At 39.4% G+C, this 144,179-nt stretch overlaps 1 protein-coding gene across 2 annotated transcripts; it reads left to right on the top strand.

Annotated features, from left to right (window-relative positions):
* The first annotated feature begins 42,366 nt into the window (after window positions 1-42,366).
* Window positions 42,367-133,437, top strand: DEUP1 (deuterosome assembly protein 1). Of its 2 annotated transcripts, XM_040977145.1 has the most exons (14): window positions 42,367-42,430; window positions 43,497-43,569; window positions 65,066-65,237; window positions 66,541-66,636; window positions 75,683-75,814; window positions 81,403-81,516; window positions 82,427-82,669; window positions 91,267-91,412; window positions 94,622-94,727; window positions 100,003-100,200; window positions 102,413-102,499; window positions 113,290-113,486; window positions 122,379-122,493; window positions 132,699-133,437. In XM_040977145.1, exons 2-14 carry the CDS (start codon window positions 43,541-43,543, stop codon window positions 132,873-132,875), a joined length of 1,812 nt encoding a protein of 603 aa, XP_040833079.1. In that variant the 5' UTR covers window positions 42,367-42,430; window positions 43,497-43,540; the 3' UTR covers window positions 132,876-133,437. The 2 variants fall into 2 exon arrangements, with proteins under 2 accessions (XP_040833079.1, XP_040833080.1); XM_040977146.1 differs by lacking the exon at window positions 81,403-81,516 and having other exon boundaries at window positions 42,370-42,430.
* The last annotated feature ends 10,742 nt before the right edge of the window (window positions 133,438-144,179 follow it).

Raw genomic sequence — 144,179 nt, 5'->3', positions numbered from 1 at the left:
ACAGAGAAGCCAACAGCATAAACCCCAATCCCAGTCCTTTAATGAAGGTCCAAGAACTAGTGGACCAAAATATAAAAGTTAATCCCAGTCCAAAGGGCTGGCAACCAGAAGTGTATATGTCCAACAGCAGGGACATGAGTATCCCAGCTTGAGCAGAGAGCGAATCACCCTCCTTTAGCCCTTCTGTTCTATGCAGGGCCTCAATAAATGGGATGATGTCCACCCACACTGGGAAGTGTATCTTCTTTCCTAAGTACTTATTCAAATGCTAATCTATTCTGGAAGCTCCTCCACAGCTACACTCAAAATAATGTTGTGCCAGCTTTCTGGGCATTCCTTAATCACATTCAAGTGATTCATAAAATTAACAATCTTATTGATCTTAAAACACTGGGTTACATTTTTCCTACAGAGAGACTGGTGAAACCTACAAAATGTACTGCCAATAGATAAATACACAGATAAACTGTAATAAAGTCTAGATTTAAGATTTCCAAATTTTCAAAGCTTATCCTTGCACTTTACAAAGAAATTAATGGACCAAAGATTAAGAAATTTTACCTTAAAATATTTCTTAGCTTCATCTTTCATTCTCTGTTTGTATTACCACTGTCCTTACCCAGGTCTCCCACATCTTTCCTCAGTCTGTATTTCTCCTTTTCAATATTTTCTGCTACCAATCTAACAGTTATAAGTACTATTCATAACATTACACTTTCATTTTTTTTTAAAGTCCAACCATGTCGGATGAGTCTTTGTTCCTTCTGATATTTAGCAATTTACAATTTTAGATGCTATTTATCTACTACTATCTAAAATACATGGAAGGTAGGATTAATTTCTGTTCTGCTTACCACTGTATTGCAATTCTTAAGCACCCAGTAAGCATTTCAGACCCTCTCCTACACGAACAGTGAGAATAAAAATTGTTGGGAAAATTACCAACTAATTGATGTGCATAGAAAGACTGGTGGAGAAATAGAAATATGTCCATCAGTACACATCTATGAGAAGATAGATTATGTTCTTTTTCATATTCTGGATTACTTTTTACAAAAAAATTCCAGCAATTTCTCTTAGTCAACTTTGATATATCTTTTTCATTCCCTCTTCCTTCCTTGCTACCTCTCTGGCTTGTCTGTCCAAAAAAATCTTTCCAAATCTTGAATTCATTTTACCAACTTCCACTGCTCTCTAATTGAAAATCTTTTTCTGGTTTATTTGCCCATGCTGTCATATGGAACAGCATCTATGGAGAGCTCCCGACTTGCCCAATACGATCAAGTAGGAAGCAATTGAGAGCAATTGAGAGCACTACGGTATGGTGCAATGCTGTGTTACAGACACATCCAAGGACCGTGTGAGTGCAAAGGAAGTAGTTACTAATCTAGGAAGGAAGAGAAAACCACTTCTTAAATGGTCCTTGTAGAAGGTTTTGACCAGGCTGAATAAAAAATAAAAAATAAAAGAATAAAAATATTCCAGGCAGAGTAAACAGACCACGAATAATTTCATGAGGCCTATTTTGGAATGACATGGAGTGAAATCCTGAGCCTGATTTAAAGGAGTCGACAGCAAAAGTGATGTTGTAAAATCAAGCATCTCTAGTATGCTTCCTCTAGAATGTCTTCCTGGATGCTCCTGCCGTACTGAGGTCCCTCCCTTCTTGTAGTTCTCATGTCCTATTATCTGGCATTTGATTCAGGGCCCATTATTCTTTGCTATATATTTCTCCCAACTGCTTTGCCTCCTTCTTTTAAGCAAAGATTATGTCTTTTGTTTGCTGTTCCACTATCCACATCAGTGGCTGATGAGTGCCCTCCTTGGTGCACAGTAAGTGCTTAAAGCTGACTATTGTCAGATTGACAGGAAATACTACAGCCACCGTTTTTGCAGATGCAAGACTGTCTGAATAGCCCCAGGAAAACCAGGTTAATCCTAAAGGTGACTGGATGGCGCATTTTGATATACCACTGGGATAAGGACTGGTGTGCACTCACCCCAAACTGTCTTTTGAATTAAAAAAAGAAAGGGGGCGGGAGCAGAGATACCCACCACTGGTGCAGAACCAGCATTGCTATAAACAAGGCTTGCTGTGGCCCCATCAGACCTTTCAGTGCTGACTGAAGAGCTGGCAGTGTTTACTAAAGTCCTGAGATCACTAAAGTCTGAAGTAATCTCTCACGCCCCATTAATCTCGGATGTTTGAAGTAATCGCTAATGTCTAATAAATCTCCAGTCTCTGCAGGCTTAAGCTACACAGATGTGTTGTTGCAGATGAATAATGACAGACTGAGTGTGCCATTCAGTCATTCAACCCAGTCCTAGTGAATGTCTACATGTGCAAAGCGCTAAACCAGGCTCCCCTCTGGCCCACACATCTGGGCCCAACTGCTCCCTGTCAGAAGGAAAAGTGGGAAAGGGCTTTAAATGTAAATTGAAGGATCGTTTTAGTATTCAGAGAGATCAGGGGGACTTCTTCCATTAGCTGGAAGTAAATACTTGGAGATTCACTCGTTCAACAAATGTTTATGAAGAAATTATAATGTGTCAGACATTGTAAAGAAGCCAGAGGCATAATGGTAAATAACAGACTTGGTTTCTGCCTGTGTGGAGAACACTTTGCGACATAGAAAATAGACTCCTCTAGAGATGTCACATTTGACCATTCTTCCACAAATACTCATTTTATGTCAGGTATTAATATAGTCAAGATAACTTCACTACATGTTTACTATTGTAAAATGTGAATTTTATTTGAATGACTATGTGTTTAAGACACAGCATTTGGAATTAGAAAAAATTGAGTTCAGCTCTGCCGTGCACCAGGGAAAATCATTTCCTTCTTTGTGCCTAAGTTTCCTAACCTACAAATTGAAGAAGGGAGTACATGCTTTCTTCCTGGGCTTTTATAAGGAGCACAGAACACTTCACACCATTGTGCATGTCTTTCTTTACTGCCCAAGCTGTGTTTCCTATCTGTCCATCTGTCCCTTAAGGTGCTGAACACTCTCTCCTCATCTTCTATGCCTAAAACAGCACCTAGCCTACAGTCAGTGCTTTAAAATCTTTACTGAATAAATAAATGAAAAACACGCTGGAGAATTGCTTCGTAGGCTCCAAAATAATAAATAAAAGTAAGATTATCTTCACCACTATATTCCTTGTCTTAACTTGGGATTATTATAACAAATTACCACAAGCCAAGTGGCTCATCAACAATAAGAATTTATTTTTTCACCTTTCTGGATGGTGGAAGTAAAAAATCAGAGTACTGGCTTTTTAAAAACTTTAATTTATGTATTTGAAACACAGACTTCAGAGACAGAAGGAGAGACGAAGATATGAGAGAGAGAGAGAGAGAGAGAGAGAGAGAGATCAATCTTCCATCAGCTAGTTGACTTCACAAACAGCCACAAAGGTCAGGGCTGGTCCAGGCAAAAGCCAGGAACTTGAAACTCCATATGGATTTACCATGTGGATGGCAGGGGTCCAAGTTCTTGGGACATCTCCCACTTTCTTCCCAAGTGCATTAGAAGGGGGCTGAATCCAAATGCAGGGGCTGACACTGTAGTATGGTATGTTAAGCTGCCACGTGTGATGCTAGCATCTATGTGGGTACAGGTTGGAGTCCCAGCTGCTCCACTTCCAATCTAGTTCCCTGATAGTGCAGCTGGGAAAGCACTAGAGGATGTCCTGAGTGCTTGGGTCTCTGAACTCACATAGGAGACTTGAAAGAAACTCCTGGTTCCTAGTTCCTGGCTCCTGGCTTGGGTCTGGCCCAGCTCCTGCAGTGGCAACCATCTAGGAGATAACCAGCAAATAGAAGATCTCTCTCTCTCCTCCTTCTCTGTGTAACTCTGTCTTTCAAATAAATGGATTTTTTTATTGCAGCAATCAGGACTCTATACAATATCTCTAACTATATATGTAATAATATACAATATCAAATTTATTTTAGGTGAATGCTGACATACAGCTGTGGTAGACATTATGCTGCTCCTTTATATTGGTCTATAATTCCTTTTAGAAAATTATAGTAGAGTTACACTTCGTTGTCCCCATGAAGGCAGGAGTAAATGTGCAAATTGCTTTAGCCAATGAAATATGTGGCATGGAACCTGCATGTGGAAACATTTAGTTGCCAGTGCTTGATTCTCCACCTTTCTTCTCTGTGATCAAAGGCATGCATATTGACACAGAGGTGCCATAAAATTAAAGCAGTCCAGACTGAAAACCGTGACCTCATGCAGAAGACCTGCCTTCAGCAGCACCTCCATCCATAAGGAACTGGGTGTGACTCACAAATAAAGGCACACTCTCTCAACCTTCTGAGCTTTTGCCATCTCTTTGTTACCACAGCATAAGCATATTTATCTTCACGGATGAAGCTCTCAAGTTACTTCAGGAAAAAAGATGGCAATTTTCTGGGAATATAAGCATGGTCATGATCAAAACCAAACACGTGGAAGAAAAACTTGTCTGAGCAGTGTACACCTGTGCAGCAGAATGTAAAGAATCTACTTTATTCTAAAGAGGTACTCTCTTACTTTCAGTCTCCTTCCCAAAGTCTAGAAAAAGTCTTCTATACTCAGTGCTAAAATAGGGACCAAACCCTCTTCTTAAATCAGAAAGGAATTTGATGAAGCAAAAACATGTTTTAAAATACGGTATTTGCATTTGCAATAAAATAGTCTTAGCTGGAAACCTTCATGCTGAGCAAAGTAAGTTAGTACAAAAAGGACAAATATCATATATTTGCCCTAATATAAGATAGCTAATATGCAAAAGTAATATATATATGTAAGTACACACACACACACACACACACACACACACACACACACACACAGGAATATACTGCTATGCATGAACTGTTCAGGAGAGACCAGCACATCAGGAAGTAAAGGTACCAGGTAGCATGTGGCTTTACTCCGAAATAAGGATTCCCAGTGAAACTTATAAATATACCTCTATACTACAATACTAGGTTTTCTACTTTTGTTAGTTCTTATCATATCATAATATGTTTATTTTTTTAATTTTATCATAATATGTTTAAATGTCAGAAAGTTACACTTACAACTGGTACTAAGCGATAATACTATTGTGATAATATGGGTCGGGGGTAAGATAGGAGGGGAAAATGGAGAGGGAGGAAGGGGAGCATGAGGGATGAACCCTACAACTACAAAAATGATCTTGGAAAAACATAAAATTTAATAACCTAAAAATACGGCATTTGGCATAACTTGATTTAAAGATATGAGGTAGGGCTTTGTAATAGATTAAGCTGTTGCTTTTGATGCCAGTATCCGATATGTGTGCTGGCTTGTGCCCTGGCTACTCCATTTGCAGTCCAGCTCCCTGCTAATAAACTTGGGAAAGCAGTAGAAATTGGCGTAAACAGCTGGGTCCCTGCATCCATCTGGGAGACCTCGAAGGAGTTTCAGGACCCCAGTTTTGGCATGGTCCAGTCCCTGGCTATCATGGCCATCTGGGGAGTGAACCAACAGATGGAGGAGCTCTCTCTTTGTATCTCCTCTCTCTCTGAAACAAATAAATATATATTTGTATGTGGCTAGGCTCTACCACTAACAATCACTGCTCTAAGACTGTTCCTGACACCCCTTCATCTAAATGTGAACAATAATGAGGGGAGTCTCATAATAGCTCCCTTTCCTCAGGACAAGTGAAAAAGAAAAAAATTCCCTTTATGGATATGGTCACATTTAATTTTTTATTTTATTGTGACATATATAATGAACATGAAACATACACTTCCATCTTCACACAGTAATTACATGATTAAACTGACATACTCATGTTCAGATCAAGAAATAAAACATGGCCCAATGGGCCATGAACACGCCAGGATCCCATATGGGCACCAGTTCTAATTCCAGCAGCCCCGCTTCCCATACAGATCCCTGCTTGTAGCCTGGGAAAGCAGTTGAGGATGGCCCAAGGTTTTGGGACCTTTCCCTACACCTGTGTGAGAAACCTGGAGGAAGCTCCTGGCTCTGGACTGGCTCAGCTCCAGCCAATGAGGCCACTTGTGGAGTAAACCATCAGACGGAGGATCTCCATCTCTGTCTCTCCTTCTCTTTGCATATCTGCCTTTGCAATAAAAATAAATAAATCTAAAAAAAGAAAAACATGGCCCAGACACATCAGAACATTGCACCTTGATCTCCAGCTCAGCTTTCAGGATCACTGGCCTCTGTTTATCTATTTTGCCATTACACGGGTGTTATCACGTTAAATGGACCATGTTTACTGTGCTATACTTTATGTGTGACTAAATGCACACATTGAAAACAGACTGCTGAGTTTTTTTCCAAATAGACATGGCTGTGTGAAGACGACCCCCACCCCACCTCCGTCAAGATTCAGCACCTCCATCACGACAAAAAATTGTCTGTTTCTCTGCAGTAAATGCTCTGAGTGCCAACTCAGTGCTGCCATCCATTTGATTTGTGATTCGTATCAGATAGCTGGACCTGCTATAAACGTTACTACACATGGGCCCACACAGCACATGCACTTCAGTGTATTACTTCTTTCACTTAATAGAATTTCTTTCTTATTTTTCGATTCTATGTAAATAGGATCCTAGGGTATGTTATGATACTTCTGTATCTTACTTTTAGTTCAACAGACTTGCAAAATTCACCCATGAAATTGTCTATACCTATAATTCACTCACTTTGTTACTATATATAAACCACAGGATAACTGCAGTATAACTTGTTATCCTGCTGTTAATAGACATCTGACTTGTTCCACGGTTCCACAACTGACACATATTGATTTCAGAAACTAATTTACATCCAGCTATCCTGCTAATCTTTCTCATTAATAGCAGTGATCTGTAGATTCATTTAAGTTTTCAATCCATATACTCATGTTTTCTATCCGTAGTGACAATTCTCAATCATTACCATCTCTTTTATTTCCTTTTCATGCCTGCTTGGCTGATGTCATGTGGACCTTCAGCAAAAATTTAGATAGAAGTATTGACAGTGGAATACTTGTACCTGATCTCAAAGGAAACATTTTCTGATGTGTCTCTGTTATGGATGATGTTTGTGAAGGTTATTACGATTATTTATTGGAATATTCACCTGAGTAAAGTGCCCTCTTAATCAGAGGACTGTTTCAATCTGAGAAAACTTAAGAGATAAAAATCGTGAATTAGGTAAGTTTGCTAAGAGATTGGAAAAAGGAATTTTATCACACTGTTTATATCCGATGAGATAATCTTAGATTTCTCCTTCAAGCTGTTAATGACATGAGCCATCTTAATTGGTATTCTACCACTATAATAATCTTCCACTCCTGGTATAAACTCTTTGGATAAAAAAGTTTTAATCATCACCTGTTTTGTTGGTTTGTTTGTTTTGCTTTCATCCGACTTCATTAGTGAAACTGGCCTGTAATCTTCTTATCTTGGGCTCTATTAGATTTAATCTCAAAAATTACAATGGACTTTTTTACAAAGCTTCAACCTTGTGTAAGATTTGACTTACTATTAATTTGGATATTTGCTAGAACTAACTAGTGATACTATATGAGCTGGTAATTCTTGTGGAAAATGTTTGATCACACAACTAAATTCAATTTTTTTACTTCTATTCTTTTCTTAGTAAGTTGGGTAACATAGTTTTTCTGGTAACTTCTATTTTTTCAGATATTTTAGCTTATTGGTATGAAGTTCTTCACAAAAAATCTCTGTATTAACATCTGCAGAATCCCAAGTGTTATCCATACTTTGTCACATCATGTGATAGCTCATTTTATGTGGCAACTTGAATGCAAAAGAGATACCCAGATAGCTGGTAAAATATGAGTTCTAGATGTGTTTGTGATGATGGATTAGCACTTGAATCAGTAAAATGAATAAAGACTTTCTGTTCTTAACTAGTGTAGGCAAGCATCACCCAGTCTCTGTGTACAGAGCAAGGACTGCCCAGAATTCTCGGATGAATGATGGCAGCAACAATGGCTGTATCCGGTTCCCAAGAGCCATGAATCAGCTAGCTGCATCATCAGTGGGCAGCGTTCATGTTGTAATCAGTGTAACTTGGGGCATGTGACATTGTCAGAAACAATATGCTTGAGTCATACCAAAACTTGAGGCAGAATTCTTGGTAACTTGGTCCTAAGCCTTCAGCATTCTTGGTGATTCTTTGAGCTACAAAAACTTTCATCATAAATTCTTTCCTACTTATGCCAGCTAAATTTTTTTTCTATTGCTTACACCTAATAACCCTAATTGCAAAAGTAGTTGATAACAAACTTTAGTGGTCATTCTTGACGGTCTCAAGGTATCAATATTAAAATAGTTCCATAGTTTTTGAAACAAAAATTGGTATTACTAGTTTATGATTTTTTTTAATTTATTGTATCCACTGTTGGATACAATAATGCTACACTGTGCATCCAAAACTTCATCTAGAGAATAATAAAACAAATGATTTTCCCTTTGATTGGTATACTGAATTCTGTATAACCATGTAGTCTGTATTATTCAGTTGCTCCTACGGCCAAAGGAACCAAACTAACCCTTGTAACAAGGCTGTCTTCTTAGCAGAGCAAATGGATTGACTATGTGTCTATGTAATTGCTTTCTCAGCAGTTGTGAAATTCTCAATCCACTTAACAATATGGATCAGGTTCTCTTTTTAAGAAATTAAAACAGCATGTAATTAATTGGCTAATTAATGTATTGATTCATTATATTTACCAGCTTGGTGTAGCTATGGGCTTTCACCAAGCAGGATACTCAGCAGGCACAAAAGGCCAGAAGCTCATGGTCTCCATAGGGAAACAAAAGCAGGTGGCAACCATTCTTTGCAACTTTCTGCGGCTTCTCCCTGGTCAACCATGATGACCTCCTGTCTGGAGTTTAATATTCACTTCCTAGCTTCCTAACTAGTTTATTTTCTTCTGTTCCTGCTCCTTTGCACTTCATTTTCCTCTGAGGAACTAGAGCATTCTTCTAAGTCATTAACTAATATTATTGTTCTGCTGTAAACCCTTTGAGAATATATCAATATCATTAGCTTTACAATATAGAGTTCTTAGCACAGACTGGAATGTCCCACATGATCTACTTGTATGTGTAAAGCAATCTCAATCCTGCCACAAGTCCTCTCTCAAATACACAAACATTCTTTAATAACAAAAGACTTATTTTATTGGAAAGATAGAATTACAGAGAGAAGAGACAGAGAGAAAAATCTTCCATTCACTGGTTCATTCCGCCATGTAACCACAATGGCTGGAGCTGAGCTGATGCAAAGCCAGGAGCCATGAACCAGGAGCTTCTTTCAGGTCTCTCAAGCAGGGTCCCAAGGTTTTGGGCCATCCTCTACTGCTTTCCCAGGCCACAGGAAGGGAGCTGGATGGGAAGTATAGCAGTTGGGATACAAATCGGCATCTCCATCAGATCCCAGAAGTTGTAAGGTGAGGATTTAGCCATTAAGCCATTGCACTGGGCCCATGCCCAAACAATTTTTGCATCTTCTAATTCTTCACCATGTTTTCATTTCTCTCCTGATTTAAGGTCTTAAAATACATGATTTCTTATGCCTGAAATGGTTTCCCTCCTACTGCTCCCCTGTCTAACCTGTCCTTATCCTGTTTTAAATGTTACCTTCGTAGGAGCCAGCTTCTTTGAAAATAGGTCCCTGGCGAGTCAACACCGGGGTGCAGCACCCTAATCCTCTACTCTGTGGTGCTGGAATCCCATGTGGGCACTGGCTCCTGTCCTGATTGCTCCAATTCCAACTCAACTCTCTGCTTGTGGCTTGGGAAAGCAGCAGAGGATGGCTCCTTCTTGGGACACTTTACCCATGTGGGAGACCAGGAGGAGGCTCATGGCTCCCAGATTCAGATCAGCTCAGCTTGGCCACTGTAGCCATTTGGGGAGTATAACAGAAGATGCAAGACCTTTCTCTCTCTCTCTCTTCTCTGTAAAATGTGTCTATTAAATACATTTTTAAAAAGAAAAATGAGACCCCCTGATTACTCTCTCAAAAAACTCATAATTTTCCTATATAACCCTTAGTGTAATATGAATTATTCATTTATATATTTGCTGCTTTGTTCTATACTGATCTCCTCATGAGCCTGCAAGCTTCAAGAAGACAGGAATTATGTCAGTCTTACCCCCACCTACTACCCAGCAAAGAATCCTAAATGTCTCCCAAGATACTTGAATTAGCAAATGAATAAATGAAATAATGTGCAAAGAAAGCCAAGTTCAAATTCTATACCTGTTCTAGATTCTATCAGGCACATGTCCCAGTGTCATATCTGGGAAGAAGCATAAATTACGCACGGAGGACACCTTTCTGCTGCTGCTGTTTGCAAGCACAGTAATCAAATCGTCCCAATGCTGCTATAACAGAGGTCTCAGTCTAGTTACTCATTTTCTCCTTGAAAGACATGCTGCCAATCATCTCATTTTCCCATGCAGATCATGGTCAAGGCAAAGTGGCTCCAGGGTGAAAAGTCCTGGGCAGTGCAGGATTTTTCAATCTCTCTTAAGTAACAGAAAATTTAAAAATCACTTTAGCAGGCAAACACGGTGTCAGTTCAATAATTTTAAATGCTCTGCTTTAGGTGACAATTAATACTTCATGTTTGATTAAACTTAAAAAGCTCTCCCCTCTCATAGCTGAACTAGGCTTGGTTACAGGCTGGCCACTTGCAGGGTTTGAAGGGGCTGTTTATTCCTTCCTTCTCAGCTCTTCCTTTCCCAGCTTGCTTTCCAGTTTTTGGCTCCCCGGGAATGGCAATCAGCGAGCTCAGAATGGAAAAGGGACCGGAGAGCCTTCACTTGAGCACTCCTATGATAAGACAGCTTTCCGTGTTCTGAATCTAGCAGATATCTAAACTTGATTCTTTGGAGATAACAATGTCATGCTAGTTTCACCTGCATTTTCAGCTGAACTAGGCAACTAGTCCTGCACTTCCTTCCCTACAAGCTCAAAGAGGATGATCTGCTCTCGCTTCACTTCTGCTGAGGGTCACTGTTCCCCCAAAGTTACTATTGGAAAGGATCTAAGATAACATCTGCCCTTCCTCCCAAGTGTACACATCCTGGCCTAGAAAAAATTCACACACTCCTTGTCACCAAAATTCCGTTAAGTGAACAGTATAGCAGCAAGCTATCTACACATTTTATTGGAGCCCCCTCTTCTTCAGCCTGAGATAAGATTTGACATCCCTCCCCTTCATAGTGAGACTTAAGACTCACAGCACATCAGCATCTTTCTCTTTAAAAATCATTCACAGCGGCTGGCACCATGGTTTAACTGGCTAATCCTCCACTCTGAAGCACCAGCATCCCATCTGGACCCTGGTTCATGTCCCAGCTCCATTTCCAATCCAGCTCTTTGCTTATGGCCTAAGACAGCAACAGAGGATAGGCCTCTACAGAGGATAGGACCCTGTACCCACATTGGAGACCAGCAGGTGCTCCTGGCTCCCAACTTCGGATCAGTTCAGCTCTGGCTACTGTGGCCATTTGGGGAGTGAACCAGTGGATAGAATATTTCTCTCTATCCCTCCTTCTCTCTATAGATATGCCTCCCAAATAAAAATAAATAAATCTTTTAAAAAGAAATCATTCACACATGTATACACACGATCATTCATACTTGGGATGTGAAGTAGAAAATAAGATACCTGATCCCCATATCAAGAGTGTCTGGGTTCAATCCCTGGTTCTGCTTCTAATCCCAACTTCCAGCTAATGCCCACCTTGAGAGGCAGCAGATGGCAGCTCAAATTCTTGGGTTCCCATCATCCACATAGGAAACCTAAATTGAGTTCCTACCTCATGGCTTCAGCCTGGTCCAGCCTTCCTTGTGACAGGCACTTAAGAATTGAACCAGTGGATGGAAGATGTGTGTGTGTGTGTGTGTGTGTGTGTGTGTGTGTGTGTGTATCCAACTTTCAAAAGGTTTATAGACACATGGAACTGAAAATGAACCCAAGGAGCCAGCAATGTGGCACAGTGAGATAAGCCACCACCTACAAAGCTGGTATCCCAAATCAAAGCAGCACTTCAAGTCCTGACTGCTCAGCTTCCAGTGCCATTCCCTGCTCATGTGCCTATGAAGGCATTGGAAGTGGCCCAAGTACTCGGTTCCTGCCACCCATATGGGAGAACCAAATGGAGTTCCTGGCTCATGACTTCAGCGCAGCGCAGCCCTAGACATTATACACATTTGGAGAGTGAATCAATAGCTGAAAAGATAAGATTCTTTCTCCTTCTGCTGTCACTCTCTCAAATAAAGAAAACTTTTTAAAAAGGTAATCTTATTTTGAAGAAAAATATTTTTTGAATCCATATTTCATTTCTCATTCAAGCCATTTTTCACAAACTTTTTTGAAGATCCCCACACATAGGCAGAAACTTTCTAAAACAACTTTTGAAATCATGCTCCTTTGGGGGAAGGCATTGGGCTGTGGTTCTGATTAACAGTACCAGGGAAAATAATGTTATTTGAGATGATCACTTCCCATGCCTTGCCAACATCCACTGTAATTGATTATTTCCTTCCCAGGGAAATTTTAAACCTGAGTTTCATTTATTTATGAAGCTATTATAGACAGATATTTAGGAACAACACCTGTAAAAGTATTTTACAAGAAGACTCCATTGCTAAGATTAAGTATAGGAAGATACCATACCAGCATATGACTTTCTGGCCTTCATTTTTAATTAAACAAATGTCTTTATGAGAATTACTGTTTCCAGCCAATGAGGCTCTTTAATTAGCCATTTTGTTTCTATTCTATTAATGCATTTAATTCTATCAGTTTGGTAAATTACTCACGCACTCTGTATATTTCTGGGAAACTCAGGATTTCTTTCTATTTTGATGTGTTCCTTAAAAAGAAATGCAATCACACCACAAGCAGTCCCACTTTGCTTCTAGCTACTGGTGACATCAATGATAAAAACAGACGGGGATAAGAAGGCATCATCTGTGTTATGACTGGAGAAATAATCAACATCCTCTGAATGCCTCTTGCATCTTCCCCTCTAACACTTCAACACAGACTTTCATTATCTTGGTGGATTACCGCGAAGCCACTGAATTTGGTATCTTTTTAACCTCACGTCTTTTCCCCTCTTCAGTCCAAGCTTCACTCTATTTCCAGATGAATCTCAGAGACACAGAGCTTCTGTTGCATCAAGAGCCTTCAAGGACTCTCCACTGCTGGTCAAAATCAATAGTCTTTAGGACCCTGGTGTTCAAGGGCCATGTCATATGACCCAAAACATTTTGCAAATGTTTTTTACACTCTTCTTCTGCAGGTATACTGTGATTCAATTACCTGCTCTCTGCTATTCCTCACCCTTCCTGCACACATTTCTTTAAGCCTTGCCTGTGCTGTTTCTCTTCAATCTCTGCCACTGCGCCTCTACTTCATACTGCTGCCATTGAACTTACCCTTCAGTGACTGTTCGAAGTAAGGAATCATTCCACACACACACCAAAAACCCACAACTGAGGCACAAGGCAAAAGATCAGGGAATCATTTTTCTGCCCTCAAGGAGTACATCAACTAATATGGCGGTTTCCCAAACTTAACATCTCACAAGGATCACTCAGTAGGAGTGGGTCCACTCACTACACCTCCAGTGATTAAAAATGAAAGACAAGTTGTTCACAACCCTTGTTAAAGATGGAAAGGAAGACGTAGTTCAGAAAGAACTACTGCAGTGGTGTGGGCAGGATGAGGAGATTCAGGACAGGAAAGCGATTGTCACAACCATAAAAACAAAGACAACTTGAGATTTTTAGCCAACGAGCACAGAGGAGGAGTACAAATGGAAAACAACAAAGAAGAGGTATCAAGGCTAAAGGATTCTGGCTAGACCAACTCAGCTGGATTCTTGTTGCAAGCAGACCATGGGAGTAAGTTATTGAGGGCAGGGATCATGAAGCTAATCTGATATCAAGCACAATCAGACACAAAGAGGAGTTTTGCAGACCCGGTACAGTGGCCTAGCAGCTTAAGTCCTTGCTTTGACCATGCTGGGATCCCATATGGGTGCCAGTTCTAATCCCGGGATCCCCACTTCCCATCCAGCTTCCTCCTTGTAGCCTGGGAAAGCACATGTGGACAGCCCAAAGCCTTGGGATCCTGCACCCAAGTGGGAGACCCAGAAGAGCTCCTGGCTCCTGGCTTCGGATTGGCACAGCTCTGGCCATTGGGGTCACTTGGGGAGTGAACCATCAGACAGAAGATCTTTCTCTCTGTCTCTCCTCCAATCTGTACATCTAACTTTGTATTAAAAACAAATAAATATTTAAAGAAAAAGAGGAGTTTTGCTAAACTTACCCAACATGATTGTTGTTAAAAGTGGACCAAAATGCGCCAAAGGCAGAGCTCAAGATTAAGGCCTGGTCAGAAACGTGAGGAATCTGACTCACATTTGGTATAGAAACAGCATTTTTTGTCACCACTAGCAAAATTTTGCTTCCTTACCTCTGAGCCCTTAAGCACCATTGGTCTACGGGTCTTAGTTCCAAAGGGAGGAAAGCCACCATCAGGAGACACAGCAATAATTCCTGTGGATGGAAAATAAAGCTTTTACTTGGCCATTGTGGGTTCTTACTGCCGCTGACCCAACAGGTAAGGAAGGGTACTACTAAAGTAGCTGAAACGATTGGTTTAAGCAGAAAATAAACTGCTACTATAACATGAAAGAAGGAAGGGTAGAAGAAAGCAAAGGAAGAATGGAGGGAAGAAGAGAATTTGTGGAGTGTAAGAGATCCTTTATTAATATCCCTTATTAAAATCAATAGCAAACCAAATATCTCCGTATAGACAGGACTGCTATAATGGTTAGAAATCTCAGCAATAAAGGTCTGAGTTTTCCTACCACATAAAGACTCACAGCCAGTTTGTTGCTATCTGACAATTAAGAGGATAGGAAGTGGGTAGAAGAAGAAATAAGTTACAAATGCAAGCTGCAATCACCTGACCAGTTGTAGACACAAGTAGGGACTGGAATTATTAATTGTTATGTTACTGTTATGTCACATAAGGAGCTTACTAAAAAATACAGACACCTAGGCATCATATCAGCATAACCAAATCAGAACCTTCGAAGAAACGTGGGAATCAGCATCTGTAGTAAGCACTTCATGTACTTTTTATGATTAAATGAGTTTCTAATATTGCTACAATTGACAATACACTGATATGATTTGGAAGTAACACCATATGGAAGATTAAGTGTTATAAAAGATTAAAAAAAAAAAAAAAACAGTAGCCAAAGTGGCTTTGACAGAAGGTTCTGCACCAAACCAAAGGATCTGAAACATAAATGAGGATCTCAAACCATCTTTCCTTTCGTGTTTTCTCCACCCCTTTCCTATTTTGGGTCTTCTATTTTTAAAACTTGATGCATACTCTCCCCTCTTTTCCATTCCTCCACCCACAGAAAGAAAACTCCTACACACTCAACATATAAATGGCTAACTCTTGAGGTGTCACCATAACCCTAAAGGATTCATGCCAAAATCCTGAAGAAAATCTCTTGTTCCCAACCTCCCGAGTCGAGGCCATTTCTTCATGTGTGATTGATGCCAAAAATATAAAGCACTGATGTCTTTGGGTGGATCAAGCTTTAGTCTGCTTCCCTGGCAAAGAGAGGGAAAGAGGGGCATCCAATAAAGGGAACCATAAGCAATGTATGCACAAAAATCACTTTTTTAAAGTTATCACATTTTAAATATCTCATGCAGCATTGCCTGTGCTAAGAACTTTCTATACATTATTCTACCCAATTCCCTTAATTGGGGCTCCAATTATTATCACTAGTTTTACAAAAGTGGAAATAATTGTTATGATAAAGAACAGAGGATCAAAAGTCAAACTTGTGTGTAAAACACACCCTTCCCACTTAGCAGCCAAGCAACCACATTAGAGAGTATTTGCTGCTTTCGTTTTTTGTTTAACATTCTTTGTCTTTGAATCACATATATAAGGGTCTCTTAATTTTACTCCTGGACTTTTTCATTTCTCTCTGTTTACCATATTTCTCATTGATAATTAATTTTCGTCTTAACCGGAAGCATTAGAGATACAAAATATCTATATGGATTGTGCTATATAGAGGTATAGATCATCAAAGCAGCCCAGCTCTCAAATAGTTGCTTCACTCATAAAAGTCCTGGAAAGGGAACCAAAGACTTCCTACAGTCCTCTGTGCTTGCATAGCCAAGGTGATTTTATTTCCCAAGTGGGCTGTTTCAGCTCCAGCCATCTTGTCTGCATTCTAAAGGAACAAGCAGAGAGGATAAGAGGTGGATTCCAAGAGTCTTCTTAGAGAGATGAGAGCAAACTTCTGTCTACTGGGTCACTCCCCTAAACGCCCATATGCGAGAAATGGGGCTCAGGCCAGTATTCCATGTGACTGGTGGAGAAACAACTTCTTGAACCATCATTGCTGCCTGCCAAGTGCTGCGCCAGCAAAACGCTGGAGTTAGAAGCTGGAGCTGGGAATCAAACCCATGTATTCCCATACGGGCTACAGGGCTGTTAAAGACCAGGCCAAATGCTCACCCTGCCAGAAATGTTTTGAAAGAAATCCCCAGAGGCTGTCGCTAAGCTACCCCTATTGATTTCCCCACCGGATAAGACGGAGTCATATGATCATCCCACCACCAAGGCAGCTAAAAAGTGTAGTGTTTATTCGGGGTAGTCATGTGTATAATTAAGAACAAAGATTCTATTCTTATGGGAGGAGGTAAGAATCATATCGTGTAAGGGTTTCCAGAGGTTTGGGGACTGGTAAAGGAAAAAGCCACAAGAGGCAGTAACACACAAGCTTTGTGGGTTAACTCTTAGACAAAGCTGCCAGGAACAAGTTCCTAATTAAATGAGCCTGTCCAGAGGCTGCAGTGTGGGGACCACATCCAGAAAAGAGGCAAGTGAGAGAACTTGTGGTAGAGAGAAGTTACTCAACAGCACAAAGATGAAACTGAGTCAAGGACTCTGAATGCAACTGGAGCTGTCAGAAGTACAAGGCCTTCTCATGAATGACCAGCAGGTGTAGGGCTCAGGATTCCTGGGACATGCAAAGCAGGCAGGCCCTAAATTGCTACAAATTTGCTAGTGTGGGCTACTTTGTAAATAATTGGAAGTGTAAAGATCTGAATATCAGCATGAACAGTCTTCTGAATTTCCAAATCCAGCCTGTGGTAAAGAAAACACAAAGGCCATTCTTGGCTCATTTGGCAAACCTGCTGCCTAGCAGTCAGTGTCCTGCCAGAAACCTACAAATTAAAAACGAAGCATTCACAGTTCAGGAGGAACTCCAGCAAATAAGAGGATTTATCCTGTATAGTCATAAACCGAGCAAGGACAAAACCAATTTTATTGACAAGGGTAATACTCAGGAAATGTAGAGGGTGTAGAGAAGTACTTACTGACTCAGAAATAAAGGACATTTAAAGCTGGCCCATATGCCTGTGGTGTTTGCATGTACAGGTGAGAGCATCATTCTCGCTCCCTCTTCTCTTCCACATAAGGCTATGGTAGCCAATGTGTCAGAGTTCAGCCCCAGATGCCAAAATTGAGGTATTCATCACTATGATGAGGAACAGAAAATTCCAGCATTATGACCCCATTAACACTGTTACCCAATAGCTGCTACACAGATTGTATTCATTAAGAGATTCCCCTTCCAAATGGAAAAGATGACAGTAGCTGGGGAAAATGTATTATTCTGCCAAAAGGCAGTGGATTATGTATTATGAACATGTATTACTCTGTCAAACATTAGAAATGTTTATGTAACCACAATCTAAAGTGTCCCACAGTTTATACTATTCCCCCTAACAAATATATTCATTGTTTTAATATAGAAAGCTCCTACAATTTGGGCTAATTTTCTGCAGCCCAGAATTGATGAATACTCCAATTATTTATCTCACATGAGTGCAGAAGCCTAAAAAGGCATGGTATCAAAAGGCAGCTTAGTATCTTAGAAATTGCCAAATCTCTTAAGACTCTGAGACATGGGTCATCCTAGGTTTATTAAGCACAGTTTACTATTCCCAGGGGTGCTTATTGCATTACTTTTGTTAAAAAAAAAGGGGGGAGGGGTTCATTGACCTAACCTTTAAGTCTATTTTTTCTTGGTGATCAACAAACATTTATTGAATACTGAATACTTCATTGTGTCAGGCAGTACCTACAAAAGATGAGGACCTGGCAATAAACAAACGCAACATGATAATGCCTTAAGGGAAGTGGGAAGTGACATAGCAACCCCAAAAAGTTAGCCCCCAAATTTAAAATTCTGACAAGGTCTGTGCTCCTGTAAGGCTGGAACTGGGTTGCAAATCTGGCTAGAAAGAGAAAGTGCTTCCCTCACCGCCCAGGGGTATTCCTGGCTGTGTAACTGAATCACTGGTCTGAGGACTTGCACTTCAGCCCAATTTGCTTCCCCAAGGTCCTTGTTCAGCATCAAGGAGACCAGTTCATGGAACCCCACACTGTAACTTAGCAAAATATTCATTTGACCTTGAAAACACTCTTGTTGATGTCATGTGGATAGAAAATAAATAAAGCATTGGAACGAAATGTTTGCATCAGTGATTCCAAATTGACACAAATTCTGAGCTGTGGGGATGAGAAGCTCTCCCAGGTTCAGTTTATTTAGTACCTGCAGCGTTTTGTTATTCTCTGTGCTAAGAAATGACATGCACCATGTTAATTAAAGAACTGAATTCCTTCAATTTACTTTTTTTTTTATTATTACTTGCCATGTTTCTCTTTCTCCCACAACTCCCATCCTCACTGCTGCCATCCCCAAAGAAGTGTAAATGAAAGGTTTCACAGTTTTTACATGAATAATTTGGGGGCAGATACAATTATTCTGATCAATCAGTTTTTGGCAAAGTCAAAGTGTATACCCTGCTATGCTGAATTTTGATCTTTTTAACACAAGAAATATCCATTTTGATAAAGGTTAATGCCTGCTTAATATTTATATACTCAAATCACACTGAAAACATATTTTAAAATTCTGAAATCTTGAATTAATATGGCAACATGCAATGACTGTGTGACACAATTTATAATTCATTAGCATATACTTTACAATATATTAACCTCAAATGTGGAATGGTCTGTCCTGGTCCAGACAAGCCTGTGAGTTTCACCCCAGTCTATTCTCCAGAACACTGAAGTTTTGACGTGGATATCTAGAGACAATTCCAAATGATTCTTGCAGATCAGAAACAAATTAATTTATCCAGCAACCTGCTGGGCATAATATATTACCCTGAGAGGCTTGCTTACCTAGCAGCCACCCAGCATATGTCTGTCTAGTTTCAAGCAGATTTTGAACACCAGACTGCCATCCTGTGAATGAATTGTGACATGAGTCTGGTAATTTGGGACCACATCTGCTGCACTGCACCTGGCACCATGTCCTCCCCCTGTGGTAAGTGTGCAGATGATTAACATCCCTACAACTCTCATCATTGTGAAATACTGCCTGGGTAACCCCATCCGTATCATCAGTGTTCCCAGAACAGATGGAAATCTAACAGTGTCATAGGTTTCATAACATTGCCCTTTGCCGATGTTAAAGCCCTCTGGAATATTTATTTTAATGAACTGTTCTCCCAAGAATCTCAACACTAATCTCTGCATGACAGATACACAGGCTGTCCAAAACGGTAATTTAATAACTAAACTAACACCTCAACTATTTGACTAACACCTCAACTATTTAAATCTCAGCTCTTAAAATTTTCAAAAGTTGTGATATTTGAATATTCAGTGTTACCCTGAATTGAAAACACTTTTCAGGGAATATAGAACAGAAGTTTATGCTTAAAAACATTTATAAAGTCATTTCTGGTATTATTATTAAGGATAAATATGGGGCAGATGGTTGGCACAGAACTAATAACATACCTAGTACACCCACATCCCAAATCAGAATGCCTGCTTCCAGTCCTGAGCCCAGTCACCTGCTGATATGTACTCTGGGAGACAACACGTTCAAGTACTTGCGTCCCCAGCAGTCATGCAACAGAGTCCAACTGAATTCACAGCTCCTGGTGTTGGCTTGGCCCGATCCCAGCTGTTGCAGAGTGAGCTGGTGGATGAGAGTTCTCCCTATCTCTTTCTTGCTGTCTCTTTCACTCTCTCTCTCTCTGACTTTCACATAAATTTTCTTAAAATAGAAACAAGTAAATCACCTACGTTTGATATTTTAGAACCATAAGGCTGCTTCATGTTTATTATCAGTCTTGGTGACCACAGTGCTTTTTAATGGTGTTGCGCTTTTGACCCATTGTGTAGTGTGAGTATTCACGCATATGTGGGTACACATACACATATACATCTAGCTCTGCATGGGACAAAGCACAGGATAGTGGGCACCTGGCATGGATGTCACTGTGCTCATTGTTGCCTGAACAAGTTCTTGCTTCCTGACTTTGAGCAATGACAGCTTTGCTCTTAGTTTATCTGAAAAGTACTTCACCCATACAATTCTGTGTCAAGAACTGCAAACTTCTTAATCCCTTTCATGGTAATACATCTTTAGATTTTAACTGGAAACATATCACTGCTTGCCCAACGACTTTATTTCCCATTCCTCCTTGCAGACAAATGTGACCAAATAACCTTCCTCTAGACAAGAAGACATAAATGGAATTAAATGAAAGGTATGTACTATCCTTCTGTGACCCTTTCCATCAGCCTGCTACCCAGATCATCAACTCAACGGCTTAGGCTTCAGCAAATTGCACAAATACTGAGCTGGATGTGCCTAATCAATCTCTATCTCTAATTATTTCCATTCAATCTCTTCCTTCACTTCTGTCTCCATCTCCATCCCTATCATTTCTATCTAAGCCTTTAACTCTCTAAAAGTCTCCTTTCACATGATTATCGTGGTGGATGGCAACACACTTCAACCTATATTCTACCACCTTAAAAATCCAAATAGAAAGAAAGCATCTTCTCCTAGCCCTGTAAGAAAAATCCCAGAGAATGTTTTGATTGGCTACTTATCCTAAATTGTGACTGATTAGAGAGAAGGGTAATATGGTAGGCCTGGCCCTGGTCATACCCAATCCTGTGAATTAAGACATGCTAGATTCTCCTCCCCGCCTCCCCAGTAGAATGAGTGCCCTCACAGGAAAAAGGTTTCCAGGGGAGGGCAAAAATGCCACTTAGTGCCACAGCTTGAATATTGATTATTCTCTCCTAACATAATGCTGGAGTCTACTCTCCTCCACCCCATGAAGTACTGAAAGAGTGGAAACCTAATCTGACTGTAATAATTATAGGTAGAGCCCTAGTTATTAGGGTTGGGATTACGGATTAGGGATTGGGACTAAGTAAACCCATCAAGACACCGCTTCACGACTGAATATCAGTGGTTATAAAGAAGGAGGATAGGGACCAGAGGACATAAGCACACATGTGACCCTTACCAGACACCACACCAGCATCGCCACGTGCATCCCTGTGCACTGTCACCTACCTTGGCACTATACCTGACACTGCTCACGCTTCTTTGTTTCCATAAAAGATTGCAGGCTACCCTAACCACACACCATCCGTGTATGAATTCTGAAAGATATAAAAACATGCCAATCGATAAAGAATTCAGAGATCACAGGTCTCAACCATCATCCCATGTTACAAATGAGGGAAATGACAGTAAGAGAATGATTTGTTCAATTTCACACCACTGGCTTGGCAGTGGAGGCCCGGTTCTGGCACTATTCCTAACATCATGCCATTATCTAACATTGTTCCATATCTCATTTGCCTTGTACTTTTTAGATCTTCCTTTACAAAACCTAACTCAGAATCTCCTCTGAGACTCCGCAGGGTGGGAGATTCTTGCTATCATCCACTTTTGCTGTTGCATGCTATTAGTACAAAGATGAGGCCTACACAGTCATATTCCAAGGCACATAAAAGTGTCATTGAAAAGTTTCAGGAGGTTTTAATAGATCCAGTGCTTGATGGATATAAGTATGCTTGTTTAAAAATCTCATGCAGCAACTCATTTTTATCATAAAACAAATAATTTCAACACCACAGTAGTAGAAATAATGAAAATAAAGAAAATCATGATGAAAGAAAACAATAAGTCCTTCAAAATTATGGTTAAACATCAACTAGATAATTCTGGTATTCTATGTTTTTGTATCACAAAGCATTTCTTTTCTCTTCCTTTCAATAATCCCCTCTCTGAAGTTGTTCAACCCACATTAAGTTGTCATGTTGTCATGACAGCCTCATCTACCAATGTGAATTACTACATGGTGACCTGAAAGGATATAATTCTCTAGTGAAATGTTATGCCAGTATTGCTTGTGAAGATGTGTACTTTTTGAAATTTTTCAATAATAAACTTCTATTAATCACAGAGCTGTAAACATTCAAAGATTATCTTTCTATTGATGTTCAGAAATTAAAAAAAAAAATCCTGAGTGGCGTTTTCCAATTACATTGGAATAGTAGAATTTACAACAATGACTAACATCCCTTAATTAAGGGACTATTCAGAATTAGGTGTACAAGAATGTACATTCTGGTTTGGAACACATTAAAACAAATACTGAGCTGCTTTTGCTTAACTAAGGAGATACAAGACCAGGCGTCTCATAAAAGAGATTGAGGGTTTTCTATCAGGACAAAAATAGCCAATAATTTTCATCTAAACACACAACTCTACTATGTCTAAAAGCAACTATTGGGAAAGACTTAGATTCTGTCTCCAGGCTCTGGGGAGAGAGCTGTTATCAATTAGTAATGAGTCCCATAGGCAGAAAAAAGGAGAGGCAAGTCCCATGGAGTGTTTTTGTTTTGTTTTGTTTTGCCATTTTTTTAGTTTTCTCTGTTTAAATTTTAATTTGTATCAAGCGTACATAAGTACATATCAGTTAGTCAAGGAATTATCAAAGGCTTATAATGAACACCAGTAGCTTCTTCACTTGCTTCTTCCTACCCTTGACTTTCACTCACAGAGGCAGCCATTTCGAAGTTCTTTCGCTGATTTTTTGCTATGCATTACTGTCGTATTTAGAAATGACCCTTGAATGCCAGGGTTGCAGTATGGTGGGTAAAGTTTGCAATGCCAGCATCCCATGCAGGTGCCAGTTCGTGTCTTGGCTGCTCTACCCCCAATCTAGTTCCATTCTAATGACCTGGAAAAGGTAGCAAAAGATGGCCCAAGTGTGTGGACCCCTGCATGCCTGTGGGAGATCTGGATGAAGCACCTGGCACCTGACTTCAGCCTGGCCCCGCCCTGGCTGTTTCAGCCATCTGGGGAATAAACCAGCAGATGGAAAACATCTTTCTCTTCCTCTCTCTGTCTCTCATTCTCCCTATATAAATCTGATTTTTAAAATAGTAAATAAATACATTTAAAAAAAAAAACTGACAAAGGGCCTGGTGCAAATACCTAGTGTCTTCATCCTCGCTTTGCATCGCCCACATCCAAAAAACAAAATGTGCCCCCTGTGGATTCCAATTCTGCTCTGGATTTCAACTTCAAGGGCACCCTCCAAAGCTGAATAATTCTCCCGCATTCCTCCTCAGCAAGATATTTTGTTACTAGGCCACCAACCTGAAATTACTAATTACTAAATGTTATGTGATTCTGACAGTAGAAGTCATGTCACATGTATCTACCTCCACCCAGAAAGGACACTGAAGAACAGAATTATATGGGTGCATTTTGGCAAGATAGGACTCATAAGGTAGTGAATTCCTCAAATATAGTATCAGGGCCCGGCCCGATGGCTCAGTGGCTAAATCCTTACTTTGCATGCACCAGGATCCCATATGGGAATGGGTTCACGCTGCAGCTGCACTGCTTCCCATCCAGCTCCCTGCTTGTGGCCTGTGAAAGCAGTCGAGATGGCCCAAAGCCTTGGGACCCTGCACAAACATGGCAAACTAGGAAGAAACTTCTGGCTCTTGCCTTCAGATCAGCTAAGCTCTGGTCATTGTGGCCACTTGGGGAGTGAACCAGCAGACAGAGGATCTTTCCCATGTAAGTCTGCTTTTCCAATCACTCTGCACTGTGGACATACATTATAATTCTCCTGAACACCCATGTATACTTTTCTCTCATTTACTTGGTAGCAATATTTATTCAGATATATGTATACCATATATTTTTGATAGATCATAATTTGGATATCTATTATTCTATGTAAATATGAATCTTACTTGAGCCAGGTACTTCTTATTACATCCCATTCTTCTGTAATGTTATGCTTTCTGTAAAAGTACTACTTATTAGCAGACACAGTGATTCTACAGGCTAATCCTCTACCTACAAGTGCCAGCATCCCATATGCCCCTTCACAGTTTATGCTATACTTCACATCCAGCCCCTGCCTGTGGCCTGGGAAAGCAGCAGAGAATGGTCCAATTCCTGGGTACCCTGTACCTGTGAGGGAGACCCAGAGAAGGCCCCTGGTTTCTGGCTTCTGATCAGATCAGCTCCTGCTGTTGTGGCCATTTGGTGAATGTAGCAGCAATGGAAGATTTTTCTATCTTTCCGATTTTCTGTATATCTGCCTTTCCAATGAACATAAATAAATCCTTTTAAAATTACTAATCTTCTCATTTCTTTTTATTTGGCTATCATTAATACATTCTAAAATTTATTCCAGAAGTGTATTCTCAACTCAAAATAGTCTAACATACTGGAGATCCTATAGATTCCATATCTATTATTTCCCATTTTCCTACTGACAGTTCCTTGCTTCTCTTTCAGATGCATTTAGACAGCATTCACAGCGATTGCTTTAGAGAACTTCCTTTGCCACCCTCCAGGAAATTCTGTCTTTCTGCAATGAGAGCCCTAGACCCTGGAATCCATGCATTGCCCAGTTTACTCTGCTTATTCTCTAGATACATCCTCTTTTAACTTTGCGAAAAACAATGAATGAAAGGTAAACCTATTAAGAGTTTGCTTGTCTGAAATAGTTTCTATTTCGACTTCACTTTTGGTTAGTAGCTTGAAAACAGAATTAGTGGTTGGACATAATCTCTAGAAATGTTTAAGGCATTGCTCCATTGGTCATACTTAACTGCTGCCAAGAAGCTTCACTGATAACATTTAGACTTTCAATCCTTTTTAAATATATTTTGATTTTGAATATTTGATTTTTGTGGTACAATTTCATCTAGACTGGGATTCCCTCCAAAACTCTCACACCCAACACATTTTCCCCATGTTACTATAATAGTGTAGTCCTTCATAAGGAGTCATAATTCCATCAGTCTCTTATTTAAGTGTGCCCTGACACTGCTGACTTTCAATCTTCTTATGTGACTTTTCAAAACATTAGATGATTTCAGGATCTTATTTTCCCAGGGTGCTGAAATTTCATGATGCTGTGCTTCTGCACAAATCTGTTGTTTATGTTTATTTATTTGAGAGGGAGGGAGACAGAGAACAAGGGACGGAATGTCTAACAGCAGGGAGCTGAATGGGAAGTAGAGCCAGTGGGAGTAGAACTGTGTGGGAGATCACCCCCTGGATCTCTGTCTGCTTAGCCTATGCAGGAGGCTATGCACAGGGCACACTGTGTCCCAGGAGAACACCTGACGATGGTTTCAGCTCACCAAGACTTCAATTGTCCTACACACTGGACGTGCAGTGAGAGTGGTGGGCTGCACCCCAGTCTCCTCTGTCTGTGGACAAGTTGTGCTGGGACTTCCTTGAAGTCAAATGCGACCCACAGCCTACTTGCCAGCCACAGCTGGTGAACATGACCTGAGGCACAGATTCTAGCCATGTTTGTGGAACATGACCTCCCAGAGTCCAGCTCCAGCCGAGTTTGGAACTCCAGAAGGATGTGTGGAATAGAATAGAAAATAAAAGGACCGCTACAATTTCAGGGTCATAATGGACAAATGCAAGAAAGCTGTCCCCTTTATTATACAGAAGCAGTCACAAGTGCTGGCAGACTGTTGATGTCATTATCAAGTGGGTGTTTCCAAGGAAAATTCCGCCCTTTATTTCACCTTAAAACTCTCAATAAAAGTTCTCAATATCATATCAATTCCTACCAAAATCCTCATTCTACAACTTAATCTTGAATCAGTTCAGGGAGGAAATGCATCACCAAAAGGGGGGAACCTAAAGACCAAGGATGGTTAAATGGGAGCAGCAGAGACAGAGATAGCATGAATAATAAAAGGACCTTTTGCAGTTATCAGCAATTTTAACCTCCAAGCTCACATTGATAGTAAAAGCCAACTCTGCAGCAGTAAACAATGCCTGAATGGATTAAAGAATCCTTCCGCAGGATGATCCGGTGTCCATGCAAAGGAAGGTGGAACTGCCTTCAGGTGGTTTATAGAGACATCCTTCCGGCCCTGTCAAGCAGCAGAAAATTCCTTGCAGCCCTGCCTGCAATGGAACAGTCCTCCACACACCCACTGCGTGGACCCCAGCAATGACCTGTGACTTGGTTGGAGGGTCTAGAGAGCTAGCCATGCCTTCTAGCCAGTTACAGTGTCATTGTTGGGTGGGAGGACTGGCAGGGAACGCCCTTCTGCCTTCCTCTTTCCTAACCTATATACACGTTTTGCTCGCTTTACAATAAACAGACATGCTCCATCAAATTGTCCCCCACAGTTCTTGCAACCAAAGAATACCATCACCTCACCCCCTTGAGAGTCTCAGGGTCCCGCTGGCAGGAAAAACCCAGAGAGAACTGCCACCCCTATGGGATTCTTATGCCACAGAGGATTAGCCTGATACAACATAACCCCTCTCTCTCTCCTCCGTGTGTGTGTGTGTACATATGCCCATGTGCATACACATATACTTTCTTAGGGATACTGCACTGAACTTTCAGAAGAAATAATAGGTAATGTATGTTTGAATTTGCCATATTTCTATTTTAACCAGATGTCCTTTGTTTTACGTAGAAATTTGTAGCATTTGCACTTTAGTACCACAAATATTCACAAAATTGAAAATCTGTCACACTTTAAATGACTGATTTTAACTACTTTTAACAAACCTCATCTTTAGTTGAAATTTGTTTTTTCTTGGACATTTATTTGATCGTTATGTGGAGAAATGAGGTGAGTCATACCTTCATCTCCATTCTCTTTCAATCCCAATTCATGTTTACGGCCAACTGCTAAATCTTTCCTTGTTGTGAGCAATTGTTAATTATGTAAGCCATACGCATTGATTTTAAAAAGTCTAGAAAGCAGGAAAACTTACAAAGAAAGTAAAAACGCATGCATGGCTCCTATCTCTTTTTGAAAGCAATATATAATATTCTCTCTTCATCTCCTCAGGTTGACTGGGTTTATTTTTTCCAACCATTTCCCTCTGCAAGCACTATCAACATTCTGCTTCTAGACATGTTTGTACCTTTACCTGCATATGAAAGATCAGATTTCTTCCTCCCAAAATATAGCACCATACTATACATATAGTGATAAGTCCTGGTTTATTTTTTCACATAATTATGTATTAACACTTTTCTAAGTGAGCATTTTTTACATCCCTCACTCTTTCAGCTGGGCACAGCAGTGCTTTTAAACACCTCATAAAATAAAATAAATCCACTAATTCTTGACAGCCTCTTTCCAAAGGCAGCACTCTATTCCTCCCTTCTACCTCTGGACTGAACTCAGTGCTTGTTAGTGGGCAGACTGTGGGAAAACGTGACTACTGAGATCATGAAAGCATTGCAGCTTCTTACCCTCTCTGATCACTCAGTCTGGAAAAAGCCAATTTCTGTGTCATGTGGACACTCGAGCAACCTTAAGGAAAGGGCCACATGGCAAGGAATCATGGCCTCTTCCTAATATCCACCAAGGAACTACGGTCCTCTGCTAAAGCTCATGTGCGGATGAGACATCTCAGAAGCGTGCCAAGTCTTCTGATGGCTACACCCTTACTAATATCTAAACTGCAATTTCACAAGGGACCTTGACCCAAAATCACCCAAACTGCTTGCTAATTCCTAATCCACAGATTGTGATAAAATACATGATTACTCTAAGCCGCTATGATTTGGAGTGACTTGCTTCACAGCAATACATAATAGATGCTGATTTTAAAAATGAGATGAAGAAAATAAACTGAAGAACGGATTACTACAAGAGCAGAAGCTAGAATTTGGTGGTTTGGAAAATCCCCAGGTTGTCCAGACGGCCCTCAGATGAAGCTGTGTGTGACTATACAATACTTTGTTGACAGCCTCAGAAAGATCCTGGGTGTTTCCCAGAGACCCATTCAGTCAAAAACAGGACTTCAAAGAAGCTCACAACACTATCCTTCCATGGCTTAGCGAAAGCCCAAGATACGGGAGGATTTGAAGAGATGTGTGGATATGACTTTTGTCTAATAAAGTGAACTCAGATGAGATGCACAGGAGACTCACAAAGTTCCCATAAATAACTGCATTTAACAAAAATATCACCCACTTGGACTAAAGGGGACAGATACTGCATGTTGCCCAGTGCAATATCTCTATCAGCCTTTCCAATAAAAATAAATAAATCTTTTAAAAAAATTAAGAAGAGGTACTTTAAGATTTATTTATTTTCATATGAAAGGCAAATCAGACTTACAAAGAGAGGAGAGACTGAGAGAAAGATCTTCCATCTGCTAGGTGATTCCCCAAATGGCTGCAACAGCTGGAGCTTACCGATTCAAAGCCAGGAGCCAGGAACTTTTTCCCGGTCTCCCATGAGGGTGCAGGTCTGAAGGTTTTGAGTCATCCCCACTGCTTTCCCAGGCCACAAGCATGGAGCTGGATGGGAAGTGGACAGATGGAACACAAACCAGTGCCTATGTGGAATTCCAGTGCTTGCAAGGTGAGGATTTAGCCACTGAGCTATTGCGCTGGGCCCAAAAGAGACACTTAAAATCAAAACATCTTACTAACAAAATTATACAGTTTCATAAATAGCTTACTTTGGAAGTAATGAAAGGATTAATAGAGAAGGAAATTAAGACCCCAGAGGCCACCTTTCCAATGAAAAATAATAAAAAAATAAATCTTTAAAAAAAAAAAAGACCCCAGAGGGTGCTGCCAAAAGCTATGGCGATGCATTCGCTATCAGTTTCTTGAGTTAGAATCTAGCAATATACCAAGTAGGTTTTGGCAACTTTTGTCCTCCATTTTATCTTTTTGTGACCAGGAATGCCTCTAGATTGGTTATCTTATGCCTGTACCACAAATATGTTTTGAATGAATATGCAGTCCGATAACTTGTCTGATTAGCTCATGGGGTTTGAAATAAAGGAACTGCACTCAGAAAGCCACACTTAAGGAATTAAGCTGGCGAGGATGCGGGGAAAAGGGAACCCTACTCCACTGCTGGTGGAGCTGCAAATTGGTACAGCCTCTATGGAAATCAGTCTGGAGAACACTCAAACAACTCAAAATCTGCATACCATATGACCCAGCAATAGCACTCCTAGGAATATATCCAAAACACCTATTTCACAACAAACCAACATGCATCCCTATGTTCATAGCAGCACAATCAGTAATTGCAAAAACATGGAAGCAACCGAAATGCCCATCAGCAGAAGATTGGATAAGAAAGCTTTGGTTCATCTACTCCATGGAATACTACTCAGCTATTAAAAAAAACAAAATGCAGTTCTTTGTGGCTAAATGGGCACAACTGGAAACTATAATGCTAAGGGAAATGAGCGAATCCCAAAAGGTTAGATACCACATGTTTGCCTTGATTTAACCTGTAATTTTTTTTTTGTTTGGTTGTTTGTTATTTTTTGAACCTGTCATTGATACTGTCTCAACCCAGATGTTTCGAAGAAGAGAACTTGCATTATTTTTAACATATTGTTTACCCAATACTATGTCAATTAATTCCATAATGTTGTATATTGATACTGAGGCCTTGTTGGGGCTTTTAACTGACCGGATCTTTACTCTGTTAGACCTATCTTCAGACCATAGAAGGTCTCCCCAAGAGGCCACTGAACTTATCTGGACAATAAGATGCTGAACTTTATGCTAGGCATGTGTTTGCAAGGAATGAATCTCAACTGAACTTGAACTATGGTTATGCAACAAGGTGGAGGAATCCACCATGGGGGGAGGGGTATGCGAGGGGAGGGGGGAATCCCCAGCACCTATAAAACTGTACTACATAATACAATGTAAGCAACAATAAAAAAAAAAAAAAAGGAATTAAGCTGGAGATGCCATATCTACACTCACATTAAGATGACAAGTCTCCAGACCGAAATGATGCTACAAAAGACTGACACTTGTTAGGTTGAGCAGTTCTAAAAGAGGGTAAGTGCTTCTATGTGCAAACCATCTAAATAATTTGTTGTCAGAGGGAAGTTTTGAATAGTTTTAAACTTAATCAACATTCTACCCTATTAAGATAACACATAATTTGCCATCTCTTGGCCTTAGACTGGACTTAGCAACTCAATGCTGATAATAGAACAATGCTGAAAAGGTATTGTGACTTCTAAGAATGGTATTGTGCCTCCTCTACTTTAGTTAATGAATTTCAATCAACAAATAAATTAGATCTATTTGGCACAATCTGATGTTTTGAAATATATATACTTTCTGCAATGGCTAACTTAATCTAATTATGTATTATCTCCTGTGCCTACCATTTTGTCTAGTCTGTTGGATCCCTTTCTCTGGTTGAAGCCAGCTGCCATATCATGAAGCTCCCCAGCAGCCCTGTGAAGTGGCTCATGTGCTGAGGGACTCAGGTGCCCTGCCACATCCACCTGGCTCAACCACTCCCAAATTCCTGATCTAAAAAAAAAAAAAAAGAAAATTTATTGTTTTGAACTTCCAATTGTTGGTATAATTTGTTACACATGATAAATGACAAGTATTTTCTATCCGGTAGTTCTCTATTCTCTCCTATATAAAAGTCATGTAATCTTATCTATGATTTCATACATTATCTCTGCAAGATAAAATATTAAAATTGGAATCGCTGGCTCAGCGCATTTTAAATTTCGCTAATTATTGTCAAACTTCTCAAATATTGCTAAAAATAACTGTAACAATGTATATGCCACCAAGCAGTAGATGTGAATGCCCCTCTATCCTAAAGTGATATATCAGTAGTCTAATTTTATAAATCCTATCAGAGAAAGCACTTCTTCTTTTTTTAATTAACTTGTACTCTATAACTATTACTGAAGGAGAGCATCCTTTTTTATGTTTACGACTTGAAAGAAGCACTTAACTAATTTCAGAAGAAATTCTCTTTGCTGCTCCTATGTTTTGGTCCTTCCTCTTTCACAATGTCTGGAAGATAGTTCATTTCATATAAATGTGCACTTTTTGGAAGAATAATGATTCAGTAAATGAAATTCAGACACACAGAAAGTCTTCATTTAACCCCATGGTATTGACTTTCAACTGGGGACTATTTATATTCAATTAATTTGATTATCCTTTCCCTTCCTCTTTATTGCTATTCAATTATTACTAAAAAGTTCTCTGACTACAATCTTTACACCTTGTTCAGGGTCATCTGCTTCTAGAAACAGCCACATAAGTTTTGTTTTAAATCTAAATGTTTTTTAAAATAACAGAAAGGAGGGTGGGCGCAGTGGCCTAGCAAGTTGAGCTACCACTGTGATACCTGCATCCCATATTAGGATTCTTAGGATTGAGTCTCACCGCTGCATCCAGTTGAGCTGATGCACACACTGGGAGGCAACAAATGATTGTCCGACTAGTTGGTCCCTACCACCCGTGTGGGAGAGCTGAACAGAATTCCTGGATCCTGGCTTGAGCGTGGCCTGACCCAGGCTGTGGTGAGCATTTATAGAGTGAATCACTAGATGGAAGCTCACTCACTCACTCACTCTCAAAGAAATACAATTTTAAAAATAACAGAAGAGACAGGAACTAAAAAGAAATGCTGGAAAGATATAGAGGAGAAACTGTCATCTGTCATCACTTCTTACAGGAATGTAAATTGGTACAGTTACTATGGAAAGCATATGGAAGTTTAAAGAAATAGAACTAGAGCTGCCTTTTGATATGGCAAACCGTTCAGTATATATTCAAAAGACACAAAATCATTGTATCAAATACTACTTCACTACGTTTATGGTGACATTGTTCCCAATAGGCAAGATATGGAATCCATGAAGATGTCTTTTTGTCAGATGAAAGGATGAAGAAAATGTGGTATGCATACACAATGCAATAATATCCATCAACAAATAGAATAAAATTCTGTAATTTGCAACAAAATTGGTAGAAATGGAAGATAGCAGGTTAAGTGAAAGAAGCCAGACAGAGCGAATACTGCACATTCTCCCTCATATGTGGAAGTTTAAAAAATATCAGTCCAAACACAGAAGATTGATTACTAGAGGCTGGAAGAGGTTGGAGAAATAGAGGGAGCTTAATAGCAGGTACTAAATCAAAGTCAGATCAAAAGACCACGTTCCTTCTAACCACTCACTACAGCTCCAGCTTCGGGAATCCAATCACACAGTGATGTCAGAGGGGAAATGATGATTACCTTGATATGTGTGTTCAAATATCACACCGTAGCCCATAAATGTATACTATTATTGCTAATAAAATTTTAAAATAGGATAGTTTATTTAACAAATTCTAATACTACGAATAATATCAGTGACGCTAATTTTAGAGCCACTGTTGAAAAGTGCATCTTGAATACATAACTGACATAATCTAATTTTCACTACAACCCCCTAAGTCACAACTGCCATTCCCAACTACTGAAGCAGGGAAACTAATAGTTGATGAGGTCAAATAAATTCACTACTGTCACATAGCTACTAAATGCTAGAGTTAGGATCCAAACTCCTGTTGGAGGATTCAAACATAGAATCCACATTCTTTCTAAAATACTCAGCTGACTGCCTTAGAAGTAAATAATTGATACAATTGTTTCCTCATATGGTATGCTCAAAGAAAAAGGAAAGTTCAAGAAAAAAAAAAAACTGAATAAAGAGCACTGAAGCTATGTTTTTTTTGCAGCCTGGAATGGCAGCTTCTTACTATTTTCTACAGCTTCTTGAAAAAAAAATTTAAAGAAATGATGAAGTAATAAAAATGAACATTTTCCTATTCTCCCGGGGTTTACAAACTTAACCAAGCCATCTACGTGCAAACAATTGGCCTTATTCCATTTTGTGTTGCTATAATAAAACATACAAGCCTGGATATAAGGAAAATAATTTTATTTTGGGTCTAGGTTTTGGAGACTGAAGTCCAAGCTTGTGCGAGCACATCTGGTAAGAACCTCATGCTATGTCCTAACACAGCAGTCATCACACAGTGGGAACATGTGCACGAGCTGTGGATGGCACCTGCAGAAGCAGCCCCACACTGCAACCTGGTCTCACAGCAATTAGTCCAGTCCTATGAGACCTAACTCCTCCCACAGGATGGGCATTGATTTCTTGTAAGGACAGTACCCTCTCACTTACTTAGTGGCCTCTTGGCCCCACCTCCTACAGGTTCCAGCGGGTCTCCTCTATACTGTTACATTGAGAATCAAGGTTGCAGTGCATTAACTTTTGGTTACGCAAACCATAACTTAAACCCAGTTTAAATGAGAAAATGAATTCGAACATTTAACTACAAAAATAGGGGAAAAGGAAATGTTTCTTTCCACAATGATCAGTCTCTACTATCAAAGGATTTGTGTCAAGCTGAGAAAAATTCTCCCAGTCAGTTCAGAAATAGGACTGCATAATGCATTCGAACACAACACCAAGAAAATGAGCTTGATACCTTCTCCACAAAGCAATTTGTGAACTTTCAGGGATAATTTGGGTTTCCAGATGCTGAGGTCACAAAAGACTGAAAGTGATTATACTTTTCAGCTGACATTTCAAAATGTTCCATCAAAATGATGTAAATTTAGTTTTCAGAGAAGATAACACCCCTAAATTGTTAAAGTTATTTTCTAACAGGATCATAGCAATGATGAAATGCAGCCAGGTGGGGAATAAATGGCATTGTACCGAGGGCATTAGGAACCAGATCTCTTATGGAATCATTTCTCTGTTTCTGAGACATGTCTAAGAGATTGTTTTTTTTTTTTTAATAACTTTATTCCAGAAAAAGGAATTGAAAATTGCTGTTGTCTTTTTGCCTATTGAGTATGACAAACTCATGTCCCTTCAGTGTTGAACTCAGGTACACATTCTGTTACAGGCACAATAACTCTCACGGCGGCAGCAGCGGCAGCCGCCACCGCAGTGCTAACACAGCTTACACAGGAGCAAAATGAGGTATAATGATGGCATCATGATGACTAATCTTGTAGCACAAACATAAGTAATGAGGAGACTGGGAGTCATTTTTCTTCAACCCGTATGCTGTTCCCTGTGGTAACTGAAGGGTGACACAGAAATGGATAAAACATTGGTATCTCTCTGAAACAGATGCTGAAATCCTTCATGGTAATGACAGCATGTTTATTCATTAATATTTGTTTGGAGTACTTATTCATGCATCTCTAGCTCAGTTTTATTCAACCAACTGCCTGTTAACTGCTATTTATAGTATAACCAGAAAACACGACAATCCCAGACACACAAACAGTAATTCTCCATTCATGGCAGCCATTTCAACAAAGTTAAATAATAAAAATAGCAATAACTGAATTTTCTAGTAAAGATTTTTGTCTTCTAAGTGTAATTTACAGGAAGACATGTCATCTTGTTTTACAATGGCTACATGGGCTCTGACCTTGGATGATTTTTATTTAATCAATTCACAAATGTTACCCTCCCTGTTTCCAAAAAACAGGACTCTTAGAAAATACTTATACATAATGAAATACTTGAAATTAATGTAATGTAGAAATAACTTCTAGTTCTGGTGGCATATTTTATTAGATACACTTGAACATACTTCCTAATGGAAATAAACTATTCTGTAAAATATAGCATGCTGAGCTAAACTGAAGGACTAGAATCCATACATTTCAAACCCTAAAGTCAAAGTAGGAACTATAATAAGAAAGTCAATGCTGAAAGTCACTTTTTCCTAGACAGACAATAGGACTTCAAAAAACTTTAGCACTGGTTTCCAGTATAAATTCTCATAGAAGACTTGTGCTAAATCTGGCATCCCAAAAGATAACTTTTACTTCCTCTGTGAGGTTGTGTGGGCCCAACCCTTTGGAATACAAGTCCCCCGGGTTAGCTCGCAAGCTGGGGTTGCAATGGTCTAAGCTAGGTGTGACCATGCCACCTGCCATCACTCATGGGTAAAGGAACCCACAACAGTCAGGGTAGGTCAAGGCAGTAGCACCCAAATGTGCATCTTTAAACAGGATGTGGGATGGGCCGGGCTGCCACTGGAAGGGAGCAGAATGGGCAGGGCTGAACAAACCTTAACTCACAAGAAACAACAGAAATCAGGTTGGAGCACAGCTCTGCGTGAGGCAGAGGCACTAAGCCACAGCATTCAAGGGGCCAGGACAAGTGAGGGGCTCTGCCAAGCGGAGACAGAACAACCACCGGCCTGCACCTGACCTATGGCTGGGAATAGACCCGCTTGGGGAAATAACGGGACACCCTAGCTGGGTTGAGTTTCCCACCAAGGAGCGCATGGGCTGGAACTGAGGCTGCATTCTGATCAGGATACAATTGTAATCTCACTTGGCACAAGTGTGGACTGGGACAGAAAGCACCAAGCCAGGCCAGATTCCAACACCATCTGGAGCTCTGGAGGACCAGGGAGAGATGTGTGACAGACTAGGCTAGGTCTCAACCCTTACTGAACCATGTGTGAGCTGTGTGGGGGGTATGGAAGAGCCGTGGCTGGGTTGAAATATCCAACAACAAGAGCCAGCTTGGGTTGAAGGCCAGTCAGGAAAGCCACTGTTCCTTTTAGGACAGGAGGTGAACTGAGTAGTGCTGGCTCATGGACCCACTGATATGCGCAAAAACTGGCATTGGGAGAGGTTCTGGTGGAGGAGCCTGGGCAACTTCTCTGGCAGGACACAGTCCCCTGCAGGCAAGCGCAAGAAGCACAATAGGGAACAACCCAGAACAGGCTATGGAAATTATCCCACTGGCATACACATGGCATGGGTTGGGGGCAGACCAGGCTGAACCTGTTCACATTACCTTCTGGTGAATCTGAGCATCAGAACAGAGTGTGGGTCAAGCCAGGTTCGGTTGCAACACATACCAGTACACAACAAGTAATGCCAAGGTGAGATGAGCCGTACCAGATGTGGTTGCAGCGCACAAGCAGCACATGTGACAACCAGGGAGGAGGCAAAGCCGACAGGAGAACGTGGGCACCCCTGCTGGATAACTACTTCCATTGGAAAGAGTGAATTGGGATGGGGGAAGTTCAGACTAGGCAGGGCTATAGCACCTGTGGGCCTCACGGGGAGCTGACTGTTCTGACTTGTGCAAGTAAAATTAGAGTCGGTTGAGGGGTGTTTGGGCTTAGCCACAGCATTAGCTGGCAGAGGCTGGTACTGCGAGCTAATTCTGTCAAGTCAAATGCCAGAACCGCCTAGAGACTGCATACTCTGGGAGTGGGTGTGGCCTAGTAGGGAAATAGTGGGCACCTCCCTCAGGGTTACTACCCTCACTGGACAGCACGAAACCCAGGCTAGGAGCAGGGGTGGCTAGACAGAAAGGCATCTGCCAGTGGGTGTATGGGCTGGATAATAGGTTGGTTGGGTTGAACTAGGCTTCAATGTCCATTGATGTGTGCGAGAGCTAAATGGGATGTGGGACAGACTGGACAAGCCTGTGGCACATACTAGCAAGCATGGGAACCAGGGTAGGGGGCAGAACTGGTAGGAGTTTTGGGGAGTCGCCCCAACTAGGCTGCAGCTCCAACTGGTTTGCATGAAGACCGAGTATAAAGTGGGTAGGATCGAGCTGGACTACAACACCCGTTGGTTCATGAGGAAGACGGGGCTGGAAACTGAACAGACCCAGCAATCGCAACGACCAGCATGTGCATAAGCTGATTGGTGTGACGGACAGTGTTGGAGTCTGTACTAGCAAACTCACGCAAGAATCAGATCTGGGATCAACTCAGATGAAATTTCATTGGATATTTCTCCAACTGAACTGCTGATCTTGGAACCCCAACCATCAAGAGACTGTCAGCCAGCGGACTCTGAATAGGTTTCATTGCGGTTGGGACGGTGAGATTGGCAGCAATCCAGAACTGATGAACTATCAAAACTGTTTGAGCAGGACCCTTGGAGCGTGCCTCATGTTGGGGGTGGGGGATGGGTGGGAAGTTGGGTGGGGCTTTTCCCTTTGCTACTCCCCTAACCCCAGATACAGGGGAAAATGATTATATTAGTGTGGAAACAATGATATTACCCACTTTCACCCTGTGGCCCTTGACCCTTTGTACCCTAATCAACTAAGATTATTAAAAGAAATTAACGAAAAAAAAAAAAGATAACTTTCACTTCAAAAGTAAATGAGACGTGGGGCAAATGTGGTGACTCAACACACTAATCTTCCATCTGCTAGCACCAGCATCCCATATGGATGTCAGTTCATGTCGCAACTGCTACACTTCCTACACTTCCTATTCAGCTCTATGCTTATCGCCTGAGAAACCAGCAAAAGATGGTCCATGTCCTCGGACCCCATATCCATTTGGGAGACCAGCAAGAAGCTCCTGGCCCTTGGCTTCAGATTACCTCAGCTCTGGATATTGCAGCCATTTGGGGAATGAACTAGGAAATGAAAGATCTCTTTCTCTGCCTTTCCTTCTCCCTGTAAACTTACCTTTCCAATAAATAAAAAGAAATCTTTAAAGAATAAAAGTAAGTGAGATAAATTAAAAGCAAGTATTTAGGTGTGTCAAAGTGATACTCAAGCCAGTTGAAAGCTCTCAGTGGCCAAAGCTACTATAACTTGAGAAACAAACTACATAGGTAATTTTGCACGGAATTCAAACGATAGAACAAATACTCATGAGGTTAAGAGACAAATATGAATGATGGAGATGACACAAATCTTCCAGCATAAGAAATCCAAATTCCAAATAAATTTTACAGATGCTATTCCCGCTTGGAGGTAGAGCACATCTCCCTAATCCTTAAGGGTGGGTTGCACAAAATAATTTCCATCTAGAGTGTGAACAGGGAGGAGAGAGTGACCCTACAGTGGTCAGTGACAAACACTGTGTCAAGCAGGTGGCCAAGGACAACATCAACAATTATAAACCATGCTCATACTCCATGCGCTTCATATAATGTGGCAAAAATAATACTTTACTTCTGTGACCTTCCTGCCTACTGAGTCATGAGGAAAGCACAGAAAATCCAATAGAGAGGCATTCTACAGAACACATAACCAGAACTTGTCAAAATCATCAAGGCAAGCAAAGGCAAACAATTCTTGGAAGCTGTTACAGGCAAGAGGTACCTAACGACTTACAGCAATGTCGTATCCTGTATAGGATCCTTTAACAGATAAGGTACTAGCTTAAATCCTGGAAAATCTGAATAGAGCGTGGATTTTAGTTAGCAGAAACATATCGGTATCAATTTATTACCTAAAATTAATAGACCTCAATAATATGTTAGTAACAGGGGCTACTGAATGTGCAGTACAAAGAAACTCTTTATACTATGCTTATATTTTTTCTGTAAGTACAAAACTATTCTAAGCTAGATATATTTTTATTTTTAAAAAAAATGACACATAAGCAGAACATCAGTAAACACATTAATCCCGACTTTACATTGAGTGAAAGAAAACAAAGGAAAGGAAGAAAAAATATTCTTTATAAATTTGCATCTGATGTTCACCCTAATGCTTAGTTTTTTTATTAATGTGCATTACCTGTGTTGTCTACAGACATTCTCATGAAAAAGTTATTTGGAGTCAGTGATGCTCCTGGGCAACTGTCACCATGCAAATGAAAATTCTGGAAGAGTTCAGACCTAATTCTGACTGCAAAGATGTCTCCAGAGAGGCCAGTGTCAAGGCACAGCAAGTAGAGCCTCTGCCTGCTATGACAGCACACTAAATGGACACTGGTTCAAGTCCTAACCCTGCTGATACACCTGGGGAAGCAGCGAAAGATGGCCCTTGCACCTACTTGAGAGACCTACAAGAAGCTCTTGGCTCTTGGCTTCAGCCTGATCAAGTCCGAAGGTACCCAAAGTTGGTGTGCACATCAGTGCCAATTCTAGTTTATTTCCACTTTACTACTTTTCTGAGAACAAAGCCTTTCAGAGTTCTAGTTTATTCATGACTTTCTCCTAAGGGTGAGACCCTGTCGCTCAGTTCCACAGCCGTTTCTCCTGGAGCATCAAGTCAAAGCAGCACTAAGTGTTGGGTTAGTTTTACTGAAATTTTGACCCAAGAATCTCTTCCTATCCTGTTAGCTAGGGACATGAAAAATGAGCTCTTAAAAATGGTGAGCTAATATAAATGGGTCATTAAATGGCAGACCAACCTTTCCTTCCTGATTACAAATTTGTTTTCCCCACTAAGGCACAAGTAGCTCCAGCGATGCCGTGAAAATGGTTGGTAATGAAGATTCTTCAATTTTTAACATCTAGTCTACTGCTACACCTATCATTTATTCTCTACAACTAATCCCTAAGCTTCTCTTCCAAATATCATCTTTGTTCTTTAGCCACCTAGGGCTTTTCAACTGTTGTCATTTATGTTTATACTCAAAATTTATGTCTTATCTAGATTCTCCTGACTCTTGCAAGGTGTTTCGCTCAATTTTGCTTTAGGACTTCACTGGCTCCCTATATAAAACTTTTCCACCTAGGTTATAGTGTTCCCTGACTTGCTGATTTTCTCACCACTTTCAAAACAGGTGCACATGAAAAGATCTAATCACACATACAGAGCAAATTTAGGTTTATGCAGTTGCCTCTTACTTAACTTTTACCCTGAAGCAAAATTTTTATTCCAACAAACCACAGTGGAGCATTTCTAACCTACATTTAAATTTTCCTGGTGTCCATTAGAGTAGAAGCCTTCTTATGAGTTCTGCAAGCTCTTCTCTCACTGATTCGTCCTGTGAAAATACAAAATCTGGGGCCGGCACAATGGCTCAGTTAGCTATTCTTCTACTTAGAGTGCCAACATCTAATATAGCCACTGGTTTGCATTCTGGCTGTTCCACTTTCCATTCAGCTCCCTGCTTACGGTCTGAGAAAGCAGTAGAGGATGGCCCAAAGCCATGGGACCCTGCACCCACATGGGAGACCTGAAGAAGCTCCTGGCCTCGGATTGGCTCAGCTTCAACCGTTGCAGTCACTTGGGGAGTGAACCAGCGTATGAATGATCTTTGTCTCTGTAAATCTGCCTTTCCAATAGAAATAAACCTTTTTTCAAAAATAAAATAAGAAAATGTGAAATCAACAGGGAACAATCCAAGATTGCAAATGCTAGCGAAATCTATTCAGTCTTAATTTTGCAGTTAGATGTACCATGAATATGAAGCAAAGAGAAAAAAACCCATTAGGTTCATAAGTGCAATGAAACTATATCAATCATCTTGGGTAAATCCATTGTTCTCTCTCAGCTAATTTCCTAATTGCTACAGGAACTACGTAGAACACCTGATACATTGGTCTCACAGGCTGTTCCTGAACCTTTAAGGAAATAATAACCATGTAAGCATTCACCAGTGGCCAAGAATTACACTGTGAATGATCCTGGGAATCCCAAAATATCATTCAACTTTACCACTGAGTACCCAATGCTTGAGTTAGGAAAAGTGCACTGACCCATTCGATTTAGATAAGAATAAAGAATATGACTAAGATTTTCAGAAGAGTGGAAAGTTCCAAGAAAAGGTGAAATGTTCACTATTTCCATTCAAACACAGAATGAGTAGCACGTGAAACACTTATTACAACTAATATCCTGGCTAATATAAATGATGGAAATCAATTTGTCAAAAAAACCAGCAAATATTTTTCTGAATTTCAGATGGACTGGATGGAAGGATCTGGGTTGGTACTGCATTGCCAACCAGCAAAGCAGCAACTAAAAGGAGAGGCTGGCCTCGTGGTGCACCAGCTTAAGCCTCTGCCTGTGACTCCAGTATCCCATAGAGGTGTAAGCTCATGAGTAGGATGCTCTACTTCTGCCCCAGCTCCCTGCTAATGCTCCTGGGGAAGGCAGTGCAGGATGATCCAAGGGCTAGGGTCCTTGCCCTGGGTTGGATTTCCTGACTGCTGGCTTCAGCCTGGCCAGCCCTGGTCATTGCAGCCATTTGGGGAGTGAACCAGCAGATGGCAAATCTCAGACTCTTTCTCTAATTCTGACCTTCAAATAAATAAAAATTTCTTTTAAATAAAAAGTCACGAGAGGTAACTGAAAAAAAAAAAACCCATAAGAATTAAATATTAACCCACTAGATGTATTTGGAAAGAATTCTAAAATAAAATGCAACATTTCCCAAACATAAACTTCAAGCACTTAAAAAAATTACCAACAGGGGAAAACTACACACATCATGAGCCATCATCAGCAACACACATACACATTTTTCTGTCATTTTCTCAGGCAAAATGTGAGAATGGAATGAAGATTCTGTCATTGATTCTGGAATTTCATGAAAAGGGGAAAGAATTTAGAAGCAGTTGCCCTGGGTTCTGTTCCCCCAGTTAGAAGTGAGTCTCCTCTCCCAGGAAAAGGAGGCCGCTCCTAAGATCTCCGGAGCCAGCTGGCAGGTTTTTCTAAGGACTGATGGGCTGGGGAGAACAGGTATGACTGCAGCTCTTCCCAGAGTTCTCAGCTCCGCAGAAAGAACCCTCCCCCCCTCCTAGTTGGAAGCAACTAGTGGCCAGAGAATCAGCTCTCTTAACCCCAAAGCTGTAACTGCTTCCTGCCATGGCAAAGTTGGCTAACAGGCAAGAGCTCCAGAAGGGTTCAAGGCGCAGGGCTCCAGTACATCCCCGGCCCTCTGACTTGGTTCTCATCTCTCATGTTCATTCATTCCTTGAAGGGCGTCGCTGCGCGTCCACTGGGCTCCACAGTGGGAGCACAGAGGAGAGGATCCTGTGTGTGGTCTATCCGGCAGACACTACTTGCGAGGCTGTAGGACCAGAGCGCACGCTGGCGCTGGGGGCATTTGGGGCGCCCTGGGAACCCCCCAAAAGGCGCCACCCGGCCATGCCCATCCCCCCGCTCGGCCTTCTTGAGTTCGAGATGCGTCACCTTGGCAACGGCTGGAGGCACAACGGGCAACAGGCTCACGGACAGGGCGAGGCCCCAACGGCCTCGGCGGCCCAGTGCGGCGGGAGCGCGGGACGCGGCGGCGGGTGGCGGGTGCCCTACGGGGCGGGTCCAGCCGGGCGGGCGGTGACCTGGGCAGTCCAGCTCCCCGGAGCCTCAGAACTCTCAGGCGCAGCGCAGGTAATGACCTGTCTACCCACTTCCCCCGCCCCGACCCCAACTCTCCGGCGGACCCCGAGCTGACGAGGGTCCTGGAGAGAGACTGAGGCCCCAACAGGCCGGGTATTTATCTCGGGGAAGTCAGGCTTGAACTGGGCGCGGGACAGGGGGGGCACGCGGCGAATGCAGAGCTCCTGGGAAGTGAGGGTCGCCATCGGGGCACCCAGAGCAGTTAGCCCGGCCCTGAAGGTCCAGATGCCAGCTGTGTGACCTTGGACTAGTCATTTTGATAAACCGTTACCCTGGGCTGAGGGCAAGGGGGTATTGACGACCCCTACGCTCCTCTTCTCATTTCCTGGGTTGCTACTTCTGACAATCCTGCTCCCTGCATTTCTGTTCCGTGGCAAGTCCAGGTTCTCTTCCTTTGATATGCAAAGCTTTCTTTCTGCCATTCGGAGGAGGTGAAGTTCTTTGCAATACTTTGCCCATCTATGCTCAGATTATTTCTAACTAAAACCTTACTGGGAGAAACTATTAAAAAAAAAAAAGAAAGAAAAACTTAGGAAAGTAAAAAGATCCCTATTTTGTGAAGACATAAACCATACCTACTGAACCACTGAAGAATCCTGATTGAGGGGGTCAGTTCTCAGCATTTCTGCCCTCCCTTGGTATATGCATTTTAAGATAATCCAGAAAGGGCCAAATTGGAAACGCGCTAAATCCAAGACAGCCTGTAAAGGATCCACCAGGATGGAAAGTTGGAGGGCATGTAGCAGGAACTTTCCTTCACTAGGAACTCTGATTTCATTTGTCCTCCCGTGCCAAGCACTTCGCAGAGTCCAGGGACCGCACAATTGTTCAGTAAACAATGCGTGGGTGCTCATTTCAGTGAGTACCACATAGCTAATCTTATCACTAAGTCAATATCATAAACACTAGGGGATACTAAAAAAAATGATAAATCTCAATTTCTACATTTTCTAGAATCCTAACTACAACATGTAAATGATTTTCCAATTGCAAAACTATTATTTTTATAGTATAGCATCATATATTTGAGTAATCTCAATCATTTTTCTCCTAACAGATTAACAATCAAGATATATAAACCACATGTAGCTGTTTCTTAACATGGAGAACCAAACTCATAATACAATGGGGTAAGTACTAACAAATTTTGATTTAATCAAATGATGTTTTAACACTGCCAAAACACCCTGATGAAATGGGAGCGTTGAAAACCATTATTAATAGAAGGATGTTAATTTATTTTTGGCCAAGAGGATATGAGGAGGGGAGGAATTTCAAGTAACTCATCCTTATCAATCTGTAGTGCAAGCGCCTCCCATCTTGATTCTGCTGATCTATACTAAAAAAAAAAAATCACTATTCTCCAACCTTTAGTGACTTGGTCCTTCTCTTGCAGTGAAGGGCACCCAGTCCCATGTGCTCACAGGTTTCCACAATGCTGCCCCGTCAAATTTCCTACATTTACCTCCATTCTTACTTCTAAGGCTGAGCTCAGCATTTGAACACAGCCTAAAAGCAGATCCAGCTCCATAGTCACTAGAATTGAAACTTTTACTAAAGTTTCATGAAGAGATAAGAAATGAAACATGAATAGCATTTCCCATTGTAGAAAATGAATCAAATTCTTGATTACAAATATCCATTCCCACTCCTTCTTTGCCATTGACACCATACAGGTTTCTCTTCCTGTTACACTGGTCAGCTAGCCACTTCCTGACCCAGAACGTGGTGAATGAAACCATCATGCCTAAGTCCTGACTGTGATGGACATCGGCCCTAGTCGCACCATTCTGGGTGTCTTACTGCAGTGACTCTATTCAGGCCGTGACTTTGACATTAGGCTAAAGGAAAACTGGACAAGTCTAGATTTAATAACCACTGCTTTGTCAACCCTTCCCCCCTTATAATAGCCTCGCTAGGTATAGGATTTTCATTTTACAACAAGACAAATGAGAGTAGAGTAGTCTTAAGCTCCTACAACAAAAAGACCCCCAAATACAGTGACTTAAATAAGATTATGGTTCATTTCACTCTGTGAAAGCAGACCAGACCTACAAGGGCAGCTCTGCCATCCCTAACATGATTCCCATCGCTGAACTCAAAGTGATTGCTTCAGCTCCCACCAACTCTACTAAATTCTAATTTGTAAAAGAATGAAATGGAGATAAACAGAGTCATTATTATGCGCTTAACAGAGGGGAAAGGAAGGACAAAAAGGAAAAGGAAGATAACACTTTTCTTTTTAAGAACATGACCTGGTAGGGGCAGGGCCAGGATTTAGTCTCAGCTAGCTCCAATAAAGATTGAAAAATGTAGACCCTTGCTGGGTAGCCCTATGGGCAGCAGCCTAGAAATTCTATAACAGAGATGGTCCCCAATTTAAAATGGCTTCACTTATGATCAACTTTATGATTGTGTAATAGCAATATGTATTCAATGGAAATCTACTTTGAACTTTGCATTTTGGTCTTTCCCCAGGCTAGTAATTTGTGATAGAGAACTCTCTAATGATGCCAGGTACTCGTGGTGAGATACAGCTCACACCCAGCCATGTGATCCTGAGGGGAAGCAACTGCTAATCTACAGTGTACTGTGTTGTTAAGCTATGACACTGGATTAGTTAGGTGTACGAGGAAACTCAATAAGTTCATAGGAAAATGAATTTAAAAGATAAGGTATACTTCTCATGAACTCTTCGAAGCAGCCCCATAATAATTCTTTTTTGACTTGGGATATTTCAACTTAGGGTGTGTTCATCCGGATATAACCTCAACATAGGTAAGGGAGAATGTATAAAGGAAGAATGATTATCATAAATAATGAGAAGCCTCTCTCACATTGAGACTAGCAAGAGTGGGGAGAGAGAGGGGGAAGTGCAAGTGAGACAGAGAAAGCAGCGATGTGCCCCAGAATAAGCAACTGGTTAGTGGAAGGTGGCAGGTTTCGAACTGAGATATGTCTGGACCCAATCTCTGCATTCATGGCAGTAACGGGCAAGGAGCTACCTGATGCCCAGAGCTGAGTTGGGTTAGAATTCTGAACCAAGCATATATTGGGTCCCTGGTATGACAGTGATACTATGGGCTAAGAAGCAGATCAACCTACAGTTAAGTTTATTAGATATCCTTTCACTCCTACAGATCTCAGGTCATGGGTACTGATAGTTTCATTTTCTTAGGGGAAACAAAGTGTTGAGTACATAAGAAGGTATACCAGAAACAAGCCCTGTAGTTTGTACAAAGATCATTAAGAAATTTTGTCCTTTAAAAATGTAGACTCTGGACCCAGTGTGATGGCTCAGTGGCTAAATCCTCATCTTGAACGCATCAGCATCCCATATGGGTGCTGGTTCATTTCCCAAATGCTTCACTTCCCATCCAACCCCCTGCTTGTGTCCTGGGAAAGCAGGAGAGGATGGCCTAAAACCTTGGCAACCTGTACCCATGTGGGAGACCTGGAGAAAGCTCCTGGCTTTTGTTTTTCTCAACTCCAACCATTGTGGCCACTTGACGGGTGAACCAGCATATGGGATGCTGATAAAAGCTCTTTCTTTATCTCTCCTTCTCTCTGTAAAATCTACCTTTTCAATGAAAATAAATTAATCTTATAAATAAAAAGTGAAAAATGTAGAATCTAGTAGAGAGCTGTAGGACTGCTTTGGTTACTCAATATATTACACACCAGAATTTGATGAGAATATTGGGATTTCCATGAAGAACTATTCCATTCATTACAGTAACCATGGGGCCAGACACATTTTACCATGCCCTCTCTGTACCTTGTGCTATTGAGAAATTGTGAAAATCTAGATGGATACAACAAAACCTCTGCACCAGGGATTTGCTGTGTGGTTTATCAAACTGCACTTACACAGTCATGTTTCATGGCACAGCCTTCATTCTATAAATATTTAGTGTCTCCTATGAGCTGCTCATTACAAAAACAAAAATAAAAGATTTTTCTGAGGGTACTTATACATTAATGATAGACTAATAAGAAATACATATATATATATACACACACACAGTCTATCATATGTGGCATGAGGAAAAATATGTTTATGTAGTTTTTTTTCCTTCCATTTTATTTTTAATTTTATGACTCAATTCCATAGGCTCTGGGATTTCCCTTGCTGCCTCCCAAATTCCCTCCCCACAACTGACTTCTCCCATATTATTAAAATAGTATAGTCCTTTATAAGCAGTCGTAAGTCCATCATTCTGCTATTTAAGTGTGTCCTGACATTGTGGGTACAGACAATGTCAGGCAGTCCAGCATCCTATTGTCAAGATATAGTAAACAGTTTCATTGGGAGTCCATCTTTGATTTGGAAGCAGAGAGGCATACTGCATTGTATCTTCATATCCGGATGTGATAGTATCTATTACACAATTACTATACACTCCCTTAAATGAAAAGCCATAAAACAAAATCAACAACAGGAATAAAGTTAAAGAAAATTTACAGCACCATGGAGTTAAATAACATGCTACTGAATAACTAATGTGTTGATGAAAAAACGAAAAAGAAAACAAAAACCCTTCATAGAGAAAATGATGTTACTGTGTGATCCATGAGTCAGTCAAAAATTTAATAAGAGAAAAAAAACTATTTTGAAGAAATGAAAACAAAAAGCAAAAGAAAATCTTCCTGAGGGTACTTATAGTTCAGTGATAGACTAATAATAAGAAGTACACAAATGTATGTAGTCTCTCATATGTGGCATGAGGAAAAATACATTTATGTAGTTTAAGTAGCTACTTAATTACTGTTACCTAAAACCAGAAGACTCCTATTCCTTTCCTTAGTTTCCCATTCCTCGAGGCAAACACTTCTAATTCTTTGGTCCTTTCTACCCAGCCCCCTTTTTTTTGGTACTAATGTCTGAATCTCTGAAAACATTAGTATCACCACTTCCTCTTTAGGTATTACCCATTAACTTCCACAATGGATATTCTTCATGCCCCCCATCACCTCACCCTCACCACACACACTCACACACACACTCACACACACACACACACACACACACACACACTTCCCATCCCTCCATCCTCCCAGGACACCATCATCTTGAGGTGAGACCAGTATTCTCTTCCTTATTTTCATTTCGTAATATTCACCTCTGAATCATGTACTGCATTTGTGATTACTTTCGCTTTCCTACACAATATGTTTATGCCTAGAATTAATGATTCTAGTGTCTTGATTATAAATTTTTAAAGTCTTCATCTTTCTGCATTGGTTTTTTTTTTTCAAAATTGTCTTTTGGTTTGTATTAGACTCCCCTTGTCAGTCTTACGAGTTCCTTCATCCCTGACTGCTGACTCCCAGTTAAGAATGGTGTTGACAGAAGCTCCTGGGAAGCACTCTGCCATCCTTGGGCTAGGCTGTGTTCTTGCCAGGACCCTGGGATGTAGCTTTCTGTCTCAAACCAAGCAGATTCCAGAGTGTCCTCTTCCAAGCACTGCCTAGAGAGAAGATCTTCCACATTCTGGGAACAAAAGAGAGGAAGAGGAGCTGGGGATTTATATTTGCCTTGTGTGGTATCAGCCCCCAGTTTCTAGAACAGTCACCCTATTCTCTATTGTGCCTAATGCTCCTCCAGTCCAGGGCATCTTATTTTACCTTTCCCAGAGAATGTGCATGGAATCTAACACTGGTGAGGAATCCTAGAGCCCATTTCCTTACTCATTCCTTCTGAAAGTCTATCCCTACTTAGCCATTCCTCATCTTTTCAGATTCTTATTCACCTTCTTCCACAAACACCTAACCATGTTTCTTCTCAGCTTTCTCTACTCTCAGCTGCCTTTCTTTTTGCTCTCACTGGTTTAACCTTATGGGTTAAAATTATTTCTTTGCTTTACTCTAGTAGGATATAGGAAGGAAGCAAAATGTGTGTATTTATCCATCTTTAAGCAAGGTTTCACTTTTCTCTGCTCTCTTTTATTATGTCTCTTATCTGTGACTAATGCCTTGCCATTGATCTCTCTCTCTCAGGCTTTCATTAAATGCTTCCTAAAAACCTAGGTACTGCTACACAATCCACCAAATTCTTGGTATCTGCCATGAAAGTCATATTTTCAAAGGAGCAAAGCAGATGAATATTAAAGCATGAGTTCACACATCTGAATTCAGAGAAGTCCCTTAAAATAGCACTCTTCTATATGTGCATGTTTTTTTTATCTTTTAAAAGTGTCTTTTCCCAATGAGATATGTCAATTCATAAGTATAGCTTTACTTGCCAGCATCTTGATGAGTTAAATACAGTCTTAGTTCTAGCTTTTAAAATTCTAATTTTTCTGTTATAAAACAGTATATTGTGACTTTAATAAATTTAGTGGATTCTTATTGCACACTGAAAATCTCTTTTAATTTAATTAATTCTCTTCCCTTCTCTACAGCTCAGACTCTACTCTCCTTCCCCAACCCTGCCCCCACTGTTCTCCATTAACTAGATTTTATTCCTCTCCACACACAATGCTACTCTGCAAGCAATCAAATTTGACATGTTCTACTAGTCTTTGATTTCTCTGAAGAAGAAACAAAGTCAAGTATGTATGCGGTAAAAGCACCTATATGCCAACCTGAAGGTAGATTCTGAAATGTTAGCACCACAGTGCAGTGGGATCGTAGTAAGTGCTTCTGAAAGGGGGAAAGAACGCTAGAAAGAAGAACAGGAACAAAGAAAGAATGAAATAAGAAAAGCAAGGCAGGAGTCCATTATTAGATTAAATTGATATCATGTGTAGGAAAAGATTTGTGAGCCCCTAGTCAAGTGCTGGTGACAGAGGGAAATGCGCGGCACATGAAGGCTACAGAGATGTGGGGAGGAATGTCCAACATGTACAAAAAGAAGCAGTCACAATGACAGCAGTTGTTATCAAAGCTGTGTCCTCCTCAACTCAAACTCAAGGAAGGGAGAAACAGAGACAAAAATAGCAAAGCAGGCGAGAGAAGCAGTGGCATAAGTCTCTGTGATGACAGAAGCAGGGAGTTAACCCAGCCGGTGGCTTCTAGGAGCCCCAGCTCCATACAAGAGCTTTATCTTCTCCTCCGTTTCACTACAAGGACTCACACAGTGGCTGACACAAGGTAGACATGTAATCAACACATCTGAATGAATCAAAACTCAAACATGACAGCCTACTGAAGGGAACAGTGAGGGAGTGTGATACATGATTGACGCTATTGCCCAGGGACCTGGATAATCCAAATCTTGCCACACATCACGGAGAATGCCAAGGAATTTATGTATGCAATCATGATGATGAAGGAAATCTAGACGCTTTGAGCAGTAACTGCAATGAAGCCAACCAGCTCACTCTTTGCCACTGGAGGCCATGTACCAAGGAATAACCAAGTACCCCTGTCCCTCCCAGCCAGAGTAGTATTATTAAGGACTATTGGACATCCTGGACACCCAACCCAAACCAAAAATAATGAAGCACTGAGGAGGTCCTTGTTGAAGGGGTCAAAGAGATGGAATCAAGACCATGAACATGGACCAGCACCTGGGCCCTCCAGTCCCATGCTATAATGCTATAGTATCACCAGAAAAGTCCCGATGAATCACAAGATTTATATAAAATTCAGAGTTACCTAAGACAATACATAAATAATTAGCATCCATATGTTTTTGGAGATAAATAGTTCACAGCTGGGCCACAGCATTGATTATGTCTCATCTCCCACCTCAGTTTGTATTACGAATCCATACTGCATGCATACTCTGACCACGTGTCTTTTATGGGCCCACTGTTCTGCTAATCCACAATTTTCTCACCTCTCATACAATCTAAAGGAGTCTACAACTTTTTAGGATTAGTGTAAGGTATTCACATTTTTTTGCCTTTTCTCCAGGTGAAGGAAGCAGCAAAAGTAAAGGCTTTGAGCTCGACGTGGTAGCCTCGTGGCTACAGTCCTTGTCTTGCACATGCCAGGATCCCATATGGGCACCAGTCTTAATCCTGGAGGCCCGGCTTCCCATCCAGCTCCCTGCTTGTAGCCTGGGAAAGTAGTTGAGGATGGCCCAAAGCCTTGGGACCCTGCACCTGCGAGGGAGACCTGGAGGAGGCTCCTGGCTCCTGGCTTTGGATCAGTTTAGCTCCAACCACTGCAGCCACTTGGGGAGTGAATCATCAGACAGAATATCTCCCTCTTTGTCTCTTCTCCTCCCTATATGTCTGACTTTTGCAATAGAAAAAAAAAATAAATCTTTTAAAAAACTAAAGTTCTGAGACAGCAACACATTTGATGTTCTTAAGGAACAGGAAGGAGGCTAGTGTGGTTAGAGAGGAAAAAACAGCCTTATGCTTTGAAAAGGGTCCATCTTCTTCCTGGGGGAAGAATAGATCTTAGCAAGAGAAGCACAGACAAGTTAAGATGTTGTGATAACAAGTGGGAAGTTTGGGTCAAGTCAGTAGAGGTGCAGATAGGTAAATATATTCAGTGGAAGAGCCCACCATGTTATAATTTATAGATTGCAGGTAAAATGTGTATGAAAAGATGATTAATGAAGAATGATGCAAAGACTTTGGCCCGCCAGTTGGCAAGATAGGATTGCCATGTATTAAAATAAGAAAGACTAGGGAAAATGCAAACTTGGATTGATATGCTTGCTATGCATTCAAGTGAAGGTGTCTAATAATTAGTCATATGTATCAGTCTAGGTACATCTAACAGCTTCACTTTTTTGTTGTTTGTGGTTACTGTATGGTTGCAAGATGACTGACTGAACCATCCCAGCACCACATCTGTCTTCCCAAAAGGGAGCAGACGAGGGCAACGAGTGCAAACAAGAGTGCATGCCAACATTCTTATTTTGGGGTTTCTAAGGAAACCAGAGCTCAGACAAGAGTTCAGATACAAGTGTCTTACTGTAGATGTAAAGAGATGGATATTATTTTCCTATAACTACTGCAGTGCATCACCACAAGCTCTGTGGCTTAAAACAACCAAAATGTTTTCACTCACAGCTGTAGAGGTAAAAAGCCCAAAATCAGAGTCACAGGACTGAAATCAGGGTGAGCAGAGCTGTGCTCTCTCAAAATTCCCTATGGGAGGGTCTTTTCATTACTTCTTCCAGATTCGGTTGGCAAAGAACGTTCTAGCATCCCGTGACTTGTGGCAGCATCGTTTCAGCTTTCAAGGCTGCATCTTGCAATCCCTGTCTGCTGTATCTTTGCATTTCTTTCCCGTTTATGGCCTATCTCAGTTGCAGATAATCCAGAATAACTCCTCCCCTGTGTGGAGGGTAGAGATATGCAGGATACCACATCCCCAAAACATCTGCTGCAACCCTCTTATAAAAACTTCACAGCAGCTTCTACTTCTATTTCACAGGCCATGTTTTGTTGTATGGTTATTTCTAACACCAAGGAAGCCTGGAAAATTTAGTTGTCTTTTAAGTTGGATACATTTCCATATTGAGTAACATTAGAATTCTGTTATTATGAAGCAAAAGATAGATAAATATTGGGTAGATGCATTAATCTACCTTCTGTGGCAATGCTAAAAATACATAAGACCAGGTGCTTCATCCAGAATAGACTGAAAGTCCAAGATTGGGCAGCGACATCAGTTCAGACTCTGCTAATGGCAGCAGAGTGGATGACATCCCAGTGATGGGAACAACTGCAGCAAAGAGTGACACAGTGACACAGAGCCAGAGAGTGCAGGTGTTAGGCTTTCTCTTGCTGTAATAGCTCACCCTCCCAACCATTAACTGAGGTCCCATAAGAGCTGTGTTATTCTCTTCCTGCAGTGATGGTTCCAATGACCTAATTACCTCTCTCTATGTCCTACCTCTTAGAGGTGCCACTACCTGTCAAAACTACATTGAGGGTCACACTTCCAGCAAATGAGCCTCTAAAGGACACAATCAAACCATATCAATCCACAGTAGTAAGTCACTAGAACAGAAGTGATAAGGGTGACTCAGATCAGTTTATTTTTTTTTTAAGATTTATTTTACTTTTCTTTCAAAGGTAGATTTACAGAGAGGAAAGACAAAAAAAGATCCTACATCTGCTGGCATACTCCCCAAGTGACTGCAAACTCCAGGGGCTGAACCAATCCAAAGCCAGGAGAGAGAGAAGCTCCAACCTGGTCTCCCGCATGCGTGCAAGGTCCAAGTATATGGGCCATCTGCCGCTGCTTTCCCAGGCCACAAGCAAGGAGTTGGATAAGAAGTGGAGCAGCTGGGACATGGACCTAGTGCTCATGAGGGATGCTGGCATTTGCAAATAAAGAATTAGCCTCTATTGAACCACAGCGCCAGCCCCAAGACCAGGTTTTGTCACTGAATATTGCAAGAAATAGTCATGATTTATGCTATGTATTGGAGGTAGTACCAATAAGACTTAGCTATTGTTTAGAAGTTTAAAGGGGAAAACAGATCTTGGATTATGAGGGGTTTTCATCTGGAACAACTGGTGACAGTTGTGCTAATTAGAGAGATGGAATGGACTAATAATGTAAACTGCAGGTTTTTAGTGAAAGAAGTGGTGTTCTTTGAAGATGAGACTTTCAAATGCTTCTAGAGGTCCTATGGAAATGTCAAAGTTGAATAGGTAGCTCTCACTGCAAATACAGACTTAAAAGCTTTCAGAATAAACCAGTATGAGTTGTTCAGTAGACATTCCCAACATTTAGGAAGCAACTTAAAAAGTTGTCTAATACTAAAAAACAAACAAACAAACAAAAAAACCCCACCAGGTTTTATCAAATGGTATCTAATTCTTCCCTGTTGAGCTTTAGTGAAACAGCCATGTTTAAGTGGGCAGAGGATGGAGCCGGTGCAGTGCAGTGGCATAGCAAGCTAATCCTCTGCCTGTAGATTGTGATGTGTGATGCCCCATATGGGCACCAGTTTTAGTTCTGGCTGTTCTACTTCTTATCCAGTTCCCTGCTTATGATCTGGGAATGCAAGAGAGGATGGCTCAGTTCCTTGGACCCTTTCATCCATGTGGGAGACTTGGAAAGAAGCTCTAGGCTCCTGCCTTGGCTGCCTCAGCTCCAGCCATTGTGGTTGATTGGAGACTGAATCAGTGGATGGAAGATCTCTCTCTGTCTCTCTTTCCCTCTATAAATCCATCTTTCCAATAAAAAATTAATAGATCTTTAAAAAAAATGAAAGAAATAAATTATTCTTAAAATACACTGATAATTGTCTGCAGAGTTTGGAACTTAAAGATTATAGGTTTAAAAAATTTAGAAATAAGTGCGCAGTCTCATCAGGTAGGCTTTCTGGCAGGAGGGAATTTTCATTGTTCTAGAAGTTGGCTTACAAAACCCAAGTAATAAACATGTAAGCATTTTTATTAATTGCATTGCATGCTTATATGTATTGCTATAAAATAATAATTTAGATTTACAAGTTTATGATAGTGAAGCTGTTTATACTACAAAAAATTGCAAAGATTATTTGTAATAATTGCAAAGAAGAGGCCAGTGCATCTCATAATTCACTGGCACTGTCTCCTCACCTCGCTCCATCTGTGCAACAAGAGGTTACACAGAAGGTGAAAAGTTACTATGAAAAAATTATCTGTAATGTAGGTACGTTAGCATATTCCTTCTCTTTTTAGAACATTTTAAAGAGACTTTAAATTTGTGTGTTTCTAGAATTCTAATGAAACATTGATAAGGATTGGAGGCCATAACATTGCATTTTATTGTCATTAATGTCTTTTAAATTATGATGATGAAGGCTTTGAAGAAACGTCTTGGCAGTAGGCAGGGGGACTGGCGCATTTGTTAAAACGCCAGCTGGGATGACCACATTCTTTGCTGGATTGCCTAGCTTCAAGTTCTGGCCCATGTTCTGATTCCAACTTCCTGCTAATAGGCACAGTGGGAGGCAGCAGGTGATATTTCAAGTACTTGGGTCCCTGTCATGCCTGTAGGAGACCCAGATGAAGTTTTAAATTATTGGTGTTAGTCTGGCAGAACCCCAGTTGGTGCAGGCGTTTGGAAAGTGAACCAGGAGATGGGAGTTCTCTCTCTTTCTGTCTTCCCCCTTTCAAATAAATAATTTTTCAAAGATAAAGGCCTTTGTAACTACAGTTAGATATACTTTTCAAAAATAATGATGTTTATTCCTCCATTAAATCACACCACTAAGCTTATTACTAATCAAAGAATGGCTGAATGTGAGCCATCATCTCAATTATATAGGATAATGGGCATTTTAATGCTGCTAAATCAGCAAATACTATCTGAAGATAGTAACTAATCTTCAGATGATAATACAAATGCTTGAGGTGGTGACATCACTGAACCACTGGTTAAGCTGTCATCTGTGACACTAGCATCTCATGAGTGCTGGTTTGAGTCACGACTGCTGTACTTCCAGTCGAGCTCTCTGCTAAGGTACCTGGGAAGGCAGATTACAGCCCAAATACTGAGTTCCCGGCCACCTGCATGGGTGACCCAGAGAAAGTCCTGGTTCCTGGCCCAGTCCAAGCTGTTGCGGCCATTTGGAGAGTAAACACGCAGATAGAAAATTTTCTTCCTCTCCTTCTCCCTCCTTCAGCCCTCACTCTCTGTTTCTCTCTCTGTAACGCTACCTTTTGAATAAGTAAATGAGTCTTTTTATATGAAGTGCTTGAAGAAAACCTATTTTTATCTGTAATTCAATAATCAATTCTGGTCAAAGGTAACCATGACATTATAACCTAAAGGTGATAGTCATAGGTGTTTGACTACTGTGAGAGAGTCAAAGGGCAGACTGACATCACAAACACCTGCCTGCCCCTGCATCTCTCCCCATCAGGTCTTGTTTATGCCTCTGGTGTGGCACAGCATTTGATGTGCAACATAGGGTCTGTGAGCCACCATGGGAATCTTAGATTACACTGCATGAAGCCTACTAACTGAGGCACGTAAGTATGTAAAATATTTTAGAATGAATTTCATTATTAGATTTTGAAAAACTTAAGACCTAAGATGGAAAGACCTTAGGCTTGTGGAAACTCATTTTCTTAAACTTTCCCACATTTCATGAGTCTCTGTTCTCCATGCCTCTGTCCTCCAGCAGGCTCCAGGATGACTTGTGTTTTTGTCTTTAAAGCCCCGTCCCATCTCTTTCCCAAACTCCAGTGTGCTTCCTTTTCGGAAACCTCACATGCTCCACACTGAACTCACTTTTTGATGTATTTATTGTTTTTTAATAAGCATCTTCCTAACTCTCTTTTCCAGCTTAGTCTTGGATGGGCTGACTCCACATGCCAGTTTGCTCAGAATACTCATTCTTTATGCCTGTTCTTACATAATTACCCTTGGTACTCCTTTCACTTTTAAAATTGTCCTGGGCTGCATAACAAATCATGAGGTCACAATAGCAACTGGCTGGTGAAGGTCTGTCCTTAGAGAACCAGGACATAAGCCTATATGTTATAAGACTTTGGAGTCTGCCCACCAGTCACAAAATTCCCCTGGTTCACTTCTGTATGTGCTCTGGACCCTTTTCCTCTGGAAGTGACTCTTCCATGAGCTTGTCCCTTCCCAAGATCCTTTTCCAATGTTATTACCATTGATTTTTGGTTTTAAATCTTGTTCTTTATTTGCCAACTTAGTATCCTAATATCTTGATTCTGGGCTCGTAGTAACATGTCACTCGGCAAGTTTCAGTTCCCTCCTTTTTTTCCTTTAATGGATGAGTGCAGAAGGATCTGGCTTGACTCCGGGGTCTTTCTCTTGTGAACTGCTGCCAAGAATAAACCCAGTGGTAGAGAGTACGGGTGTGTGTCTTAAGCAGGTACAGTCCAGCTGCTCTCCAAGGCTGGAAGGCATAGAGCATTGTTTGTTAGCTACTGAATCAAATGCCCTAAGGTTGGGACTGTTATGAGGATCATGAGAGCAAGTACACGAAAAAGCTCTGCATCATCAGCATTTATCTGAAGGAAGTAATGAAAATATAAAGTATGTAGTGCCCAGCTCTGTGAAGGTAACTGAACCAAGTCTTTATAATTTTATCCTAAAGTTCCTTGGTGGTTCAGGGTAAATGTGGAGGACACAGAGAAAGCTGGTGATCATCTCTGAAAAACGGAAGAGAACAAAATGTAGAAGATTGGACAGCTGGATTTCAAACTGGATTATAAAGTTCAAGGAAAAGCTGAGCTTGGTTATATCTTAGTGTAGACTCTGGAAGGAGATGCAGTGGGCACCAGGACTAAGTGTGGGTGCCCCATGCTCACTACAGCTAGGTTAATATGCTGTCAGAGATGTATTCACTCAGCCTGGCTGTGTCATCAGAGAAGCAGCATAGAGGCTGCACTGGAACCTTGGCAGGATATTTCACAGGGCTTCTCAGGATATTTTTGTGGGAAGGAAAAAAAATGCAAGATTAACTAAACAGATTACTATCTGATTATAAAAGAAATCCTCAATGGATCACAGTCATCCTGAAGTGAGGGACTTGGTAATAGAATCTCAAAGGACTCTCTTCCCTATTTTGTTCTTTATGGTCTCTATTAACTCTGTGTGTGTGTGTGTGTGTGTGTGTGTGTGTGTGTGTGTTCAATATACTGGTTTTCTTGACATAAAGCTGTTGCACATTTTTAGAATAGTGTAAATGTAAGCTTTATATTCAATAGGAAACCAACAAATTGTGTGACTTGCATTTTTGCTATACTGATCTTACTGTGTTAGTCTAGACTTGAACTTGTACTATCTCAGGATGTGCCTATATATACACTTTATATATATATACTATATACTATATATATATACTATATTTACTTTATTTACTTTATACCTATATGTTTCATTTATACATAAACGATACAAGTAATATTCAAATCTGAGACTAACAAACTTGGGTGGTATTGGAAAATGCTCGCTGACAGAAATAAGACATCAAACATAAGCTCCGGTGATACCTCATTTAGAAAGGTTTCTGTGCTAGCTGACCCTCTGCAAGTCTGAATTCAGTTCCCTGCTTTCTAAAAAGCCTGCATGTATTCATTAGGGTTTTATTCTGCCTGCCTGCTCCCCTTGCACTCTCTCTATATACACTGGCAATTGGCTTTGTGTCTCTGTTTTCCAAGTACCTCATACAGTGCTTAATCAATGTTTGCTGAAATAACCCATGATCGTGACCCACACTGACAGGCTGAAACTACCAAACTGAAATTTAATAAGGATAAATACAAAGCCCACCCTTGGATTCCTCCCTCCCCCACAGGAAAAAGAAAACTGTCCAAACACTCAATAGTGAATAGGTGGCTTAATCATAGAATGCATAAAAAAAATAAGGCTTATGGACAAGAATAAACTCACCTTGAAACACTATGAAATCACTGCTTATTCCTTCCCCCTCCCAAAGAGAAAGCTGTGCTCTTCTTCTGGTTAAATGCAAGTTTACGGCACTGAAACAAAAGACATAAAGAGTCTGTCTGAGTGGACTAGACTATACCCATAGATTATATTACATTTCTTTCTTTTTTAAAGATTATTTTTATTACAAAGTCGGATATACAGAGAGGAGGAGACACAGAGAGGAAGATCTTCCGTCCTATGATTCACTCCCCAAGTGACTGCAACAGCTGGTGCTGCGCCAATCTGGAGCCAGGAACCAGGAACTTCTTCCTCTGGGTCTCCCACACGGGTGCAAGATCCCAAGGCTTTGGGCCGTCCTCGACTGCTTTCCCGGGATTAGAACCGGCGCCCATATGGGAGGACTTTAGCCACTAGGCCACACCACCGGGCGTTCAAGACGAGGACTTTAGCCACTAGGCCACACCACCGGGCCCTATTATACTACATTTCTAAATGACACATTTATTTCTTAAATTTTGCTTGCTGAAAAAAAAAAGAATAAATTCCAAAACAGAAACAGAGTTTTTCTATCCATTGGTTCATTCTCCAGTTGGTTCAGCTAGAGCTGAACCAGACCAAAGTCAAGATCCAAATGTCAAGCAGGTCTTCCATGTGGGTGTCAAGGACTCAACTACCTGTGCTGCCTCCCAGGATGCACTTCAGCGGGAAGCTCGGATCAAGAGTGGAGCTGGGGGCCTGGTGGTGTGGCCTAGTGGCTCAAGTCCTCGCTTTGAATGCGCCAGGATCTCATATGGGCACCGGTTCTAATCCCAGAAGCTCCACTTCCCATCCAGCTCCCTGCTTGTGGCCTGGGAAAGCAGTCAAGGATGGCCCAAAGCCTTGGGATCCCGCACCCGCATGGGAGACCCGGAAGAGGTTCCTGGTTCCCGGCTTCGGATCAGCACAGCATCGGCCGTTGCGCTCACTTGGGGAGTGAATCATCAGACAGAAGATCTTCCTCTCTGTGTCTCCTCCTCTCTGTATATCTGACTTTGTAATAAAAATAAATAAATCTAAAAAAAAAGAAAGAAAAAAAGAGCGGAGCTGGGACTTGAATCCAGGCACTCCAGTATGGGATGCAAATGCCCCAAGTGGTATTTTAACTACTAAGCCAAACACCTGTCCCTTGAGTGCACATTTCAAGAAGAAAATCATCAAAGTTGTTCAAAGAACAACTGTAATTATGAAGAGTCTGAAGATCTTACCACAGTCATACTCAGTTATGGTTTCATTTATTCAACAAACATGCATTAAGCATCTAATATTGCCTAATGTCATACTTGTCACAGAGTGTAAAGTTGTGAAGGAAAAAAAATCTCTAGGAAAAAATGAAGAGAACAAAGGTATTTGAAAATAAAGAAAGATCAAACAGAGAAAGAGAACAGAACGGCCAAGGGAATCACCACCTATGGTCTTCTGAATTTTGTAGAGATTTAAAGGCAGGCAAGGGAATAGAAAATTCTATAAAGTGAAAGAAGGAAGGGGGCTTCAGTTCTGCTGTAATTGGAGGCTGCTGGCATGGGAAGCTCAAGGCATATCTAGAAGCAGGATATTCGATGTGACTGGTTCAGGGCACATATTTGGCTTTCTCCAGTTGGTCCTGGGTTGCCAGTAGACTCAAAACTTAACGAAGCTGGCAGTAGGTAGCAAAGTCCTGAGAATTCTGGGATAATCACTGCAAACCCTGTGGTTTGCCTTTTACAAACCAATTGTTACAAAAGTTGTACATTAGAGTGAGCTGTCAATCACGTGGTCCAACTACTGTCCCATATGTATTCATTCTCCATACTGGACATAGGGAATACTGAAGGTTCAGTGAATATAATTTTAGCACATTGGTGATGTATTCAAGTATTTTAAGATCCATTGTTTTAGAAAAGGCATTTGCTCCGAATGAACTCAATGGATCAGCTTAGGACTAGTGGATGAAAAAATTTTTTTTTCAGAATAAGAAACAACTTCCTAAAACTCATTTTTATTAGAGATGATCCCAAATACTGGTTCTTTTATGGAAAGAATCCAGACCCAGGCTGGATGACCTCTGCACCAATACTTGAGATGCATCAGGAGCCCTTGATATCTGGGTTACTGACACAGAATCTTGGACTCTGTCCTAGACCTGCTGAATCTTATCAATAGCATATGCTTACTAATGCTCTGAAGAGATGTTATAGAAGCAATGAAAGCCTGGATCAAGTATTTAGATTAAATGACTTACCAGAGTTCTTTTCTATGAGGGCTCTAATATTCTAACTTTTGTGTGGCATAGTTAGATCAGAGAAATACCCATTTATTTAACAACATTGACTAAGCACATTACATTAGGCCCATAGTCTAATTTAAGCCCTCTTAAAAGTTTCTTTTAAACAGATTCGATATTATCCATAGATACAATTGTAAGAATATAATGATTTTTCTCTTCCTCCATACTTCCTGCTTCTTACTTCCCACCTTCCCTCCTCCCTCCCTTGCTTTCTTTTCTTCTCTCTTCTTTTTTATTAGTTTTTCAGATAACATATATCTAATTTATATTGCAATCAAGAATTTGGAATTTCAGCATGTAAAAAATAATTCCTAGTTTAGCAGAAATATAGGCAAGTCCTATAAGCAAGAGTAGAAAGATGACCATCTCCCCTCCACACAGTAAATTTTAAAATAATCACAGACGGACACTATGGTTGTATAATTTTTTTTTTTTGAAACATTTATTAGTGTTACACAGAGAGAAAGGGAGAGACAGAAACTACTTCCATCCTCTGGATCACTTCTTAAAAAGCTGCAGCAGCTTGGTCTAGGCCAGGCCAAGCCAAGCGCGTCTTCCAGGTCTCCCATGTGGGTGTCAGGGAACCAAACACTTGGACTATCTTTCAGTGCTTCTCCTTGGACATTAGCAGGTAACTAGATCAGAAGTGGAGCAGCCAGAACATGAGTCAGCGACCATATGGGATGACGGCATCACAGGTGCTGGGGTTTCATGGGCTATGCCACAGTGCTGGCTCCAGCATAGTGTTCTGAACCATTAGTTTGTAAGCCTGATAAAACTATATTGCAGCAATACTGATACACAGGCATTTATTTTCTGTTCATTTTTCTTTTTCACAATTTAACTCCTATATATAAGGGACAGCATGCAGTATTTGTTGTTCTGGGTCTGACTTATTTCACTCAACAAAACATCCTCCAGCTGCATCCTATTTTATGCAAGTATAAGAATCTTATTCTTTTTACAATTGGATAATATTCCACCATGTATATAGACCACATTTTCTTTCTTTTTTTCTTTTCTTTTTTTTGGGGGGGTGGGGGGAGTCTTTTATTTGGGAATAGACAGGCAAATTACAATGTATCTTTACTTCTTGGTATGCTGTCCTCCAATATGTAGTTCCTCTAGATGAATATACATAAATACATGCTTACCTATGTGTCGACTGATTTTGTATTTTGCATGAAGGTTGCCTTGTATAAGAGAACATATTTTCTTGAATCATTCACCTGATGATGGACATCCTGGGTCACTTCTTGGTTATTGTGAACTGTGCTGTTGTAAACAGGATGATGCAAGTATCACTTTGATACAGTATGTTCATGTCTTCTGAATATGTGCTCAATAGTGGGATTGCTGTGCTATAAACCTATTCTTAGTTTTCCAAAGTGACTGTGCAAATTTACATTCCCACCAATTGTGTATAAGTGTTCCTCTTTCTGCAGATCCTCTGAAATTTTTGTCTATCTTATGCATAACTCAGTGTGGTTTTGATTTGCATTTCGTGATAGCTAGTCATGTTGGGTAGTTTTCATTTGTTTGTATTTCTTGTTTTAAGAACTGTCTGTTGGGTCCTTTGATCACTTTTTAACTGGCTTGGTTGCTTTTTTGGTTGTTGAGTTTTTAAAGTTGTTCATATATTCTGCATGTTAATCCTTTGTTGCATGGAGAGCTTGCAAATATTTTTCCTGTTCTGTTGGATGTGTCTTCATTCTATTGATCATTTCTTTCACTGAGTCAAAGCTTCTGTGTTTGATGCAGTCACACTTGTTTAGTTTTGCTTTTGTTGTCTGTGCTTTGGAGGTCGTATCTAACAAGCCATCACCTACACCAATGTCTGGAGAAGGGTTTCTCTTGCATTTCCTTCCAGCAATTTCATGATCTTAAATTCAGGTACTTGATCTATCTTGAGTTGATTTGTGTATCTGGTGGGAGAGATGAATCTAATTGAATTCACGTAGAGGGAGTTTTTGAGCATCTTTTTTGAAGGGATTATACTTACTCCAAATGTACAATCTGAGCACTTTTGTCAAAAACTAGTAGGCTGTATGTAAATGGATTAATTTCTGGGCTTTCTAGTCTGGTCAATTTTTATGCCAGTACCATACTGTTTCAATTACTATAGCATTAGTGTAATGCTTCCTGCCTCCCTCTGGTCAGGATCTTGCTGGCTAGTCTAAATTTTTTTATAGATTCATATGAATTTTAAGATTGTTTAATTCTGTAAAGAATGCTTTTGGTCTTTCATGTGGATTGGATTAAAGCTAAATTAATTTACGTAGTATAGATATTTTAATGACATTGATTTTTCCAATCCATGACCAAGGAATACCTTTTCATTTTTGTGTGTGTCCTTGATGATTTCATTCATCATTGTTTTATAATTTTTATTGTAGAGATCTTTCATTCTTTGGTTAAACTTATTACTAAACATTTGATTTCTTGGGGTAATTGTGATTGAGAGTTCTTTCTTGATTTCTAGTAACCTGCAATTTTATTAAATTAGTTCATCAATTTTAGCAGCTGTTTGGAGGAGTGTACAACATCCCGTCACCTACAGACATGGATAATTTGATTTCCTCTTTTCCAATTTTGATGTCCTTTATTTCTTTCTCCTCCCTGATTGCTCTTGCTAAAATTTCCAGTACTGTATTGAATAAGGCTTCTAAAAATGAACATCCTTTTCATGTTTCAGATCTGAGGGGAAATGGTTTCATCTTTCCCACGTTACATATCATATTGCCTGTTGGTTTGTTTTATATAACCTTAATAACTTCAAGGTGTGTTCCTTCTATATCAAGTTTGTTGAGGGCTTTTCTAATCAGGAAGAGGATTTAAATGGTATCAAATTCCTTTTCGCTATCTATTGAGATCACCCCATTCTATTGATGTAATAGATGATGTTTATTGATTGGGAATATTTGAAACACCTTTGCAACTTGATAACTCTCACTTGACCAAATGTGCGATCTTCTTAGTATGGTTTGGAATTTGGTTTGCTGGTATTCTGTTCAGAAGCTATGCATCATTGCTCACCAATGATATAGGTCTATAGCTTTCTTTGTGTGTTGTGTCTGTCTAGTTTTGGGATCAGAATGATGCTATTAGGCCCATATTTTAATTCCATTAGCATGGTGATTTTATAGTCAGATAGCAATGACAGAAGCTCATTTATTTGTTCTAAGGTTAACTGAACATCTACCATGTCACTGGGGCACTGTGCTAGACAGTCTCTTCTTTCCCCCCCCCCCCCCCCCCCCCCCGGAGTAGATACCAGCAGACAAGATAAGCAAAGTGTATTTGCAGTAGAGATCAACAATGTTATTAAGAAAATGAGAAAATGGGATGAAAGCACCATTTCTATTATTTTTCTTTACATCCTAACTCCAATTAAAATTAAATCAGATTATTTGTAGAGAAATAGCAATGTTCTTTTATTTTGATTTAGGTAAAATTTGAGTGCCCTGAACCTTAGTCCAGCAATGCAGAGACTTCAGGGTGTTATTCTGTACTTATTAACCCCTCAGATGTCAAAGGACACCCCTGACTCAGGCTGATTCTGGGTATTTTAGAAAGATTCTGGGAGTTCTGACCCTTTTGGTTCTAATGCCTGTTTTTCAACCCTACAACAGAGTGAATTTATACTATTTTTTTTCAATTTTCCTTCATCTACTCATCTACTTGAAAGAAAGAGGGAGAGAGAAGAGGGAGGAAGAAAGGGGAAAAAAGAGGGAGAGAATCTTGTATCTGATGGTTCACTTTTCAGGTGCTTGTGATACTCCAGTTTGGGCCAGGCTGAAGTGCAACCTGGAATTCCATCCAGGTCTCCCACACAGAAGGCAGGGGCCCAACTGCCTGAGCCACTCCCTACTGCCTTCCGGGATGCGACAGCGGGAATGCTAGATCAGAAGCAGGAGCACTGGCACTCAAAGCCAGAATTCCATTATGGATGTGGGCATCCCAAGTGATGTTTTAACCTGCTGAGCCACAAAATCTGCACCAAATTTGTGCCATATGTTTTGAACACTTGTTACTCTAAGCGTCATGTCTTGCTGTGATCTTTCAGCTCTGCATATTAGATCGAAGGCAGCGGCCCAGGATCTGCTCTTCCATTATTTACCTGTACAACTTTGAACCTTTTCCAAAATGTTAAATGGTCTTTACCTGGACCCAAAATGCTGATTTGGTGGAACTAGATAAAGACATCACTTCATACCTCTCTCTTCCTCTTGCCCTCTCTCTGGCTATACAAATACATTAGAAGGCTCCTCATCACCACTGAAAACAATAGTCAACTAAATTGCTTTTTTCATCTGCACATGATGTATGTCCCTTGGTCTGAAGACTGGATACTTCAGTACCCACGTGCTCATCCAGTCTGAATAAGTGGACTTATACCAGCGCACAACTTCTTTGAAGAAGTTAGTCGTCCCAGTAACCTGTCTTCCCACCACCCAGCTAGCTGTCTTCTCTGTAATTTAGTGGCTGCCAAGGGTCCTGTCTGAACTCAAAAGACTTTCCTAGATCTATCATGTTTTCATCCATGTAGCTGATAATACCCTTTTTACATAAATACTTATGTTATTCTCCCTACACCTGCTTGGTCAAGCTTCTTCCAAATGGGCACCAGCCAGATTGCTCCAAGTCGCTTCCTTTAGTAGTCCATTTAGGGCTCTGGTCCTACATAGCTCAGGCTTCTTCTGTCCCTGACAAGCAGGGCTGACATCCAGTTAGCCTGTCAAACCTCCTCAAGTCTGACAGATTGTTCATGGTTAGCATATTCCCTAATATTAACTCACTCTTAAGTTATACTTAAATATGTGTATGTGTGTCATGATATTTATAAACACTCACGAATGCTCTGAAGTCAACTTTTACCTTTAATTTAAAAGATTAACTCTAGCTTTTGAACTTCTCCCAATTTAAATAAATAAACAATTCAAGGAAATTAAGTTCAAGGTCTAAGGTTTTGTATTGTTTTGTTTTACTTTTATATTTCACTGTTTCAAAAATGCATCTTACATTTCTATCATTGCCAGGGCTTCTCCTTGTGAGGCTGAGCTCCAAGAATTAATGGAACAAATCGACATCATGGTAAGCAACAAAAAAATGGATTGGGAACGAAAGATGCGGGCTTTGGAAACACGATTAGATCTTCGAGACCAAGAGTTGGCAAATGCACAAACTTGTTTGGATCAGAAAGGCCAAGAGGTACTGAACTCACGTGTTATGAAGTTATTCATTCATCAGATTCTCATATATGGTGTTTATTGTATCAAATCATGTTTTTCAATGCATATATTTTTTCTCAGGCATCAGTAACAATACTTACTGCTTAAAATGCTATTAGCAAATAGTTTGTTAAATGTTTTATCAAGTAACTAGCAGATGATAAATACGTTAATGAAGCTGATGAAGACTTATGATGTCAATGCCATCTGTAAAAGTAAACATTTAACATGTATGTGAAAAAATACTGTTGTAAGCCAATATGCATAAGCTTTTGCTGCCATAGAGTCAAGCCATCACTTTGCATAAGGCAGAGTTCAGGAGTACTTGGCTCTTCTAATCTGCTAGGAAGATACTTCCTGAAAGAAATGAGATGTGAAGAACTGACTGTGTCACAACAGAGAATCTAGATTGTTCCCTCAGCTCTGGCAGGCTGCTCACTGCCAACCTGATAATCATGGGAAAATGTGTGGTATTTTCGGACCCGCTAAGGAGTTCAGAAAGCCACATACTTTTACCTACTGTGGACTGTTGTGTCATGGGTTTTTATTTTGGGTGAGACACAAGAGAAATGTTTCCTAATCAAATTAGATTGTTCATCGGTCAGTTGGCTACCTTTCTTGGCTTCTCACTGGAAGTATCTGGCATGATGATGTCACTGCTTGGCGTGGTTAACTTATTTGTTGGGAGCTGATTTCCCTTCACAGTAGAGAGGCACGTCATCAGACACAGCAGACGCTAGCGAACATTCTCTCACTTCTAAATTTGTAAGGACAAAATGTAAACACAGATTCACTTGTCTCTTGAGCAAAATCTGTAAGACAAACACTTTTCAACTGCTCCTAGAGATTTCCTTGTTGATGTGTTAATTCTTATAAAAGTATGATATTTAGTCCACAGGACCATTAGAGCAGAACTCTATTGAATGCAAAGGAATCTGCCCCCAAACAGCCGAATATGTCAGGAGAGGTTCTGCTTGAGTAACGATGGCACAGCATCCCAAAAACATAATGCAAAGTCTAATTATTAATTTCAAATGTGAAGTGATCAGAATCTTTTGTTACATGTTATATAATACTGTTTTAATGTGTACCTACTGAAAAAGTGCAAGCAATTTTTGGTTTCTGAGAATCTAATTTTTAAGAGCTATTTTAAGAACTGCAATACCCATATATTCTTAACTTGGTACCACAGTTTTATTTGAATTATGCTTCTCCTCCATACATTTTCTGATTCTTCAGGCAAAATTTAGAAAAAAAGAAAATTAAATTTATTTTTAATACAGGTTGGGTTACTTCGACAGAAATTGGACAGTCTGGAAAAATGTAATTTAGCCATGACTCAGAATTATGAAGGACAACTACAAACCTTAAAAGCTCAAGTAAGAAAACTTTATCACAGTTTAATTTCACACACCTGGATATGCTTTTGACCTATAAAATTCTGTTAATTTTATTAAAACTCATTGTTTTAGTGCAAGCTGATGTTCATATATTTCAATTACAAGTTTTACCCTAGCTTTCATTTTTTTCATATGTACTGATTTTGCCCTTTTTACTAGACTATTGGCCCCACAGATTTTCAATCACCCTTTCTCAGGAGACATGTTGATTAATAATGATAATTACCTACTTAAACAGCAATAATAGACACAGAAAAATGTTTTCTGTGTCTATTATTGCCTAGTAGGTATATCTTTCATTCCATGAGCATTGAAACTATGCATATCTGCTATTATGAAACAGATAACTGAAAGAATAATACAATATTACTAATACAATATTTCACAGCAACAGCACTTCTGCATATGTGGTAGAAGGGATATTAATTTCTTTCATTCTGAAATTAATTTCCCTCTTTCCATTATGCTGGCAAGCAAAAAATCTTCCCATGATGTAACAGACAGAACACAGGGCAGTGGTCATCCAGGCATATCAGATCCACTGGATGCTGGATTCTTGTGTAAACCCCATAAATGAGTCCCAGAGAAACATCCCGGATGATGAAGTTTTCCTTTACAATCAACATTTTTGGAGTACAAAGATTTCATATACAATAATATAATCAAAGGGATCCAACGTAGTTGAAGTTTCTCAAGTACCTTTTCAGGGAGAGAGGATCTGGCCTTTAAGATCGGAAAGTAAAACATGATGCCAGAATTCCTGAGTAGCTTCATGTATGTAGTCATTTTGCCTGCAATTCAAGTTAGTGCCACTAGATGGTAGCTTAGATTATGATACTATTACAGCTTTCTTAGCTAAGATTGTTACTATCACCAAGTCAAACAATACTGCTTTTTATACAAAGATAAAACTCTAAAACAATAGCAAATATGTTTCACTATAATAGTTCAGTGCAACAAAAGAGATAACAAACTGAAATAAGTTGGTTTTTTTTTAATATAGGAATCTTAGTAAGAAAAAAGAACCCTGTGGGAAAACAGAATTAAAACGCAGGTTTATTTGAGGGCAAAACAAATTTAAGTCTATGCATAGTTTTTTTTTATCTAATACATATTTCCATGAATTTTTTAAAAAATATTTATTCATTTTTATTGGAAAGTCAGACTTGCAGAGAAAAGGAGAGAGATCTTCCATCTGCTAGTTCACTCCCCAAGTGGCCACAACGACTGGAGCTGAACTGATCTGAATCCAGTTGCCAGGAACTTTTTCTTGGTCACCCATATGGGTGCAGAGTCCCAAAGCTTTGGGCCGTCGTCCACTGCATTTCCAAGCCACAACCAGGGAACTGGACGGGAAGTGGAGCAGCCAGGACTCGAACCAGTACCCACATGGAATCCTTGATGTGCAAGGCGAGAACTCTAGCCATTAGCATACTCCATCATGCTCCATGAATTTTTAAATGAAAAAACTGCATGAGTTTTTAAAAAAAGTTTTGCACTCCAATAAACTTCCTTTTATTGCGTTTTTCCCATGAACTTTTGCAGTCCTAATTACCAAATCTTTAATATCTGGGTACTTTTATTCACTTCTCTTGTTAAAACATGTTGTGTTTACGGATGTTTGTTCGCAACTTGATAGTATGAATCCATGCCATTTGATGTTTTACAGAACTCACTGTTTTATTATTATCTGGCTGCTGCTTCTTTTCAGTGTTACCCAACAAATATCTTTAGGGTGATCTCAAAGAAATCTATTGTGAAACACTACCAGTACGAGTTAAGGACATGCTGTTTAACTGCATTTCATTGCTGGCCAAGGCCATAGCCTTCCTCTCCTGAGAATCAGGGCTCATGTTAGCACATGGCACACTGCAGGAGGCTCTGCATTAAGCAAACCCATTTAATCTTTTCATCCATCCTTCTCCAAAGACATTGGACCAGAGAATCCTGTATGTGTTTTTAACTAAAACCTGTTCATGTCCTTATGAGCCAAGATATCAGAGTACATTGTTGCTCAGATGACCTACTACTTTCAGGGCAGTTTGGAGAGTGAACCAATGGATGGAAGAAATCCTTTTTTCTCTGCCTTTCAAGTAAATAATAATATAAATGCACAAATAGAAAGGCACTCTGTACTTGAGGTGCTTGTAGAAATACTACTAAGTAATATGTCATCTTTTTCTAATCAGAAAATGATATCTTGAAACAAATGTGTTTTGTTGCTGCTTGATCACTCTACTGCTTTTTTCTTTGAAATTCCTGGTTTATTTAAAATTTTATTTTTCAACATATTAAGAGTACATTTTACTGTTACATTCCACTTTGAATAACTCAAATATGTCCAATTTTGTTACAGAAACTGCCTGACTTTTTAAAAATAGGTATTTTCTTTTCCTTCTAACCATTATAAAGCTATTCTACACATACACACAAGAAAAATCTATGCATCTGAGACTTTCATTACTGGAACAGTGGAGTAGAAACTAGTCCCTCTCAGTCTGCTAAAAATAGCTAAAAATCTTGGATATTATTTATGAAACAACATAAGAAGACTTCAAGAAATGGAGAGAAGAAAAATTGGTAAGGGACTCTGGGACACAGAGAATGACACGATGGTAAACTCTCTCGGATTTCTTTTTGCCTTTCATATCCTAAACTGGATACTAGAGAAACTTTCAAACTGGATGCACCAATGTGTTCAAACAAGCAAACAAAAAGAACGCAAAAGAAAGCCTGCTATCTCTACACAAAAGACCTGACAAGATAAACTAGATAACAATGGTTCTAACCACAGCCAAACACCATAGGAGACTCGGTGGGGTAGAAACAAGCATCTCCACTAGCAGCAAAAATGGAGTAGAAAACCCGGATTTACATGTTTACCAGAGCACTGCAAATTAGGAAGAGTGAGTGAGAGCCAGGATCTTCATTAGCAATAGACATGAACAAGCCCTTCCACAACTCAGGGTGACAGTGAACATCACGGCCACCTGCCTGGTGGCAGTTAGGCGCCTCTCCTTCCCCTTTCACGGATGATGTCAATGGAAACCTAGTGAGGAGTCACCACCCCATCATAGTAGCCACTCATCTAAGGAAGCAAATGTAGGCTCCAATCAAGCAGAATCAATGAAAGACAACAGAGGGTGCCTGGCCCCAGGTCCGCTGGTCTGACACAGGTTATCTGGCACCTGTGTACTGCCATCGAAAGTTCAGGAACACAACGCAATGACAGCAGCAGAGAGGGACATTGCCATGTTGCTCAGTCCCCCATAATATACACCTGTCCATTCTAAACTTGAGTGCCCAGGGTAGATTGAATAACCTCACCCACACGATGTCAAAATAAAGAGAACTTTATACTTGCTCCCTCCCTGTGCATGAAATGTTCTCCTGATCTTCTGTGGTTGCAATCTGGGTAAAGAATTGAAAATCAGACTCAGAAGGTTAAACTGGAAGAGAATCTTCATTTGCCATCGAGAAGACACACTGTTTTTTTGGTATGAATAAAGAAATGAAGAAAAAGGAAATTCTCAATTTTTGCAGAGGAAGTTTTCAGTGTCAGTGGAGCCAGAGGAAAGCCTTTGGACTTTGCCTAGCTCTATCAGTTCCTAGATGCCAAAGGTTGTGGGGATGTTTTCCAGAAGTTCTTTGGTGTAGAAGGTGAGTGAGCCAAACAGTGAGAATAGCTTGTTACTGTTGGTCTTTTTTTTTCCCCCACTGTTTATTGATATTTCCACTGTAATTAAATCACAATTCCATTCTAGAATATTGAAAGGAAGAAGACAAAAAAAAATAGTGTATCTGAAATACGTTTGTTAAAAAATGTCATGATTCAGATTAGGTGATTCTAGCCCGCCTGGGTTACAGTCCCAGCTCTGGCTCCTGCCCCAGCTTCCCGGCCAGCTGACTCTGGAAGGCAATGCTTATGGCTCAGGCATTGGGGTTCCCGCCACCTCCTGGGTTACAGTCCCAACTTCCCACCCATGCTGACTCCTGAAAACAGTGCTTATGGGTCAGGCAACAGGGTTCCTGCCACTTCCTTGGAGACCTGGATTGCATGCCCATCCCCTCTTTCCAGCCCCAGCCATTGCAAATATTCGGGGTATGAATCAACAGATGGGAACACTTGCAAATAAATTTTTGAAAATGTCATCATTGAGTTTCAAGTTATTTTAAAACTGTTGCTAGAACTTCTTTTTTTACATACAAATTATCCATTTTGAAGGAAAAACTGTGTATGATGGTAATATTGGTGATTCAACTTCCCAACAATCCCAACACCCTCCTCCCTTATCTGTCTCCAATAAAAAACCTGAAAACGTTAAAAAGACACTGGGAAGTTTGACCATGAACTTCTACTCAGTAGAAACAAGGAACACTTCACCCAGTACCAAGTTGAGACTGGAACTTGCACTGCCACCCTCAGCAATCAAAGTAGTGCTCTATTTTCCCTGCTTGAATACTTTCCAAAAAGGACCGCTAAGATGCAGTAATTACACTGTCTCTTAACACAATCCACAAAAATGTCCAGGTTTCAAAAGAAAACCACTTATCGGGGGCCAGTATAGAGAGGCATAGCATGTTAAGCCACCACCACCAGCAATGCTGCAATCTTATGTGAGCATGGGTTGGAATCCTAGCTGCTCTGCTTACAATGTAGCCCCCTGCTAAGGCCCCTGGGAAAGCAACAGAAGATGGTCCCAGTGCTTGGGGCTGTGCACCCCCATGGTGGACCCAGAAGAAGCCCCCAGTTTCTGGCTTCAGCCTGATCCAATCCTGGCCACTGTAACCATCCTGGGAGTGAACCAGTATATGGACAAAAAAAAAACTTCCCCTCTCTTCTCTCTTTGTAATTTTACCTTTTAAAATAACTAAATCAATCTTGAAAAAGAAGAGGAAGAAGAAAATTGCACATCACAGCAAGAACCAGAAGGATCTCAACTTGAATGACAGAATAAAATCAACAGATGCTAACACCAAGATGAATTATCTGACAGAAGTTTGATGCTAGAGACCATTGTTTGATAGTAAAATTAACATGCTCAAAATAAAAAATTAGAAGACTTTCACAAAGAAATAGAAATTTAAAGAACTAATCAGGAATTTTATAACTGAAAAACGTAATAACCAGAGTTCAGTAGATGGGCTCAAAAGCAGAATGGAGAGGACAGAGGAAAGACATAGTGAACTTAGAAACAATACGATCTGAGTTATCCAATATGTACAGTAGAAAGACCAGAAGAAGGAGCCAGTTCTGTGATGTAGCATGTTAAGTTGCAATGCTGGTAGCCCCACTTCTCATTCAGCTCCCTGCCAACGTACCTGGGAAAGAAAGAAAAGATGGCCCAGGTCCTAGGATCCCTGCACCCACATGGGGAACCCAGAAGGAGATTCAGGCCCCTGGCTTTGGCCTGGTGCAGCCATCCCAGCCCTTGTTGCTGCAGCCATTGGAGAATGAGCCAGTTTATGGAGGATCTCCCTCCCCCCTTCCTCCTTCTTTCATTGAAACTCTGCCTTTCAATTTAATAAAATAAACCTTTTAAAAAATGAAAAAGTATTAAAATAAAATGAACCTCAGGGGCATGTGATAATATTACAAAATATTCAGCATTTATGTAATAGGAGTCCCAGAAGATAAGTATGGGAGTTAAAAAGCGTTCAGGGAAATAGTATTCAAAATAAAATTTCAAAATTTGACAAAAATGTAAACCTACAGATCCAGGAAGCTAAGTGAATCTCAAACATAATGAACTCAAAGAAATCTTGCTAAGACACACCACAAGATCCTGAAAATGAAAAGACAAAACCTAATCTTGTAAGCAGCAAGACAGAAGTGACACTGTACTATGGGGGAAAACCACTTTAAGCAATAGCAGATTTCTCGTCAGGAACCGTGGAGGCCAGCAGCAAACAGCACAACATATTTCAACTGCTGAAAGAATAGCACTGTTAACCCAGAATTCTATCAAGCAAAAATAGCCTTCAGAAATAAAGAGGAAATCAAGACATTTCCAAACAAAGAAAAGCAAAGCACATTTGTCACTGGTAGATCTACTTTAAGAGAATGGCTTGAGGAAGTTCTCTATACAGGAAGAAAAGATAAAGAAGGGGTCCCGAAACACCAGCGAGGAGGAAACTAAATGAAATACAAACATGGGTAATTGGCAAGATTTATCTTCTCCCCTCAAGTTCTCTAAATTATTTATAGTAAAAAATAAACAAAAGAATAACAGTGTTAATATAGTTCTCAATATATTAGAAAAAAAAATGCTTAACACAACTGTTATAAATGGGGCAAGGTAAAGAAACATAAAAGAAAGTAAACTTTCCAATTTCTAATTAACACATCAGAGTTAGTGCTCCCTGAAGCAGCCACCTCAAAAATAGGTGAAAAAATTACAATGAAACTGGATTCTAAAAATGTTCAGCCTACCTAAACATTCTAAAAATGTTCAGTGGCTACAGACAAAACAGGAAGTAAAAAAAAACTATTAGGTCAAACTTAAACCTAACATACTCACTAAAGGGAGATGATCTAAATGCACTAACAAGAAGCCAGAGATTGGTGATAAAGTATGTCCCTTCGTACTTACTGTTAAAGAAACTCACTTCAAATTTAACTATACAGGCTCGTTCAACGTAAAAGAGTAAAATAAAATCATGTAAATGTTAAGTACAATAAGGCAAAAGTGACACCAAAATAATTCAGTGAAGAAAGTTCATCTCTTCAACCAATGATACTGAATGGATATTCACATGGTATGGAATTAAGTTGACCACAGAAAAAAGTTAACTCAGAATGGATTAAAAACTCTAAATATCAAAATATCGAAATATCGGGCCCGGCGCGGTGGCGCAAGTGGTTAAAGGTCCTCGCCTTGCACGCCCGGGATCCCATATGGGCGCCGGTTCTAATCCCGGCAGCCCCGCTTCCCTTCCAGCTCCCTGCCTGTGGCCTGGGAAAGCAGTCGAGGACAGCCCAAAGCTTTGGGAACCTGCACCCGCGTGGGAGACCCAGAAGAGGCTCCTGGCTTCGGATCGGCATAGTATCGGCCCGTTGCGCTCACTTGGGGAGTGAATCATCGGATGGAAGATCTTCCTCTCTGTCTCTCCTCTCTGTATATCCGCCTTTCCAATAAAAAAATAATAAAAATAAATCTTTAAAAAAAAAATCGAAATATCGAAATTCTGGTTTGACTTCCAGCTGCTCTAATTCTGATCCAGTCCTCTGCTAATTGCCTGGGAAGGTAGCAAAAGATGTCTCCAGGTACATGGCCTTCTGCCACCCCACAGGAGACACGGATGGAGTTCCAGACTCTTGGTTTCAGCCTGTCTCAGCCCTAGCTATTGCAACCATTTGAAGAGTAAACCAGTAGGCAACTGATTGCTCTCTGCTGTAACGGCTATTAGATTTGTATTTCCTTTAAAACCTGCTTGTGCTTTTTTGCCATTTTTATTTTGTGAGGTAGTTTCTGATTTTCTTAATTTGAAACATCTTTCTATACAATCACTTGAAGGAATTTCTTTTTTTTTGCCTTTGGTCTATAATAAAACACTAAGCTTATCTGTTGGTTTCATTTGTGCGCCTAGCCTTGCAGGTCTGTGCTTTGTAACACCACGCTGCCCCTACCTTATGTTTACACGAGTGTTAACTTGCAATTACTCCTTTAATAAAAGGTAGAGTTCTTATATGACACAGCATACCCCAAGAAAAGTGAAAACATAGATCCATGTAAAAACTTCTGCACAAATGTTCAGAGCAGCATTAGCCTTTAAGCAAAATGACCACCATTTGATAAGCAGAAAACAAAATATGGTATATCCATGAGGTGAAATATTATCCAGGTGAACTTTATATTAGGTGAATTTTATCTCAGTAAAACATTACATGAGAAAAAACCCCAAGAAGTGGCTACCGTCAGATCCAGCAGAGACAGTTGTTCCGCTTGTAATAATGAAAACTGAGGACAGTCAAAATGTTATGGCGTGGGAATAGTTTAAACACATTGTGGCACATTCATACCATAAACTACTATGAACTGTTGATAAACTCATGAATCTCAAGGAAGGGTGAATGAAAACAAATCCGACTTCAGAAGGTCATACACTGTATGATTCCACCTTACATTCTTAACCTGGTTATGGAGGTGAGTTGGGGGAATGAGCAGAAAGGGAGGGAGATCTTTGTGGGAATAGAACAGCTCTGTATCTTGGTTGTGAACAGAGTTATACATGTGATAAAAATAGCTTAGAACACACACACGAGCCAATTTAGCTATGTGGGTCTACTACCATGCCTTACTTCAATAAGATGTAAATGTTGGGGAAAACTGGGTGAAAGGGTCCTGGACCGTGAATTCCTGTGAACCTATAATTATTTCAGCAGGGAGAGTATAAATAAAAAAGATGTGAATGCAGGGAGAAGCTTCCTCACAGTTGCTGTTACACTATGCTGCCTTTAATATATTATTTAAAGTAGAACAAAAAGTGATGGGAAAATACAGCGTCTAAATTAAACCAAGTTTCATCATTAAAAGGGCCGAATCCCACTTTCATATCTAAATTTATTTAAGCTTATATTAGCATAAGTAAGTGCTTGACATGGCTTATGCCTTTTCTTGTATAAAAACATACGCTGATTAATTTATAGATTGAGTTGCTGAAATTAAAATTGTCAACACAAGATGGCACTAAATCAAAATAAGAAAAGAACCTGTTTCTTCCAATTGTGAGCTTTGCTACATATGGTTAAAACAAAACTGAACAAAACACTTATCAGGTGAATTACTGTTTAACTGTGCAGTTAATGAAGTCCCAAATTTACATGAAAGCTGAATCATGTTCAGCTTCAATAATTTAATTTTAATAGCTGGTTCTATTTTCACTAATTGGAACATTTAAGCTTTACTGCACTTTCTAATCATGACTTACATTTTCAAAGTGGTACACAAGAAAAGAAATACTGTGAAATCAAGTGAGTATAACATATGAAAAAAAAAAAACAAGTATTTTCTCTCATTTACAGTTCTCCAAACTAACAAATAGCTTTGAAAAACTGAGATTACACCAGATGAAGCAAAACAAAGTCCGACGAAAAGACTCACCACACAAGGAGGAAATGCCCTTTGAAATGAGCAATTTGAACCAGAAACTGGAGGTGAGATCTATTTCCGGGTGGCTTCATGTGTGCCAAAGGTTGCTTGGGCTTGTGGGCTGCGTGGTTCTAGCTGCACAGTGGCCTGCCCAGCTGTGTTACCACATACAAGCAGCATACAAATCAACTTCTCATTGCATGCATTTTCTTAGTGTACCTTCCCTCCAGGCACTTAGTGAATTAAAACATCACTTTGATTTATATATCTTTTATATATACATATCAGCATTTTGGGACAGCTTAAAAGGAAAAAGGTTCAGACACTGCAGCTGCAGCTGTTGACTGAAACTGGAGGACACCCCTGGGGTCTGTATCCAATATATCTTTTAACGACCACTTAACTGTTAGGTACTTAAATCCCAAAGAAGCTCCTAACCCTCTTCAGAGCCCGCGTAAAGTTTCAGGTTGTTTTTTTCTTTAAAGGCATAGTACTGCCCCAATTCATTTGCCCCATATGTTGTTTATATACTCTGGACTTCTATGAGTGGCTTTCGATACCCGGAACCCCGGAACACGTGCCATGAGCCCTTAGCCTTTTTTTTTTTTTTCATGATACAGTTTCTTAGGCTCAAGGATTTCCTCCTCTTCCACCCTCCCCATTCCCCATTCCCTCTTCCCTCTTTATAACAACAGTAGAGTCCTTCAGAGTCACCAGTCCATCATTCTGCTATTTAAGTGTATCATGACATTGTAGGTATAGACAATGGCAGAAAGTCCAGCCTCCTATTGGCAAGATATAATTAACAGTTACTTTCCAGCCTTGGAGAAAAACAAACCAGCTCATTTCCTTCCCTGTGCTCTTTAGCATTCCTGCTTCAAGTCATGAAACTACAAATAGAGTCCACTCTAAATTCCTGTTATCTAAATTTAGTCAGGAACCTACTTGAGTAGACCCCAAGTAGACTTTCATGTTACCCCTCTCAATTTCATTCCTCTTGAGCCCTAAACCCCAGTAGCCCATCCCAGCCAGTGCCTTCACTTTCTCATTGATAGCAAAGAGCCTGCAACCACCCAGCCTTTATAGAAACTTTGATTTATTTCTCTCTCTTTCCTCTCTCTTTTTTCTCCTGTTCTAGCCCAGATCTTCCTTTATTTCTTATCTTGTACTTATCTTGTTTTTTTTTTATGGGGAATTATCTTTGGGCATCAAGAGCTAGGAGGTACCGGTATACTCAATATTATGGTATAGCATTACTTTTATGCCCTTTTAACAGATAGCTGAGAAAGTTATATATGTGTACACACATTATTTTCAAGATTAAAGAAAATTAGTACTTCAGGAGCTTACGCTGTGACACAGAGAGTTAAGCCACCACAGCAGTGCCAGCATCCCATATGGCACCAATTCTTGAGTCCCAGCTGTTCCACTTGTGATGTAACTGCCTGCTTTATGCACTGTAAGCAACAGTTTGACCCACTATGCCCCAACACCAGCCCCTGTACATAGTGTTCCAACTACAAAATTATGCCAAGTAAACTGGCACTCTATGAACATGCATCATGGAGTACACTCTGGCTAATGAGCTATTATAACCAGACTGGCCTCAAGGACATGCTGGTCTCACAGAAGATGCCCAGAGATGTACACTGCAATGCACATGTTTCTCACTGAAAAAGCAGAGGTCAGACACTAACACACACTTCGTTAACTTTTCAGTTTGTGCGAGAACCACAATCATACATACTGGATTTTTTTAAGAAAACAACTTTACATTTTCATTAAATACTATTTGCACATTTTAAATTTAGATTTAAGTATTTGAATAAATATGTCTTGTGAAATCTTAGTGAAAACTAGTATCAGCATCTGCTTTGCTATGTTTGTAAACATCCCCCAAATTGTAAACACACTATACAGTTTGCCTTAGATAATTATAGACAAATTCATGTACCTGTTTTTACTACCTGGAAATCTGGCTTAATTTACTAACTCGACTGCCACAGTTTAGTATTCCTTGGTTTTGCTTTGGGACAAACATTTATGCACTGGAGTGACAGCAACAGGAAGCAGCATGTAGTTACGCAAGAGCATGATAGTTTATAACGTAAGACAGGCCTCAACTAACTCACTAATTTGCCCCATGACCCTGAGGGCGGTTGTAAGCCTTACAGAACTTGTCTGTTTTATGTCAGTGGATGGTGTTTAAAATACCATTTTTGAGACATTGTGGTTGTGAAAGGGGAAAAAGAAAACTAAACACACAGTGAAACATTTGAAGTTAAAAATACATGCAGCCTGGCAGTTACCTTAATGAGATTGGCAAGATAAGAAGAAATAGACAAAGTCAATAGCAATTATACCAAATGGAGGACTCATGGGGTGGGAGTTATTTTACTCTCAATTTTTCCATGTGTATAAAACTTTCGTAACAAAAGTTCTTACAGGTTGAGGTTTGTAAAGTCCCTGATGTAATGTAATTACCAAAGACCATCTCCTCACATTTATCAGAAGCCTTTGTTTACTGTCACTTAAACTCTGATTTTAATAACTTGGCCTAGAAGGGGATTCCAGCCATGGAAAGTTTGCTCTGGAGTTCTAGGCAAATCTACTGACCTTCAAAAACCTAGCTGGCAACTCCTGTCTCCACAGAAAGTCTTGCAGTCTTCTAGGTTTCTTCATGGCTCAGATTCCTACCTATATTTTAAGCTGGTTTACTAATGTGGAAGCCTACACATCAATAAGACCAAGGGAGCCAGGGGTACCTGCCTTATTTACTCCTGCGGTAGCATTTGTAAGAAGTCGAGGTGGGTGCTCCCATAGCAGTTTCTAAAACTCTCTAGGAGTCAGCATTTTTTTTTTTTTTGAGGTTTCTAGGTAACTGACATTGAATATTTGTGTTTTCTAAAAGATATGAACTGCTTTGCTCAATCTTACGCAGATCCTGACATCCTACAACATAGATGCCTCCGTATTAAAAATACGCAGAAATTTAAAAATCTAGACTGCATTGAGCCTAATTTTGTAACCTTGTCATTATTGCTGAAGATCCTGTTTTCCTGTACCAGTTTTTATACTGTTGAGTGTCAGAATCAAAGTCAATAACTTTAAATGAACTGTCTTTATTTATCCTTGTAAAGACATTGTATATCATAACACAGTCTCATATATTTGGGATGGAAGTCTATCCTTATTTCTTGTGCCATATATTACCACCCAATTTTAAATCATACTAATTGCCCTAAAAGCTTCTTAATTTATAACCTGCCTTCATTAGTTGTTGTTTGAGAACTTTAGAATTTACAAAATTAAAATATACCCAAACGTTTTTAAAGACCCATTTCTGTTTTAAAAACATTAAATAAAATGTTAATTTTCATTTTAAGCAAGATGGAGCTTTTATGCTCTGCATGAGCATGTTTACTTTTCTGCATAGCCAATCATGCCATTCAGGTGCTCTTCAAAAGAATACAAATCAGTCTGGCCAAAGGAACAAGGTTCCAATTTAACAGGTTCTAGTAAATGGCTGACAATCCCTGCATCCTCTGCACAGGTTTATGTGGCAGAATTATTACACTCAACCCTGGAGAATTGCTTTTATATGTGCATTTCCCTACTTTAGTGCATACTGCTTGATATTTTTCCTTTCAAAAATCTTTGTGAAAATCACAAAATTGCCCTGAATTCTCTTCACAGTCCCTGGTGAACATTAGTTACTCAGTAAGTTATACTGAACTGATGCTTAGACACACCAGTGCATCGACGCCCTGTTCATATCCATATGCAATATATAGTCAAGAAACTCAGTAGCTTTAAACAACCATGCCGTCTTCTTTCAAAGCTTCGCTGAGACATGTTTAAATTCCAGGAAATGGTAGTCCTATGCTTTTGTTTGTACAGTCATGCAATATAAGTCATATCTGAAAGTAATCAAATACACAGCAACTGCGAGAACGATGATAAAATGGCCAGCCCCAGCCCCTCCTGAGAAGTAGGAATGCTCTCTTTGACATTCCTAAGACATTCCTAAAGCCATGTCCTTTGTTCATGTTTTTAACTTGTAAAGAGATTATCTTGCTTGACAACCTGACAACCGTACTGCTGCAGAGAAAGTTCAAACAATTGCATATGCTTTGTTAAACTAAGTAGCACCACCTCCTTTCCAGGTTAACTCAGATTAATACACAACTGAGGCCGAGATGTCTTTTTCTTGGATTCAGTTGGGTTTTGGCATCACTTAGACAGTATTCTTGAAAGCCACAGTGTCACTGTCTTAGTTCAGGCTGTTGCTACAGAATAACACAAATTGGCTTGAGCAACAAACATTGATTCTTCCAGCTCTGAGAGTTGAAAGTCCAGGTTCAGAGTGTCAGATTCTAGGGAGGGCCCTCCTCCTGGTTTACAGATGGCTGTCTGCCATTGCCCTCATCGAAACAGGGAAAGCTTTCTCATATCTCTTCTTATTAGGGCATAATTCATTCATGAGAATTCCAGCCACACAGGCTTAATTATTTCCAAAAGCTCCCAGTCCAAATAAAATTACACAGGAATTGGGCTTCAACACATGGATTCAGGGGAAGAATGGGAGAACATAAACATTCAGTCCAAATAGTCACTCTGTCCAAACTTCAAACAGGACTGAAGAACCCAGTTTTTGCCAAGGACCATTTGCATATTATAACATAGTCTGTGGATCATGTAAAATTATGTTAAAAATTAGCCTGTTCCTCTCTGTCTCTCCTCCTCTCTGTATATCTGACTTTGCAATAAATAAATAAATAAATTTTTAAAAATTAACCTGTTATAAATTTATTGAATTACAATTCCTACCTGCAGTTACCTTGGCAGAGCAAAACTAAAATGATTTCATGGGCATTATCATTCCCTATCCCTGCTTGGTGACAGACTGTAAAGATTGAAAGGAGGGTGCCCGGCAAGAAGGCCTAGTTGACAAATCCTTGCCGGGATTTGCTGGGATCCCATATGGGTGCCAATCTGTGTCCTGGCTGCTCCACTTCCCATCCAGCACCCTGCTTGTGACCGGGGAAAGCAGTCAAGGATGGCCCAAAGCCTTGGGACCCTATACCCACATAGGAAACCCTGAAGAGGCTCCTGGCTCCTGGCTTCAGATTGGATCAGCTCTAGTCTTTGAAGCCACTTGGGGAGTGAACCAACAGATGGAAGAACTTTCTCTCTGTTTCTCCTTCTCTCTGAACATCTGTCTTGCTAATAAAAATAATAAATCTTTTTAAAAATGGAAGGACGGAAGAAACTTCCAGAATCAGTAAATAGAATGGAACCAGTAATTAAGAAAAAAAGAAGATGCTTGCAGGTCTCTTACTAGTCAGCATTTGTTCAGAGAAATTCTGACTTTTTAATAAATTTTAATTTTACTGAATGAATGTTCAGTGCTTTTTTATATTAGGACTAAATTACAAATTTTATATTTTTCTAGCAAAAATTATTAGACAGTAAATAAATCCAATGTAAGTGATTTGATATTTAAAAAAATTTTTTTCTTAATAAGGAATACATGGATTTACATTTTTTTGCCCCTGCAAATGAAGATACACAAATGAAAGAAGCCCTGGTCATGGTAATTCAAAATGAGTAATACTCTTCAATTTATGTTTGTTCCTCCATTTTTTAAAAGGAATTTAGAGCAAAATCAAGAGAATGGGACAAGCAAGAGATACTATATCAGACTCACTTGGTTTCTTTAGATGCTCAACAAAAATTATTATCTGAGAAATGTAATCAATTCCAGGTATGTTACTTAATACTAATTTATGAATGCAAAGTTACATACTGGTAGCTTTGCCATTCAGCATGTAATCAATTTACAGACAGAAACACTAAACAGAGTAGAGTCAATGGTGAGTATGATCAGAACTTCATGAAATCCTAGAATGGTGAGTTTGCCTGCATAACTAAGGGATGATGCTTTTAAAAATGTCGTTGCCATTATGTCATTGAACAACACCTTTCACATGACCATGGGCAGGGTAATAAGAGAGTCTCGGACAGTTTGAATTATTTTTGCATTTCCTTGACCAAACTTGTAAAAGATTAATCACTTCTTCACATCTGCGAGACTGCAAAAGTATGTGAAAAATGAATAGGTAAGTTTATTTTCGTTCAAAAAAATCAAAATCTATGCACAGTTTTTCCACAGTGCACAATTTTCAAAGACCTCTCATACTTCTTAGCCTTTCTCATTTCACCTCCGAATTATCTCCATAAATTTTGCTCATTTTTCTTTTGTGCTTTTATTTATAGAAGTTTTTGTACAATAGGAGCTATTTGCCTGTTACTGCCTTCACAACTTTTCCACCTCAAACCAATGATTTGTTTTGCCTTGTTATAAATCAGAGAAACATCTTTCAACTGCTGTGTAATTGAATTCATAATTTATTCTTTCTGCAGATTCTAGATAATTTTTATTACTGTTCAGACCCTTCCCTATCCTAGATCTTTGCTTCAATGTTAAACAAATATATTTTCTCTTTAACCATCTAGAGTGGAGATTTTAACAACAAAAACTTAATTATAAAAGGTCAGTCTTCACTGTTTAGTAACACATTTAAATGCTTTTACTGTTTTACATAATTCTGAAGCTTCATGTAAAACTTAGATGTGAAATTCTTCATTTAATTTACAGTTTTCACATTTCTTAGAAACAGGCACAAAGTTACCAGACTCAAGTAGACGGTAAAACACAGAGCATGGAAGACAACAGCTGCGAAATTCCTCGCTTGATATGTGAACCAGATCCCAGCTGTGAAACCAACGAAAGAGATGAATTCATAATTGCAAAGCTAAAATCAGCTGTGAGTGAAATAGCACTAAGCAGGAATAAATTACAGGATGAAAATCAGAAACTCCTGCAAGAACTGAAAATGTACCAAAGACAGTGCCAGGTGAAGATTTATGTTTTTATTGTCCAACTCATATTGCTGACCTTAATTTGTATAAACGATGACTCCATAGGTATAAGGACTAGAAAATGTATTCTCTACTGTATGTGTAAATTCCCCTCCCGTTTCCTCTTAGTAAATATTCCCTAATTTGATGAAGAAATCAGTTCATCTCATGTGTACTTTGTGCCATCAGGATGTACTTCAATTGAACAGAAACATTATATGTATTGTGAGTGAGTATAATAGCAGTCTTGTACAAACCTTTGTGTCTAACACCATGGCCCATTAGCAGCACACTACTCATTGGACTCCTAATTTCTCTGATTGTGTGCCGTTTACTCACACGAATCTTGGCTGACAGGGTTAGGAAATCATGATTAGTTTAACCATTGAACAACCTTAGGGGAAATCATGGGGGTTATTCCCTGTGATACATCACTGGTCACTTTATCATAACAACCATTTGCCAAACACTCGCCTAGACAGTATTTTGAGGTAATTTATATTAGCAAACATGACTGATGGTTCTCTAAGCATTTTTTTTCACCTAACCCAATAATCTTTTCTTTCTACTTCTTGCTTTAATTAGTAAGGTTATGTGGCAGTCAACAAAAATGTGATCACCATTGATTTTCTTACTATAAATATTTCTTTTTCACGAATATCCAGCTATATGAGACATTCTATTGGGGTAGACATATTCTAGGGTTCTGTCTCCTTCTCTAGGCTTCATTTTCCACCATCAAACATCCAGCCTTCTTTCTGCTATTTCCCCAATGACAATTGGCCCAGCTCTTCACACTGCTTTATTCCCTGTCCACCCTAAAATACATTTTTTGAGGCTACTAACCAAGCTGACTTCCACAAGATACTCTATGGCAGCATCTTCAGTCACTGACAGTCCCAGGAGCATCCCTCGGCGCAGAGCCAGCTCCTCTCTCCCCACCCTGCCACGCTCTGTAAGGACTGTGGAGGGATCAGTCCTACAGCTTCCTCTGCCAGTACCTGCTGCTCTGGGTTCCTGTTTCCCTTAAGAGCGGGGCAGAGTCCAAGGCCCAGCTTCCTCCGTTCGGTAGCCTTCCTCAGAAACCTATGCCTCTCCACCACAAACTCCAGCTTTGTTTGCATTCTAATGTCGTTTAGAATATAAATATGAACCAATTAATCTAAACTGTAAATTGTAAACAATGATGAAGCCAAAAACTTTCCAGAAATAGAAAAGGTGCTTTCTGTGGCTTAACGTTGTTAATGAGATCAGCCGTTACACTCTGACCAGGAACTTCCAGTACTGAGCCTACCAAGCAGCCCACCACACTCTAGGTGAGTTATGTTGACAGGACATCACCAGGCACCCACTTGGTCCTGGTCTTAGGCCTCATCCCTGCCACCTGAGAGTCTGAGCTGTCTGTGGTGCCACAGGACCACCGAGCCACAAGACACACAAGACATAAGCCATTGCCACCTCTCCTTCTTAGAGTATGCTTCTTCACTTTTGTGACTGTGGCACAATAATCATGTCTTCGATCTAAAGGCAGTTTAATTTACTTATGCCAACCAACAGCCAATATCAATACAGAATGGTGAAAAATCGAAAATACGTGCCCTTTGATCTGCAACAGGAAAAGTATGTCTGCTTTCACCATTCTTATTCAGTATGGTACTGGAAGATTTAGCAAGAGGAAGAAGAAATAAATGGCATGTACATATAGTCATTTAGAGAAACAGTATAACAGAGACTATCGAGATGTGAGGATGCAGGGCAGTGTGCATCTCTACTTCTAGATCAGAGATGGACTCCCAATGGAACTGTTGAGTATAAGTTAACAATAGGATGCTGGAGTCTTGGCCAATGCCCATATCTACAATGTCAGGATACACTTACATAGCATAACAATGGACTTAGAATTGTGTTTTGAAGGACTATAGTATTGTAATAATATAGGAAAATTTGTTGGTAAAGAGGACTTGAGGAGGGGTATAGTGGAAATCCCGGAGCCTATGAACTGTATCATAAAATAAACTTTCAAAAAGAAAAAGGATATTAAAAAGAGCATCAAATTTGGACAAGAGGAAGTCAAATTATCCACATCTGCAGATGGCATAATTTTGTTCATGGAATAGCCCAAACACCCAACCAAAAAGCATTTTGAATTGATAAATCAGTTCAGTAAAGTTATAGGTTATAGAATAAACATAACTGCCAAAAGTTGCTTTTTTATATGTTAATGATGAACTCAGCGGAGGAGAAATCCCATTCACAATAGCCACACACAAACAAGATGAAACACTTAGAAATCAATTTAACCAAAGTAAAAGATCTCTACAATAAAAGTTATCCAACACTGAGGAAATAAAGCATCAAGGACACATAAAAGATAGAAAGATAGTAAGTGTTCATAGATTGGAAGAATCAATTTCATTAAAATGTCTCAACTACAGATTCAATGGAATCCCTATCAAAATACCAGTCATAGTCTTTACAGATTGGAAAAAAAGTCCTAAAATTCATATGAAATCACAAAAGACTTTAATATCCAAAGCAATCCTGAGCAAGAAAAATCAAGCTGAAAACATCACAATACCTGATGTCAAATCATACTACAAAGTAAATAAAACAGTTTGGTACTGACATAAAAACTGGTCAATGGAATAGAATGGAGAGCCCAGAAATAAATTCACATACATACAGCCAACTAATTCTTGACAGAAACACTCAAACCATATTGTGGAATAAGGATAAGCTCTTCAACAAATAGTGCTGGTAAAACTGGACGTATATAATTAGATGAATTAAATTAGATCCATACCTCTCACCAGATGCAAAACTCAACTCAAGATAGACCAAAGACCTAAATTAAAGACATGGGACTATAAAGCTGCTGAAAGAAAATGTACAGGAAATACTCCAAGACACTGGCATAGGGGACGATTTCTTGGACAAATACAAACAACAAAAGCAAAACTAAACAAAGGGACTATCCCAAACTCAGAAGTCTTGCACAGCAAAGGAAATGATCGACGGAATGAAGAGCCATCCAACAACATGGGAACAAATATTTTAAGTTACCATTCCCATGAGGAATAAATATCCCAAACATATCATTGTTTTTATTTAAAGCAACCAAAAAATAATCAGTCCAACTAAGAAATGGGGAAAAAAAAACCTTCTCAGCCCTTTTGGCTAAGATCAAGTGTGAAGAAATGGGAAAAAGACCTTAATAAACAGCTCTCAAAAAATACAAACGACCACAAATATATGAAAAAATATGCAACTTCACTAGCCATCAGCAAAATGCAAATCATAACTGCAATGAGATACACCTCCCCCCAACAGAATAGCTAAAATCCAAAGCAGAGAGTAACAAATGCTGGTGAGGATGTGGACACGGAGGACCACCTACACACTATGGTGGGAATGCAAATTAATGCAACCACTGTGAAAACCACCACGGAGATTTCATTAAAAGCTAGAAAGACTTCTCAGCAATTCCATTACTAGGTACATACCCCCAAATCTGAAACAACAATGAAAAAGATACCTACATCACCATGTTTATGACAGCTATATTCACAATAGTCAAAATTTGGAATCAGCCAAGTTGCTCATCATCAAACGAATGGATTAAAAATGTGCTATCTAGTGCCTGGCATGATAGCATATTGGTTAAGGTCCTCACCTTGAATGGGATTCCATAAGGGCGCCGGTTCTAATCCTGGCAGCCCCGCTTCCCATCTAGCTCCCTGCTTGTGGAATGGGAGAGCAGTCGAGGACAGCCCAAAGCCTTGGGACCCTGCACCCGCATGGGAGACCCTGAAGAGCTCCTGGCTCCTGGCTTTGGATTGGCTCAGCTCCAGCCACTGTGGCCGCTTGAGCAGTGAACCATCGGACGGAAGATCTTCCTCTCTGTCTCTCCTCTTTGTATATCCGCCTTTCCAATAAAAATATATAAATTTTTTTTAAAAAAAAAGTACTATCTATACACAGTGGAATACATTCAGCCATCAAAAAAAAAATGAATTTCTACCATTTGCAGCAAAATAAACATGACTGCAGAACATCATGTTGAGTGATAAGATGACACAGAAAGACAAATACTTCACATTCTCTTTTATATGTGGGAGATAAAATTAAAATTTAAAAATGTCCATGTATGTCAATATTGCTACAAATACAGTTTTGTGAAATTTTGTCTTATACCTCTGTAAAACCAGTGGTTAAGAATGTCATTCTACTACACTTTTAATGATTTCTAATTACTTTAAAAGGTACTGTATATATGTGAAATTGTAAAGAAAACGAAACACAGAAATTTAACTTCTATTTTACAGCTGGCAATGTATTGCTAGAGTCTAAACCACGATTCAAAAAATGAGACTTTTTTTTTTCCTAATTCCAAGTTATTCTTTCCTGGGCTCTGGATATACTGCCCAGACAGGAGTTCTCTGCTTTTCTCCTTCTGGAGGTCATTTTAGGCTATGGTCCCTACAAATGTCTTTTCCGCTCAAGCCGGGTTTTTCCCCCATTTTGATTAGTTTGCCTGAAACATTTCATTAATCCAGATGACAAGTCTAGTTCTACCCAGCATCTTTCCTTCTAATCTCCTCTAAGTCAGTTCTACTGGAGCCACCTAGCAGAAGCACGCAGTCTCACAGACTATGGAGCAGCTGAGCCTCTGGCTCCGTTGTGGACCAGACACGGCTGCACTTACACCTGTGTTCTGGGGAAGGCGCACCTCCGTCCCCCTCTTGGTAATGCTTTCCTTCAAGAACCCCATCTTCTTCCTCCTTAGATCTTTATCACTGACATTTTTCCAGGTAGTAGAATGGAATAATCTCATTAAAAGAAAATGTTACAAATCAAGGAAGAATATACATATTAACATAAATCATTAAGTTAACATGTCCAGTTCTGATCACCATCTCTCTTCTCCCTCCAAAAAAAAAAAAAAAAAAAGCCTGTGCTTTTCACACTTCTCTTATTGACAAGCAAAGAAAGAGGGCATGTAGCCTGGGGATGTGAGGGGGTAACAGGAAGTTAGACCCCAACCAGCTGCTGGCCAAGGTCTCCCTATCCTTTACTGATAGTGCGTATCTAACTTTCCCTCCAGTCCACCAGCTTTTGACTGACCACCCTTCTAGGATTTTTACAAACTTGCGTAGCTTCCAGATCCTCTTGAGAAGGCCAAGGAAGCTGCCTAGGCTAAGGAAAGCCCATGTTGTCCACTTTGATTTTCCTTTATGTATGCATACGCTCATATACCTAATAAGTTATTGAAATTCCTGAATATGCACTAACACAACAAATACCCACATCATCAGAGAAGTCTATAAAACTGTGAAATATGTGCACTGATACTGATTCCATAGGTTGCAAAACAACAGTAACCAATACCTCATTGTTTTTCCCGGTAGTAGAACTGATTAATCTCTGGAATGATTCTTGCCTGCCCGGGCGTACCCGACAATGCCTAGATTCTGAAACTTTGGGTTTCGGGAGGGGAAGGAGTGCTCCACGCATTTTGTGGGTAGAAACTACACATCCTGAAATGCACAGAGCAACCCCCAAATGAAGAATTGCCCAGCTCAAATGTCAGAAGTGTGGGACTGAGAAAAGCATTTCATTGTACTTTGAAAATGTTAATTTTCTCATATTCTTCACCATTAATTCTCTGAATCTATTTTGTGCTGTTTTTCCATAAATTTCAATATGGTATTCATACTGCATCCATAAAGAAGTTACATTCTTACTCAAAAATAGTTTTTTTTACTTAGAATATTATTAAAATGTGACTCCATGTTTTATATTTTATAAAAGAATTGCATGTATGAAAAAGTAAACCAAATTTTATACCAAAAAGTCTGGTATAGTTTTAATGAAGGGATTTTTAGAAAGTAATTTGGTCCAAAAAATTTAATATATCTAAAAGATAAGATTTATACTTGCAGGAAAATGTTATATATAATTTTGATCCATTTTAACAAAAAATAATGAAAATAATGTAATGCCTTTTATTTAGCATTTTCCCTATTTTGTTTTAAAATTTTACTCATGTTTCATTATCTTAGAAAAAATGCTAAATGAGAAAATACTTATCATATTTGGTAGTTGAGTTTGAAGCCTCAAAAAAAGTCACCATTCCTCTCAACCCAGTAGGCAAATTTCTCACTAAACAGATGGGCCTTAAATTTCATTTACAAAACCTATATCTTAGCAAATAGGAATAGTTAGAAGTAAATAATAGTGTAACCACATGTATTTGGGAAGAAATTTCTCTTTTTACAAAAGTGTTGCATGGCAAAGTATTCCACATCTTGAACATAAATGCAAAAAGACAACCATTTCAACTCGAATTACTGTCATTTTACAAACATGAAATTCTCATTAGCTTATCACATATTTTAATGCCATATGCATCTGAATTTTCCCATGAAACACATCTTCTCACTTATCTTTCTACAACCTTGAAATATGTCAGTATACATATTAATTCTATCACATATATTTATTTACTATGCTACACTACATTCACATGTTTTAAATGTGCTGTACTTCCCACTGGAGGCTAATGACAAAAATAAAAATTGTTCTGCATTTTTCTAATCTGTATCAGGAGAGTTAACCATTTTTTGGTTGCATCAATAAAGTACTTATAGCAACCCAAATGAAGGAAAATATAATGAAAGCCACCAATCGATTTTAAGATTTTTGTAGTTAGGTTAAAAAAAGGATTAAAATTAACCATAATAACAGTATATATGCTATTAAAGCCAGTATATATCCAAATATTATTATTTCAACATGTAATCAATATGTAAAATTTGCCAATGAGATATGTTACTCTTTTCTAACACAAAGTTTGAAATCTAGTATAGATTTCCACTCAAGTCTCAATGTAGATGTCAGTATTCATCTGAAATACCTGATATGTAACTTAAAAAGGTTCCAATAATTAGATTAAATAGTAAAGAATCATTTTTCTGAATACTTACACACAATTATATATAATTGGTCTATCTTTTCATGCAAAACAATTACCATTTCAAAACTAATAAAAACAGTGATTTTTATATCAACTTTAATTCAAACAATTCTAAATTTATCAATATCAACAGATATTTCAAACATTTCTTATGCTTTTATAGCCAATTTACATATCAGTGATAATCAAAATATTTTCATATTCATTCACCTGTCAATTCATTATTACAAAAAATTCCCATTCTTCATTGCACCCTGGTCTCTAGGACTCCTGGAAAATAGTGTATATTTGAAGTGTTTTGGTTAATAAAATGGCTTTTTTTCTTCGGTGAATTCATTATGTTCTATGCCATATGTATAATACAATGAGCAAGAAATCATACATCCATATAAAAGCTTGCACTTTGAGTTTTATAGCAGCATTATTCATGGCAGCAAACAAGGAGAAACAACCCAAATATCCATCAAATGGTGGGTAGATAAGCAAAATCAGGCAAATCCATGTAACAGAATGTTAATCAGCCGTATATAGGAGTCAACTACCAACATATACTGCAACATGGATGAGCATTGAAAGAACTTAATGCTCAGTGAAAGAAGTCCGTCCAAAAAGCCACGTATCGCATGACGGCCTGTGTGTTATATAGAAAACAGTAAAATCCATAGAAGAAAATTACTCATGAGGTCACAATCATGAGCCTCACTGGGAACACGGCACCACCCAGCAAGCCAATGAGTTTCCCCAGTCAGCTAACTCTTATTTGCACTGTAGTCATTTCAGTCTTCTTCACACTCAAAAATTAAACTGTCATACCCAACCTTCAGCTGTCCTTCTCCATTAACATGCAATGTTGTCTTTAATCTCACAAAAAAAATTTTTTAAAAAGAAGAAAATGTATTTGCAGAACACAACAGCCAGCCAATCTCACAGTCTCCCCACATCCAAAACATAAATGTGTCTACATTCCATCTTGCTTCTTCCTGGGGCAAGACAGCAGAGAATCTTCTGCATTAGGCAGTTCTAGTGCTTTGGGACTCACCCCCTCACCTGCTCAGTAGCCTGCCACCCTCCTCCCTCCTGATTGGGTCGTCCTCAACACCTCCTACCCTTATTAACAAAACACTACACCCGCAGTATTGATGGTATTTCCAGTTACTGACTGACATATAGCTACCACTGGAACCATGGTTTGTAACTCATTTTCTTCACTGGTTTTGCCATAACTCTAGATTATTATCTTTCCTAATTGAGAAGCATATAGCTAATTTTATGTATTGTATTTTATTAATATTTTCATATTCCATTCTTTCAAGTTTGCATGTAATTTGACCATATCTGTGTGATGATTTGATCTCTGTGTCATTAGACTACAAGCTCACTAAGGACAGATTCTATGTCCATATCCTCTAAGCCTATAGTGAAAGTTTAGAAAATACAAATGTATTTGTTGAATAAATGAATGAAGGAACAGAATTCTACAAGACAGAAAAGGCAGAGAATTAAATTATCAGTTCATTTAATATTAGACTGGTCCATACTGTTAAATATTTTTAAATGTACTCTGCATCATAGTATCAGAAAATAAGCACTGAAAGGCTTGGGTTTTCTTTGGTTTAGGTCATGGAAGCAGGACTCTCAGAGGTGAAAAGTGAGTTACAGTCACGTGATGACCTCTTGCGAATTATAGAGACGGAAAGACTGCAGTTACACCGAGAACTGTTAAAAGCAGGAGAGAACCAAAACACTCAAGAAAACAAAAAAAGGTATTGTCTTTACATGTGAGAGTCTGAGAAGAACTGTTCCAAAAATGATACTAGAATAATTAATTCTTCAGCCTTTCAGAGACTAGAATCAAAATCTATTTTGAATTACCATGCCATTTATTATTGACAAATACTAAATATTAAATGTAATCAGTGTTATTTTATCTACAGAATTTACTTAGTGCCGACTTATAGATATTTCTGTACCAATGAGTCCAAGATTTGCTTCCTTCATTCATCAAAAAACAATGCTATAGACTTGATATCTTATTACATATATACAGAGTAATGCAATTAGCCTCATATTTTTCAAATGCTTACGTTTCTAATCTCCTATCAATCTGATACTAATCTTTTCACTTGCTAATATTGCATTTATCTTGGCCTTGACAGTAACACTAAGAGGTTCTATTACGACATAATTCTCTCCTCTTTTAGATTCAGGCAGATATTACGTAACTACAAAGCCCATAGGACTGCTCAGGACTATTCAATGTCTGCTTGGGAGTAAACAGTTTCCCTGCTCCAACACTTCATCGATGCTCTTATTTTCCTTAAGGCACAAAACGTTCTCAAAATCAGAAAGCTAATGCCAGACCAATGATCGAATTCCAGAAACTCAACAGCCATACAGTATGTGAGGAACATTGTAATGAAAGTTGATCACATTGTAATGAAAATTGATCACATTGTTTTAAAGGCAGTAATTATTTCTTTGAAGTTGTGGGACCTGCTAGCATTTTTTTTTAAGTTCAACATTTAAGAACAAATGGCAAATTAAGACCTCTAAAAATGAACTATCCCTTTGCCTCGCTAAGAATAGCAGATTGCCTGTCAGCCAGTCAGCATTATTGAGGGCTTGGTAAACAAGCAATAGATCATCATCCCTGACCATTAGTCTGATGGATATGTATTATGCGTTCCAGTGTGATGAGCTTAAGAGAAATGTCTTCACATGCAGAAAATGTATGTGAGTGTGCCTACAACATGAGCCGCTGCACAGGAGGGCGCCCTGCTGAACCCGTGTCTGTCAGGGTTTGTGAAGAACATCACGCAGGTCCTTTGTAGGGCTCCCGCAGGGTCACCACTGCAGTCCAGAAGCTGCCAACCTTTTTCCAACACCTGATTTGATCTGTAAAGCCATGTGCTTACCTACTGAGCCAACATGAACGCTCTGCTTGTTTGCCATCCTCCACCTAATATGGTTTTGGCTTCAGACGACATCTTTCTCATTTGGAGGGTTTCTGTCAGTTCAGGTATTCTGAGCTTTCATGCAAAGGTATATATTTAACTTTTCACAGCTTCCCAGTGTTTTAACCTCCTCAGGCTTCATATCTGATGGAAAATTTTTGAAGCCTTTTAATCTGTTTTCTATATGGATGCCATTTTGCTTTATTATTTTGGTTTCTTTTATTCAGACTGTTTCTTTCAAGGCGGTATTAAGGCGAAGCAGTACATTCTGTCTGGTACTGGGAGTAGACAAATAATAGTTTTACAGAAGTGGTTATGATTTTATTCATTTTCAAAAACTTTCTCAATAAATAATGGCAAGAGTTTATTAGTTTTTTTTTTTCAGGCTGTAGAAGCACTTTTAGGTTGATAGATCCTGAGTTATTAAAAATGTTTCCAACTACATTTTCCTATACGAAAAATATTAGCTTCTTTATTTATTCATATTAGCGTAATTATTGCTTTGCTTTTCAAACTTGTCTCCCTTGAAGTTGACATTTGTTATCTTAATGTACCAAACTTTTCAAGTTCACCATGAAGACTTTGCAGTCAATCTCGAGTTCCACTCTCTAAAATTGCTTGGGAAGAATTAGAAAATAATAAATTTCATTTTTTTCCCTCTTCCAAACTGTAGCAAATCAGAAAAACTTAAGTCCAGTTCTGAAACAACATTTTAGAAAAATGTTGGACAAAATATGTTGGAAACAAGAAAAAGAGAGAAAATGTGTAGGATTTATTCTGACTTTATAGAAATGGGTATTTATTTATACACAAAGAGGATTCTTTTAAACTGCTTAGGAAATAGAATTAAACAATGTTATTTTGATGCAGAAAACTGAAATCTTTGCATAGTTTTCATGCAACTCTACATTTCCCCTGAACTTTTAAAGACCCTCTTGCACCAACACATATAGGGAAAGAAGACAACGTACACAAAAATGCTCAATTCGGTTTTGCTTGGGTAATAACACTTCAGTGATGCACTGTGCCCACAGTGAACATATCTATCTAAAAATCAGAAGAAAGCAGCCTGACTTACACATGTACCTCCGTGACGTCACTGTGAACATTCGTTTTTATTTTAAACCTTTTGTGATTGCTCCATCACTACTCAGGTTTTGCTTTTTTATTGTTTTATATATGTGTTTCTTTTATTGTTATATGTATGTGTTTTTCACGTGGAGAACTTTTATAAAGTTCTTTGGAAATCAAAAATTGCATTCACCTGCAAGTGAATATAGCCCTTCAAACAACAGACTCCACTGGAGAGGCAGGCCTGGCTTCCAAGGGGAAGCGTGCTGCCCTCCCCACCCGCTCAGCTTTGGTCTGGAGTGTCAGTGGCTGGTTTCCCTAGCAAGCCTCCTACGGAAGCGGACATGGGCTGCTTTGCCTTTTCATCTTCGCGGGGGAATTACATTTTCTTCTACAAGTTTGTGCTTTCTCTCCGGAATTAGTATGTGGTTGCAATTCCATTTTATAAACTCAGCAGCTAAAGAATAGATGTGTTTGAGGTCTCTCAGCTTAGACTGTCAGATTTAATCACTCCTGATCACTTTTATGAGGTTGTTCCCCCTCCGACTGCTCCTGACAGTTATTTTCTGCAGCACATTAGCAAGTCGGGTGTGCTTCCTTTCTTAAAATGGGTTCCCTGGTGATTATAGGAAGCAGTCTTTTCTTCTTATCCAAAATTCTAATCAACATATTCAGTCCCAGGATTCTGCCGATGTTTAGTTTATAATTGAAATTTTGTATCAAAATGTTACCTCACCTCCCCCACCCCCATTAAAACCATTTATACTCAGTGAAAGTTGTAAATACTTACAGGATCTGACTGTATTTGAACCTGCAATTTCTGTTGCTAGCAATTTTCTAATCTAATGATCTATTTATGAGGCCAACGAGGGTCGAAATTAACAATATACCCGTAACAATTTATCAAATTAAAATTCATTTCTATTCATTTTATTTTTAATTTGTAGACTTGAAGCATCTTATTCACCTTCTATTAAAGAAACAGAAAGGAAAAGGAAAGAGCTGTTTGTAGTGTGCCCAGATCAATCAAATCATGAAAAAGAATTAAACAAGGTATGGAAAATAATGAGCTCCATTCCTCCAGGAAGATATGAAACCTTTGCCTATAAATAGGTAAACAATTTCCCTTCCCACTTTGTTCTTTTCCTTCCTATCTTTTTTTTCCTAAGATGACAATCTCCCAATCTAATAATTCTGATATTCTGATATTGTTCCACATGGACACAAACCTGAACCCTGCCATTGCAAGACAGTGGAACATGGAGTCTGGGCCTCTGCAAGAAGCAGCCTTTATCAGGAATGTTAGGAGCACAGATTCCAGCACTCCGAGGTCATGATGAGGACTCCATGGGCCAGCAATAGCTGTGCTTCAAACTGCTCTTGCCACGTGCCAGTTCAATCAGTCCTCACAACCATCTTCTACAGTGAGTCCTAACCTCCTGCTTTAACATTTGAGGAAACTAAAGCATGGACAAGTTTAGCAACTCCTACCAACATTCACGTGACGAAGGTCAGATCTGAATCGAGGCAGTCTGGCCCTCAAGGCCACACTGCACACCCTTCCCATCCCAGGGATGGCACACAGAGCCAGCTTAGAAGACAGGGAGTGAGTTCTGACTGTGTTGTTGCTCACACTCACTTTTTCCAGGGAGCTCCTGACATGCGCTAGCAGACTCCCATGAGCTAGGGCTCCCAGGATGAAGAAGAGCTAGCACTGTATCTGCAGAGACTTTAGGTACCTGTCTCATCTGGATCCAGCAATGGCTTTCTTTCCATGAGTCTAACACTGCTGCTATCCATCTTTCTGGTCTTGAGATTTGAAGATCAAAGAGAAGACTCATACAGTTATAAAGTGTTATAACTATAAACACTTATCAAAAGTTACACAAACCTGGACATGATGTAGAATTGTCAACTAGTGCCCTGCACATATGGTTTATGAAAATGAATAGAAAGTGAATGAATTGGTATGAGGCTGGGTTACCCCATAGATGTATACGGCCATAAATTCAATCATTGGTGGTAAAAATTTAGCAAATGTGTTTTTGAGAATCTGGTAGTACTAACATTAGCTTTTCTAATATCTGTGGGAAACACAATAATGTGAAAAACAGAGCCTGACTGCCAAAGAGTCCACTATCAGAGAGCTAATAGGTGTTACAAATCAATGTCTACCTCCCTTACATTGTAAACACTTTAATACCACATCCCATGAAAATGATTGTATTGACTGAAAGGAAACTTGCTCTTTACTAGTGTCCCCAGAGCACACAATAAAGACAAAAGATTGATTAAAGCCTCCTAAAGTATAACTTCATTATTCTTAACATCACAGATTAAGATACAAAAAAATAAAGCTTGAGGGGCAGGCATGGTGCCTTAGTGGGCTAAGCTTCTTCATACAGTGCCACAATTACCTATGGGTGCCGATTCACATTCCAGCTGCCCCATTTCCCAACCAGTTCCCTGCTTGTGTCCTGGGAAAGCAGTCGAGGATGGCCCAAAGCTTTGGGACCCTGCACTCACATAGGAGACCCAGAAAAAGCTCCTGGATTCTGGCTTCAGATGAGCTCAGCTCCAGACACTGTGACTATGGAAGATCTCTTTCTTTCTATTTCTCTCTCCCTCTCTGTCTCTCCTACTCTCTGTGACTCTGCCTTTCAAATAAAAAAAATAAAATAAACCTTTAAATCAGTGAAACTGTAAGTGAAAAGAAACTTCTGATTTTGCATAGTTTTTACATAGAGAAAGACTATGAGACACAAACCTCTTTATAGGCTCTGAGAGACCACAAGATTGCAAAACGCTGAGCAGAAAAAGGAACAAATGAATCGCAGCTAAATAGGTTTTACTTCCAGGAAGTGTTTGTGGGGAGAAATTTCATTTTTTTATAATAAAACCAACAAGAGGCCTATTCATGAATCTTGCAACTGTTTTTCTCTCATTTTTTAGTATAAACTGTTTTTTTAATTTTCATTTTTTCATAATACAGCTCCATAGGCTCGGGGATCTCCCCTCCCACATTCCCCATTCACCACTCCCCCGCTGTTTTCCCCTGTGTTGTTACAATAGTATAGTCCTTCAACAACACTCACAAGTCCATCATTCTGCTATTTAAGTGTATCATGATATTGTATGTATAGAAAATGGTAGAAGTCACATTTTTAATTGAGCCAAAAGTCATTTAAAACTCAGGCAAATCAATCTCCTTGTAGTGCAGCATGTTGTTTTACTATCCAAACAGCATGAAGACAATAAAAGTAGTTTTGTTCCTTTTTCAAATTTTTGCATTTCAAAAGTTCCATTCCAGGAGGAACATGTTAAATTACACACCACAGGGATGCAATCAGTACATCCAGGCTGGAACAAACTGCGAGATAATCCTACTGTTTCATCAAATCAGTTGTAAGGGGCAAGCAGGGAAACCTAAGACCTGTGCCTGTGACACTGTCCTCAGGCGAGGACGTTGGTGCTACACTCTCCTAGCCTCTGCCTTCGCTGTCACACTGCCTCAGGCCCCGTCAGTTTTCTTCTTAGTGATTCTGAGACATTATCCAAACCTGAAGTTCTAGAGATGTTAGTAGTAAGATAGAATCAGATGAGCGGTTGTGGCAGAAAGTCTGGTGATGTATGAACTTGGCCGTTAGATTTGTGTTCTTTCCACGTTAATGAGTGCAAAGCTGCTTGAGGCATGATCCTATAATACCCAGCTATTTCCAGTGTGTGAACCACCTTTTAAGATCCTGCCCACAAGAAATGAAGGCACACAACGGGGTCAGGTCACATGTCCTGGTCTAAAACTGCCTTTCCTCAGGAATGGGACTCTGCACCATGATGTATCTGAAGTTTTTAATGAATGTGCTAGATATAAAGATACTGCACATATCTACTGAGATGTTGCCTGTTGCGTACTTAGACACACAGGAACACACACACACACAGAGAATGGTTTTGAAAAGATATGTGAGCCTGTCTTGCGGGGTGGAACACATTTTGATCCTAATTCAATTAAACAAACTGAAAAAGCATTTATTACTGCCCAAATGGCTGATGAATTTTAAAAACTGCTCATTTTTTGAAGATATTATAATGGCATGCCATTAGAGAGCACAAGCTCTCTTGCTTTTAGAGATAGATGCTAAAATGTTTAAAGCTGAAATGAAAAGCTCTATTTTAAGATTTATTTATTTTTATTGAAAAGTTAGATATACAGAGAGAAGGAGAGACAGAAAGATCCTCTCTCTGCTGGTTCACTTCCCAAGTGGCCACTAAGACCAGAGCTGAGAGCTTATCCAAAGCTAAGAACTGCGAGCTTATTCTGGGGTTCCCATGTGGGTGCAGGGTCCAAAGGCTTTGGGCTATTCTCAACTGTCTTCCCAGGCCACAAGCGGGATCTGGATAGGAAGTACAATAGCCAGGATATGAACCGGCACCCATATGGGATCCCAGCATGTGCAAGGCAAGGATGTTAGCCACCGGGCCACCATGCAGGGCCTGAAAAGCTCAATTTTAAAAAGTGGCCTGCACAAAAATTAGGTCTCAGATCACCTGAGATGAGGTTTCTTTGGGGATCCCCCCAACTGAATCATTGGACTCAGAACTCCAACCATGGGGAGAATTACAGGTTCCATGGTCTGATCATGGAGTGCATGTGTCTCAGGCTTATCCTCCTGAGTGGCTTAGATGGAGCAGTGGCCAGCATATCCAAGTGCACTGGAGTCTGCAGAGGACACCTGGTATACAACAGAGGACAGAGGACAGAAGAAATGATCAACTACCCAACCAAGTATTGGCAGTGAATATCTGAGCAAAAAGAGACTCTAAGGTGGACTATATCAACCAGTGGATTCTGGAGAGATTTCATCGTGCTTGGAATGGCGAGATTGGCAGCAATTCAGAACTGTTGAACTATCAAAACCTCTTGAATAGGACACTTAGAGCATGCCCCACATCGGAAACCCTAGGATGGCTTCGGTTGGCTGCCATCCCAGCGTACAAAGATGTTTGGGAGACTGGGTGTGGCTTCTCCCCTTATCTCCCACTTCCCCCAGATACAGGAAAGGGGCAAAAAAAAAAAAAGAGAATGTGGAAATAATGATCTACCCACCTTCCTATAGTCCGTGACCCGTATCACTCCAAGTAACTATATGAAACTCATCAAAATAAGTCAATAAATACATTTTCTAAAAAGTGGCCTGGGTTCATTCATACAAATCTCTCTGAAGATGGCCTTTTCTTATCCTCTCCAGCTTTATTTTTCATAACTTGTTAAGGACCAGCCACTTCAAACTCCGTGTAGTTCATGAGGGTGCCTTGCTCTGACTAACATGCCTTCCCTGCATCTCTAGCTCCTTCATGCCCTGGTCTGATGACTGTCCTCTGGGCATCCTGGCCTGCCATCCCCGAGCTGTGATCCTCACCCACTCACCTCAGTCACTGAACCCTCTGCCCTCTCCTGCTCACTGATGGATGCAGCACTGTGCTACAGCTGCCTGCTGTGTGTGCATTTCCCTCAATAGCTGGTGATTTCTTTTTTTGGGGGGGGGTGGCAATCTTTGATTCTGTACTTGATCTCTACCTTTCACAGGTTAGAAACAGTGAGGGGTTTCTAGAAAGATGCTAAGACACTGGAAGCACAATGGGAGAAGGAATGGAAAGCAGAGGTGAGATCTGGGAAAGACGGAGACAGAATTGACCAAGGGCGGAAAGCAGCCCGAGACAATCGAGAGGCTCCCAACATGAAAGCTGTAGCCAAGATGAATGTCATAAATAAAACAACTTCACAGGCTTATGGGGAGAACGCAATATGTTCTTATTGACACTTTAGGTTTTGAAGATTATCATAACATACTCCTGAAAAACCAAGTGTCTACTCACAAGCAATTCAGCAATAACTTAGTCCAAAAATAAAACACCAAATTAAAAACCAGGAACTATGTGTTCTAGTCCCATCTCTGCTAATTATTAGATTTATAACTTTGAGCAAGTTGCTTAAAATCTTAAGCCATTTTTTTTTCCTCCATAGAAAGCGCTTAATAGTATTTTCTTCACGTTTTCATCCAACTACCTCTGCAAGTAGTATCTGTTGTAAGTCATGACTTGCATGCAGTGAAAAATGGGAGAAATGGAATTTTGGGATTGGGAAGAAAAACAGTAAGTGAATCACTAATAGAAGCATCTGTTTTTATTTAGAACTGGCCAGAGAAGGAGGGGACAATGGGGCTTGCCAACGCTTCAGGACAGGAGAACTGAACATAACCAATAGAAGCAGCAAACTCTATAATTAGGACAGGATTTGTTCTTATTTTCTGGTCTGTATCTGCTGCAGATAAGAAGCCAACTCTACCAGGAGGAAGAGTACCGCAGTTGTGAGCAGGAAAGAATGCGGAATGAAATCTCTGACCTAACAGAGGAACTCCATCAGAAGGAGATCACTATAGCAACTGTCATGAAGAAAGCGGCCCATCTGGAAAGACAGTTAAAAATGGAATTAGAAATAAAAGAAAAGATGTTGGCAAAACAACAGGTATGCGAGTGGCCAGAGCAGCGTCTTTTCCCCAGTGCTAAGAGCAGCCTGCATTACTTTTAAAAGATTACTATGTACTTTCATCTACACGAAAAGCAGAAAGACAACGAGAAAGAGAATCTTGCATTTGTGGGGACAGACTGAAGCCAGGAGCCCAGAGCGCCATTCAGATTTCTCACAGGAGTGGCAGGTTCCTGGGAACCTGAGCTGCAGCTGCTGTTTCCCAGCATGTGTTAGGAAGCAAGCATGGAGGCAGATGTGCCAGGATTCCCAACAGGCACGTTGATGTAGAATGCAAGGATCCCAAGCAGCATCTTAACCTGCTGCTGTGGCACAACACCCACCCACAGGCTTCCTTATTTATGAAGAAAGGCATGGCATAGCTCACCACTGCTTCTGAGACTAGCATCACAAACATGTTCTGTGGTGTCACAGGAATGCCTCCTGGAGGCACAGAAAACCTTGGTGAGATAAAGCAAGGGGTCACCAGGCTATAGCTGGGGAAGTGACACTAGAGCGATTTTCTCATAAAACCTCATCAAAACATTCTCCTATAACCTCTAATCAAAGATTATTTCCCCCCTCAGTTCTTTTTCTGTAGTTCCCTTCCATTAACCTTAAACAAAGAAAAACTTTAGTTCCAAATTATTTTGGATGTTTCCCATCCACCTCCACATTTCATGTGTTTCTTTTAGGGTTTTTAAAAAATGGATGTGGAAACACACACAGTCATGTTATATTTACTGAATATTCCCCTAGTGCACAGTATGGTGCAAGAGGAAAATGACAATTGTAATATTCTACTCTTAGAAAGCTGCAAGTCACGTCACTTTCCTCCTCTTCCTCCTCCCCCTCCTGCCTCTCTCCTTTCTGTTCTTCCAGCGCATTTTAAAAATTCCCTCAGTCTCTTATTCATAATCAAACTGGTATCCTGCGATTGAGAACACAATATCTGCCCTTTTATCACAACCTTGTAACTGTTTTCAGAACACGAAAAACATTTATTGGAAGGTTTCAGTAAGCTTCTAGGCATATGAGAGTCACTTCATAAGCAATACCATTATTTAAATCACGGAAATTACAAAAACAGAAGATTCAGCCTTTGCCAAGCATGAGCCTTAACCCATGACTAATATGACAATATGCAGAAAAACAGCACAGATGGAATAATGACATTGTTTAAGCCTATATAGGGAAGGATATTTCACAGGTGTTAATGGGTAATCAGAATTACAAATGATTTTTATTTTGTTTTATGTTACTATGCATTTAATAGTTTTGTCAATAAGCATATGTCTCATAATTTACAAAAATCTTAAGGCAATTATTTTATGTAGAAATGAATTCTACATAAATAATAGGGTAGAAACTATATCCAAGGACTGTCAAGTAGAAAAAAAAATCAAGGAAAGAAAAGATAGATTAGGAGACATAACAAAACAGACACCCAAAAATGGAAATTTGAAAGGTGATGAGAAAGAACAAAATTCAACATGAAAATTGGGTCTGGTGTGATAGTAGCTATATCCTCACCTAGCATGTGCCAGGATCGCATGTGGGTGCTGGTTTGTGTCCCTGATGCTACAGTTCCCATCCAGGCTCCTGCTGGTGGCCTGGGAAAGTAGCAGATTATGCCTTAAATTCTTGGAACCCCACACCCACATGGAGGACCTGGAAGAAGCTCCTGGTTCCTGGCTTCAGATTGGCTCAGCTCTGGACTTTGAAGCCACTTGGGGAGTGAACCAGGAGAAGGAAGGTCTTTGCTTCTGTCTTTCCTTCTCTCTGTAAATCTACCTGTCCAATAAAAATTAAATAAATATTTTAAAAAACACAAAAATCATGTTGCAGTTTGTAAAAGTCAAGTATTGAAAATTATGTTATTTAAACATGTTATAGGAAATTGTGGTTTTTCTGGGGATGATTTGTATATAATGGAAAATAGAGTCAGGGATGGAATAAGAAGGAAAAAAAGTAATGAATCATGATTATAAGCAACTAATTTTGATTCAGCATTGGTCAAAAAAGAAGGGTCCAGTGAGGCCTCGCTAAAGAGAACTGGATAAGAAACTCTGATTTGCCATGACTGTCCTCAAGAAAAATGTTTCCTTTTCACTACTCCTAGAAAATCTGTATTCACAAAGTACAATTTTTAATAAAATGTTGAGGTTTTTCTATGCATTTTACATTTACCTTTTATCTATTCATCTTCTAGGTCTCAGATATGAGATACAAAGCAATCAGAACAGAAAACACACATCTGAAAGGCATGATGGGAGATCTGGACCCTGGACGGTATCTGGTAATACACTGAACTCATTCAGTAATTTGAACAAAGAGATCAGCTGGTCAGGATTTAGCCAGACACCACCTGGCATTCAGGAGTTAGGCTGGCAAACTGTTTTGCACTTCAGTTGCATTTACTTTATCCCTAAGCTGAATGTTTGAAAATCCAGCTTTGTCTCTTGTCCTTTTCCTGGATTGGGTTTAATTCTAATTCTTTCCCACACAGGCCATTTCCTTGCTTTGAAAGCTTACATCCTACCTGGCACAATTCAAGTGTCACCCCGACTAAAGCCCTTGTCGGAATGAACGGGTCCATCCACACTTGCTGTGTTTTCCTGTCTGCCTTGTTTTGTAGCTTGTCACTTTCCCACAGGGTGGCAAACCAGGGATCTCTTTATTAGAGGCTGTATTATTAGCACCTCACCATATCACCTATAAACTAAGTGTTCAGTATGTAGTGACGAATAGAAAAAAGGATGAATAAATGGATGATCGGAGATAAGGCTTGGTTTTATCCAATGGCTCCACATGTTTCCACAAGGCAGCTTAACACTCCCTGTGTTTCTCATTTCAGTTACTTAGTGTAGAAATTAATTTTATACGAGAACTTTCATTTATTGAGCTAATGAAACATTACTTCTTTGCTTGGAGAGCAAACTTCAAATAATTTTCTACACTCTGAGGAATGGAGAGCATAAGAGACACATGTTGAAACTGCTTAACTTTCCCTCAGTTTCTTCAATGATTAAAAAAAGGAGTTGATTGGCATCTTAAGCCATGAGATCATATTTTTATGATGGTATGTACGTGTTCTCACAACTGTCTAGAGTCCAGCATCAGAAGGGTAGAAGCATCTGGAAGCACAGTTCTGTATTATCTAACTGGAATGCAGATGGATAAAAAGTGAAGCATGTACGTTTCCCTATCTCTTACAGTGAAAATGAAACTTCACATTCACATGATTTAAGGCTTATTGTTAAATCCTGAACACACAAAATTTTAGATTATTTTTTTCCCTTCACACAATAATTTCTTTTGTTGTTTCCTTTTTTTTTTAGATGTATGCCCTAGGTCATCATAGTTTCATTGAGCCTTTTTCACTCTGGCTCCTATAGTCTTTGCTCAATTATAATTATTTTCTTCTTTACCTAGTTTCAACTCCAGAGATCTCCCATGTTCACTTAGTAACTACTGCATACACTTTGTAACTTTTCATTTCTCATGTGTACATCAAGAGGGGATGGGCCATACATACATGCGCTTTTTTTGCAAGACAGATTTATATATATAGAGAGAGATGCCATCTATTGATTCATTCCCTGTAGTGGCTGGAGCTGAGCCAATGCAAGACCAAGAGCCTAGAGCTTCTTCTGAGTCACCCGTACGTGTACAGAGGCCCAAGTCTTGGACCATCTTCCAGTGCTTTCCATGGGGCACTAACAGGGAGCTGGATCACAAGTGGAGTAGTCGGGACTCAAGCTAATGCCCACATGGAATGCCAGCACTTGCAATGGAGGCTTAAACTTCAACACCACAGCACTGGCTCCAAGTTGTGTGTTCCCTTACAGAAATAAATGAATATTATACTCGGTACCCCAAACTACCTTTTGACTATATATCATCAGCATCTGTACAAGTCAGTGACTATATTTTTCTTAATTTCCAGAGAAAAATAAAACTCATGCAAAACACAGTCTATATTTTTCTTGTAAATTTATAATAGTTCTTTTCCACATCTGTTGTTTGTAACTTTGCTACAATTATATCTGCAACACATAAAACGATTTAAATTTTATTTTCAAATATATATTTCTTGAATTCTAGATATACAAATAACTTCTAAGATTTTTATCAAAGACTTATGCTTTTCATTCAAGCCTATAATTTACTTGAGTTTTAGTTTTGAATGTAACATAAAATAAGAACCCAATTTAAATCTTTATATGAATATAAAGATCTATGTTATCCAGCTCCTCCTCAAAATTTCCTGTTGAATTCTATTTGGAATTGAGTAAGTTTATGTATTAATAGCTTTTAAAAGGTTTGGCATTTTTATTATAGTAAAATTTCCCATACAAACATAATCTTCCATTTTTCCATATTTTACATCTCTCAAAAGATGATGCAGTATTCTGTGTATATATTCTATGCCTTTCCTTTCGAAATTTATTTTTTGGTTGTTTTTTCTGTACAATTCCGTCTCTGTGATGAATAGAATATTTTCCTTTTCCCATATCTAGGAATTTATACAGGAAAAAAAAAACCAAATTATCCTTAATTTTAGTAGGCTTTTTGTACAGGTTTCTGAGGGATTTCTTTTTTTTTTTTTTTAACTTACAGCAATCTCAACATAAATATATTTCTTCTCAACTATTCCTAATGGTTACTTTTTGTCATATTACATTTGTTAAAACCTTCAAGAAATTATTAGCTAACAATGGTAATTTCTGGCATATTTTCCAGTTTCTGATTTCACATGCCATGGTTTTAGAGTTTTGTCGCCTAGAATGAAATTGTTCTTGATTTACAGCCTTTACCTTTCTATTCCTACAGTTTTCTTGAGTTGCTGATCGTTTTTTTAAATTGCCTTTTCAGCATATATGACATAATGCAGGTTTTGTCCTTCAGTTGGTTGATGTGTGACAGACTGTGGTTAACAGATTTCCTGATATTGATCTACCTTTGGATTCCTGAAATAAATCTTTTAATCATTCTGTTAGCTTCTAAGGGCTGCTGTAAAAAGGTACCACAAATTGGCAGTTTAAAAATAGCAGAAAGTTAATATCTCACAGGTCTGGAGGCTTGAAGCCAAACTCAGGGTGCCAGCCGACAGACCTGCACCACTCTGAAACCCACGCAGGAGGCTCCGCCCTGTGGCCCGAGTCTCAAGTGGACCGCAGCTACAGTGGTGTTTCGCAGACACCTGTCTCCCACCCCAGATCTCCCTGTTGGTGATCTCCCCTAGCTCCTCCATCATAAAGGGGTTTCTTCCAGCTGTCTCATCCCCAAGACTGAGTTTTTGGTGTCCATAGGACAGCAAACAGGATCCTCTGGAACACGTCTGATCATTTTAGAATTTCCACTCCTTTAAACGTTGGATAGATCTCTCTCCCTTGGTAACCACCAGTTGCCTTTTCGTTATTTTCACGGCATTTGCTGTGTTCAGATTTCACTACTTCTTCAGTCATTTTTGCAATTCGTATTTTTCTGGAAAATAGCTGCCCACTTCCATTTTTTTGTCACCAAAAGGTAATGAGTTCTTACATTTCTTTTCATTCCTTCTATGTTCTGTTTATGTTTCCTTTCTTATTCCTACACTTGATCTTAGCCAAAAGGCCGAGAAGCAATCCTTCCTTATTCCTAACTTTGTATAGCTCAGATGCTGGTTCTCTCTTTCTTGTTTTACCCTTGTTCACAAAAGATTCATTTGTTTATTTTCACTTAAAAATTTTTCACTGGCTTGGGCTTTGCTTCTCTTTTCATTCACTTCTCCTAATTTTATTGCCTTCAGCTTTTATACATAATTTTCTCTTCCTACTTTGTTTTGTTATACTGTAATTTTAGTTTGTTAAAATCAGGAAAACTTTCACCTCTGTTAAAGTCTTGGGATTTGAGAATTAGGAAAAATCTCAAAATTAGCAAATTCTGAAATAACTGGAATAAACAGAATTGAAAAGTTGGTGCAGAAATTTTATGTGATAAAAAGTTATTGTTATCTTCTAAAATGTATGATATGTGGATAATAATTGCCTTTTTTCTTTCTGGACAGGAACATTTCTGATCCTAATGTTGACCTTTTCTGAATAATACAGTTTTTCAATTTTTCTGCTTAACAGTGAAGTCCCCTACTCATCTCCACTCAAGGAAGGAAGCCCATGGGAAGCCTGCCCAGTGGTAGAAATAACAACCTAGTACTCAGTTACCTCCAGTGGCGGGCAAAGGGCTGAGCAGCTTCCTGTGAAGGAGGTACCAATGGGACTAAGTCCATGGTACCCAGGTTCCCAAGGGCCTCCATGACATGCTTAGTATAACAGTACCAGTGAGAGGCCCTTTGCTCTGGAAAATGTTTTCTCTAGATTTCTATGGAAACCTAAATGTGCGGAACATATAAAGAGGTTTTTTTAATTTTACATTTACTGATCCTCAATTGGTATTTACTAATTTACCAGACTTAACCGGAACTCAGTTCATGATAATGCCTTTTTTTTTTTTTAAGAGTATTCTTAAGAGCCCAGCACAGTATCCTAGCAGCTAAAGTCCTCACCTTGCACATGCCTGGGATCCCATATGGAAACTGGTTCTAATCCCGGCTGCTCCACTTCCCATCCAGCTCCCTGCTTGTGGCCTGGGAAAACAGTTGAGGATGGCCCAAAACCTTGGGACCCTGCACCCATGTGGGAGACCAGGAAGAGGCTCCTGGTCCCGGCTTTGGATCAGCTCAGCTCCGACTGTTTTGGCCACTTGAGGAGTGATTCATTGGATGGAAGATCTTCCTCTCTGTCTTTCCTCCTCTCAATATATCTGACTTTTCAATTAGAAAAAAAAGAGAGTTCTTTTTAAAAAAGAAGAAGAAAAAGTAGAAGGAAAGATTTACTCTTTTTTCCAAAGTGCAGAATTGCAGACTATGAGACAGACAGAGGTCTTTCATTCGCTGGTTCTCTACCCCTAATAGCCACAGTGGCTGACGCTGGGCTAAAGCCAGAAGCTAGAAGCCTTATTGAGGTCTCCCACACGTGTGGGCCACCCTCTGTTGCTTTCCCATGCACATGAGCAGAACGCTGGGTGGGAAGCAAGGTAGCCGGGTCTGGAAAACGGGCCTGTGTGGGATGTCAGATTTGCAGAGAGCAGCTTAACCTGCTTTGTCACAGGACTGGCTCTTCATGGTAATTTTTAGGAAGACTATTTTGCTTTTCCACACTCAAAAAGTTTGCTAAACATAATAGCATTAATATTTCCTTCAGAATAACTAAAACATCCACTTACATACTGAAAACTAGCATATAAAACATAAAATATGATTAAAGACAGTCTTTCTATAGAAATAAATTCATGCTCTATTGTTGAGTATACATAACTAAAAAAAAAAAAAACCCTCTTCAGGCAAAATGCTATTATTTAAACATTTCACTAATTCAACTGATTCATTTTAGTCCTAGAATATAAGTACCAGATTCTTCCATTTCAAGAATAAGAAATGAGTCTAGGACCCCTGCCACACACCTGGAAGACCCAGGTGGAGTTCCTGGCTCCTGGCTTCTTCCCAATCATTGAAGACATTTTGGGAGTAAACCAGCCGGTAGAAAACGTCTGGCTTTTTTGTGTGCATGCATGTGTTGTGTATGTCTCCATCTCTGTACTGCTACCTTTCAAATGAAGAAGAAGAAAGAGGAGGAGGAGGAGGGAGAAGAAGGGGAGGAGGAGGAGGGGGGAGGAGGGAGAAGAACGGGGAGGAGGAGGGAGAAGAAGGGGAGGAGGAGGAGGGAACAGGAGGGGCAGGGAGAAGAAGGAGGAAGAGGAGGAGGGAGGAGGAGGAGAAATGGGGGAGGGTGTAAATGCTATATGCTAGCAGTGAAGGCAGCAGCTGGACACCTGTGTCCTACAATCAGAATTCCTGGGCTGAATCCCAGGCTCTGGTCCCTGATAAGGTTGATGCTGGAAGTGACCATGATGGCTCAGCTAGCTGGATTCCTGCCACCCACACTGGAAACCTGCATCAAGTTTTTGGCTGCAGGCTTTGACCTAGATTTGGCATGGGCCAGTTGCACCTATTGCAGGCATCTGAGGAAATGAGCCAATGAATGGAAGCTTTCTATCTCTCTCTCTCTGTCTCTCTCTCTCTCTGTGTCCCTCTCTCTCCATCTCATATAAATCTTTTGAAAATTATCTTTAAATAAGAATAGTGGCTGGCACTATGGTGTGGCACACTAAGACTCCACCTGTAGCACCGGCATTCCATATGGGCACTGGTTTGAGCCCTGACTGTTCCACTTCCCATCCGACTCACTGCTAACGACCTGGAAAAACAGCAAAGCATGACCCAGATATTTGGGCCCCTGCACCTCCATGAGAGACGCAGAAAAACTCCTGGCCCCTGGCTCCTGGTTTGGGGCCAGTCCAGCTTCAGCCTTTGTAGCCATTTAGGAAAAAGAACCAGAAGTGGGAGATTCTCTGTGTGTGTGTGTGTGTGTGTGTGTGTGTGTGTGTGTGTGTGTGTGTGTGTGTGTGTATAACTCTACCTTTCAAGTAAAAACAATTTAATTTTGTTAATATTTGTTAAATTTGTTAAGATCCTAAGCCAAGAGCCTGGAGCCTCCTCCGGGTCTCCCACGCGAATGCAGGTTCCCAAAGCCATAGGCTGTCCTCGACTACTTTGCCAGGCCACAAGCAAGAAGTTAAAAGGGAAGCAGGGCCACTGGGATTAGAACCGGCACCTATATGAGATTTCAGCACATGCAAGGCAAGGACTTAAGCTGCTAGGCGACTGCACCAGGCCCTAATTAAATATTCTTTTAAAAAAGAATAAAGAATTAAAATTACGGCTCTCTGAAGTTTTGAAAGAAATACAAGGCCTCTAAAAGAACCCATCAGAACCTCAGAAGTAGACAATATTTATTTTCACACGTATTTAATCGTCTAATGATAGATATATTCCTGAAATCACTTGGAGAAGTATTCAAGTACAACATAAAATGAGAGCGCCTAAAAATAGATGGTTGTCAAGGAAAAAGGAACCCTTCTTAAATTTAACACATGTAAATATATTACCCATGTAATTCTTTCAGGTCATGTTCATCCTACTTATTTAATTATGGTACATTTAGAAAATTGTGGGTTTTAAAAAACTTGTTGCCATCATCTTAATTACTTTAAGCCAATGTGAGGGCAACAATAGTCACAGACATAATCTAATTTTATAGACAAAACTTGAGTGGAATTTTAACTGAACAGACTATCAAGAATCATATATTTTCACTAGCAGATATCTGATTAGAATTCAAATTTTCAATTTCATCCAAAGATGGAATTCTGCAGGCCAGTGCTAGGGCTTATTTAGCTAATCCTGCAGCTGCAGAGTCAGCACCCCATATGGGTTCCATTAGATGGAAGAGCTCTCTGCCTCTCCCTTTCTCTCTCTGTAATTCTTTCAAGAAGAATAAATAATTCTCTTTTTTTAAAAAAAAAAGGTATAAAATTGAGATTCTGATTAAAAGTCAACTCTATCTGGTTGATTTTTTTTGACCATGTCAAAACATATTAACTATGGCTGACTTTGTGGCATAATGGATAAAGCCAGCACTTGTGATGTCAGGATTCCAGGTCGATCCTGGAAGTCAGCAGTGGTGCTGGATCTTGTCCCTGCTACTCCACTTCAATCCATCTCTCTGCTAGCACCGTTGAGAAAGCACAAAAAGAGAGTTATAAAGGATGCACCCTGCACCTGTGTGGGAGATTGAGAAAAGCTCCTGGCTCCTGAGTTTGGTCTGGACCAACCTTGGCTGCTGGTGCCATCTTGGGAGTTTGCCAGCAGATTTCTTTCCCCCTCCCTCTGCAATTCTGCCTTTCAAGTAATTTTTTTTTTTAAGTAAAACAAACAATCCCTTCTCTAATTACTGAAGAGATGAAGAGAACTACACTGCTCTTTTGTCTATCTTGGTGTCTTTCAAAACAGTAAATATTGAGACATTGTCAAGGCAAGGATTTAGCAAGCAGAAAAAGACCTTCAATGGCCTTCCTTCTCCAAAGAACAATTTAATCAATCACAACTTAGAAGCATGCAACCTTTCCCACTTTTTTTGTGGAAAAGTTTGCCCTCCTTTTCTTCCACTCAAAAGTAAGACCTTTCTATATATTTGCTAATATTTCTAATGTGTTAGACAGTAGACAGAAAATGCAGTAAACAGTCTTGGTGTTTAAAACAAAACACAAAATAAATAGCAAAATTTTCTTAAAGATTTATTTATTTATTTTTTATTGGAAAGGCAGATACACAGAGGGGAGAGACAGAGAGGAAAATCTTCCATCCACTGGTTTACTCCCCAATTGGCCACAAAGGCCAGAGCTGAGCTGATCCAAACCCAGGAGCCCAAAGCTGCTTCTGGGTCTCCTATGTGGATACAGAGTCCCAAGGCTTTGGGGCCATCCTCTACTGTTTTCTCAGGGTACAAGTAGAGAGCTGGATGGAAGCAGGGCCCCTGGGACATGAACTGACACCAATATGGGATCCCAGCACGTGCAAGGTGAGGACTCTAGCCACTAGGCTACCACACTAAGCCCCATAGTAAACATTTTTAAGACCTAACATATATGTATATTCTCGCACTTAGAAGAATACATGAATAATTTACAGTGTTCTAATCAGTCAACAATTTCAGAAAAACTAGATTGAATATGTAAAGCACTTAAAATTTTATAATATAAAAACTTCAAAAACCAAATTCAATGCTAGAATCATTTATAGTCTTACGAAGTTTGAACCAAAGATATTTGGAGCTCCACAAAAGATGCTTTCTCAGATTGTGCTTTTTGCCCTAAAATATTGTCTTTCTGAAAACAGAGAACTGTTGCTCAGTCAGCAGGTACACAGCTCATTCACATTCAAACCACAGTGCTAGGAAGATCCATCGAGAGTCATTTAAAGCATTTTCATTGTGAAAATACATCCTGCTTCTTAAAAACTTCATGAAAAGTTCAGGTAACCCCTAGGAAATTTCGTAGTGATTTCATATTCTATTCTGAGGACACATTAAAATTGAGTGGCTCCTACCAGGTAGTAAAACTGTATTGTGAAACTAACCTTGCTCAAATCTGTGTATTTCTGGCAAAACCGTGAGATGAGCAAAATAGAATATTTCAGAATCAGACCCCAATCTCTGTGGGTTTAGTATAACAGGTGTTGCATCATTCGGTAGTGCAGATTGGATGTTTTAATCAGTGTGACTGAAATAATTAAATAGTGTCATCTCCCATTTTACAACAAAATTGATTGCAAATAACCTGAAGAATTAAATATGAAATGATCAAAGTATAAAACAAGTAGAAGAAAACAAAAGTGAGTATTAAACAGATTCTATAATGCAAAACAAAACACCCTGAGATAAAAAGGTAGGGAAAAAGACATGAAGGAAACCGAGTGAAGATTTTACTAAATGAAGGCAGCAAGTAGCCCTCTGTAGAAAACACACCGCACACTGGAATTAGAACTTAAAGTTATATGGAAACCATGTTTTTGACTAATTTAGAAAAATTTAGATTACTATACTTAATGTAGAAAAAAAATTATTTTAAACATCCCAAACAAAAAATGAACAAAACACATTAGACAACTGATGAAAGAGGAAAAATTTCAGGAAATATATTAAAAAATACTAAAAAAATAAATACTAGTTCCTACCAAGTCAGCAAATTTAGAAAACTAAAATTGTCATGAATGTGATAAGACAGGTCCTTGAATATATTTGTGGTAGGCATTTATGAGGTTAGGAGTTTAGGGAGGGGAGGGGAATGGCACTTTTTATCCAGGTTCTCACTAACATTCATTTTCAGCCAATGAACCCACTCCTTGGAATCTATCCAAAGATATAAATACCAAGATCTGTGTAAAAGAAAATCAGCACAGTGTCATCATCCTTTTGAAAATAAACAAAATTTTCCATAATAGAACAGTTCAATGAATTTTATCTCTACAATTCAGATATTAAAAGAAAAAAATCATGTTTGAAGGACGTACAACATTCAGGGGAAAAAAGCAACCTCTGGGCCCGGCGCAGTGGTGCAAGTAGTTAAGGTCCTCGCCTTGCACGCCCGGGATCCCATATGGGCCGGTTCTAATCCCAGCAGTCCCGCTTCCCATCCAGCTCCCTGCCTGTGGCCCGGGAAAGCAGTCGAGGACAGCCCAAAGCTGCGGGACCCTGCACCCGCGTGGGAGACCCGGAAGAGTCTCCTGGCTTCGGACCGGCATAGCATCGGCCGTTGCGCTCACTTGGGGAGTGAATCATCGGACGGAAGATCTTCCTCTCTGTCTCTCCTCTCTGTATATCTGCCTTTCCAATAAAAACATAATAGAAATAAATTAAAAAAAAAAGCAACCTCCAAAATTTTATTACACTTTTTATATGACAATTTTGTAATCCCGATTACAACTTTTCAAATACCTCTGTTGTATTTTATATTGACTAAACTTGTATTATATTCATGTATTGACAATCCCATAAGTATCCATATATTATAATTACATTGACATGTTGATATAAATTTAATTATCAATAAAGTTATCACTAAGTGGGACTAATACAGAATATTTATCTTGTTCCTAATGTCTCTCAATGGTTTCTGTGAAAATCATTATATCTATATTATTTTCATCATAAAATTTTTATGTAGAAAGAAAATGTATCTTCTTTCTAGTTTCATTATTTGTCGGCACTAGTTCTTTTATTAGCAAACACTATTTCTGATTCTATGATTAGCCTGCTATTTTTATGTCAATGCATTATAAACACAAAACACACAAAAAAATCAGTCTGTTGTGGATGGAGAGCCCGACATCTCCCAGAGCCAGCTGTATCCCTACTGGAGCAGGGCAGCCTTTCACGTGCTGCTTCTATTGCAGATGCGTCAGCCAGTGGCAGTCACCACTGATTATCCACTTCACGTGAGCAGACAACAAGGGGGTGCGATGGACAGTGAGGAGGTGGGCAAGAACCGAGCCCCGGGGCTGGCTTCCATGAAAGGGACTTTCAACACACAGAAAGTATGCACTGCTTGTACCAGACAATGTACTCAATGACGGTTTATTTCATTCTCTAGAGTACGGATTTCACAAACAGGGAACATTCAAGGCATTCATCTATTAACAAACTGGAATATGAGAATGAAAGGCTTCGGAATGATCTTGCGAAACTTCATGTCACCGGAAAATCAACATGGACTAATCAAAATAGCTATGAAGAAACAGGAAGATACTCCTATCAAGGCCAGATAAAAATGGAAAAAAATGAAGCTAGGTATGCTGGTTGCATTCTATAAGGACATATGTTTAAAGACAATTAAAATGTTCTGCTCAATAATTCATTTTATAACTATTCACTTTCTCCTTGTTTACCATTTAGTTAATAATGACAATGCAGTTTTCTAGACACATTTCTGTATTTTAAAATTACGTTGTCATTAACTTTCAAAATATAACAGTGAAATGGTGGGGTATGATAGCTTATTAGATTTTAGCTTGTTAGTCCTTTCAAAACATCCTTGGATGCTGACATGGTACGAGAAAATATATAAATAAGTTTTCTTATTTTTTATGCTATAGCATCAGAGATAACTGGATCTTAGTAGGGTAGGTATATTGTGAAAATAAGATAGAAAACATTGGAAGGTGTCACTTTTGACATTATATTGACACTCTAGTTGAGGCAATAAACTGTTCATCATTGCATAAGAAAGGGATTTATGGCTATGTAAGTAAGGCTTTCTCTGAATATTTGGAAAACTCAGTATTTCTATCTATATTATTTTTATGCTCTTTTCTTTTTAAAATTATTTTTATTATTTAACATGATTCAGGTTTGTAGGTATAGGAATTCCTTCCTTCCTCTCCTCCCCTTTTCCCCCAACTTACGCTCTCAGTGTTTACCCCATGTTATTACAGCAGTTTAGTTCTCCAGCAACTGACAAGTTCAACATTCAGCTACCCACATGCATCACAGCATTGTAGGTATTGACAAGCACAGAAAATACAGCATCATATTACTGAGGTATATTTACCTGTTCCACTGGGAGTCTACCTTTATTTGGGTCTAAAGATCCATACGGGCAATGTATCTTCACTTCCTGGCAAGCTAGTTTCCATTACACTGTTCACCCATATATCTATTTGTATTTTGCTTTATGTCAGAGAAAATATAAATTTGTCCTTCTGGGTTGAGCTTATTTCACTGAGCATAATGGTCTCCAATTGAGATCATTTTATTGCACATGGTAGAATTTTATTCTCTTTAATGACTGAGTGGTATTCCATAGAATAGATGTACCATGGTTTCTTTATCCATTCCTCTTTCAACAGGCATCTGGGTTGTTTCAATGTCTTCACTATTGTGGATCGTGCTGCTGTAAGATTAGGATTACAGGTCACTTTCTCATATGCAAATTTCACTTCCTCTGGGTACATTCCTAGAAGTGGGGTATATATGTGGGTCATGTAGTAGATCAGTCTCTTAGCACTCTCCTACTGACTTCCATAGTGGCTGCACTACCCTACACGTCTACCAACAGTGGAGGAAGGCACCTTTCTCCCCACATCCACACTACCAGGTGTTAGACTTCCACATATAGGCCAGTCTCACTGGAGTAAGATGAACCCTCAGTATGCCTTTTATTTATTTATTTATTTATTTATTTATTTTTGGATTTCCCTGATAGCTAGGTAGCCAGCATTTTTTCATGTTCTATTAGCCATTTAAATTTGTTCTTTTGAAAAATATCTGCTCATTTCCTTGACTTACTTCTTTACTGGGTTGTTTTGCTTTTGTTGAGTTTCTGAAGATCTACAAAAACTTGTTATTAGTCTCCTATCTGTTGTGTAGTGTGCAAGTGTTTCCCCCATTCTATTGGTTGCTTCTTCACTTTGTTGATCATTTTCCTTGCTATACAGAAGTTGCTCGGTTTGTTGGAGTCCCATTTATTTATTTTGACTTTGACTGCCTGTGCTTTTGGTGACTTCTCTTAGAAGTCTTTGCCAATATCTATACCTTGCAAACTGCTTTCTACGTCTTCCTCTAATAGTTTTATGGTTTCTGGTTCAGATTTAGGTTCTTGATCCATTTAGAGCTGGTTTTGGTATAAGGAGAGAGCTGGGGGTCTTGCTTCTTACTTGTGCAGGTTGCTTCAATTGTCCCAACAGCATTTGTTGGAAAGACCAATTTCTCCTGGGTTATTTCAGTTCTCTTGTTGAAGATTAGTTTTCTGGACATGTATGAGTTCACTCCTGGGGTCTCTCTCCTGTTCCACTGACCACCTCCTCTGTTTCTGCACCATTACCAGACTGCTTTGGTGACCACTGCCCTTGAGCTCTGAAACTGATTCCTCCAGCTTCATTTTTACTTTTTAGGATAGCTTTAGCTACTCATGGTCTTTTATGTTTCCAGATGACTTCTTGTCACATATTTTCTGTTTCTCAGAAGAATGTTGTTGATTCAGTATATTACTTTTGGTAGTATTGACATTTGAATGATGTTGATCCTGTCAATCAAGAAACATGGTAAATTTTCTCATCTTTTTTTTAAAGATTTATTTATTTTTTATTACAAAGTCAGATATATAGAGAGAAGGAGGGACAGAGAGGAAGATCTTCTGTCCGATGATTCACTCCCCAAGTGACCACAACGGCTGGTGCTGTGCCAATCCAGAGCCAGGAGCCAGGAACTTCTTTCTGAGTCTCCCACACGGGTGCAGGATCCCAAGGCTTTGGGCCGTCCTCGACTGCTTTCCCAGGTCACAAGCAGGGAGCTGGATGGGAAGTGGAGCTGCCAGGACCAGAACCGGCGCCCATATGAGATCCCAGAGTGTTTAAGGAAAGGACTTTAGCTGCTAGGCCACGCTGCCAGGCCCAAATTTTCTCATCTTGTCATGTCTTCTATTTCTTTTCTTGGTGTTTTATAATTTTCATCATAGATGTCTTCCAGGTCTTTGGTTAGGTTTATCTCAAGGTATCTAAAATTCTACTCCACTATCTTAAAGGAAACTCTTCTTATAAGTTCTTTCTCAGCCGCACAGTTTTTTGTGTACACTAGGTCCATTGATCTGCTTGTTGATTTTGTACCCTGCTACCTGGCCAGACTCTCTTAAGAGCTCCAATGTCTCTTGATTGAATCTCTTGGTTTTATGCATAGAGTCATGTTACTTATGAACAGGGATAATTTGATTTCCTAACTTCCTCGGGGAAGCGACAGTGGAAGCCCTGCAGGAGACTGGCCTCGAAGTTGGCCAGCACACCATCCACGTCTACCGGCATGCGCACACGCCGCTCCACCATTGCGTGGACCAGGGGAAGAGGGCGACTTCTTTGTTTCCAATTTGAATTCCTTTAATTCCTTTTTCTTGCCTAATGGCTTTTTTTTTTTTAAAGACTTCCCTACTATCTTGAGTAGCAGTGGTAAAAGTGGACATCCTCATTTAGTTTTAAATCATATTGGAAAAGCTTCCGGTTTTTCCTTGTTCAGTATGATGCTGGCATTGGATTTTTCACATACTGCTTTGTGTTGCAGAACGCCTATCTTGCTGAGGCTATTTAGCATGAAGTTGTATTGGATTTTGTCAAATCCTTTCTCTGTATCTATTGAGATGATTATACAGTTTTTATTCTTCGATTTGTCGATATGGTGTATCACATTTACTGGCTTGCATATGTCTGGATGAATGATCTGCCTGATGTAGTGTTGGATTCTGTTGGCTAGTATTTTGTTGAGGATTTTCAGATCTGTGTTCATTAGGGATATCAGTCTGCAGCTCTCTTTCTGGGTTGTTTCTCTATCTGGCTTTGGTATTCCGGTGACACTGGCTTCATAGAAAGAGTCTGGAAGGAATACCTTCCCTTCTGTTGTTTTGAATAGCTTGTGGAGGAGTGAAGCAGTTCTTCAAATGTTTGGTATTTTCAGTAGTGAAGCAATCTAGTCCTGAGCTTTTCTTGGTTGGGAAAATTTTAATTATGTCATACTTGCAAATTTTAAGTAAGTATAGCTTGAAATATACCAATTTTTCAATACTAATAGATTATGGAATCAAAAGTATCCCAACATGGAAGCAGCTCAGAAAAACAGACAGGTTCTCTTGTACAAGATTTTTCAGAGTCATTATTATGCTAATTATACTGTGAGTTTCCAAGAAAAGATATGGTATACATCATTCCCCAGACTTACAGAGCTATTGACATTCTGTGATGCTACAACTTTTGTTCAGAAGTTCATAATACTAAACATGAAGAACCTCACATGCTGTTCTGATGCAACAGGATGAAGACTTACAACCTTGGACAATTTGCTTAATTTCCCATGTGAAAAATGGGAAGAATAACTGTGGGATTTTAGCCAGAATTATAGGAGAAAATCTATGTAAAATATATATATTTCATATCAATGTTAGTCATTACTAATGATGCCATTACTAACAAAATTATTTGCATCTGTAACAGTAAAGCTTTTCCAACCTCTCACACATTGCCTAGAAAGTATATTTTAGTGAACATGCTAGCAGTCCCATGTCTTTTTGCTTGGGGGTGTTACCAAATAATCTGTCTCAAGAGGCAGTTTTTCTAGAGAAAAGCTTTCTTTACTTTCTTTACTTGTGACAAGTAATGAAGACAGCACGAAGATATAGTTCCCTAAAGAAACTGCCTTTGGGAAACAGTCAGCCAGGGCTGTCATAGCAAGGGTGAGGGTGTGTCCAGAACATACAAATAGGGAGTGGCAGAGCCCTTCTTGGTTGCGGTATACATCCAGGATGTAGGAAGAGAGGGGATAGGAGAAACCGCCCTATTTGAGCATTCTGCATCTTCACACACTGTAATGTTGAAAAATCTGACTCAAGCTGGTTTCGTGCAACTTTGCTTGTCTGATCCCTTCTGAGTAGAGTGTTGCAAGATAACCCTTCCTGGAACATCCTCTGAAAAACAAGCTTTGATGAATAAATTGTTTCAGATTCTCTGCCTGTGTTCCTGCGCCTTCTCCTTGTACACTCTTGCTTACAAACAGACAAATGGCTGAATCTAACATCTCTGCAAAGATATTCCTGTGGGGGACAGGTGGCACCAGGCTCATCTTTGTAACTAAGTAGGTCCACCTCTACGGGTAGGTAAGTCCATAGACACATGGGACAGTTTAAAAGAAATGTCAGTTCAGTAACTCGCTCATACTTTGACCACCTCATCTCTGCCATACATTGGAAGAGCAGATGCAAGCCCAATGCACAACAAAGAGCAATCAAATGAGCTGAATTCATAACTCTTCCTCAGGTGCTAAAGATAACTCTTCCAGGGTGGATGAGCCTACCTTGGCCAGTTGGTGTAACTGAAAATTTGCCCCAGTGGGACCTAATCCTGAGTTTGGTATAAGAATCTATTTTCTAACATATAAAATAACACTCTCACACAGTGTTTCCCTACTGTATGAATTCAGTTCCCTGTAAGTCAGGTCATTATCCCCAGCTAAATCGTTTTTTTCATGGTAAGAGAAAAGCCAAGTCCCCAAAGACACTATCCAGGGGCTTCCTGGAGGAGTAGTCACCGGTCGGTATGGAGCACACATTGGATGCAGACAGTTCCCAGGTTTCCCATTCTTGCTTGTTGGAAATGACTGTAAGGGCCCTGGATGAAGGCATCAGGTGTTGTTTTTGAAAGAACATGACGATTGCTTTACCTTTTAGTATTTATAAAAGGCATTTTGTATTGTTTGGATTGCCCCCATTTCTCTCAGGCAGTACAGAATGTGTTGCAAGTGCCTAACAAAAACAAGACAGTAGGGGACACGCAAAGCAGCCTAAGCGGCAAGGCACTCAGCAGGAGCTTATCTTAATAAGCAGGTTGCACTGCTATTCCTGCTGCAAAGCCTTGTGTCCTGCGAGTTCCATTTGTTCAAAGTTTCATTAAATTTGTTTTAATGCCTTCTGTGATTTCAGTGTTCTTTAGTGACCTGGTTTGAAAAAAAAAAAAAGCAGCAGCACCTCAAATGTTCTGAATAAATTATTACCATGTAAAATGCACTATGGGGAATAGTTATGGACACGCAAGGACACCGTGAACTCCCCTGTAGAACTGTAAGGCAGACAGATCTCTAATAATTTTACCAAGTGAAAAATGAAATCTTTGCTGCACAGCACAGCTCAGTGAAGTCAAATAGTAAAAGCTATACATATTTGTCAGACATAAATTAATTGGAAAATATATAAGCCATTTTACATGTCAGAAGTTGGTGAAATAAGATCTTATAAAACTATGATAGGAAAGGAAATCTTTTAGGAAAAGGCATGCGAAGATATGCTCCACAAAATTAAGTCCACCATCTAATTCTAAAGCAAATCTTGACTCAAACTGAGAAGAATTTGTGGAGCATGTTGTTATCTTTTGTTCATCATGAAGCAACTCAGTTTTTGTTATTTTTCACTTCCACACAAAGTGATAACTTGTTGAGACTGATTCATTTGAAATGTGAAGCAGTTTAGGTTATTCTGAAGCATGTGTTTTCCAACAGTGACTCAACACTTTAAAAAACGATGAGTGAATATAGTCGATGTAGGTGAGCATGTTTGAAATCTTGCTTTTAAAAGTTATACTTTTGAAGTTTCAGGATAATTCATAATCTAATTTGGAGCAGTGATATCTAAAGCTATTAATATAATTTTAATTTTAATGACAAACAATCCTTTAAAATGGAGTTTTATTCCTACCCAGGATATTAAAGTGAATTTACGCTTTAAAAAGTTGTGTCATACTACTGGAAAAAAATTTCAGTCATCACAAACAATCATTGAAGTAGCTTCAAGCCTAGCTAGTAAACTAGAAGTTTCTAATACACAATGTCGGCAGGATAATCATAACCACTCACAGGATCACTTCTTCTCTGGCAGCCATAGTTCAGAAAATTCTGTCCAGGTGCTTATCAAGGGGCAAAACACAGTAGGCTGAACAGTGCTAAATGAGCCGCCCATGGACTAAAGAGCTCCATGTGGAATGTTAGAATGTGAGCCTGGGAAAAGGTCAGCTAGCATGATATGTAAGGGAATCCTGTTCCATGCTAAGGGTGGTGTTTGTAAGACAAAAGATAAATGGAGGGACGATATTTGCCATACAAGGCAAGCACTCTGAAAACCGGAAGTTATTGAAACTCTGCAGTAGATAGATTCCAGCTGTTCAACAAAGCAACCAGTCCTGTCTTCCTAGCAAATGAGCACCAGATCAGCTCACGAGGGACTGTGAAAAACCTGCTGAAATCATTCTTAAAATAGCTTTTAAATTGATATAGTAGCATTTTATGCAAGGTGGCTTTATGAAGTATTTGAACAGCTATATTCCAGGAGAATTCGTCAGATATGAAGATGATTTAAAACAAAAGTATTTATTTCACAACATAGACTTTCCTTCCCATCTCTAAACATTTTCTTGATCTTACAATGAAAGAATGCTCCTATACAAATCCTGGTAATTAATACCATAAAACTGCATCTGTGCAGCCAAAGCAAAATGGATAATTGAGATAATTATTTAGATAATTTAGGGCAGATAATATTTTTCCTGAAATCTCTGTGTAACTGAGATTACAAGAAAAACATAAATATCTTTGAACCTCTTCTATAATTATCTGTTTTTCCCACTGAGCTTTGTTGTACAGAACACCTTCACTCAAAAGGCTCAGTTACAGATCCTGTGCAGAGTCCTCTGTCACTCTTATTACTCTCTTTGAATTGTGAGATGCTTTATTTTATTGTGCACATCATAAACCATGTTGTTTTAGTTTAATTTGCTCTTCTGTTTCCATGGTAATTATGATTTCAGAAAATGAGTGGAAAAAAATTTATTTCATAATAAATAAAAATATAAAACCTGTTGTGTTTATTTTATGCACTAACTTACAGATACCTCACTTAACTTTTATCGCTGTTTGTACCCAGAGCTTTGAAAGTGTTTCAATAATAGTAATAATAATAATAATAAAGGTCTACATAGATTAGTGTGTAGTCAGGGACAGAAAAAAAATAGGAAATTTGAATTATTACCAAGATAAATAATTTCAAGTTAGATTTTTGTTTTCATGGTTACTCTCTGATGATATGATTAAAATTAGACACTATTTTTTATGAGCTATTTAATCCCAAATGGCCTGTAATATTAAGGTAACAAAAATTTTTTTGTAAAGTTTTAGAGTAAATTGGTTTATTGTTCATTTGTTTAGTCAACAAATTGAAATTAAAATCTCTGGTATTTTTTTCACTGTCTTCTTCTACCCTATATTTTAGCATAATTACCAGTTTGTATACTGTGCTTTTCCTCCAAATTATGAGTTTTGAAGTCAAGAAAATTTGGATTTAAATCCAAAGTCCAAAATAATTATTTCCTAGCAATTACTCTGATTTAAAAAGTAGATGACTCAAAAAATAATTTCACACTTAACTCTTAGTTTCCTTGTCTGTAGATAGCAGTTACCTTATTATTATTATCTTGAATATCAAATTTAATAGTAGTAATTATAATACCTAATCTTACCGAGTGCTTACTATGTATGGCACTGTGTTTTGATCTACATGTATTCATAATTCAACTTTCAAAAAAAGCCCTCTTTTATAAAAGAAAATTAAAGTTTCAGAGAGATAAAATTGACTCTTCAAGATCACATAACTAAGAAGAGATGGTATTAATTGAAAATATTATATATATATTATTACTCACTGTAGAAATTTGAGCTTTTATACACGATTTATGGTAGCATGAATAAAAAAACATAATTCTATGAAGAAGCCCTGTGAGGTCAGTGTAACGGAGAGAAAGAGTATCTATTTAGAACCTTTAAGGGCAGCAATACCAACAGTTTCAAGATTATTCTCAAAATGGCTTCAGGTTATTTAATTAAATGGAAAGAAATATAACACTAAATATTGATAGGGAAGCAACCTAGGCAGTATATCCTTAGCAATGATCACGTCTTCTGCATTACTTCAGTTATTCCAAATATTTTAAATAAAGCAAAATGTATTCATTAGGAAAATAATTTTCAAAAGAATACCCAGATAACAAGCTCAAACATTTGGGTGAATTTCCCTCTAAGCAGATATCAAAGGAGTCAGAAACCTTAGCTACATACACAAACATGCTTTATCATGGGTAGCAACAACGACAAATATACCTCCTCTTTCAGACTTAGCCAAGACTGTGAGCCAAAGAGAAGCACAACACCTCCATTCCTGCCTCTGAGTTTTCCAAACAAAGAAGTGACAAGCCCTTTGGTCAGTGATGATGAAGTATTCCCACTGGTGAGTTTCTGGTTATTTGACTTTTTTTTTTTCCTTTAACTGGTAATCATCTTGTTCTTACACTGATAAAACTACACTAACATACACAGTAGTTCAAAACAAAAAGTTGCTTCCTGCTTGGCCTGCAAGTCTTTGATCATATCAAACTGTGAAAAGGTCTAGAGCATTTCATCAAGTCATGTCAGCAGTGATGATTCTCCTCCACTCTGGGCCACAGTTACAGGCGGTGCTTTTTAAAAATGTAAACTTAGCCTGCAAAGCAAGTTATCAGTATTTTCCATTGACTTTCATTTACATACAAATCTTGTACAAATCGTAAGTGAACCACTTGATAAATGATTATAGAGGCAACAGCTCAGTGTAACTACCACCCAGGTAACACACGGCAGTCGGTCACACCTGTCCACAAGCCCCATTCATGTCCCTACCCAGTCCCTACCGCCACTCGCTCCTGAAGGTGATTTTGTATGTTCTATGGAAATAGTATCATCCTAAGTGTCTTATTTTGTGTCTGGCTTCTTTCATTCAACGTTGTTTCTAAGCTTCATCATCATTTATTTTGTTTTACATAGCTGGAATGTCTAGTTTTTTATCTATAAAGTATGTGTTTGTATATTAAATACCAGGCATAAGGAAACTAAATTTATTCACTCTACTATTAATGGACGTTTCAGTGATTTCTAGTGTAGAGCTATTACAAATAACCCTGCTAGAATACTCTCATGCTCATCTTTTGATGAAGATGTTCCCGTTGGGTGTACACCTAACGCCAAAATTAAAGATCATAGGATGCAGATGTGGTTGGCTTTAGGAAGTATTTCTAAACTGTTTTCATAACTTTAAGCCCATGAATACCCCCCAAAATTAGTAAAACAAACTTCCTTGCTCCCTATTCTTTCAAACACAAGTTACTATGTATTTTAAATGTTAGCCATATGGTCAGTGTGTAACAATATCTTACTTATTTTCATTCATATTTCTCTGGTGATTCATGAGTACCTTCCCATATATTTTTTAGCCATTTTGATATTTTTCTTTGTAAAGTATCTTTTTCGCTCAGTTTTTTAGATTGCCTTTATTTTCTAATGTATATGCTTATTAATTTATTCTAGATATAAACCCTCTGTTACTTTACATATTGTAAATACCTTCTACTCTTACTTGCCTTGTCTGTACCTTTCATGTATGGTTACTGTCTTTGTTGTTTGTTTTGTTACTATATTTATAACCTTGAAACAACAAACATAGTAACAAAACAAAAATAACGATAGTAACCATATATAAAAGGATTTATAAATATGAATATACTAAAATTAGAAACTTCTGTTCATTGAAAGGCGTAGTTCTTACCTTTTCACATTTAGACATACAATCCAACTGAAATAATAATATTATATGATGCAAATTAATATTCTCCTTTTCTTTCTTGGAAATGTTCAATTAACCCTATAATTTTATTCCAGTCCAAAAGATTCCTCAGGATTGTCCATATTCACAATTAATAATCACAGTCTGATTTCCTACCTTCAAACCATTATACATTTCTCCATACCCCTTTTCCTTGCCGGATTGTACTGACTGAGAGAGCCAGTAAGTGTGGGAAATTAAACAGCCACTAGCATTTTTCTCTCATTCTAAATCACAAAAAGAATGCTTTGGATATTTTACCCAGGTGTATGACCTTTCCTGTAAATGTTTCATAGATTCACTTAGAACAATTAGGGAAATTACCTTTCATTCCTAGATGGCTAATTTCTTCATCGGTATTGGATTTTATCAAATGCTTTTTCTCTCGTTATTAAAGCAGACATATTTTTCTACTTTGCTCTGCTAACATGATACTTTTTCTTGATTTTAAATCTTCACATTCTTAGAATAAGCCTCCCTTCATCACTGGATGGGGTCCGTTAACATTTGGCATAGAATTTTGCTTTGTATTCATGAGAGAAATTAGCCTGTAATTTTCCTTCACAGTCCCTGTCATGTTCTAGTATCAGATTATGCTAGCCACAGAAAATGAGTGGGAAGCATTCTTAATTGCAGTTTTAACATTTTTCAGTTCTTGAATTTTCATTGACTCTTTTTTTAGTTTCTAGTTCTCTGTTGAAATGCTCTATTTTGTGATGATTTATTGAATGCAATCATCAGGTTTAAAAAGATATGTATTTTTTCTGCTCAGAAAGTAAACAGTAATACTTGTTAGCAATTACTTTGCCTTATCCTCAAAGGATATTATGTAATATTTTATGCCTATTCAATATGAACTATCCTTATATTGATAGTCAAATGCAACAATTAAATTAGAGTATTCCATGAGTTCTTTTCTGTTTTTCCGGGATAGTTGTCATTCTCTATTATGGTGAAAGTACTGGGTTATTAAAAGTAAGAATTAAAATCCATTAACTTTCTTAGCAAAGGGAAGAAAAATATCCATTCTTTTCAACCCTCAACAGTTCAAAGTTGGGACAGTCTTCTGTAACAAAAGGCCAATTAACAAGAGAAAAAGAAGCAACTGTATTGCTCGCAGTGTACCCAATGTAAGCACAGTAATTCACAGTAGTTTACTAACTAGCTGGCATATCCTCTTCAACAATGAACAATACATTTCAGGAAAGTCACAAGACAAAGGGATAGCAGTCCTGGGCTTCGCAAGGCAGGGGGTCTGGGGAAAGGAATCCTATTAATCTGTCTCTGGGAGACACAGGCCAATCCATGGTTGTGGGCCCAGCCATCTCCATCCATGACTCCATTTTGTTTTCCACATTAGCACCATTCCTGCCAATCTACCAGTGACTCCTGGTTGCAAATGAAAACACACATCTTTAAGTATTCATCTTGTTTAAACCTTTTCTTGAAGCTCTTCTATTCTCTGGTTTTTGTGATACTATTCTCCATTAAAATTCATGCTGACTTTCAGGCTACTCTTTCCCAGTCTGCTTCCAATGTGCCTCATACGCTTTTCCATTAAATGTTAGTGTTACCATCCAGTCTTAAATACATATGAGTAATGAATACTAAGCTTCCTATGGAAGGTAAGTGCAGTTTTTAAAAAATATTTATTAATGGCCTGGCACAATAGCCTAGTGGTTAAAATCCTCACCTTGCAGGCTCCAGGATCCCAAGTGGATGCTGGTTCATGTCCCAGCTGATCTGCTTCCCTTCCAGCTCCCTGATTGTGGCCTGTGAAAACAGTAGAGGATGACACAAAGCTCTGGGACCCTGCATGAATGTAGGAGACCCAGAAGAAGCTCAGCTCCAGCTGTATTGTAGCCACTTGAAGAATGAACCAGCAGATGGAAGATCTTTCTCTCTCTAGCTCCTTCTTTCTGTATATCTGCCTTTCCAATTAAAATTTATTTGCTTGTTTGTTCAAAAGGCATATTGTCAGAGAGAAAAAGAGGTAGAAACAGAGAGATCTACAAACACTGGCTCACTCCCCAACTGGCTGCAACATCCAGAGCTAGGGCTTGCTGAAGCCAGATACCTAGAACTCTCTCCCACATGAGTGACAGGGGCTCAAGCACTGTGCTGCCTCCCCAGGGACATTAGCAGGAAAACGGATCAGAAGTGGAGCAGCTAGGACATATGGGATGTCAGTGTGGTAGAAGGCTGCTTAACATGCTATACCACAACGCCAGCCCCAAGGCAAGTCCTATTTTACATGCATCTTTGAATGAGCCGGTATGGTAGAGTATATGGTGTGGTATAAAAGGAAAAATTCCATCAGTAGATAAACACATGGTGAAATATATATGAAGTATTATTCCTCTATGCAAAGGAATGATGTATCAATATATGCTATAATGTGCATGAATTTCAAAAGCATACTAAATGAATAAAGCCAGATGCAAAATGTCACATTCCATATGAATCCATTTAAATGCATTAGCTAGCATAGGTAAATTCAGAAAAATAGAATGAAGATTGTGGCAGTTATTAGGGACTTAGGGAATGAGGGGAAGGCAAAAGCGAGCCATGACTTAATGAATTCAAAACTTACTTTCGAGATGATGAAAATATTTTAGAACTACATGAAGATGTTGGTTGCTTAACACTGTGAATGTACTAAATGCCACTGAACTTCTCACTTGAAAATGACTAATTCTTTGGCAGGCTGTATCTAACAAAAAAGAAATACTTAGTATTTAAAAACAAATGAACAAATATTAGAATATTAAACACCGATAAGAGCTATGACAAAAAAGAAATCAAGTGCTAAGATAAGGAGTAGTGGGAATACATGGAAAATTACTTTAGGTTGAGTGATCAGCAAAGCTATCGTGGAAGGAGTGACGTATCAAAGGAGGCCAGTTACAGGCATGAGGCCCAGTGATTAAGTCATTACTTAGAATATCCATATTGGAATGTATAGTTCAAGTCCTAGGTGCTCCACTTCCAGTCCAGCTTCCTACTAAAGAACACCCTTGGAGATATCAGGTGATAATGGCTCAAGGACCTGGGTCTCTGTCATCCACATGAGAGACCAGGATGGAGTTCCAGGCTCCTGAATTTGTCCTGGCTCATCCCCGGCTGTTGTGGAAATCTGAGGAGTGAACCAGCAGATGAAAGATCTCATTTATCTCTCTACCTTTCAAATAAAATGAAAACAATTTTTAATAAAAAATTTAAAAGCAAAGTAAGATACACCAAAGGTGAGATCTAAACAACAACAACAAAAAAATATCCATTCTTGCCAAGATCTCAGTGAAGAGGGTTTTCAGCAAAGAAACTTCTGGTACAAATTGATAAGGCAGGAATAAGTTTGGCAAATGTGAGAACTAGGAAGAGGAGACTGCATGGATGCTGGAGCTCAGAAGGGAAGAGGAAGAAAGAAAAGAATTGGGAAGGACAGTAGGCAGAGAAGTCCAGATGTGCTGGGATATTAGGCTGTAGGGTAGAGTTTGGATTTTATTTTAAAACAATGAAAATCTAATGGAAACTTTCATGTATGGGAATGTATTCCTTCATTTTCCATTACTGCAACAAATATCTGAAGCCCTGTAACTTCAAAGGAAGAGAAGTCTGTAGGTTTATTTGGCTCATCCTTCAATGATCCCACCACCTGTTAACATTGGTACACTAGGAATAAAGCTTCCAGTAAACCATAGCAGAGTGGGACAAACCATATCCAAAGTGCAGCAGAAGGAGTTCATGATCTGTCAAAAAATTTAAACAGGTTTTTGGCTTTTAAATAATGAATAAATTATAGAGAGTTAATATGGAGTGGGGAGAGCTATTATAAAGCACTTTCAGTATTCCAGGCAAGAAGTAATGGCAATGCTTTTTTGGTAGTGGTAGAAATAGAGCAACATGCTGGATCTAGGAAATATTCTGGAAAGTAGACCACAATTGACAATTAATTATGAGTATTTAGGGGAAAAAGGAATCTAATGTGACGCTTAGGATTTCAGCCAGCACACATAAAGATATTAAATAGTCAATTGGATTTGTGAAGCTAGCATTTAAGTCTATGAAACTGGATAGGAATATTTAGGCCTGTATAAAAGAAAAATGATCCCAAGACAAACTTTGAGTCGTAAAATTTAGGGACCCAATGAGAGCTCAAAGAGAAGAGTTCGATAGTGAAATGACAAGAGCTCATGAAAGGATATTGTTCATTTACAGAAGCAAAGTCATTGAAAAGCTAAGAAGGAGCAGGATCCACAGTATAGGTGGAAGGATAGCTCCACATCACAAACTTCAAATATGAAACTATTTCAAACTGAAATATGACCATAGTTCTAAATGGCTGAGCGGAGAGATGAGAGAGCTCTCCACTAAGAAGGAACCAGGTTCTTAAGTGTGAAAATGAACATACATGGGGAGTGCACTAGAGTTGCCAGGAAGTGTTCACTAGCAGTTTGACATTTGTGGTGTTGAACCTTAAAGTGAAACTGGAGATTGCAGTGATGTAGCCCTTCCTAGCCATGTCTGCCCCAACATTCAGTTGCTCAAGCATAGGCATGACCCAGGCATATGGGTCAGTTCAGTTATGGCCAAGTTTTACCAAATCACTAGAGACAGGATAAAAGGAGGAACAAGTTATGGAACGTTTATAGTGATGGATATGAAATACAGGCAGAGTAAGAGAGGAAGGGAGCACAGGTAGATTGAGGAGAGTCCAAACAAAGTGAAAGAAATGCTGGAGTAGCAGACTAAGCAAGCTGCAAGGATAATTAAGTAGGTTGGTTTAAATCTTGATCAGCAAATAGTGCAGTTATCATTAATGACAACACCAAGAACATGGACGTAGCATGCGTGCCCAGGGTTTGGGTTTTTTGTTGTTGTTGTTGCTGTTATTTTTTTCCTAAATTTGCACAGTCTATAGGTTTTCATCTATGGTTTATCTCTGGTCCAGACCTGTCCTCTTTTTTTTTTTTTTTTAAATTTTGAGACATACACACACACACACACACACACACACACACACCCATCCATTGCCTTAGCCCTCAAATGCTCTCTATGACTACTGACAGGCCAAGCTGAAGTCAGTAGCTAGGTATTCAACCCACACACTTCATGCAGCGTCACAGAACAAACCACTTGAGGCTTCATTTGCTACCACTCACCCCCAGGGTCTGCCGTAGCAGGAAGCTGTAACCAGGAGCTGGAACTCAAACCCAAGGACTACCATCTTGGATATGAATGTCTTATCCGACAAATTAACCATTAGGCAAAATATCCATGCCCAGACCTAGCTTCTGCTACCCACTTCCTCCAGTCTTTTCAAATTTCATGACACTGAAACCTCGCATTATTCAAAACAAATGAATTTTTTAAATTTGTATACTAGTTTTAAAAATGTACTGAAAACATACTCTAGCCCAGAATATGTACTAGAATCTAGGCGTGGGGAGGGTCCAAAAATAAATAACACCTTTCTTTCCTCAGTGTCTTTTTAAAAACCATTTTTTCCTTTCTCAGCAAATGACATCAGTATCCCCCAATCACTCAAGGCAGAATCTGGAAGTCGTCTGCCTGAGGTCAGATTTCCTAGAACGGGACCTGGGGATTCTTGTGAAAGCAATTTGTTTCGAGAGCATCCTCAGGAGAGGAAAAGGGAAGGAAGCAGGCTAGGGGAGGGGAAGAAAGCTAAGCAAGGATGTGATCTCAGCTGGATATGAGTTTAGCTTATGCTGCCAGGGAATGGGGCGTGCAAATCACACCATAGGATTGGGAACCTCTGGAGGCAAAAAGTCTGGTGTTTTGAGTCCCATTATCGATCAGTCATTGCCACTGACAATGGGAGAATGGGCAGAGAGGTGCCTGCAGCTGCCCAGAGCAGCAGGAGGCTCCAGTTCAGAGAAGGAGGTTGCCATGAGCTGGGAGTGGCAGGCCCCACAGCAGCAAGGGGCAGGAATCCCAGCCTGCTGAGGCAAGTCCTGGTAGGACACTGACCTCCTTCCCGGCACTCCACCTCTTGCTCCATTCAAACCCCCCTTTTACCACTCAGGCACAGTCTTGAGATTCCTGTGGATCACAATTTCCAGGAGAACTTACAAAAAAAGCATTGATGATGATATGTGATTGGTCCCCGGGACCTTAAATCATGCCTATCATCCATCCCCTCACTACCCGTCAAGTCCTTTCCCCTTCAGCCAGCACTTCTGCCAGTCAGGTGGCTTCTTTTGTGGGGCAAGCTCCTGGATACCACAGCCTTATCAAGACTGGCATCTAGGTTTGCCATTTACAGTAAGAACTGGGCCAAAAAGACCAAAAGACAGCTTTATGGATCATCTGAGCACCAGGCACCTTGCTCACGGCCTCCATCAGGTAGCAGCATTCTCCTCTGCCAGGAGAGTAATGACGTTCTGTGCCTCTGATCTGCTGGTTTGAGAGGCTCAAGTTGACCAGGGCAGTCCAAGCTCTAAGTTTAATCAGAACCTTACACACCTGAGACTCTGCACCAGAAGAGCAACCAAACGTAAAGAAACAGAGCCAAAAAGCACACATTCTACTCAAGGACAGACAGTAAATCCAGTCTTATTTCCTTTCTTTTGTTCCCAGGCCCAGGTATTCTATCTGTTAAAATGTAACAACATAAAACAGGTTTAATGTCTATAACACATCCCTAAGAATTGTACCCTAGCCTCAGAGAATAACTCCCCAACTGATATCTGTGTCTTCAAGAGGCTATCCCAAAGTTATACCATCCTTGGATAATGCTAGATGTGGTTGGGACCAAAGGCTGTTATGGTCATAACACCAGGCTATTTTCTTCTGCTGTTAGGTAGACTCCATTACTGTTAATCAGGATTCAAAGGCAGCAGATTAGTCACTCTGTGAGCGCTCAGACAGTGGTGCCAGCCAGTCCCTGCAGGAGGGAAAGGCAAACCTACAGAATGCATACCAACTCTAATAAAGACAAATTTTTCCAAAGTGTAAAGTACCTGAGAGCATCAAACTGTCACCAAGATACTGACTGGTCTTGAGGGATGGTCTATATCAGGTGCTCAGCTTTATTTTCTTTTACAAGCACATCAGACATGCAAAAGTGGCTGGATTGCCCTTGGTGAAAGGGAAATCATTCTACTAGGGCCCAGGAATATCATCCCCTGGGGTGACTGACTGCTTACCCCAATGGTCGGCCTCTACCAGGACTTAACAGCAGGACAAAGCTGCTTTGCCAGATGGCATGGCTTTGCTTCGAAATCTTCAGGCTCTGCAACACAACCTTCCCAGTCAGACTTCACTGGCTCCTCAAGGCCTTCTCTATCAGTGATTCTTCTAATATTTGGATCTGCCAAGTCACTTGACCCAAATAAAAGAAGTTCTTTTGCCCTGTCCTGAACCTACTCTAAAGCCCTTCTTTATTCAAATAAACAAGAGCAGCCTCCATCAATAATCATATTACTCTAATCAAGGATGGAGTATTTTCAAAGTGCATGAATTCCTGCTACACTTAGTGTGTCCTGACATGACCCATGCCTCTGTGTACCAAAAACAGTGTGTCAAATTCCTGAATCCTTACTGGCTTTACTTTTCACCCTCTGCAGTACAGGCATCTTCCCAAGACTTTGATAAACTTGGCATTTCTTATTCATCAGATCTTAGTAAAATGATGTTAGAACATCAATATACAATGTTCTATGTGATAGTCCTTGAAGCTTCCAGATGTTTCAGGCCCCTTCAGAATTTATTCTGATAGCACCATTAAGATAATGCTGCAGTGAAACAACTGATGTGTACTATTGTCCTTCCCATGTGACTGCTATTTCTGAGCTTCATACTGAACATTAAAACAATGCATCCATCATGTCAATAGCTGGATATCATGAATTCACAGTTGTGATAAAGCTACTCTAGTAAAGATATTACATCTAGCACAGTAGCTACAACTCAGATAAATTTATAGTATTCCATTACCATATGCCACGATTCCTAGTTTTGTTAGGAGCCAGGCTAGTGACTTAAATCCCCTTGTAACAAGGTTCCCCCACACAGATTGTTGGATTTTCAAACAGTTCACCAAGTCCAACTATTTTTAACAAAACAAAACAGAAAGAGGAATACAAGGAATGTAAGAATAATTGGATAAAGTATTAATTTCTCCTACCTTATAAAAAACCATTTCCCAACAACAAAATTAATCTAATATTATCATTTGTTCCTTAGCCACAGGTGTCTGTTTTTTGCACACAAGCACTCAGCAAATAGTTTTTCCATATCACCATGAAGGATGGACTTTCCTGGCTACCACAGACAAATAAGCAACATTCCCACATCCTAGCACACTCCACTGCGGCACTTCATCCCTGTGAGATCACGTAACCGGCCTTTCTCACCTGACAAACTCCAAGTACCAATTAGCCCTCATCTTACGCCAATCCCTAACTGTTCATTTCTATGCAAGCCTTTCTTATCCAATTCTATTGTAATTTCTAATTTTGGGGAATTGCCTGTTTTCAGATGAGAAGCACTGGCTTTGCAAATTCATAGAGCATGTTTGAGGCAGGTTTTGTGGTAATTACATTATGCCTGTAATTGCATTTGGATATTATAATATTCGTTTCTAAGATTTTTAATGTAATGGTGCTGTGATGTCTTCCTTGAGGATTGTGTTAGACGATACTGTGGAAGTTCAGCTCAAAATGCATAATTTCATTGAGAGTGGCAGTGTTTGACAGTGTGTTAGGGATTCAGCCTAGAGAGGGAGATCTAAAAGGGCTCTGTGTTCCTCATCTCACTTTTCCTTCTCTGTTTAGTCTCCCCCAGATATGTCCTTCCCAGCTTCTTTGGCTGCACAGCATTTCCTTCTGGAAGAAGAAAAGCGAGCAAAAGAACTTGAGAAACTTCTCAATACACATATTGATGAACTGCAAAGACATACAGAATTTACTCTTAATAAATACACCAAGCTGAAACAAAATAGACACATATGAGCTTTTAAAGTTTTTTATTTGCTTCCGCCACCCCAAGGAAAAAAGAAAAAAGCTCTGACAAAATATTTACAAAGCTGATTCATGAAACTGAATTATTTTTTGTTTTCTTGAGTAAATAATTTCTGCAAAGTGGCTACAAAATAGTATTTTGTTCAAAAGCTATTTGTATTTCTACATTAACAAACTAAATTGTTTTTGCTGCAGTTACTGTACAATAAACATGACTACTCCAAAAGAGGTTTTTCCAGCCTAAGGAATATTTTGGAATTAGATATGCAATTTTCCCCGCTAGAATCATGCAGGCCAAAAACCCATTTCCTCTGCAGCAATGCAAAATCAGAGAAAGGGAAGTCCCTTATTCCATACAGACAGATCAAGTGCAGCTCAGTCCTATTTGGTTGGAAAGTTTGTCAATTTTTAAAGATAAAAAATTAAGTGTTTTGAACTATGTAAACATCCCAAAAATTTTAGGGGGAAAATACAGCTTTGCTGTTTTTACATTCATCTATGTAATGTCTTTCTATTTTAATACAATAAAATATATGAAATGTGAAATTACAAGCTTCAAGTATATGTGCCAAAGATTTTTTGCTTTTCTTCTTGGTACTATTTCATGCACATGAACAAGACAATATGTAAAACATTACTGTATTGCAACATTCTCCTTGATAATTACCTCTGTTTCTGGTACAATAAAGGGACATAAGCTGCAATGGATGTAGAATATAAATGCCAAATATCTATAAACCAGGAATAGCATGATAGTGAATAAAATGGAAGCGAAACATATACAAGAACAAGGGAGCAGGTTGGGGTTCAATGGGTTAAATCGCTGGGATGCCTGCATTCCACAGCAGAGTACCTGATTGAGTCCTTGCTATTCCACAGGTCAGATCCAGCTTCCGGCTAAGTGTCTGGGAAGCAGTGGATGATGGCCCAAGCACTTGGTTCCCTCCCACTTATGTGGAAGATGCAGATGGAATTCCCAGCTTTAGCCTAACCTAGCCCTGATTATTACAAGCATTTGAGAAGTGAGCCAGTGGACAGGGGATATATCTCTTTTTGTCTTTTCATCTTTCTCTGTCATTCTGCCTTTCAAGTAAATAAATCTTTTTATATATAAAAAAAGATGAGAATTACAATCCAATATCCTTCCTTCAAAAATGGTATAGATAGCCATGTCCTGAGAGAGAAAAGGAGAAACAATGAAATGCTCAGATTCCTAGCTTATATTGTTTTCTATTTCTCTTTTAAAAAAATAATCTCAACATACTGAAAGATAAGTCAAAATGTCTTTGGATAACAAGTGTCATTTTCATGTGAAAAATGCAGAACATTTTTCATTGTGACAAAGCCACTGTATTTATGTAGTTCTTGATGTTTTGTAAAAAGCCTCATTTTCGGTTTGGGCTACTAGAATAAAAACACAAAACAAGCGTCCATTTCTCACAGTTCCAGAGGGTGACAAGTCTAAGATCAACGTGCCAGCTGATCTCCACTGTCTGCTTAGACCCACTTCCTAGTTAGTGAGCAGTCACCTTCTCAGTGTATGCTCATGTGGCAGGAAGACAAAAATCATCTCCCATGTCACTTCACATGAGGACCCAACTAGTCCCATTCAAGAGTATTCCCATGACCTGTTAAACCCTATCTTCTATTACCATATGTGAAGGGTTAAGCTCTTGACTTAGGACTTTTGAGGGAACACAAACATTCAGTCCAAAGCAGCTCCACCTAGCATTATTAATTGAAGCTTAAAACAAGCCCATAACGTCTGCAAGGCCAAAGCTCTATCATTCCTGGGAATCAGAGCTGCTAAGAAACGGACTCAGAATCACGGTGAGCAGGAGAATCAGAGAGGATACCTATGGCTTTCTAGCCTGCCTGCAGCTTTCCTTACTCCCTGCTGTGTGTGCCCCTTCCTGGCAAGCACGTGGTGAACACAAGCCATATCCTTGGAAGACAAGAAGGCATCAGGAGGGGATAAACAGCCTTTGGTGCGCCCACAAAAGCCCCAGAGAGGAAAACGTTAAGCAATTTCTAGACTGAAGAAAATTCTTTTCAGTGTATATAATATGTAAGGAAAAGTATGGTTAAGAAAACAGCATTCCATAAATTCTCAAATCTTTTCATTTCTAATGCAAACACAAACAAAAAAATTGAAACATGCATACCTTTATGATCCCCTAAATGGAAATATTATTTCATTCTCTTCAAGATAAAAAGCATGATCAAAAACTCATTGGTGAAGTAAATATCCAGGTTACTATGCCTTAGAACTTACCAGAGTCAAAAGAATAAATGGTGAATTTGCCCCTATAGATTATTCAAGTCCATAAGCAAACATCTTTTAAATCATCGATTCAGCATTCCATTTAATATCAGCTTTCTTAAAATAGTAGTTTTCGACACTTTGGCTTAACAGTAGGAATTGGTACTCCAAAGAAATCATATGCTGAACTCCAGCACGTACATACAATCAAGATACAAAGCAGCAGCTCTAGTTGAGTATTAAAAGGATGTCATGAGGCTCACCCACAGTTCACACTCTCACCGCCTTGCCAATCACAGGTCAAACAGATTCCAGGATCCATTATCCAGATGTTGTGGAAGAAACTAATGGAGAGGCAGATGTGCTTGCTTTAGCAAAAGATATTTTCCTACAGAAATCTTATTATGGATAATGATTATAACCTCCTCCATGCTACAAAAGCCAATACAGCAAGGTTTCAAGCAGAGAAAGCTTCAGGACCCAGTGCAGAACTGAGGAAATGCCCAGTGCTACTTAGCTAGCCCCAGGACCAGACTTGAAATTTTTAGATCTTTTAATGGTTTTCAACACATCAACATAGGTTAAGTCTACTGGAGACCATGTGTTCACTCTGTGAGCTTAGCAAAGCTTCCATTTCCTGCTGTGTGGAACAGGTTCACTAACACAACTCATGTCAGAGAATTTTGGCGAGGACAAGCGAGGTGAAGTGGTCAGTGCAATGCTGGACCAGGCCAAGCACTCAGCACTGGCTGGCAGCTAGCACCCACCGTCCTGGCCCTCCCGGCCTTCAGCCCTGAGCTTAATATAAGACAGTATACATCTCAAAGAAATATAGTGTCATTCCTTAAAAACCATAGTGCAGCCACTACTCATATACATTAACCTCATTAATTATCCATGCTTAATTAATAAATAATTTACATGCAATAAAATGCACCCATTTCAAGAGTATTACTCATTGATTTTTAAAATTCTCAGTTACGTTACAACTACCACAACCCAATTTCTGAACATTTCCATCTCTCCCTAAAAAGATCCCTCCAGCCTATTTGCAGTCATGCTCCAGGCAGCTGCTGAAGGACTTTGTGTTTCTAAAAATGTACCTGAATATTTCACACAATGAATTCATATGTGAGATTTTTTTTTTGCATTTGCTTTCTTTCACTTAGCATGGTTTTGTGGTTCACTGTTGTAGGATCAGTATTGTCTTGTTTTCTGAAATCCCTCATTTATGTTTCTGTTTATAAACAAACATTTCATTTATTCACTTTAGCAGTTGATGGTCACTTGAATTGTTTCTACTCTAAAGAATGGATTATGAATGAAGCTGTTATGGAAACTGACATACAACAAGTCCTAGGTGAACAAGTGTTCTTTCTACTGAGTAGTTTTCCTAGAGTAACATGCTATATTTAACTTTGAAAATTAACATGTGAAACTCTTTCCAAAATGGGTACACATTTTACATTCCCACGAGCAATGTACAAAGGTCCTGGTTTCTTCATCTCCTCCCCTGTACTTACTACTATCTGTTTTATTGGTTATAGCCATTTCCATTGAGAGTAAATGATATATCACTCAGGTTGTTGTTTGCATATCTCAATGACGAATGACCTGGAACTTCTTTATGTGTTTATTGGTCATTCATGTATATAAATGTCTATTCAGATTTTCTTCCTACTACATAATTATTTCTGTTACTGAATTATAAAATGTCTGTATATATTCTGAATAGAGGTCCTTAGCAGAGATATGATTTGCACATATTTTCTTTGGACCTATAACTTATTTTATACTAAATCTTTTGAAGTATATAAACACTTAATGAATTAAATCATAATTTTTTTTCTTTTGGATTGTGGATATACCCGACGACATTTTTACCCTATGCTTTTATTCTAAAATGTTCTTGGTTTAGGCCTTATTAGGTCTATGGCTCATTTTAGTTAACATTTTGTAAGGTATATGGTCGAGATTTATCTCTTTACATGTGGCTATCTGATTATCCCAGACTATTTGTTGAAAAGATTTTCCCCATTGAATTGTCTTAGCACCTTGTTGAAAATTAATTGACTATAAATTAAAAGTTTATTTATGGGTTCTTAATTTTATTCCACTGATCTATGTGTGATTATTTATACTAGTCTTGATTATTAAAGCTTTGTAGTTTTAATATTGGAACATGTAAATCCTCCAACTTTTGAGATAATTTTAGTTAGTTTTTGGTTCTTAACATTTCTAAGTTTCAGGATCAGACTATCAGCTTGTGAATTTTTTTTCAAAAGTGCCTTCTGAGATTTTTATGACATTTCTCTTTCATTTGGCCTGTATTGTGTCTCAGGCTGGGGTGTCTTTTCATCTTCATAATATTGAGCCTTTCAACTTGTGAACATGAAATAGATCTCCACTTATTTATTTAATTTGTCTTAGAAATCCTCTAGGGTTTTTTTTTTGTTTTGTTTTGTTTTGTTTTGTTTTTTGCTGGGTGACCCTTATGATTCTGAGAGTTCTTCCTAAGTATTCCATTCTAGCTTATGCTACTAAAAATAGCAGCAATAAAAAAAATTTTTTTACAACTTTAAAAAATGTGCTCTTTTTACTTCACTTTTTGCTTATTTGAGAGACAGAGAGGGGTGCTCCCGCCTGTTGGTTCACTTGTCAAGATGCCAGCAATGAGCAGAGCCAGAGCCAGGAGCTCAGTCCAGTCCTTCCATGTGGGTAGAAGGTCACACCTGCTGCCTTCCAGGGTGCTCACTTGAGGAAAGCTGATTGGCAGCAGACCTGGGACTTTGAACATGCCACTCTAATGTGGCATTCAGGCATCACTAGCAGCGTCTTAACCACCAAATCAAATGCCACTCTCCAAGAATCTTTTTTCTTAATCTCATTAGTGGATGGCTCACTGCTAGTACACAATGGAATACAATAGATCTTCACATATTGATCTTAAATCCTGTTGTGACCTTGCTGGGCTCATCTACTCTAGTAATTCTTTATATGGAATTGTCTATATAGAAAATTGTGTTGTCATTAAATAAGGACAAGTTTGTACTTCGTTGTTTTTTTCCCCCCCATCTTGGTGTATTTTATTTATTGTTCTCACCTGAGTGCACCAGCTGGCAACAATACAGTCTTAAATGCAGACACATTTGCCTTGTGCCTGATCCTAAGAGAAAGCTTTCCATTGTGTATGGTGCACTTACACGTTTGCTGTAGCTTTTTTTCATCAGGTTGAGGAAGTTTCCCAGTTTGATGAGAATTCTTAGGACAGGAAATTAGATTTGTCAAATGTTTTCCTGTTTCTGCTGAGATGGTCACATAGTTCTTGTTCTTTATTGATCCACTATATTCAATACACTATTCAGTATAGTGTATCAATAAATGCATAATATATATTATATATACTATATTTAAAATGATAAACCAGTGTTGTACCAGAGATAAATCCTATCTGATTTTGACATTATTGTTCTTACTGTAACACGTCCTTGATAATTGCTGTATTTATATTTACATTGATCTATAGTTTTCTTGTCGTGTCTTTAGTGTTGGCATGGGAAAACTTCTTGGCTATTAGGATGACTTTGGATGCTCTCTCTTCCCTTCTTAGTTCTATAAGCATTTACAAAGCATTGTTGGCTTTAAATGCTGATACAATTCACAAGTAAAGCTATCAGGACCTTTTTTTGTGGAAATTTCTAAATTATTAATAGTAGTCCTTGTTATTAGTCTATTTAAATTTTACATTTCTTCTGGAGTCAGTGTCAGTGAGTTGAATTTTTTAAGATTTATTTATTTATTTTTTGGAAAGGCAGAGAGGAGGAGAGACAGAGAGGAAGATCTTTCTTCCCCAGTGGCCGCAATGGCTGGAGCTGTGCTGATCCAAAGCCAGGAATTTGGGGCCTTTCTGGGCCTCCATGTGGGTGCAGGGTCCCAAGGTTTTGGCCATCCTCCACTGCTTTCCCAGACCGCAAACAGGGAGCTGGACGGGAAGCGAGGCTGCCGGGATTAGAAGTGGTGCCCATATGGGATTCCAACACATACAAGGTAAGGACTTATAGCTACTAGTCTATCATGCCTGGCCCAGTAAGTTGAATCTTTAACTCAATCTAATCTTCACAATAATGCCCAAAGGTAAAAATTTGACCCATTTTATTTCAAGACATAAGAGACTGAAATATTCTCACATGTAGAAGCCAAAGCTGATCTCAAAGAAATAGAATGGTGATTACCAAAACTTGAAAAGGGAGACGAACGAGTGGCATGGGGATGAAGAGAGGTGGCTGATGGGTATGGAGTGCAGTTGATAGGAGGAATGACTTCTAATGTTCTCTAGCACAATGAAATAATTATAGTTGACAACAACTAATTTACTATTCCAAAACACTTAAAACAAGACTGTGTGTGTGATTAAGAGGCTACTCGGGATACCTGGATCCCATATCAGAGAGAGGTTCCAGTCCTGGCTCCACTTCCAATTCTAGCCTCTTGCTAATGCCAAACTAAAGAAGTTCACATTGCAGTACAAGTACTTAGCTCTCTGTCATCCGTGTGGGGGACCCAGATGGAGTTCCTGGGTATGATTTTTTCCTGGGCTGCCCAGGGTTATAAATTTGGGGAGTAAAATCAGAAGATGGGAGATCTCTCTCAATCTTTCTCTCTGGGTTTTTCCCCTCTCCTTCCCTTTCTCTCTTTCTTCCACCTCTTGCCTTTCAAATAAATAAATATTTATAAAAGAAAAAATAGCTAGTATAAATTTTGAGGGTCTCTAGCACAAAGAAATGAAATCTGAGATGACAGAAATGCCAATGACCCTGACCTGATAGATACATATTGTATGTCTGTATTAAAATGCCATATTATAGTGCATGGATAGGTACAATTAATATGTGCTAGTTAAAAATAACAAGAGAAATAAACTGAAGGATAAAATTCCCTGTTCAAATATCTAGAAAACGGCCTGTCAGGCTCCAAAGTCTACATTTCCACCAGGTCATCACACTGTTTTATATAAAAGGCAGAGAAACTGAGAAAAAGATAGAGCAAGATAGATCTTCCATCCACTGATTCACTTCCCAAATGGCCACAACACCCAGGGCTGGGCTAGGCAGATACCAGAAGCCCAGACCTCCATTGGGGTCTCCCAGTGAGTGGCAGGGAATCAAGTACTTGAGTCATCATTGCTACCCCCAAGGCACATTAGCAGGAACCTGCACCAGAAACACATGGGCAGCACTCAATCCCAGACACTCCCTTTGGAGATGGATGGGGGTATCCTATGCAGAGCCTTAACTTGCTATGCCATAATACCAGCCTCAGACCTAGAGCTTTTTATCTTATTTCTTTAAGTTTTCTTTATTTGTATTTAAAGGGCAGATTTTGCAGAGAGGAGAGACAGAAAGATCTTTAATTTGCTAACTGACTTTCCCCATTTGGCCTCATGGCTAGAGCTGAGCTGATCTGAAGCCAGGAACCAGGAGTTTCTTCCCAGTCTCCCATATGGATGCAGGGAATCAAGGCTTTGAGCCATCCTCCATTGCTTTCCCACGCCACAGGCAGAAAGTGGATGGGAAGTGAAGCAGCCAGGACATGAGCCAGAGTCAATAGGGGGATCCCAGCACTGCAGATAGAGGACTAGCATACTATACCACTGCACAGGGCAGTGGTAAAAGGAAAGATAAGATGCCCGTGAGAATGACTTTACTCCATTCATGAGGGCAGGACTCTCACAACTTATTCACTTGTTATTAGGCCCTACCTCCCAGTGTTGATGCATCGGAGATTTTCAACACATAAACCTAGACACTACCAAAATCAAAGCCTGCTTCTACCCACAGGCCAGATTCTCCTCACTTGAAAATTCCATTGAGATAACTGCTCCAGGAGGCCCAGTACTAAGTTCACAGATAGAACACCCCCAGATATGCACTCAGTAATATAAGTGTCAATGCAACTGACACACTGTCTTCCTTGCTTGCCAAGGAACAAGGAACAACATGCTCAAGGACTTAAGCTTGGAAAGAACCACTCTTGTTTTGACACTGGCCTCTCAATAAGAAGAGCTTCGGTGTCTGACTTTGAATCCTGTTGTTTTGCTCAGGAAGGAGGAACCCATCTTGGATAACAGCTCATTTGGCTCTGTGTGCTTCAGACATAATAAAGAATGAAGCTCACTGATTTGGTCAGTATGTGTTTTTCGGGGTATGAAGGCCTGCTGTGTTGGTTCCTTCAGAATGCTCTGACAAAGCACTCTAGACTATATAAGTCATGTAACAAAAATTACATAAACTGTACAGAAATGAATTGTTCACATCTAGAAGCTGGGAAGTGGAGGATCTAGGTGCCACGAGATCTGGTGTCTGGTGAGTGCCCACTTCTCATTGATGGCAGGCACTTCTGGCTATGCCTTCACATGGCACATGAGCATCAACAAGTCCCTGGAGAACTAACAGCCTGATTTCAACATACGAATTTTGGAAAAAGCAAATATTGAAGCCACACCTGCTGCCTACAAGATATTATATATAATGGATCCAAAGGGCCTACAATAAATAGACTTCATGTTAAACATAAACAATAGATCTCTCTCCATTATGATACTTTACCCAATAAAATGATAAAACAGAAAAGCTCTAAGCTATAATTTTTCCCACTTATGGTAACTTCTTTTGGCATTTTTGCTCATTTATGAAAGCAAGAACTTTATAGCTTTGAAAATCCTCCTTTTTATAAACTTAAGAAGTCTTATGAAAATCAACAGAACACACGCTGGTACAACTGCTGAGATGTCATCTGAGGCACAGACATCCCATACCAGATTACCTGATTCAGGTCCTAGCTTCGCTGCCTCCGATCCAGCTACCTACCAGTGTACATCCTGGTAGGCAGCAGGGGATGGATCCTGTATTATATGTTCCAGCCACTCACATTGGGTCCTTGACTTGAATCCCAGGCTCCTGGCTTCACTCAGGCCAAGCTCTGGCTATTAAGGACATTTGAGGTGTAAGCCAAAGGATAGATCTGTTTATCCTGTCTCTTTGTCATTCAAATTAAAAAGAAAAAATTTTTAAAATCAGTAATGAATAGCTCAAACCTTTTATAATTCTAAACATTTCTTTCATCATTCCCAGTTTATTTCAATGGATAAAATTAAGAGTGATCAGGGGCCCAGCGCAGTAGCCTAGTAGCTAAAGGCCTCACCTTGCACACACAGGGATCCCATATGGATGCCAGTTATAATCCCAGCAGCCCTGCTTCCCATCCAGCTCCCTGCCTGTGGCCTGAGAAGCAGTCAAGGATGGCCCAAAGTCTTGGGACCCTGCACCCATGTGAGAGACCCAGAGGAGGCCCTAGGTTCCTGGCTTTGGATCAGCTCAGCTCCAGCTGTTGTGGCCACTTGGGCAGTGAACCAGTGGATGAAAGATCTTTCTGTCTATATCTCCTTCTCTCTATAAATCTACCTTTCCAATAAAAATACATAAATCTTTAAAAAAAATTAAGAGTGATCAAATTAAACAGTCTTTTGGTTTCTAACATAGTATTTGCTATATTGAAAGTTATATTCAGGGGCCTGCTCCATGGCATAGTAGGCTAAGACTCAGCGTGCAGTGCTGGTATTCCACATGGGTGCCAGTTCATGTCCTGCTTGCTCCACTTCTTGTCCAGCTGCCTGCTTATAGCCTGTGAAAGCAGCAAAAGATGGCTAAAATCCTTGGGTCCCCGCACCCATGTGGAAGGCTGGAAGAAGGTCCTGGCTTCTAGAAAGCTTTAGAATGGCTCAGTTCAGGCTGTTGCAGCCATCTGGGGTATGAACCAGTGGGAAAAAGATCAATTGCTCCCTCCTTCTCTCTATAAAATACGCCTTCCAAGCACTCTACAAGAATACAGACATTGGTAAAGACTTTTTAGAGAAGTCACCAAAAGCACAGGCAATCAGAGCCAAAATAAACAAATGGGACTCCATCAAAACAAGAAGCTCCTGTATAGCAAAGGAAATGATCAACAAAGCAAAGAAGCAACCAATGGAATGGGAGAAATCTTTGTATGCTACACAACAGGTGGGGACTAATATCCAGTATTTATAAAGAGCTTCAGAAACTCAACAAAAGCAAGACAAACAACCCAGTTAAGAAATAAGTGAAGGAAATGAGCAGACATTTTTCAAAAGAACAAATTCAAATGGCTAGTAGACATATGAAAAATGCTCAGGTTCCCTAACTATTAGGGAAACACAAAGCAATTGTACTGATGTTCTATCTTACTCCAATGAGACTGGCCTATATACAGAAACCTACTAACAACACCTGCTGGTGTGGATGTGGGGAGAAAGGTACCTTCCTCCACTGTTGGTGGGTCTGTGGGCTAGTGCAGCCACCATGGAAGTCAGTATGGAAGGTGGTCAGACAACTGAAAACGGACCTACTATATGACTCAGTTATTCCACTTCTGGGAATATATCCAAAGCAAGTGAAACCTGCATATGAGAAAGTGACCTGTAACCCACAACAGCACATCCACAATAGCAAAACCATGGAAATAACCCAGATGCCCCTTGAAAGAGAATGGATAAAGAAACCATGACACACCTACTCCATGGAATACTTACTCAGCCATTAAAAACAGTGCAATTCACCATTTGCAGCAAAATGGTCTCAACTAGAGACCATTATGCTCAGTGAAATCAGCAATTCCCAAAAAGGCAAATATGACATATTCTCTCTGATATAAGGCAGCCTTCATGCAATATACAAAATAAATATACAGGTAAACATATATATATATATATATGAGAATATATATATATATATTCTCATAGGTAAACTGTATAGAGGAGATTAGCATACCAGGATGTGAAGATAATCATAATATGCATCTCTACTCCTGACTAAAAGCAGGCTTCCCAATGAAACCTCGACAACATGATACTGGATTTTCAACCATTGCTTACACCTGCCATGTCATGATACACTTAAATACCAGAATGTTGGAATTCCAACTGCTGCTAAAAAAAAAAAAAAAAAACTAGACAATTG

Source organism: Ochotona curzoniae, unplaced genomic scaffold, assembly GCF_017591425.1.
Source record: "Ochotona curzoniae isolate NIBS_2020 unplaced genomic scaffold, NIBS_Ocur_1.0 contig_2723, whole genome shotgun sequence".
Taxonomy (NCBI): domain Eukaryota; kingdom Metazoa; phylum Chordata; class Mammalia; order Lagomorpha; family Ochotonidae; genus Ochotona; species Ochotona curzoniae.
The sequence above is the reverse complement of the archived record's forward strand: the minus strand, read 5'-3'. Positions and strand labels throughout refer to the sequence as shown.

Excerpts from the sequence above, each read along its gene's own strand:
- DEUP1 (XM_040977145.1), top strand. The coding sequence starts at position 43,541 with ATGGAGAACCAAACTCATAATACAATGGG. Across the intron at positions 100,201-102,412 it reads AGATGTTGGCAAAACAACAG|GTCTCAGATATGAGATACAA; the intron begins GTATGCGAGTGG and ends TTCATCTTCTAG. Across the intron at positions 122,494-132,698 it reads ATGATGAAGTATTCCCACTG|TCTCCCCCAGATATGTCCTT; the intron begins GTGAGTTTCTGG and ends TTCTCTGTTTAG.